The 139,022-nt window shown below is 50.3% G+C and overlaps 5 protein-coding genes across 8 annotated transcripts in view; 2 read left to right on the top strand and 3 right to left on the bottom strand.

Moving 5' to 3' along the window:
- The window catches only part of LOC119093558 (G-protein coupled receptor moody), a 20,447-nt gene extending 11,154 nt beyond the window's left edge, over window positions 1–9,293 (top strand). Inside the window, exons 4-10 of the mRNA XM_037216524.1 lie at window positions 1,659–1,818; window positions 2,468–2,481; window positions 3,007–3,134; window positions 3,549–3,699; window positions 4,164–4,351; window positions 6,764–6,913; window positions 8,911–9,293. Of these exons, the coding sequence (XP_037072419.1) occupies window positions 1,659–1,818; window positions 2,468–2,481; window positions 3,007–3,134; window positions 3,549–3,699; window positions 4,164–4,351; window positions 6,764–6,913; window positions 8,911–9,062 (943 nt within the window). The 3' untranslated portion in view covers window positions 9,063–9,293. The remainder of the gene's footprint in view (window positions 1–1,658; window positions 1,819–2,467; window positions 2,482–3,006; window positions 3,135–3,548; window positions 3,700–4,163; window positions 4,352–6,763; window positions 6,914–8,910) is intronic.
- Window positions 9,294–18,193: 8,900 nt separating this feature from the next.
- On the bottom strand, window positions 18,194–26,420 carry LOC119094138 (uncharacterized). Its single transcript, XM_037217212.1, has 9 exons — window positions 26,390–26,420; window positions 24,548–24,720; window positions 23,743–23,864; window positions 22,731–22,830; window positions 22,130–22,275; window positions 21,699–21,768; window positions 20,865–20,969; window positions 20,371–20,532; window positions 18,194–18,594 (listed from the first exon to the last, which is right to left on the bottom strand). The coding sequence occupies exons 1-9, from the start codon at window positions 26,418–26,420 to the stop codon at window positions 18,409–18,411; spliced, it is 1,095 nt and encodes a 364-aa protein (XP_037073107.1). The 3' UTR covers window positions 18,194–18,408.
- A 749-nt stretch (window positions 26,421–27,169) lies between these two features.
- On the bottom strand, window positions 27,170–54,929 carry LOC119093783 (uncharacterized). Its single transcript, XM_037216793.1, has 31 exons — window positions 54,865–54,929; window positions 53,729–53,848; window positions 52,964–53,064; window positions 51,571–51,691; window positions 51,087–51,243; window positions 50,429–50,673; window positions 48,627–48,753; window positions 47,984–48,149; window positions 47,018–47,133; window positions 46,665–46,872; window positions 46,224–46,423; window positions 45,796–45,946; window positions 45,258–45,380; window positions 44,875–44,973; window positions 44,315–44,520; window positions 43,713–43,890; window positions 42,879–43,109; window positions 40,678–40,925; window positions 40,169–40,309; window positions 39,781–39,903; window positions 38,418–38,523; window positions 38,073–38,249; window positions 37,066–37,253; window positions 36,231–36,429; window positions 35,743–35,903; window positions 35,340–35,526; window positions 34,957–35,072; window positions 31,441–31,646; window positions 30,852–30,943; window positions 30,007–30,133; window positions 27,170–27,360 (listed from the first exon to the last, which is right to left on the bottom strand). Exons 2-31 carry the CDS (start codon window positions 53,839–53,841, stop codon window positions 27,318–27,320), a joined length of 4,656 nt encoding a protein of 1,551 aa, XP_037072688.1. The 5' UTR covers window positions 53,842–53,848; window positions 54,865–54,929; the 3' UTR covers window positions 27,170–27,317.
- A 2,713-nt stretch (window positions 54,930–57,642) lies between these two features.
- Window positions 57,643–60,924, top strand: LOC119093907 (post-GPI attachment to proteins factor 2). 4 transcript variants are annotated; one of them, XM_037216921.1, is made up of 3 exons: window positions 57,661–57,699; window positions 58,907–58,988; window positions 59,339–60,924. In XM_037216921.1, exon 3 carries the CDS (start codon window positions 59,356–59,358, stop codon window positions 60,118–60,120), a length of 765 nt encoding a protein of 254 aa, XP_037072816.1. In that variant the 5' UTR covers window positions 57,661–57,699; window positions 58,907–58,988; window positions 59,339–59,355; the 3' UTR covers window positions 60,121–60,924. The 4 variants fall into 4 exon arrangements, with proteins under 4 accessions (XP_037072817.1, XP_037072816.1, XP_037072814.1 ...); XM_037216919.1 differs by having other exon boundaries at window positions 57,681–57,699; window positions 58,784–58,988; XM_037216922.1 differs by lacking the exon at window positions 58,907–58,988 and having other exon boundaries at window positions 57,643–57,699.
- Window positions 60,925–61,989: 1,065 nt separating this feature from the next.
- Window positions 61,990–77,745, bottom strand: LOC119094137 (serine/threonine-protein kinase MARK2). Its single transcript, XM_037217211.1, has 14 exons — window positions 77,601–77,745; window positions 74,292–74,414; window positions 73,834–73,887; window positions 73,357–73,405; window positions 72,481–72,674; window positions 71,345–71,480; window positions 70,441–70,661; window positions 69,775–69,987; window positions 69,030–69,279; window positions 67,970–68,349; window positions 65,268–65,485; window positions 64,499–64,561; window positions 63,685–63,838; window positions 61,990–62,900 (listed from the first exon to the last, which is right to left on the bottom strand). The coding sequence occupies exons 1-14, from the start codon at window positions 77,688–77,690 to the stop codon at window positions 62,682–62,684; spliced, it is 2,364 nt and encodes a 787-aa protein (XP_037073106.1). The 5' UTR covers window positions 77,691–77,745; the 3' UTR covers window positions 61,990–62,681.
- Window positions 77,746–139,022: the final 61,277 nt, after the last annotated feature.

Here is a 139,022-nt window from a genome sequence, read left to right as displayed (position 1 = left end):
GACCCCGTTCCCGCTTAGCGGCGCTGTGGCAAGGATCTGAGGGGGGGGGGGGGGAGGGTGAGGCAATTGTGTTTTTCCTCTTCCGCCGCCGAACGGGTGCCGTGTTTTCATCAATGTTGTCTGGCCGGCCGGTGGCGGAGGTCCCCTCTAAAGTGACCGTCAGAAACGGAAAATTACGTCGCTGCCATATGAGGTCCTGCAAGGATAGACCCTTACGGCGCCAAGTCAGCTTTCATCGCGTCGCCCTTATCCCGAAAATTGGTTCACGGGCTGCTGCTGCCCCACCCTGCTGGTGACAGACGACCAGGCTCACGGGCACACCCCACCCTGCTGCTGACAGGCGACCAGGCGCAGATTTCGCTGGATCTGCATTGACTTCTAAGGCTCCTTTCGTCCTAATGGCTTGTTTTGTTCGGAGGGGTGTCCCTGGCTGAGGCCTGCTTGCTTGCTGTTCCGCGCCCCGCCGATCTCAACTCCACCGATCCTGACGGGCGGTGTGGAAAATGCAAAGGACGGAAACATACGCCTGCGCGGATAACAGAAATAACCTGGCCGAACACCGCTTAATCCAAAAACGCTCCACACGCGCACTGGCTGAGTAAATCCAAAAGTCAGCCAACGCCCTCCCGAAGAAGCCGGCTGGGTATCAATCAGGTGCCCCATTAGTACGAACACCACGCCCCAAGATTACAGCACACCGTCATTTGTCCGGCATTCCTGCATGATGAAGGAAATGCCGTCACGCATTTCTAACAAGTTTGTTCGCCGACTTAGTGGCTGAGGATGTTTGATCGGTACTTGACGATGTCATTGATAGCCATACAGAGAGCAACGAAATGGACAGCAGACGGCAGCACACATTCTTCTTTGTGCATTCTTTATTTGAACGTCACAAGCGGTTCAAAGCTCCTCACACGAGGTAAATCTGAGCGTTCCCTATTGCGTAAACCCGGGGCAAGATGGAGAGTTGCCCAGTGTTTTGTCCGTAGCAGCTATTCACCTGCGTTGTCAAGCTGACCGGCCGACTGACACGTGCACGGCGGCTCTGATATGACTGGACTGGTCTCTCCCTCTATATTTTGGTGACTGATACAGTTTGTCTGACTGCCTCAGTACGTGCGCGTGCTGCTTCCCCGTACTAGCGATGCTAGCAATGTTCTTTTTTATGTATCGGTACGTGCGTGTGCCTCCCCTTGTTTGTTGATGCTGATGTCTATCCGCATGCCCCAGTAGGTGCGTGTGCCTCCCCCTTGTTTGTTGATGCTGATGTCTATCCGCATGCCCCAGTACGTGCGTGTGCCTCTCCCCTTGTTTGTTGATGCTGAGGTCGATCCGCATGCCCCAGAATGGGCGTAACTGGTCCCCCGTTTGCCTGATGGTGCCTGATACTGTTCGTCTCCATGCCTTCGCTTGGGTGTGCACAATCTCTCCCTTTACCTGCTGATGCTGACACTGTCAACTGTTTTAAGCCTATTCTGTTTTGTCTGCCAGTGCCTGACACATACCGTCTTCAGGTGCCAGTCTGTGTGTGTCCGGCTTACTCCTCTTTCCTCCTCCTCCTGCTGTCGAAGCCTGTCCGTCACTAGGCTTCCAACTAGGCGTAACTGATTTCTCACCAAGTGTTTTTTGTGCCAACGCTGTCCATCTTATTGTCTCAGTCTATGCGTGGCCGACTTCTCCTTCTGTCTGCTGGTCTTGCCCTTCGAGATATACCGTTTCTCCCACGGCGCCTGGCTTCTGGGCGACGGCTTCATCTGCGTGCTCTTCCCCTTGCTGAGATACTGGAACGTCGGCTGCTCCCTGCTCTCCATCGCCATGGTGGGTACGAGGACTTCTCCCGTCGTGATGTCGTGATGGAGGCTGACTCAGTGTCTGCATCAACTATGACCAGGTGTCGAGGCGAGGTTTCCTGATATTGGCCATATGCACTTGGGGTGAGCTGGATGACCCTTCTAATGGCTGGACGGTCCCGCCAGACACAAAGCCTGGGTCCGACTCAGTATTAACTTTGAGATCAAGTTTAATATCCCATTTTGAACAGGAAATTTAGTTATTTGTTTCATGGTGTTGAATATATATATATATATATATATATATATATATATATATATATATATATATGATACTAGTAGTGCGTTGTCCGAAGGGTTTATCGGCGTCTTTGGGTCTTGCATCACACTTTGTGTCGGCGCACGTCTCTGACATACTCATGGAGACTGCAGTATGTAACGCCAGTTTGGATGGCAGGCACGAGGTAATTACACAAATGAACGCATTTCAGCAGGGCTTTAAGCCTTGACAAGGCTAGATATTATAGAGCCGTCGGAATTATTCACATTGTCTAACAAACATCGAACAACAGAAGCATGTCACTTCTCCCCGCTCAGACGCAGCCTTCGACATCTGAAACTGACATAGCCTCAAGTATCTGACTATAACGGCTGACTGGAAGTGTCCTTTGTTTCAGATAACGGTTAACAGGTAACGATTCGGCAGTTAAGTGCTAACGCTGCAGCATGATGTTCACCGATGTCAGAGCAATCCAGCCCCGGAGGTCACGTGCGCGTCGACACCAACAGCAGTCGGTGTTCGGTCCCTCCCCAGCACGGACCGAGACCGCAACAATCGCACATGCAGTCATTTAAAGTGCCTGGCTCGACTTGGTAGCGCTTTGCACTATGCTGTGACAATTATTTTGTAGTGCTCAATATTAGCAGAGTGTGATTTAAAAGTATTTCCTGTCGGTTGTCGTGAGTAGCATTTTCTCCGCAGGTGACATACTCTTATGAAAACACGAGAATACCATATATATCTGCGCTGCTTGCTGTGGTGGCAATTTGGATGCGAGCGTATAGCGGGTTATGATGGTCCTCTGCTTTTAATGTGATATTTTTCACACGGCGACGCCTTGCAATGCGGTGATTACTTGCCTGAATGCAACACTGGCATCCGATGACATCCCTGCTAGTTTGGGTTGGACTGCAGCTACATCTATACATTCTGCAGGTTCGTGATGATCGCCTTTAACGAGGCGTACAGCCGAATCTACCAGAAACGGTGGGTGGCTGTACAAATCGCCTTCATCTGGCTCTACAGCTTCGGCATGCTGCTCCCGACGTTGGCTGGCCGCTGGGGTAAGCACATGCCCATGCCTTTATGTGGTAAACCTGATGTGATGTGGATGAAAGTGATCAGATTGTACAATAGTTGGTTTGATAACAGAAGTACGGTACCAGGAATCCATGAAAGTAGCTTCGAGTTCTCGGGCCATAAATGCATAAGATATCGCTGGTCGTTAAAGTTAACTTCCATGGTGTTGACTTAGGGGGTGACACTGTGGTTGGAGTCCAAGTCAGTATGCGTACGGCACATCCACTCGACACTGTGAGGACCCTTGAGGACGTTGCGTAGAGATGACATCTCGTAACAGGAAGAACAATCATCCCTCTGAGCTATCAACGTGGGCAGATCTGATTCCTGCGAGAGGTCTGATCAGGGTTTGATTCCTTGGAAGGTCTGATTGAAAGGCTCGCTGACGTCGCTGCCAGGTCGGTTCGGCTATCACGCGCGTCTGATGACCTGCACCATCGTGCGCGTCGACGGCCGATCGTCCAAGATCGCCCTCTTCGTCATCGGCTTCGTGATACCCTGCGTGGCCATCTGCATCTGCTATGCCGGCATCCTGGCCGTGGTCGTCTCGTGAGCGGCCAAATATAATTTTTAAGAATTTGCAGCCATACTGCTTGTTTAGCTTTAGGTTTAGATAGACGCTATTTGCAGCCACCTCTGCGCGGCTTGATCTCCGCTTCCATTGCTGTCCGTTTCGAAAGTCTGAAGAGTAGCTCTTGATGAAACGCATTGGTACCTTGGTCATGCACCTTTTTAGAACAATGCGTGTTGTTGTGCAATGCATGGTTATTCCTTCTTAACTGAATTTGACCCCATTTTACACCTGGAACCTGTAACCACATATAAACAGGCCATACCTGAAAGTGACAGTGCCGTTATAATGTTGTTCTTTACGCTTAACTGATATTAAAACACATACACTCAACCTGAGATTGATGTCGCTCGTCCAACTCGGAAACCGACGCATCCTAAGCAATGAAGGTGTTTCACTGCACACGAAACGCTGGCACACCAGACACAGCTCTTCCCCGCAGGTCCAACCGGCGCGTGCGGCGTCACAGCTCCAGGGAAACCTCGCAGCAGAAGAAATCGCGCCAGGAGCGACGCAAGAAAAGTGAAATGCGCATTACCAAGATGTCGCTGGCCGTCTTCCTCACCTTCGTCGTCTGCTACCTGCCAATCACACTCGCCAAAGTGAAGGACCCCACCGTCAGATATCCGGGCAAGCCTTATGATAATTAAGTAATAGATAACCAGTTCACTGATTAGAAAATAAAGCTAGAAAATGAGCCTTCCAGTGAATGTTCATGGACGTTCATGTCCGGGTGGCTAGAGTTATTCCTTTCCTCACTGCGTGATTGACTTCGGCTCAGTGTCCTCCAACCGTGATGTCACCAGAACCGCCACCTAGAGCTGGCTCCAGACTATGGAACCTCGAAAATGCTGATTTCCATGACATCACTTTCACTAGACTTTATGTGAGGATGGCAGTTTCATAGCTTAGGCGGCTTGCTATCTTAAGATTTGATAGGACGAGTTTTTCACTTTTAGGCTAGGGTGCGAGACCGTTTTGTCCTTTTGAGGCCGTGGGAGCGTGACGTCTTGTTTAGAGCCAGTTCTAACGTGTTATAGATAAAGTGCCCAAGACCGCAAACACGGAACGACGGTGTGTTTAATTATAGTCATGTTTAATTATAGTCACACATTTTGTGCAAAGCAAGTGGCACGTTATATAATAATGCGTTGAAGCACCTACATGTTGCTGTATGGTGCACACAATCATCACTTATGTCATTGGTGGATGTATAAATATCCAGTTGGAGGAGCATTTCGCACTACTTGTGGTATGTCTATCGGCTGCTCTCAATTTAACCAGATGTGGCAGAAAATACAGCATGCAGCCGAGCGATGAGCTGACTCAGAACAGATCGCTTTAAAAGAATGTGACGGCTCGGTACGCACAGATAGTGCGCAAAAACAGAAGGTATTAGTTTGCATTATCGCACTGATACCAAGGCGATGACTGGTATTCCTGTTAACAAGGCTGGAAAGATTGTAAGACACATTTGGTTCTTCTTTTTTGGCATCTGACGTGCAGGTAGGCTAAGAAACGTGGTTAAACTCTGACCGTTCGAGGTTTTCATGTCGTATCATGTTTCGGCAGCGCGCCTGGATTCGCTACCCTGCAGGGCATGACGCCCATTGTTTGGCTACGTGACTCCACCCACGCTTTGCTGTGTTAATTACGTAAAAAGTGACGCGCATATCATGGCACATAGACAGCAGGATAGCTGTAAGGATGGATGGCAATGGACCATCCATACGTTACGCCAAGTACGGCAAGGGAAGAGGTTTCGATGACAGGCAACCAAAACGTGACTGGGGGACAATGGACGGAGCTGGTGCGACAAGGTAACACTGCTCAAGTGCGGTGTGACAGGGTAACGCTGCGCTCAAGTGTCGTGTGATCGTATAACGCTACGCTCAAGTGTGGTGTGACAGGGTAACGCTGCGCTCAAGTGTGTTGTGACAAGGTAACGCTACGCTCAAGTGTGTTGTGACAAGGTAACGCTACGCTCAAGTGTACTATGACAAGGTAACGCTACGTCCAAGTGTGGTGTGACAGGGTAACGTTACGCTCAAGCGTGGTGCGGCAGGGTAACGCTGCGCCTAAGTGTGGTGTGACAGGGCAAAGCATGTTCGGGTGTGCTATTGCAAGGTAACGCTGCGCTCGTGTGTTGTGACAGGGTAACGCTACGTTCAAGTGTGATGTAACAGGATTATGCTACGCTCAAGTGTGGTGTGACAGGGTTATGCTACGCTCAAGTGGGGTGTGACAGGGTTATGCTACGCTCAAGTGGGGTGTGACAGGGTAATGCTGCACTCAAGTGTGGATGCAAATCATACTGCAAGCCTTTTAAAGCATGTTGTAACGATGTAACCAAGGGACATGTTTCTCCCCTAGCGTGACCAGTGTAAAACCAGGGGAAAGACGCTGAATACGTTTCCAAAAATGCGTAACGTGATCTTTGGACGGTCCTGAACGAGGTTTTGCCCATTTCCTCTTCGCGCTGTTTGACACCGCGCTTTCTTATGTCAATACGCATGCCTCTGAAATACTATTCTACGGGACGCCAATACTGTCAGCCTTCAGCAAACAAGAAAAAAGCCCTCACCATAAATATCCGCTGCAGCTCTAACCGGTCTAGCTGTCTGTTGTCGCATCTCCATCACGCATTATTCATTGTATGTTTATGCGTTACCCGCATGCATCTACTGGTCGGGAGCTTATATTACCTACTATAGTAAGGTCACTTCCTTTGCAAATTGTTGCATGCGATAGCCCATATGGGCAGCTATTCGCCTCAGCTCCTCGAAGCATTTTTCATGATTTCGCACCTGGCGGTTCATATGTTTGTCACCCGTCACGTTGCTGTGACATCATTGATGCACAAAGTCGAAGAATTACGGACGGCGTAGTCGCATGGAACAACGCCCAACTGTTCGTTCAAGATGTGCCACTCGCCTCAGGCACGAAGGCACGCATCTAATACACAGCGCTAGTTACAAACCGACTCTAAACCAATGGAGCTGGCGTCCAACCTTACGCGTGACGCTCTTGTGCGTATTGCAGGTGTACATATTCTAGGCTACATTCTCGTGTACCTGTCGGCCTGCATCAACCCCATCATCTACGTCACTATGAGCAAGCAGTATCGACAGGCGTACAAGACCGTACTGTTCTGCCGCCGGCCTCGACTCTTCTCGGAAAGCTCCTCTCAGTGTGAGTCAGCGTACGCTTTTGAGTCAGGTGCAAAGCTCAAACACCTCTGGATGTGATACCCATACACTAGAGCTGTGCACCCAGTTGCATGCAGCAATATCACAACGCACCTGTCACACATTCGTTTGCGTAGGCCAAGCGCAGTTAAGAAACACGCTTACAAGTACGTCTATGTTGATAACATCGCAGTTCTTTGGTTATAAGCAAAATCACGCCTGTACAGATAGCTGTAATGTCAGATATTTCCCTACCAAAATTTTCCAAGCTTTTTTAAAAGTTGCGGTGACGTATCTGGCGCAGACGCGAAAAACAAACTTATATATCCTGGGAGGGTTCCTACACGCATGTATGCAGTAGTTATAGAACCTACGTACGTACGCGTGGTGCAATATTAAAGATGCTTGAATGAAATAATCAGCAAAGCCAGCCTTTCTCCACAAGGTATCGACGTAAGCAATACCGACGCAGCCAACATCCCACGTCCTCGACCGATTCATACCGTTGCCAGGCCTCACATCATCATATGCTTGGAGTGAAAAACCTTGCACTGAAGTAAGAGATTACTATAAAGCGGCTATTTTGTTTTTAAAAAAACCTATTGAATGTCAATGAAACTGCATGAAGCAAATCCTTTCCTTCTCAAGGTGTTTGGTATATACTAAAACTTTTTAGACATATACAAGGTTTTTAAAAAGTTTTCATCACATCCATCCTTCGCAAAAACAGGTTTTTATATATTTTTTTGTATATCTTGTATATTTTTTGTATATATCCTTTCAAGTACAATCAAACATTTAAGGGATCGTTTTCGAGTGGTCCAGAAATCTGGAGTTCAGGCAGCTTGTTTAACTGTGGTCCTTGGTTGGCCAAAAGATAAAGCGATTGAAAGAATGCCGAAGAGATGTTTCCGTCATCATGTTAGCTACAATTGTGGTTGCGTTCCTTGATCTCGTAACACCATTTAAACAGTTCATTTTTGTATGTTTTATGCATGAATACATTGAAAAGTCCCGAGATGTAAAACAGACACCCAATCACCAAATTTCCGACGATGTTGATGGACAATCTGCGGAACACTGCTGCTGGCGCATTGGATGCTGATCTTCATGTTGGTTGAATCTGTCTTTGAGCTGTTTAATGCATGATATAAAACTAAACGAAAGGCGTCGATACTTGGAAAGCCTGGTGTCATCGAATAAAGGGAGTACTGCAAATTTGTACCTTGGTATGGGGATTCCACTCGAATTTTTGTATTCCAGGGCACTAATCCAAGGAATCTGGATCAATGCAATAAGTTTGGATTGAGTTGAAAATTCGTCATTACAAATAAATGAAGATCAAAAGGGAGAGTGGCACACTAAATTCAGGGGCCATATATGTGCCAAGGTTTTATATCATTAACATGCTATAATTAACCTGACTGAAATGTGGAGGACTTATTCAGGGTGCCCCAGAAAATACGTATGCGGCAAGGGATTGAACCAAATCGGACTTGGAATTCGTCAAAATGAGCGGATAGATGGGCGGATAATGCCTAAGATCGTTGGTTCGGATTGGATTATATGGCCGGATAATGCCGAAGATCATTGGTTCGGATTGGATTAGATCTTGTAAGTGCTATGCACATGTAATCTCGAAAGGGTTCCACGAGCCCCTTTCCTCATACAGTCATAAAACAATCTTGGTCACTCAAACGCTGGGATTTTATTTCGTGCAGCACATGAAGATACATCGGCATATGAAGCAGCAACATCATACACAAGCAGCAACATCAGCATATGAAGATACCGTTTCATTAGCCGATTTATTCTTTTATCATATTCTTTGGGACGAAATTTTGAGAATTTCAAATGCAGACATTTTTTCACAAGACATACTCGAAATATTGGAACACGTGAAGTCTAAAATCATCGAAATACCACCCCGCTTCTACTATGGGGCCGCGTGGCGGTCTCGAAACACTGCTGGTAACGTGTCATTCTCGGTCTACTTTCCAGCACGTGAGGGCCAACCGAAGGGGTCGGCCGTCGCCTCGAAGACTCTGATGTCGCAAGTCTCGATGACGGAGAGCGAATGGCGCGCCTCGCCCGGACCGCGGCTGAACGAGCTGCCCGAGGTCTTCCCGGAGAGTGCCGAGAGCCGGATGTAGCGCACGCGTGTGTCTCGCGCTTCTCAGAGTGTCGCTCCAGGAAGCGGGCTAAGCCCGACCGCCAGAGTGTCGCGACATCTGTGCTACGGCAAAAACTCGTACCGATACGAGCGCTGCAACATCAGCTGTACGCGGCGCTATTTTTACTGCAGTCTTATACAGACTTTACTTATAAGCGATATTAATTTTACTGCAAAGACTGATGCACGACGTGAGCGCTAGACAATAAAATGCATACTTAAAAACTTATGCGTGTTATTATACCTATTGCAAAGCTTACAGCTTTTACTTTCACGCGACATTACTTCTACTGCAAAGACGAATACGCAACATGGGTGCTACACAACAAAACTTATGTTCGTCATTTGTTCTGCGGCAGACTTTCCACCTTTCATTTTTTACCTGCTCTGAATTATTTGTGCCATCAGTGCTACACAACAAAGTTTATGCATGCCATCCTGTCCACTGTAAAAACCTATGTAGTCTTCACCGATTATCGATATTACTTCTTCTGCCAATGTTCATATGCGACATTTGTGCAATGAGATACAGGCCGGAGTCCACAAATTACAATCGCCGGTACTCCATCCCATAGGTTAGGCCCCTCCAAAATCCTGCAGGGGGAACGAGCAGATGGGAGCATTTGGCTGAGTAAAATCAGACCGCGGGTACCCACTCCATGGAGCGATGCATTATTGCTGCTGTCAATATTGCGATCAACAGACACATGGGGGTCGTTGTACACATCTTTCTGCAGAAAAAAACTATGTTGCACTGTCGCAGTGTTGCGAAGCAAGGTCAGAGGTTTAGCAGAAAAAAGCGGTCAAGCCTGCTCCCAAATACAAATTAAATGAAACAAGGCGTTCGCCACGAACGTGGCACACCTTCCTGTCTGACAGTCAGGTTAACTGGGATTTCCGATTAAGTACGAAACTACACCCTAGGCTTGGTGTTAACTGAAACACGACATTGCTTCAACCACAATAACTCATATAAGGCTCTAGTCCTACGCAACAAAACAGACACTTCAGTGAGTTATGCCTGTCACTGAGATTTTGCCACCCAAACTACAGCCTTTGCTCATTCGCCGAACACGACCAGTCCACAACATTGCGTAACATAAGGAGTAGATGATTTTCGTATCAGCACCACGAACTTAAATTGCAGTACTGCTCAGCTGGGCCTTCCTCCCAATCTGTGAATTGTTCCTACAACCCTGCTAGGTATCCATGCATTTTGCACCTCACGGGAAGCATTATCAGTAGAAGTATTGCGTATGAATTTTCGCAAAACGGGGACTGTATGAATTTTCTCAGTAAAAGTATCGACAATTACACATTGTTGAGAGATAAGTTCTGTCGTGTAGCAGTAGTGACACGTAAGGGCTTTTGCAGTGAAAGTTATACTGTATATAATTAATGGTTGTATAAGTTTTTCAGTACAGGCAATGGCAGGCACAAGTTTACGCGGTATGGTTTTGTCACGTAGCATTAATGCCGATGATAAGTCTTCGCAACAGACGTGGTGTCGTGCTTAACTATTGACTATATTTGCTTTCGCAGTATAAGTTATGACCGGGTAGAGCTTTTTGAAGCGAATCGTTGTCGTGTAGTACCCAAGGTCATGTATAACTAATGACAGGAGAAATAATGGCGCATTACTGCAGCCGGCAGGATGTTTTGTCGTGGCACTAATGTGGTGGGGCCGACCGCCAGTGACAGTACACGCCGTACGGGCGCCTCCCGGGAATGTGTGTGTGTGTGGGGGGGGGGGGGGGGGGCGGATAGAGATCGCGAGCATGCCGCTGAGCGATGCGCATGTGTCGCCGCTGAGTGATGTAGATGTGTCGCCGCTGAGTGATGTAGATGTGTCGCCGCTGAGTGATGTAGATGTGTCGCCGCTGAGTGATGTAGATGTGTCGCCGCTGAGTGATGTAGATGTGTCGCCGCTGAGCGATGTACATGTGTCGCCGCTGAGTGATGTAGATGTATCGCCGCTGAGTGATGTAGATGTGTCGCTGCTGAGTGATGTAGATGTGTCGCCGCTGAGTGATGTAGATGTGTCGCCGCTGAGCGATGTACATGTGTCGCCGCTGAGTGATGTAGATGTGTCGCCGCTGAGTGATGTAGATGTGTCGCCGCTGAGTGATGTAGATGTGTCGCCGCTGAGTGATGTAGATGTATCGCCGCTGAGTGATGTAGATGTGTCGCCGCTGAGTGATGTAGATGTGTCGCCGCTGAGTGATGTAGATGTGTCGCCGCTGAGTGATGTAGATGTGTCGCCGCTGAGTGATGTAGATGTGTCGCCGCTGAGTGATGTAGATGTGTCGGTGACGTGAATGCATCCACGCGTGTGTGACTACGCTGGCCCGAGACACGCAAGAACAGGCTTTGGGCCGGACTGGGCGCAGCCTGTTCTTGTATGCCTTGCGACGCTCAGCTGGTAGGGCGGCGGAGGTTGCGCGTCCAGACCGACTCACTCGGCAATGCGAGCCAGAGAGCGCAGAACGAAATCGGCTGTTGCGATTAAAATGTGGCTAATCATGTATACCAGCTCGCCTGTCAGACATCCGAGACGGGCCACACAAGCTGCGGGAGCAGTGCTCATGCTAATATTTGGGGCACAGATTATCATGTAAGGGTGTTCACCATCATAAGTCTCCGGAAGCCTCCTTTTTTCATCAGCAGGCGACTAAAGCTAGTATTTTTACAACGCCTATCAGTGATGTTTCAATCATATCTGGATATTTCAGATAAATATCAAAACAACCACACAATCATTACATGAAAGTTTACCGCGTGCACACCGGAGTAAAGACACGGACCGTTGAGAAGATTCATGTACGGGCTTTCAAACCACCTTTCCAGAAAGAAACATGTCGTTTCTAATTTTTCAACTCAAATTGAAAGATGCATACGGGGCATAATTTGCACCTTTTTAAATTCAAGTTGTGCCATGTGATGCCTAGTACGTAGTCACACACAATAGCCAAGTGCGCTATTGATTCTATCAGCAATTGGCTGGCGTGAAATATTGTACCAGGATTAAGAAAAAAATTAATAATTAAATGTTCAGCTTACAAAATAGATGCACAAATCTGCTAGCTTAAAGCACGCATATTCCACTTCCGAGGCCCTTGACGGGGGTAACACCCCTACACAACGCGGTGAACAAGGTCTGTTGTAAAAATAAACTTGAGGGATTGTTTTGCGTTGATGGGCGTTCAGAACAGAATATTAACTACTTGGGTCCTGAACCCCACCACCAAAGTACAGTAGTTTAATTCAGCGGTCATGCTTGCTCGTCGTATTGACGCGGCACGCGGAATCACGGCAAATCCGTCTCGCTCCGTCCTGGCGTTCTTCTTCAGTTCTCAATAAGCCGTCAATGATGCAGCACATTACCTAATTTTTGGGACAGGAATAAATGTGCCTACCAAACGGAGGTCTGATGATCGGTGCTTCCTGAAATGAGTGGGATGGGGTTGAGGGGATGTCATGTCAACCATCATGAGCGATATTTCCCAGAAATATTTGTTCGCGTGTACTCCAATGTTTCTGAACCTTCTCATGAGACCTAAGAGAACCTGGAAAAACCTGAATCCCAACACATGTAAAAAATATACATTATCCCGTCCAAACCAACTTCTTTATATTCAAGCTCAGCATTTCCAGAACGTTTTAGGGCCATTAATCAAGAAGACAGGTCGAATCAAGATCCCAGAAACAAGCATAACAATTAATTTAACATAAGCCATGCGTCTTGTTACTTCTTGTTGTACGGGATCATATAAACGAAGTGTAAAGAGAAGTGTTCTACACAGAATAGTCTCCCTCTCCCCCTCTCCCCCTCTCCCCCTCCCCCCTCCCCCCTCCCCCCTCCCCCTCTCCCCCCCCCCCCTCTCTCTCTCTCTCTCTCTCTCTCTCTCTCTCCTCTCTCTCTCTCTCTCTCTCTCTCTCTCTCTCTCTCTCTCTCTCTCTCTCTCTCTCTCTCTCTCTCACTGCCCAGCTGCAACTTTTGCGTCGTAACGACTGAAAACGGTTTCAGCCACAAGGCACGTTTCATTTAGAGTGACGATTTGAACTAGTAACGATCAGACAATTTAAACCCAGCTGCCTTGCGTGATAGAAGGCCGCATCGAATTGTATTCATATTTTTAATGTGACCGTTCATTATAAAGCACAACGCCACCGATTTGAACTAGTAGCGACCAGACAATTTAAATCCTGATCCGTACACCGTAACCCCTCATCCACCCCAACCATCCCACGCCGGTGGCGTTGTGCTTTATAATGAACGGTCACATGAAAAATATGAATACAATTCGATGCGGCCTTCTATCACGCAAGTCCTCTCAAGAACCCTCGGGACAAAGAACAAGAAAAGACCAACTCATTGTCAAATGGCGTCCCATATTTAATGGTTCCGGAAGCAGTTCACCGCGATCTTTGAAGATGGGTGAAAACCGTTTTGTAGATAGTGTGGTTTATGGCACCGCTTTCCAAGTTAAAGTCACGGGCATTTTCGACCAGGCGCGCAAGTATAGGGGTGGAAATATACTAAATGAAAATCGCATGAGGCCTTTCATTTAAACCGTTCCATCACTGCTGTGCCATTGTATAACGCAGCAACGGCATTGTTGCAGGCACTTGAGGGCTAAATCATTGATTTTACCAACAAAAGTGTTCGAATCGCTTTTATCTTTTAAAAGCACTGTGAAACGAAACATCAACAAAACACCGATGCTTAAACTGCCCCTTGTGGCGATCCTCGGCCTCTCTGATCGAAACGCACGTACGCACCACACCGGTCGGCTGTCGCATCAGCACCAACTGTTCTCGCGCGCGAGCAAACTGGCGCTCGCGACCGTAACTGTGGGTCGATTTCATATGCACTTCCGGGCGGATAATTATTCAGCCCGAAGCGTGGATTGATGGGTGGATATTTTTATTATCGGGCGAGGATCTCTTCACGCCAAAACAAAGCGATTCTAGTATCAAACACTGCTATTTCATTTTACGCCCGATGATGACATCAGTGAAAATTGGGAATAACAATGATTATCTTGTGTAGATTTGTTAAGCTCAACGGCCAACATAACGCTGCACCACTTACAGGAGCATTGCGATGATTGCTAACGATTGATGCCTTGGAGCGTAACTCTATTTGTGGGAGGATCCCGACAAAGAATATACCTTATAAGGAATACGCTAATGCTGCCGGTGGCTGCATATCATTTGCCCCAGCCATGATAGTGGCATGCTTATTTTCCTGAGATATTTGCATGGCACATATCATCAATATACGGGAGTCCATACATCAGTACAAGAGCATTCGCTGGTTGATCCGTCGGAATGGTCTTGATGCGTCAGTAATGCGCCATCGGTGTGGCAGACCGAGGTTTGACGGACGTCTGCTGTCGTTATTGTAATTATTACGGTTTAAAGGTAAAATGGTAATATGTCCCTGAAGTATTCATTTCATGATTACGTACGATGTCTGATGCCTTAAAAACGTTAATTGATGAGCAAGGTAATATTGCAGCGCAAGGTACCAATGCAAACAATGACTGAGAGCTCACCGAGAAGCACCGCCCCAACGCGAATGTGGTTCGGATACTAACGACGATCCGGCCTGTGGTTCTCTGGACTCTGATCAGGATCCAGACCCAACCAAAGTCTGAACACCAGCATGAATCGATCCGGTCGACGCTCCGGACACCAGCGAGGATGGTGAGTCGATGCGGCCCGCCCCGACTCGTGAATGAAGATAGCGGCTGCCCCTGTCGCCGAGGGGCAGACGTCAGGCGGCTCGTCGGATGGTGGGAGAGCCGGGAGCGGCGGGGCCAGACGGCGTAGGCGGCGCCCGACGCTGGCGCCGTCTCGCCGCCGGCTTTTTTGTCGCGGGACCGCGGCGAGGTGGGACCGAGTGGGTGGTATTAAGAAGATATTAAGCCGGGTGCCGTGCAGAGAAGAGCCGACGCCGCCTCGTCCCATCAAAGAATGCGAGGAATGCTCAGTCCCAGCAGTAGCTGCCAGATTGTCCATATGCGCTCGGCGGCGGCGTTTCTGGGTGGGCTGTCGCGCGTACGTTATTAAGGTGTGTGCGTGCGACCGTTGGATTCTGAGCGCAAGAGTCAGAGCTAGTGCTAGAGCCAGAGCTAATCCTAGAGCCAGAGCGGCTGGAGCCAGAGCTAGAGCTAGAGCCAGAGCTAGTGCTAGAGCCAGAGCGGCTAGAGCCAGAGCGGCTAGAGCCAGAGCTAGAGCCGGAGCTAGTACTAGAGCGGACACGCAGTGTCGTGATGTTTTTCAAGAACGTGCTCCAGCTCGATGCGCTTTTGACGCAGATGTGGCAAGTCGTATGCATTTTTAAAAGCTGCGGCATAGGAAGGAACTTTGCGCAGCGTGAATGAAGCTCCTTTTGCGAAGACGGCATCAGCTTTCCACTCACACCTTACGCTGACTAGGCTTTAAGGCCTGCAGCTCCCGAGGGCACATGAGCGCAATGTTGGTACGACGAGATCATTAACGTAAGTGACCTTCCATACGTTCAACCTGTGGTCGCTTAACCTAATTCACTTCAAGCACAATTTCTACATCTAAAAAATGCATCATGCTATCCCATTCGGAATCGCAAAGTAAATTGGTATATTGCAAATGTAATTACACAATGACACATGCAAAACAACTGCTCCAAAATGAAATGAACGATGTCAGAATGCCATTTAAATCATACCACTTCATGTCATAAGTGGCACGATTCTTTATGGTTGGTCTGTGCTGTATGCAGGTTCTGCTCACATGTGATGAAAAGCTCGTCCAAGTGAAAGGCTCAGCGCCGTCCGCCGCTGGAATCATTATTTGTTATGTCCGTACTGGCTATATTACCATGCAAGTGGTGACAAATCAAACGTCATTAACACCCCGTAGGTGACCAGAAAACTTCTGTGAGCTTGCCGCATGGAGCGTCGGCCACGGTGGCTCCCCTCGGGTGAGTGGTGAAGCAAGAGGGTCGACACTCACTGCAAGGACGACATCAGAGACACCGCTCGTCTTTAGAGGGTGATGAAGGTAATCCTCGAGGCGATGGCAAATGCAAGGGGCCTTACCACTCGGTGGATTGTCAGCCTCTTGGTCACCTCCTGGTAAATGGCAAATCAAACTGACCGACTGTTCTGCAAAAGGTAACAGAAGGTGATAACCGTCTACAGGTGATGACGTCAAGAGTTTTCCCTCAAAACGTTCGTAAATTCGAAGCATTTACCAGCCGGCGGGTGGTGACAAACGTCTACGTGCTTTTTATACGCTTACCTCAGTTTGACGCGCTGGCAAATGGTAATAGTTTTCAGTGTGGGCCATCCAGTGTACAGGTATTGATTCGCAACCACATTTCACATGCCATTCCATGTACAACGGCTACCATAATGTTAACAGTTTAAAGCTCGTAGCTCCGGCAACATACGCGCATCCTCGGTACTTGACTCAAATAAAGAAGTGATATTTAAGTAAAGAAGTGATATTTAAGTAACTATAAATGTCCAGCAAGAATATAAATGAAACAAGAAACATCTAAGAATGAATACCAAGAAGACATTCCTAAACTAAAATTAATCTAAGAACAGTAAAAGTAAATTTCTAACGATCCCGGACATTCTGACTGAATAAATCGCATGAAGCTGATAGAGGCCTGGTATGCTGCCCACAAACACTAATGCGCCTCTTTTCGGCGCATGGTTATCCACCGCCGAAGAACTGAAATGTCGCCCTCAGATGCTTGGTATAACGCCTATGGAGGCCGCTACTCCCAGGCCTTGGTACGACTCAGCGTGGGTGGATGCCGTCCTTTGGAGCGCATGCTCTTCTATACCGGGCGTCACATGTACCGGGAACAATTACAGTTTAGGCCCCACTACCATCTTTACCTCCTATAGATGCAACCAGATTCCCTCGTTTCGCTTTAGTCCGCGCCAGCCAGATTCCCTCGTTTCGCTTTAGTCCGCGCCAGCCAGATTCCCTCGTTTCGCTTAAATCCGCGCCAGCCAGATTCCCTCGTTTCGCTTTAGTCGCGCAGCCAGATCCCTCGTTTCGCTTTAGTCCGCGCCAGCCAGATTCCTCGTTCGCTTAATTCCGCGCCAGCCAGATTCCCTCGTTTCGCTTTAGTCCGCGCCAGCCAGATTCCCTCGTTTCGCTTTAGTCCGCGCCAGCCAGATTCCTCGTTTCGCTTTAGTCCGCGCAAGCCAGAGATTCCCTCGTTTTCTTAAATTCCGGCGCAGCCGATTCCCTCGTTTCGCTTTAGTCCGGCCCAGGCATGATTCCCTCGTTCGCTTTAGTCCGCGCCAGCCAGATTCCCTCGTTTCGCTTAAATCCGCGCCAGCCAGATTCCCTCGTTTCGCTTTAGTCCGCGCCAGCCAGATTCCCTCGTTTCGCTTTAGTCCGCGCCAGACAAGAGAAAGCCCAGGGCGAGTTGCGCAAAGCACAACTGGATGCATCGAGCGCACACGGTTCGGGACTAATTCAGACTAGCTACAATGAATTTAGTGCATTGCTTTCCACTTCTAGACATGTGCTATAAGTACGCAGTTAACTATGACAACGTTTTGTAAACGTATCCATATATTTTATATATACCAGAGCCCGAGCACCAAACAGCTAGATCAACTGATTTGCCCAGCGGATGTTTTGTTTGTCAGCATTTTACCTGTTAAATCTAACGTATTGATATTTAGCGTCCGCTTCTTTCGTTAGCCTGCGTGGAGATATTGCCGACATTCTGCGTAACGCTTTTGACGTGTCGATATTTCGCGTGTAGGTATTCTCCGCATTAACACTATTCGTGTAAATAAATGTTGTGCAAATACTTTATGTAAGTAGGTTTTCGATGTTGCTCTCGTTTTCCAGGTCCGGATCAGCTTTGACGACGTTCCGTCCCTTTCGCAGACATGACCGCAACGTTTCCGTGGCTGTCGTTTCCGTGGCTGTCGTTTCCGTGGCTGTCGTTTCCGTGGCTGTCGTTGGCTGTCGTTTCCGTGGCTGTCGTTTCCGTGGCTGTCGTGTATTACTCTTCTCAGACCGCCGGAACCTTCGGTCTTTGAACAAGCTATGCGACTCCACGCACCTGACTAATCCATTGGTCACAATTATATTTTAACTCGTCGCAGCTAGACGTTCATAACAGGGTTAACAACGCGTTGACAACAATCCGGCGGCGCCCCCACCCGTTTCCACCACCGAACAAGACATCGACGTTACGACCATGACGTCACCGGTTGAACTCGGGACGGGGCGGGCCGCCAGCGAGGTGGCCGTGTCAAGCAGCAACAGTGACGTCAGGCTGACGTCATTCGTGCTCAGGCGAGCAGCGGCAGGCGGGCTCCAGACGTGGCGACGAGGCTGACGCGGCCCCGCACCACCACGGCGTAGACGAGCACGCCATGCTCGTGCACGGCCACCACGAACAGCTGCAGCTGCCACGTGTATACGGCCAGCGAGCGGACGGAGGTAGCCGGGTACTGGCAGTGTCGCTCCAGCCCCTCCTGAACGGCACATGCCACGGCCGTCATCGGCGGGCGCGAGCGATCGACACTGAAGACATGGACGACTGAGCGCGACTGAGAGGGACGCTACTGAGCTGAACGGGACTAAGAGGGACGCTACTGAGGTGAGCGGGACCGAGAGGGACGCTACTTAGCTGAACAGGACTGAAAGGGACGTTACTGAGGTGAGCGGGACTGAAAGGGACGCTACTGAGGTGAGCGGGACTGAGAGGGACGCTGCTGAGGTGAGCGGGACTGAGAGGAACGCTACTGAGCTGAGCGGGACTAAGAGGAACGCTACTGAGCTGAGCGGGACTGAGAGGGATGCTACTGAGCTGAGCGGACTGAGAGGGATGCTACTGAGCTGAGCGGACTGAGGCTGGACGGAACCAGGGCTGAGCGGAACGGAGACTCGGCGAGACCGCAACTGAGCCGCAGGCTGAGCGAAACGCGGTCGCGTGAGACTGACTGGGCACGATTCTGCACAGACAGAGTACGAAAAGACGATTGGCTAATGTGATCAGCTAATGTAATGAACCAGGATATGATAATATGATAAATGAGCACAGGAAAGCAAGGCTCATGTGATAAGCAAACAAAAACTGCACTCACGCGATGGGCAAAGAAAAACTACACCAATGTAATCATGCTCTGACGCGAACGAGCCAAGTGCACCCCAAAAGTGTCGAGCGAGCTCGGTGTGCCGACCAAGTGAGTCCAAAAAGAACAAAAGTTGCGTAAAGTAATACAATTATAGTGAGAGGAACAATGAATTTACCAGTAATACAAAATATAAAATGCAATACATAAAATATAGCATATATGATACAACATAAATGATATACAATATATAGTAATCAACACATCAGTATCAGCAATTACTATATTAATTGAAAGCTAGCAGGCGGCCATACCAACCATAAGGCAGACAAGACCATAAGACCTTTGGAGACTTTACCACCATAGCGTTAGCCGCTACAAGGAATATCAAGCTGACGTTTAATTCACAAGCCAGTAAGGCATTGAACGAACCAGCAAATCTCTTGGTTCGTGACCCCTTAGCTCAGCTGAGACACGCATGCCGTGCCCGCCGCACATTTCGCCAACCCACGCTCAGACGTCACACACCATGCCGCGGCGGAGACGCCGTCCGCGACTGCCCGCAGCTCGCGTGTTGGTTGAACGCAGAGCAGTTCGCACACCTGGCTCCGATCTCACGTGTACTTGGCAATGGCCACTCCCACATCAACATCTCCATAGCTATTTTTGTATTTCCTACCAGCTTCGTGCACGGTAGACGATTACATTTAGCTTATAAAAAGCATTCATCGAGGAAAACCAGGCCCTTACTTCTGCCCTACCTCCCCTGCATATGAGTGTGTTATGGCCGGGCCTGTACCACCGATCTGTTCTGAAGGCCGCAATCACAACTGGACTAGCAGCATTTATCCATCTCTAGATCCAGAAGGTCTAGCAACTAAACCGAATTGCCTCATCTACGTCTAAACCACGTTCTCATGGCGTGAACGTATTGCGGATAAACTGGAGATGGCCAGATTCTGCCCCTTATTAAGACGGCGAGGTCACTGCCAGTCACGGCCACACGATCACGACAGCGTTCGACGGTAGCAGGCACGTACTGATGGCAGATCGCCAAAAGACATCACGATCACGACAGCGTTCGACGGCAGCAGGCACGTACTGATGGCAGATCGCCAAAAGACATCACGATCACGACCCTCGCGCGTCACCGCAGCTGCGTGATCGCTCTCTCACCTGATGCGTGACCAAGTAGACCACGATCTCGTTCAGTTTGGCCGAGAAGACCACCAGGTAGCTCTCGGCGCCGAGCACAAACGAAGTCACCGCCGACACGCCCTCCTCGCCCAGGTACTGGCACACCATGTACGTCCGCAGACGGGGCACGTACTCCAGCAGCTGACGCGGCGATGGCACACAGTCAGTGGCGGTACGGCCGACGCTGGGAGATGTGCAGCAGGACAAACTCCACAAACTGCCCGCTGGGAGATGCGCAGCAGGACAAACTCCACAAACTGCCCGCTGGGAGATGCGCACCAGGACAAACTCGACAAACTGCCCGCTGGGAGATGCGCAGCAGGGCACACGCTCCTCAACTTGAGTCATCATCCGTGAAATACAAGAACTGCCTTTAAGCCCACCATTGCGGCATACGGCACTCCTCGCGCGTAAAGCATGTGTTCTCACGGTGTAGCCATAGCCTGTTGAAAATAGTAATGACAACGTCTTACCGTGAGACCATCCAAATCAGCCACCACCACAAAGACCTTGCTGTGCGCGTGGAGGAACAACACCGCTTGAATGTCGGCGTGGTACAGCACCTTCCGCTCCACAAACTGCCGAACGTCATGTCGGTCACGTCTCGCAACAGGGCATATGGACGTAAAATGTTCGTATAAACGCGATGGTCACGTCTCAATTTCAGTTAATACTATTACCAGCGTCAAACCCCTTGTTATGGCTTTTTGAGGCGGACGGGGGGGGGGGGGGGGGCAATCTTACTTCTACTCACACAAGTCACGTTTTCGAATTGAAGTTCAAACAACTCCAAATACTTGTCTCATCAATATACCGTGACACGAGCTTTTGACTTGACCTGTAATGAAGGTGATGTAATGTAATGATGTGTTTCATTATATTATCGCATGCCTGGGAGGTAAGATGACTGACCCGCCTCGAGCGCCTTGAGTCGCGCAGGATCCGGCAGCGGGAAGAGTTATGGCCCGGCCGGGCCGTCTGTTTCTATATATATATATATATATATATATATATATATATATATATATATATATATATATATATATATGCACATATATGTTTAAGTACGTCTAACGTGGACGGTCAGAAGAGGACGCTGGAGGAGTTCGGCCGGGATTGAATAAAATTGCAGAACGACAGGACACGGGGACTGATGCAGACAGAAGCCACCAAAGATAATGACGACCCACAAACACAACAAAACGTTGCTACCAAAGGGTGAAGAACACATCAACAGTGGTCGCAATGTGTGGCACTTCCAATCGCAGAGAGGGAAATGCAAGTGCACATTGATTCAAATACCTCACCTTGTTGAGATCTGCATCCCAAACCCATAGCTGGATTTCTCCTTGAAGAGACAGCGGCTGGCGGCTGAACCTGAAATGACATCATGTCTCCCAGCTATTGCAAAATTTTTCCTATCTTTTGCCCTTTGTGCATCAGCATTCTCTCCCACGGAAAAATACAAACGGAATCATTAATGATGGTTTGTTTTGGAAATAGCACACATGTTTGTAATGGAAATAGCACACATTCAGCAACAATAGCAAAGCGACACAAAACCAAAAACATCACAGATGATCGCAATGTTGTCATGCCTCGTCAAGGCAGACGGCAAAAAATCTCTCCAGTCACCACTTCAAATCAGACGGCCCCGTCAGAGAGAGGCAAAACGCTTCACCGTAGCAGACGCCGTGACCCCACGTCACCCCCAGCGCTCCGGCGCCGCGAACAACACCTGTTGACGACGAGTAGGTGCGGCAGCTCGTCCACCAGGGTCAAGTCGAGGGAGGAGACGCACTGTGGCGGGCAGCGACTGCACCTCCAGCCAGCCGGCCGGCTGCAGCACAAACACCTGCGTGGCTGGGCAACGACCCGGTCCCCCTGCGGCAGGCGCGGCCAAGGTCAGGTCTGCCCGGCGTTAGGGTGTTCCAAACTGATCTGGGAGTGCCTGGGAGTGTCTGGGAGTGTCTGGCGGACACACAGGCCATGATCCGCGGGATGGGGTCAAACTGGGGTAGTTTGGCAACAGGTCAACGGCAGGAAGCGCCGACCAGACAAAAAGGCTTGCAACATCACACCGCGAGCTGGTAAAGAACGCGTGACAGAAAGATAGCACGAGGAAAGATTGCACAGATGAATTTAATCCTCTCATCAGGCCACACATGCACCTCAAAATTGTGATGCTACAATTCGCACATTGTCCGTTAACTGTCGCGCCGAGACAAGGTTGGGGGCTACCTATCAGAGCACGCGCCAATCCACGAGAAGAGACCCGGTCCCGCCAGATCCGAGGCGATCGCACGACGGCCGCCAGTGTGAAGCCGCCGCCGCCGCGCCCGATACTCACCGCCGCGGACGAAGCCGTAGCCGACCACCATGTAGACGCGGCCGCGGAAGCTGTACAGCCGCACGTCCGTCACATGGCCGGCCGCCCAGCTGCTGACGGGGTGCGGGGTGGGGTGGGCGTCCGGCTCGTCGGCCGGCCGGCTGCTGACGGTCAGACTGACTAGCTCCGCTGTCTGACACCTGCTGGACGCGTGCCGGTTAGCGCAGCACCGCTAAAGCTCCGGAATGCGTCGATCACTCGTTCGCACACACAGCACGGGACTGTCTGCTCACATAGACTCGCATCTTTGTTACGCGATTGTCCGTTGAAGATGCTGGTGTCTGTTCACTGGAAAACCGGGGCGACGAGATCTGGATCAGATCTCAACCAATATGCCTCATTGTTTTAGAATTTTAAATCTGCACATTTGCTAGGTTAATCCCATAGAGAGGAAAAATCTATTGTTTTTTCTCATCACGCAGGACAAACCAAAAAAAAATAAATAAAACTGTCTATTACAAAACTCACCTGCTTGTCTTACAATTCACACAGCACAACTTTAAATGTCATGTGCTTCTTGGACCCGAAAGCTGCACAAATAGATTGCATCATCGGTTGCAAATATAGTAACTTCTGGAAAGCGCTTTGAACGCCGGATCGTCCACCCGGCTAAATTGTCCATGGTTTGCGTGAGACCCTTCGGTACACGACCCCGCTCACAGTCAAAAGACCTCTTGAAAGCGCTTTTCAGGGGATGATACTGGCCCGAGGCATGGCGGAGCCATTGCCAGCGAGTCGGACTTCAAAGCAGGGTCCGCTAGTGTCGGCACCTCGCGTGCTGCGTTCATATTTTGTGCTGTGCTGTGCTGGTGTGCTGTGCTGGTGCTGTGCTGGCATCCCGACTAAGACGCCACCCGCCGCTCTCAGCGAAAAGCGTTAAACATACAACGTCGACCTCGCGAGCGTCAGCAGCCCGCCGGAGCTGCCGCAGACGCCTGCCGAACGGGGACGGAGGCCATCACCTGGTGCTGTAGCTGTCTGACACGGCCGTGACCGTGAACACCAGGCGCGCCTCGCGCACGTGGAAGGTCCAGGTCTGGCCCGGCGAGGCGGCGGTCTGCAGCAGCAGGCCTCCGGCGTTCACCTGCCGGGTAGGCACAGACGGGTTTGCGGCCGGCCGTGCGCTTGCTGGCCACACGGGGGCAGGCGAGACCGCGAGACTGCGTGTTGAAGGGTGACTCGTCCGGCCATCGGCAGCGGTAGCGTATAAGTGGTTTGTTGGCTACTGTTTCCACATAATCGAAATCACTCCTCAGAAATGCCACTTGCGCATCATGTGCGTACGGTATTATGGTGAAGTACAGGCTATTCCAGGACGACATTCCCGTGGAGACATCGCGAACGACGTGAAAATCAGGCCCGAGGGCTGGGTATAAGTCATGCAACTAAATCCGTATAGTTCGTACATGAAAATTTTGTCCCACTGTGGTCTGGGCGCCGCAAGAAAACAGTCATACTGGTACACATGAAACTTTTATATTCAGCGGCTCGCTGATCGATAGCCCAATACTGCGATTTATATACAGAATAGCCTGCAATGAAATATTTTTCCAAATCTGAGCTACCAAGAGCACGCAACACAGCTGAATGCACCCCAGCGAGTGCACTGAAGTAATCTGCATGCTAACATTTTGACTGTCAGCCACGACCGCCCCAGTGATCCCACATCACCAGCACCACCGCATGGCAGTACGAGATGCTGAGCCGGCTCCACCAGCGCTCCCCCCCCCCCCCCGCGCGGTTCACGCAGCCGCGACCGGCGCTAACCCGCATGGTGGCCGTGGAGCGGCAGAGACAGCCTGCGGGCAGGGTGCACCGCTGCGGAGATCTCAGCAGCACGTGCACCGAGGGCAGGCCGAGAGGCGTCGAGTGCACGGCGCTGGCGTGCGGCACCAGCAAGCGTTGAACCACCAGTATGTACGCCATGTCCACGCTGTAGTCTGCGGCATGGACCGGACGTCTGGTGCGAAGGCAACAATCCCGTCAAAATGGTTGGCGAGGGCGACCATTGTGGCAAGGCAAGGTGTTTGTGGTAAGCCCAGCGTGGATGGAGATGTTGACGGTTCATCGCGCGCTGAGGAATCCTAACACGCGCCCGGGTGACCGGCTGGATACCCTTCGCCCGGGTAGGGAAGGTCATTTTGACCCCCCTGAGATCTCGGGAACTAAGAGAGCTAGGGAGATTAAATTCACAGGGTGTATGTTCCTTCACGTGAACTCGCTCAAGGCAAAGCTTGAGGTTCTTGGGTCATGACCTTTGGGACAAGTTAATAAGTTCAAATTTCAGGTTGGTCTACAAAGCGCCCTTGGAACATAAATAACTGTTATAAGCACAAAATCACATGCTCAGCTAAGGTCAGTGACCCCTTTTGACCTTTGGAAGGTCATGGTGATTAAAATCATACAAGACTGCTTTGGGTTTTGCATTTGGGTAAGCGAAATAGATCGCGCTAGGCAGTATGTTCCTAAAAAAATTGACCTGGGTCATTCTAGGTCGGTGACCTATTCTGCCCTTCAAGAAGTCTATGAAAGGTGTCTAATGCGGCCCCCCTGTTATCAATAAAGTCGAAATGAACACCAGAAACTACCCCGTACAGCAAGCCCCAGAGAAATAAAGCAAGTTTAGTTTGACCTTAGTCCGGCCTTCATACCTGTCCTTAGGTCAATTTAATTTGTGCATTCAATTGTTGTGTTGCCTGATAAATTATATCAGATGCATGGCTTTGTCTAGCACTCCGTTGTTGGATCAGATTGAGCGATTCCCTAGAAATTGCTTTTGCTGAAATCATGACCCGACTTTGACCTGCCCTAGGTCAGTGAGCTTGCAAGACACATCTAGATATATTAAATTTTTATGCCGGACGATCTACTATTCAGTTGTAGGCTTCTATACGAATTTTGGCGCAGCTACAACCCTCGCAGCTACACTACACTACAGCTACACTGCAGCTACCCCGTTCAGAAACCATTGCTGAAACACCTTCGGGAGAGGTAAATTAGATCCCCACCCGAGCGCCTGTTAAGTGCAAGGAGAACGGAAACCAATGCATTGATTAACGCGTCAAGCAGTCGAGCCTTCGAGAAGTCGAGCGACGAGCAGTCGAAGCGTCGAGGCGTCGAGCAGTGGACACTTACGCATTGAGCCCAGAGGTGTTTCAATCGAGCAGATAATTCAAATATATCTTATCGAAACGAACATTGATGAGATCCGACGAGTTAGTGAGTCTTCATCAGTCCATAAATATAGAAGAAGGGGATAAACATGGAAAAATAGAAAGCAGACGTAAAATGATTGAGGTAATGACGGAGAGTGAGTATGCGCCTTCTGGTCTCACAGGATAAACATGCATAAATATATATGTGGTAGGAAGCGTAAAGTGAAGTTTGCTCTTATGGATAAAGACAAACTGTATCAGTCACCTACGCAACTGTAACTTTATGGGTCAGTGTCAATAGCCAAGCACATCGTAACGTTTTGCGGACCGCCAAGGAAAACCTACAAACACAAGAAGCAGCCCACCTTTCACGAACGAAAAAACAAGCGTGTTCAATTATGGTTGACGGCTTACATGAACGGGTCATTCTTGCAATGATTTGAGAACACCTTACCTGGGTTTGACAGTAGGGTTTCTGCATTCATCCTGATCTGCTGTATATTGCTCCGGATATCGTCCATCCATAGTGTCACATCGGTCTTCTTCGCGAGTAAAAGTGCGATGGCTTGGGTTACGTTGTCAATCAGACTGCCCATAGGCTTCTCGATGTTGATAGGAGGGAACTTGAAGTTCTGTAGGTTGATCATAGATGGAAGCAGGTTATAGGAAACCGACCAGTGGCAGATAACATTTGCAACACATAATGGGAAACACTCAGCGCGTGTTTCTGAGTGTACACTGGCTGGTCATCTCGGACATCTGGGTAATGCCACCAAAGTCGCTTTAAGGAAACATTTAGACGAGACATTAGTATTAGCTTAGTTGGTGAAGTAGTAGATTTGCTTTCAGACGACTCTGGTTCGAATCCCAACAATTCCACGGAGGGAATGAGGGCTATGACGCGTACATGGCTGAAAGCCAAACACCACCGATTTCTTCTCAAGACTTAAAAACACCTGAGTGCCGGAGAGTTAACTCGGCGAAACGCTGGGTAAATGTTAGCACACCGGGCGGGGACAACAAGCCGAACAAGATTATATGTGTCACCGTAGGCAGTACGAACATACTGCAGTACGTACGCCTAATACACATAAGGCAATTACTCATTGTGACAGCGGAATACACCATCTGAAATCGGCAACAAAGTCAAGGCACCACGATCCAAACGATGCAACAGACGCCACAAAACCCCAGAACTCACCAGCTGGCCTGTGAGGAGCTGAACGGTGCCGTCGTCAGCAGAGCTGAGGAGACTGCTGCAGAAGGTGGTGAGGTTGACGCCGTTCACCAAGCCGCAGTGGCCACCGGTGATGCGCAGCGTCTCGAAGTGCTTGTTGCCTGTGATAACCTGCAGCCTGTCCAGCTGCTTGTTCAGCACCAGATCAGAGAGGACGATGTCGTTGATCTGTGGTGCATTCAGGCTCACTGTCGGAGGAACGTTTTACAGCATGTCACGCTCGATCCGGAGGCATGGAAGCGTTTTCTTACCAGATGTCTTAGGTCCAGACTTAGTCGCGACTTCTTGACCTGACTTCGTGGCAGACTTCTGTGGAGTCGATTTAGTATCGCATCGTATTATACCGCATATGTGTAAAGTATATATATATATATATATATATATATATATATATATACATGTGTGCGTGTGTGTGTGTACATTCACATCGTATGGTCTGCAGCGTGCTTCTGAACATGGCAGAGGCCGGCAGAATATAAGTTAAGATTGACCCGATACCCTTAGCATTGATTAAAACAGCAAAAGGCGTTTATGAAAAGAACAATGTACGATATGCAGCTCGGATTTGGCCCTTTCTGGTCATCGATAGCTAGGTTGGTCTGAGTAGGGAACTTTCTTATCTAATTACTGTAGAGAACTGCCTTATCTAATTGAAGACTAGTTCCGACTTTGAGTCCAAGCTGGTTAACACCACAGTCAATTAGAAAGCTGCTTGAAGGCACAGCTCCAAAATAGATTGTGGCGAAGCCGGCCAGGTTGTAATTTAAAAAAATAACTTTTGGAACCCCTAATTTAGACTTGTCAAGGTGGTATCAGTCAAAGTGGTATCATTTTTAAGATTATAAGAGTCGGTCCATCGGATGTTCCCTCAGCGCCTGCCACTCAGCTCTGACTTACAGACACTATCAGAGCATTCTTGTCCTCCTCGGATCAAAAACAGTTCCACTCAGCTGATTCATACTTAACGACTAACAATTTTCCAGGGAGCCTATTCCGACTCGGTTCATTTCTGACTCCGGGGTCAGAAGTACGACCAGACAGGAAATCGGCTCCAGTGTCCTGGCGGCTCGCTGGAGCGCGTTACCATCACCAGCACGAGAGGCTCCGCAGTGAAAGCCCGCACAAGGCCAGGCACCTTCTTTGACGGCCAGAGTGGACGGTGCAGCTGTGCGCTACTGAACGTTGTGGAGCGCTTATTATTCATGTCAGCTACTTTTGCATTTGAGGAAAAGGTGGCTGATCTAAACTTAGGCTCAAAATGCGTATGCAGATGTTCGCCATGTTTTAGGTACATCAGTATCATTATAAAGTTTTTACTGTCAATGAATGAAGCATGATGTTTTGAGGCATTCACATCGCGATTTCACAAAATTTGAAACACCAAACGGGCAATGTAGATGTCTTTTCGGATGCAGTTAGCTCCCTGACAGCCACACTGGGAAGTGGCAAGCCGCATGTGGCCGTACACTGATATGACACAGATAATGCACCACCCGACGTAGTTGACGCCTGCTCAGAGAATTGCTGTGTTGGCTGTGTTGGTTGTTGGTACGGTTGTGCCAGTTGGTCTCCCTGTAAGCTGTGCCGTAAATTGCTTAGGCGGGGGGGGGGGGGGGCGACGTTATGAAAATTGGGTTGCGTTTGGGAGTACGGAGTGTGAGCTATGCCATGGGTGCCTCGGACGGCTCGATGATTTGGGATGGTTAAATTGAGTTTGGAAGTGGAACGTGCCACACCCCGACATAACCGTAATTGATTCAGGATCGCTTTCCAAAAAAGACGCTGATGCTTAACTCACATGTCACTGTTTCACATTTCTAAATATGACGCACGGATGATATCTTAGTCTAAGAAGAGGTAACTTATGACTTTTATCTGCATTTAACTCCAGTAGCGTCATAACTTAAGCTTCTATTAAAAAGTCATTGCCATTAGCGCTGTTTTGTTACTACTCGTAAAGATGAAATGGTACACCCACAATTTCAAACCTCATCTTCGTAATGGCACAATGGGTTGCAAGATACTGCTGCAAACAACAACGCCTTCACCTCTAGCCCATCGGGTGGCGAACGTGGTGGGTAAACGAAGTGAAATGTAACAAAACAATCTTTACCACGTCACGATGCGATCGCTTGATAGCCGACCACAACCCCCGAGAAGAGATACGTGTCGCCGTGTGGCATTTCGTAAATGGGCAGAGCGCGACGAGGCTTTTCAAACCAACCACAAGCCGAGGCCCTGAAGTAAAATCGAAATCTGACAATATGGGGCTCGACGCCTCGCGGCATGGCCGTTTGACATGACCGGAGGACCGCAGCCTTTGGGATTGGAGTCCAGCATCGATTTATGCACCATTGCATGCAAACACTAATGCAATCGCTGCAGATTCGCCAATATGGCCAGATATAGCAAAAATGCATTCTATTGAAAACCACATGAACATGCAACCGGAGGTTGCTAAGGTATTAACCTCTAAAGCGGGACTGCCGAGGGAGACCGCGCCGCACCGCGCCGTTGGAGCTGAAAATGGTATGTCATGTCAGCGATGTCATGTGACGCATTAGGCCTCGCTTCGGTCTGCGGCTTTGTTCGCAGTCCATTACCCGATTAAAATACCCCTTGCCCTGTTAGTTGTTCCATGATGTAGTCTCGTGCAATGCAATTTTAAAATTGTTGCGCCGGCCTGTTGCCCGGGACAGAACCCCGCCAGAGTGCAGTGACGGCCGCTTCCTGGACCGCGTGAATGGAACGCACACTCTCGCCTCTAGCCGGCAGCCAAGCCACAACGGGGAACGCTGCTCGCGTCTCGAGCCGCCGGTCGCGGGTAAACTCACAGACGGTGACAGCGCCGTCGAAGATGACGTCGGCGTGAACCGTGTCGTTTCGCAGCAGACTGACGGCCGAGGCGAGAACTGCCGGGATGTCGACTCCGTCCACCAGACCGCCCACTTCCAAACTGTTCTGATGGAAAAGCACAGGGGAACAGTACATCGGCAATCTGGCGACGGTCAGGACGAGCAGCCATAGAGCCCTGGAATCATGTTCGGTCTATATCGGGTCCGAACCCAGGGTCAGACGAAATTTGTATTCAAGACACGGCGGGAATACCTGTGGAGCCTTGGGGACGGCGTGGGTTCCTCGCATTACAGTCTAGAGCCGCAGCATAATGGCCACATTAGTATGGGCAAGGCAGAATCATACGGTCGGGCGATATAATGCCCATTACCGAGCCCAATCTGTATGCAGCTCAGACCAAATATGTCGCCAACCGATCCCATCCATAGCCATAAAAACGAACGCCTCAAACGAATACACTCGCACACACACACCAGACCTCAAACACTGCTCACGTCAAATCAACAATACTTCGGAACGAACGTTCGCTGAGCATGACTTTCAAAATGGTAGAAAAGGGTCTTAAATAATGAACTCATAGCTATACACAGAAAGTTGTATTGATACCAGCCTGAAATGAGCGCCGAATAAAAGCTTCCTTTTGGTTTTTAGTTACACGCTTATTTTCTGTGCCTTTTAATAGCAAAGTGTTCAACTGCACCGCAAAATGCATGCATGCATGTTCTGACCATGCCACGCTGACAGCATGCATGCATGTCGTGCAATGAACGTCACGATAAGCTGTGTCTCGTTCAAGACGGAAAAAAAACAGAAAAATACCTACGATGATTGTGAGTCCGCCATCGAAGTGTACATCGGCCGGTATGGTGTCGTTGATTTGCACCCATGTAGATGGCGGCATGCCGTTGATCAGGCCTGAAGCAAAGAAACAAGTTTCTATCTCCGAACAATCGAAGCCAACAGATAAATAAACACCGTGCAATCACATGGGTTATATGGGAAACATAGCCGATATGACCGAAGGCCATCGGGATTACAAATACCGAAACGTTAACATCTGACGTACCGTTGGCAAGTATTGGCTGTCTTGCCAATGTCGCCATCATGTGGCCAATGCGATGTAGCACATTGTAGAAGGAACAGGACCAAAAAATATTCAACTTCTGTGAGACTGGAAGAACTGACAAAAAAATTGTTGGCAGAAATTCAACAAAGGTAAAAATCGCGCCACCCGTCTACCCGGTCCTCGAATCACACCAAGGTAGTACGGTACCACTGGACGATTGCGGTCCGCAATAGGCACAGCTTCGACCCCAGACCAAAGACACGTATGATTTGGAGCAAAACAACAACTCCATAGTCTTATCAGTCTTACTCCCTGGCGTGAGTTCGTGACCTGACCCGACCCTGACCTGTTGCCAGCACGTGGCCAGCAGTCACGTCCTGCAGCTCCAGCCGCCCCTGCAGCTGCACGCCTGTTATCGGTGCGTAGCACCAGACTCTCGTACCACCGGCTCAGGTCCACCCCGTTCACCAGGTCCACCCGAGCGTCTGACGTCACCGTGACGTCACCCAGCGCCACGGCTCCGGTCAGGGTCAGTGGGTAGCGTAGCGTCACCTGGCGGCACGCCGTCCGGTCGGCACGTGCTGCACACCCAGACGCCACGGCTCCGGTCAGGGTCAGTGGGAACCTGGCGGCACGGCGTCCGGTCGGCACGTGCGGCGCACCTAGACGCCACGGCTCCGGTCAGGGTCAGTGGGAAGCGTAGCATCACCTGGCGGCACGCCGTCCGGTCGGCACGTGCGGCGCACCCAGACGCCACGGCTCCGGTCAGGGTCAGTGGGAAGCGTAGCATCACCTGGCGGCACGCCGTCCGGTCGGCACGTGCGGCGCACCCAGACGCCACGGCTCCGGTCAGGGTCAGTGGGAAGCGTGGCATCACCTGGTGGCACACCGTCCGGTCGGCACGTGTGGCACACTCAGACGCCAGGAGCGGCATGCGCGCTCAAAAGGGGCGAGCTGGCTCGTACGGTTGTTCCGCGTGTATCGCCAGCTATTTAGTTGGCACCACCGTGTGTCCGCGGCAGTTTGAAAACCCATGACAACGTCTGTTCGGAATATGAATGGGACAGCCGGCTTCCGCACGGAGCACGGCTATTGGGCTATGCAGCTGCAGGGGATCTCCAGCATCAGCATACCAGCATCAGCAAAGCCGAGTGGAAGAATCTTTTCATCTCAGCGGAGTCTGGTTCGTAGATAGACCACATACAGAGCACGTAGAGACATGCCTGCAGATTTCATATCGCATATTTAATGTATTGTTTATTTGATTTAGCTATGAGCAATGTCAGGTATGGGGTAATATCGCTGGTGCAACACCATGTCTGGAGTATCGGGCTGAGCCTCGCCCCGGCGGCCGCGGTGACGTCAACACCCACCGCTGCCCACTTGCGTCTAGCACAGCCGGGATCGCTTCAAGCAATCCGATGTTGCGCTTTGGTGACGAATGCATGCAGCCGACATGCCGAAGGGATGGACAATCCGGATCTGAGCTATGTGAGCACAATTGCTTTCTCGCTCACAGTGTCCCACAACAGCCGAGGTCTCCCCCGAACTTGAATTCGTGCTGGGCCTCTTCCCCACCATGCCACCGGGATCTCAAAACATAACGGAGCAGGCAAACTTCCGTGGCCTAGCAGAGCATTTAAAAACGCGCAAGGCGTACTGAACAGGCATAACAAACATGAACATGCCGAATGTGACACGCACGGGGGTGAGAACGGGGTAATTCAACTTCCGAAGTGCCAAACCAAGAGAGCTAGAGACATTAAATTCACAAAGTACGTAAGCCTGGAAGCGAAGTCGCTTGCGTTAAATGTTTCATTGGCCTTTTGTTAAACTAATTTGAGCTTTTCTTTCCGTATTCCATCTTCAGGTTGCGGTGATCAAAATCCTAAGAGATTGATGTCTGTTGACGTCCCTTTGATCAAGAAAATCGAAATGAGCATACAAACTACCCCATAAAGCAAGGTTCCCAGAGGACAAGCACGTAGGTTTTTCCTCGGTCTGATCTTCATAACTGACCTAAGGTAAATGTAATAACTACTAATGCTAAACTGTACATCAGATCGATCGACTCCACAGAAATCGACTTCTCCGACAGCCACAGACCGAATATGACCTTCCATAGATCAGCAACCTTACAAGGTATATTTACGTTTTACACCGAAATCTGCGTCCTTCCTTGGCCTATAGCTAGCCAAGCTTTGGCGCCGCAACGCCAGCTACTCAGAGGCTTGAATCTTAGCTCCACATGCACTCAAGCCTCGGTAAACTTGGTTACTGCAATGCAAAAGATTTCCAACGGTGGCATCATCACATAATATGCCTCCATTTTACTCAAACTGACCACTTATGACCATTGTGGGGGGGGGGGGGGGGGGGAGGGAGCAGTACGAGGCGGGGCGACAGCGACGATTTAACAATTGCAATGCTATTGATGAATGCGAGCGCCAGCCATGATCATTGGCTGGCCACTCCATGCCCAAAATGCAGCGACGTTCCTGCCTCCATCAATCCAACAGGCGCCCGGGAGGTCGGGTGAATACGACGCCGCTCGCGTGGGGTTCATTTTGATCCATCCGAGATCCCAAAAGCTAAGAAAGCTAGATGCACCAATATTAAGGTCAAGATCGGTTTCCGAAGTCCCTTAAACCTCCTCATGCAATCACCTTCAACCTGGATATCTCCACCAACCAAAAGGTCACTAGTGTCCCTTTCACACCATTGAATTTGTTTGACCTTTAGCAGGTCACTGACCAAAAATCCTTGCAGATTTTGTCAAGTCAAGGATGATGCTAGGAGGTATACTTAAAAAGGTTGATCGGGGTCATTCTAGGTCAGTGACCCGTTTTGATCTTAAGCTTGCGTGCGTATGTTGACCCCACTTAGCCAGAAGAAAACATCCCAAAAAGCAGGATCTCTATTGAAAAAAACAATTTGTCTTTAGCTCGACCCGACCCTCCTACCTGACTGGAGGTCAATAGGAATAAGTCATAATACCAACTTAAACTGTCTAGTTGTCAAAGAAACCGTCTCACAGACGCAAGCCCTCGTATAACCCACTTGTATCAGATGGAAACATTTACTGGGAGTTGCCATCGCTGACAGCCATGACCTGACTGACCTACCATATGTCAGCGAGCTTGCACAAACTAAATTGGCCAAAGGAAACAATGCGGAGACTCATAGCGTGAATGCCTGCGATTTTCGCCAGGCCGGACGGCGCGGTCGGCGTGCCCGTTTGCCGGGCATAACGTCGCGCGGCCGCCGCAAAGTCATCCATACAATCATAATGCTAGTAGGGGAGAGAGAACACAACTCAATATACATCATACAAATGCATTGCATAAGCTGTCAGATCGCCGTCTTTGTGCTTGTTCGCGACATTTGCTGGCTTGAAACCTCTTGCGCCGTTCTTTGTTGCCCCGTTTTTGTTTGTTACATAATCGTTCGGTTTTTTAACTACATGGCACAGAGGTCGCCGGAATTTTTGAAAATGCCGACCAGGGTCAGACAGCAAGTAGACAAGTTATGGATGGATCATAGACCATTGTTGACACTAGCATAAAAAATCTACGCCGATGTACGGCCCGAGGCCACGACGACGGTACGACGTTACCATGGAACGGTACTACGGTACGACGGCTAGGCGCTAGCGCTCCCAGCTTCAGCCGCTTTTCAATTCAAGTCAGAAGTCGTGCCACGGTCTACGGAAAATTTTTTCGTCAAATTTTGGCCGACCTTTCAGTCAAAAGTCGCGGTGGGTTCCATCGGGATTAATCTTAAATACAGCTCGATCCTGGATCGTGAAAACGTCCAAGAGCACCGCCAGACGTAACGAATAAGAGGCTGGGCGCAGACTTACGGGCTCCGAGGAAGAGTTTGTGAGCGCATTCTCAAATAGATCAGCCACACTCAGCCCGTTGTAGAGGGCGATTTCCGGTGACGTCACCACCAGCGGGCGTTGGAACGTCACGTTGCCTGACGAAAATGTTCAGCATGGTCATTCGACGCGAGTGAACACATAGATGACAATGATGACGATGAAGACAAAACAGTGCAAGGCAAGATTAATCAATCATACCTCTCAATCAAAACTGAATCAAAATCAATCTTGATGAAGTTACGTAAGCTGTTAAGTGCATTTGCGAGGATCATTACACATGTAAATACGACAGAAGTAACAGCCTTGTTTTCCTGGCCACCAAATACCGATGAAGGGCACTCGCTATACGTATGATATGCAACCTGTTATGACGTGGTCGCCGGTCGTTGTCACAATGCGGTCGATCCGCCGCAGCAGGTCGTCCTGACTCGGCAGCAGGTCGTCGTTCTGACTGAGTGTCAGGTCGCCGTTCACTGTCAGGGAGCCGATAGTGGTGCTCTGACTAAGCGTCTGGATGGGTGCCGTCTTCCTCAAACCGTGCTGCCAAATCTGAAGCCCGCATACAGGGCGCTACAGACAGCGGATACAGCGGAATGCAATATTCTAATTAACGTGAAGCGCTCCTTTCCTAACATGCTAGCCTGCATTCACATGCAAAAGTGAAAGTGCGCCCTGGCAAGTGAGTGACACATGATCGGTGAAGTCCGAAGGCCAGCGGAAATCTGTGGCCGACATCGGGGGCCGCTGAACCACGGAGGTAATCACCTTCGTGAGATTGCAGGCGCCGATGGCTCCTCCAGCCACGCCGAGCTGGGTCGTAGACACGTCCGAGAAGATGTGGACACTCTGGTAGAAGTGCAAGTCGCGGTCGGTGAACATGAGCTGCTCCAAGGGCACGCCGTTCACGACACTGACGTCCAGGTCATCTGGGGACGGCGGGGGGGGGATGAGGACGCAAAAACAGCCGTTTTTCGAAATTTCGTCACTGGACATATATGTAAACTGGCATGAGATTTTGTAGCAAAGAGTCGCACGGGGTCAAAACAAAGTTTTTACGTCGCTGTACAAAGCAGAAAAGTGTATATAATACGGAACAAAAAGCGAAATAAGTAACATGCACATCAACAGATCCTTGCTCGATTGCAACATATGTTGCAATTAAATAACAAGCATTTTCATTACAAAGCAGAGTCGAGCCGTGGCGAAGGTGTCGTGCGGGAGGAGCTGGAGGGCTCAGGCTCCGGAGCCCGCACCTGCATGAAGGAAGCCATCGACAGTGGTGCGGTGGCCGATGACCTGGTCCGTGTGGAGGGTCAGGTGGTGTTCGTATAGCTCGGCCAGAGTGTAGCCGTTCAATGAGGACACCAGAAGGCGAGCCGGCGCCGCCACCTCCAGCGAGGAGAGCAGGGTGGTGGTGCCAGAGACCGTGCCCCCGACGTCGGCCAGGACCAACTGCGGGATGGCACGTGTCACTGTGGCGCCGTCGCAGACAGTGCCTAGACATTCCGATACGATCACCTCCGCAGAACGGTGTGTTTCAGGACCATGGTGTCTGTGTGTGTGTCGTTGGGACTTAACGACGCGCTGAGCTGCTGAGGCTACACGGTGCCGCCAGTCTCTTACCCTGGCAGGAACGGTGGGCACCGCGGGAATCGAACCCCGTACCTCTGGTTTCCAAAACGCTTAGTTTAACCACCACATGGCCGGTACCCCATATATCATGGCGTCAGACATCTTACCATTGCGTCGAGCAAACTTTCTGTGAAACCGAGAGGTTACAGCACGAAGAAAGGTCTGAGATGTTATTGATAGAGCAGTTGAAGCACCAACTGGCTGGAAGAGCATGCAGTTGATTTTGATGTTTACGTGCACCCGCAAAACAAGTTCTGCGGAGGCAAACTAACATATCGATATTCAGCGACGCACAGCTTAACATCAACGTTTAATGTAGGCACGACACACTGCGTATCAATTTAAGGTTTTCACTCAATAACCTTAAGCCTGTTGCAGAACGATGCGTTTTAGGACCGTAGTGTCACAAGCATGATCTACCGGCGTGTATATTTTTTATTTCGATTACGGACTGACCGAGGAGAGGTAGTCGTCCCAGTTGACGCCGTTCACCGTGTTCAGACTGAGCTGCGAGCCAAAGAGAACGTTGCCGTTGACGGTGAAGACGCCAGGAATGTATGTGTCCTGGTCGAGGTTCAGCAGCCCGTGCAACAGCTCCAGCAGCCCGGCGGTGTTCAACGTCTCCTTAACGTGTAGATCGTGGACTGGAATCAATACAGAGCCATGATACACTATGTTGAATGACAAGGGCATGATGCCCAGCACAATACCGCGGAATTTTTGTCTAGGCGGCCGATCTTTTTAAGATGGCCGCGATAAAATGAATACTCTACATTTGATAAATTACATAAATTGAATGCACCACATTTAAAGATATTGAAGCAAGCATCAGATGTGATAGAATAAGCTCACTTATAACTATTGTCATCCCTGTAACGGCAAAACACTGTCATAGACACCACAATTTTCCTACTTAGCAAATACCCTCTTAAATGCGTCATTGATTGCGCTTTAGGCACTAGCGCAATATTGGTTGGGAGCCAATTGACGGACGTTATGTCTGGAAATCGTGCTCAAGAACGCCAGAAATGAGCGACTCATTTATATTCTTATTTACCTTGGTCGCCGCATGGCCAATGGAATGTCAGGATTTGACTGATGTTATTACGGCATCATAAATGTCAGGGTGACATCGACATAGCCTGCATGGCATTACCAGCACATCTTTGCGGGCATGTAGCTCAGAAACTAGAGGGATTTGGGTCTTAAGAGCAGGGTTTTGAACTGCACCGAAGGATATTCAAGGTGTCTATTTCAGTTCGAAACGTCACACAAATGTGGGACACTCTGTTAAAGCCTGGCAGTATTTCGTATTTGCAGCCATTGCAATCCACCTCATACTTGACGGCTCAGAATTGCTTTGACATGATTGATTGTGTCAAATCCAATCAATTGTCAATCGAATCAATGATCGATTTATCGACAGTTGAGATTGCTTGGATAGTGAGGACGAATATACTTACAGTGAGCATCTCCTTCAATGACTAAAACGTGCTCCGTAGTGTGGTTGACCCAGATGTTCAAGATGAGGTTCAGGATGTCGTCCACGTGGTAACCGTTGATGGTGTTGGTGACGACGACATCTCCGGAAGATATGACCTCGTTGAGCACGTCAACGTCTTGGAGGAAAGTTAACGAGCCTGCAAAGCAAAGTCAAATGACGATATTTATGGAAAACCAAATGGACAATACTGGGAAAACAAGGAATCAAGCATGAGGCCAAATACCGCATGACACATGGTCGTGGAAGGCTACATCCATGCAGACTACAGCACAGCAAGGCCACCTCACTTCCTCGCGGGACAGACCTGTTTGAATCTGGTCTTGGTTCACCAGCAGAATATCTTCTGGCACCCTCAGGTTGTTGATGGTGTCTACTATGATGTTTCCAGCCTGCACTCCTCCGGTAAATGTCTGAAAGTCGAAAATGTCGCGGGTAAAACTGTCTAGTAAGACTGATGGCGTTGCCAAGAAAACTGGCCAAGTATATTGCATAACCAGTATACAGTACCATATGGAAACGGATCTCTTTTTCACTGCAAGCAGTCAGCAGTCCTTAACATAGACAAGGCCTTAACAAAGACACCGTGAAGATGAGTAAGCTGTGGTATCACTTTCATGATAGCTGCATTCATGAATAGCGTGACGATCCAAGAGAAAGCGTAAATAGAGCCTAAGTGACTAATTTCATGCCTTTTGGGAGAATAAGCACATTTCGACGATTATGATGGTAATCCCAAAGGAGCTAACGAGCTCCCAACAAGGGAGCTAACGAGCTCCCAGCAAAGGAGCTATCGAGCTCCCAACAAAGGAGCTAACGAGCTCCCAACAAAGGAGCTAACGAGCTCCCAACAAAGGAGCTAACGAGCTCCCAACAAAGGAACCTACTGAAGCATATTTTAACACGCGCCTGGGTGACCAGTTAGATACCCTTTGCTAGGGTGGGGGTTAGTTTGGCCCACTTGGACCTCGGAAACTAAAAACAAAATAAACCGAGAGAAACTAGGATCAAAGTCATGCAAGACTGCGTTGAGTTTTGCATTCGAATAACCGTCAAAGATCACTCCAGGCAGTATGTTCCTCAGCACAAAATGTTGATCTGGGTCATTTAGTCAGTGACCTATTCTGGCTTTTAAGAAGTCCATGGAAGACGCATAGTGCGGTTCCTGTTTTCAATAAATATTAAATGAGCATGAGAAACTATCCCATACAGCAAGCCCTACAGTAAGAAAACCGGTTGGCTTTGACCTTGGTCTGACCTTCATACCCGACCCTAGGTCAATGGGAATTGTCAATTCAACTGTTGTGTTGCCTCAGAAACTATCTCAGAAATGTGTGGTCTCGTCTAACACTCGGCTGTTGCATCAGATTGGACGATTCCCTACAAATTGATCTCGCTTAATCCATAGGTCCGACTTTGACCTGCCATAGCTCATAATTTAAAGGTACATTTAGAAAAGTTCTTACAAGGTACATCTAATTGTGGATACCAAACGATCCGCTATCCGATATTCTAGAGCTATACAAAATTTGACACGGCTGTGTCAAGCCGCTTGGAAAGCATTCCAGAAAAACCTTAGGGGGAATCAAATTGACCCCACCCGAGCACGTGTCAAGCCAATGCTCTGCAGTACTATCTGGGTTAGCTGAACACAAATGATCTCTTCTCACCTTAACGCCTGATATGTGCTGGTCTCCGCCCCTCGTTACCACAGTTGGAGCGAACTCAGACAGGTCGTGATCGTTAACCCTGCCGCCCGGCGGCAGAGTGACGTCAGCCGCGGTGACATTGCCCTGCAGAAATGACGTCAGCAAACATATAGTTGCGTCTGCAATCATGACTACGGGGCTATTCGGGGGCACAAACAATAGGCATTTATCTAATGCACGACGCTGCGAGACAAGCCAGTTTGCTTTTTGCATGAAAATGACGACGGCCGTTCACAAGACGACATCGTTTGCACAGCCTGAGGCGATGAAGGGCGACTTAGAGATGGAATGCACGCTTCGTGCTATGCCTAGCACCAATCCGGAGTTATTCTGCAGAAATGTCACCCACCACAAATATGATTTCATTTTGGATGGTGCCACCCGTCTGGACGTTGATGAGCTTGTCCGTGCTGATGCCGTTGATCGTGTTTACGACGAGATTGCCGTTCACAACGAAACCGTCCCTGATGGTCACAGGAGACCGAATTTCCTGCAGGCGAGGCAAACGGATATCCATAATGGAAGGGAGGCCATCGGCTCTTCCTCACCCCCAACTCGCTGCGAACGCTGCGCTTGTCATGCGGCATTGTCGAGGCTGTACGGTCTGCTATGCTCGTTACGCGGCACTCTCGAGGCTGTCCGGTCTGCTGTGCACGTATGCGAAGACCCAGATCACGCATGTCTCCAGTCATAACACCACACGCTTCCATTCCTTTTAGTGAACGCGTTTCGGCCATAACTGCGGCGATATGCCATGCAGCAAGCTACCCCGTCAAGTTCGGCCCAGTTCTGGGCAGGCACCAGGTGTCCGGTCCCGTAAGGCGCGTCCTGCGACACCACCATCGCGTCGCCGGTTACCTGGTCCCCATCGACCGTCCAGAAGAGCTGGTCAAAGTCGGCCAGGCGGTAGCCGTCCACCGACACCAGTGTGACGCTGCCGTGTACAGTCCAGTGGCCGGTGAGCAGCACCCGTCGGGTGAAGAGCAGCGAGCCGGGGCTGGAGAGCAGCGTCGCCGCCGACGAGATGTCCACGCCGTTGATGGTGACGTTGTCCTCGACGATGACGTCACCAGTCACCGTCAGGTCGCCAGAGAAGGTTACCTTGCCTGGGGGACCGTGCGAGAATGTGATTTATTGACAGAAAATGCACCCCGCTCGTCAGAGCCCCTCGACCGGCCCTCCGGAACGGCTGAGGATCCCTCAGACCACAAAGTAGGAGAAGAGGGGTGGCAGTTCCTATAGGCCACTCTTGCAGCTAGCCCTGATTCGGGTTACTCTTGCAGCAGTTTTGCCTGGACGCTGATTTTCTTACTTTGAAATTAAGTCCTGTCTTTCACATAATGAAGAGGTAACACTATTGGGACATTGGCAGCACAGTTTGCAATGAGCGCCCGTTACAAGCCTCTCTTCACAGCACTAGAGTGCACTTGGGGCACCCACAAAGTGTCACATGTCCATGTAGGCCAAGACCTTTTAAGCTCAATAAGTAGTTTAACACTGTAAATAGCATTTTGCTGAAGTACGGCGGCGACCATAGGGCAGAGTCAGCATTGGTAAGGGGGAGCGGGAGGAGAGGGCTACAAAGCCTGATGAAGGGCTACGTGGGAAAAGTCCCACGCAAAAAAGGTTACCTTTTGACCGAGGTTCCAATGTTGTACGTTGTTTTATCAGGTCATGCCAACGGGCGCGCTCAAAGCGGAACACCGTGCATTGGGAGACATCCTTATCTCATTCCCATCTCTTCCAGACAGGGCCTGGAGGGTCCTTCCATCCCGGCCCGTGGAACTTCCAGACAGGGTCTGGATGGTCCTTCCATCCCGGCCCGTGGAACTTCCAGACAGGATCTGGAGGGTCGTTCCATTCCGGCCCGCGGAACTTCCCGGCTGCCATTTTAACAACTCGGGGGGCAGCCGGTCCCCCTGGTCGATCCGGAGGCCCTCAGAGGGGTATGTCGTGTATGGCCCCTTCCTGACGCGGAGGCGATCGAACCGGAGCCGAACCCCCTCCTCCTTCTGGGTGCACGACCCTCACGGATGCAAAAGAGTCCCGTGTCGTCAGCACAAGCGGTCCAATAGTTGGTACAGGAATCCCGGTGCAGCCGATCGGGCCCCCAGCCGAAACGGGGGCGGGGCTCCCGGCCGTACTGGAGTCCCCGTTGGCCACATGGCCCTCCAATTATCCCATTATGAGTCCGTTCATTGGCTGGCATACGTCCTTCCATTGCCAGGCCACCAACAACGTAAGAGGCCCGCCGACTCATGGGTGAGTGTTCAGCGTGGACCATAGCATAAACTCCACACTCATATGCTGTGGTGAAACCGAGATTAAAACTAAAGACCCCACGCCGGAGTCGAAGGTATCATCCACGGTTTCATGGAAACACTTAGTGATACGAACTATTGAGGTCGTCATTTATACAACTTATCTGCAATCTGAATTTCACGCATCTGATCCGCATATGTGCGTGCACTGTCAAGTTTTGCCGAAAGGTTTTTACTTTTCCCTGATATCCTTATATCCTTATATCCTTATATCCTTATATCATACCAGCTTGTTTCTCCTGCAAAAAATTGACAGGAGTAATTTTTAGAGGGCTTGGGCCAACTGGCAGTTGCATTTTAACATCATAAACGCCATATGCACAAGTGTGTATGATATAAGCAACTATATGACAGAAAATCCTTATCTGTTCCGCATATTTTGTATTACCGCGAACTCTAGGCCGCAGAGCCGTTTCGGTTTTCAGTCCTTTACTGCTTTACCTTAACTGCCCTAAACTGCTTTAAGCGGGCATCGCACAACGGTGCTTTCATTCCAGAGGTGTTTTAAGCCGTAGAATTATTGTCGAAGGCAAAGCGCATGCAGCGTGGTGGTGAGGAGCCGTGTCTGAGAGGTGGGACGTTGCTAGCTGGCCAAGTTTTGGGCTCCTTCCGGTTACTTTAAAATCAGATGACTGTTGGCAGGCCTAGTTCCTTTCAATACCCATTCCAGTTGCTTCGACGCGGAGTCAATGACGCAGAGCCTACACCAGTACCATTCAGCGCGCGCCTTTCACTGACCTGTGACGATACCCGGCCCGCCGGTGACGCGGATCACGTCTTCGCTGAGGTCAAGGCCGTTGACTCTGTCACTGAACAGATTCACAGCGACGTCCATCACGTCCAGCTGCAGGTGTGACGTCACATTCTGGTCTGTGTCCGTGGTCAGGACGTCGTTTTCCAAATCGATGCCATTGATGAGGTCGGCCACCAGGTGTTGTACAGAGAGCGGCTGATTGAAGACAGTTGCGCCTGTGAGAAGTTCAGAGGCTTGTAAAGGCGACAGCAGCTGTCCGAGGCCAGCTCAAGTCTCCTGCTGACTGGGTCACCGAAGCAACCGTCGCTCAACAGCACGGAACACTGGCAAGAAAACATGCTGGGTGCGATACGGCATTGCCAACGCACAAACCGCGCTTTCTGCTCGAGTCCGAGGACTGGCAGTTAAGTTACAAGAGATTACATGCACAATATAAACTATCCCAGAAATTTTCTCAGAGCTACAGAGGAACCCAAGAGCCACAGATCCCAACGCGGGCGAAACAGAGACCGATGCGCAAACAGCGTTAAAAAATGTTGAGGAAAGCAATCTAATGCGGGGGCGTGCGTTATGTAATGGCCAGCAATGCGGCAGGCAGCCATACTTTTTATTTTCACCAATAGGGGACGTGCGTTCTCTGAAACCCTGATACGTAGACTCTCCGAAATTGACTCGATTCTCTCCATGTGTCACCTCTGCAAAACTTCGCCAAGTGAGGCCTCTACCAAACCACTGCTGAAACAAGGACGCCTGGGCGTTAAATCACGCACGAAGATGGTATGCCTATTAAACAGATTTGTGACCGAAAGATCACACACCAGCTACAACGTCGTTGGCAGACTTCCACAGAGTCCGCAGGAAGCTGGAGAGGTGGTGGCCGTTGAGGTTAACGACATGCACGCCGGAGAAGATGGCGTCGCTGATCACCAAGCTGTCGGTGAATGTCTGAGGTCGGTCCAGCCGGATCAAGTCCCTCTGCCAGGCTGCCAGGTCCCTCTGTTCGGACAGAGAGAAGAGATAGTAAGGTATGCCAGGAGACTTCGACGAGAAGGCTAAGTGTCAGGTATATTGGAAATACCGATGTCCGTGAAGCAGGCGAAGATATGATGGATGTGTCACAGTTGGGTCTATTGCATGTCTTGCATGTTTGATAATTTATACGCATGTTGTCTTGGTCTGAAACAACCAGACCATCCGACCACGTAACACTACAGTGCATCATCACCGGACATGATACGAGCCAAGGTAGACCCACGAGTATTCTGGTTTTGTAGTCATGCCTTCGCGGCATTACACCAACTTTCCACATCACCTGTAAGTTACATGGCATATTCACCCCTCCACAACAGACATCCACGATTTCCAGGCTGTCCGCCGACTAGGCCGCGCCAGCGCAGTCGGTCCCACCGCGCGGGCTCACCCCGTTGATGTTGGTGACGAGCAGAGTATCGACGCTGGCCGCGGGGAGCTGGGCGGCCGGCAGGGTCAGCGTCTGTCCCAGCCGCAGCACGGACGTCAGGTCCACGCCGTTCAGCGGGCCCGTCAGCCAGAGGTCGCCACTGACGCCCAGCTGCTTGTAGTGGTGATGGCCGGTGACATTTTGTGAACCACTCACGTACATCAGATCTGCCAGGAGGTTTGGGAACCGCTGAGACGCGCACCTTATGTTGGGTCGGGAATCGCAGGCATGAGTACGCGCATACGCATTCATCGGAAGTCGTACGCGTTCGTGTGTATAGCGTCTTGTGCGCGCTGTGTCCCGTGCCTTACACAATCCTGCGTTGTGTTGGACTTTTAAAGGCTGTTGTAGCATTCTGACGCGCTCAAGCTGCGTCCAACGATCACCACCACAACACTGCTTTAACGATACCTGTAACACCAGGAATGTCATCCCGCATAGCCAGCGCAAGCAGACATGCTGTGGGTTTGGTGAGGGTCTGCTGTGACCACGCGGCGCAGACGCACCTAGTGTCAACTCACCGCCAGGACTTATGCCGTTGACCGTGGCAGTCGCTTTCAGGGTGAGGTTGGCCACAGAGCCGGAGGGAATGGTTAACGGGAACTGCAGCAGCTGATCGCCTGAAACAGAGCGCTCGCCGACTCGCACAGCTGGGTCGAGCACTCTCGGGAGCCTCACGCGAGGATCGCAGCCTACTACCAACAGGGCATATATTACACGGCAATAGGTAGTTCTTTTTTAAAGCAAATCAGCGGTTGAAATAGTTTTTCTAAACGCATCCGTTCTAGCAATAACTTTCATCAGCTTTCCATGTAATTATTCAGGCTCTTGTATATGCGATTATAACTTAAAAACTTGCAACAACTAACAACAAGAAATCAGTCATTGCAACACTAGGTCTTACCGCTGTATGTTAACGCGAAGTGCAGGAGATCCTGGAACGACGTTCCTTGAATAGTCCCAATGTGCGACAAATCGTTGATGAACAACGTTCCCTTGCTCCCAAGATGGTGGAATTCGTAGTTACCTGAGAGGCAGCATACTAGAATCAAGTGCATTGTCACACTTAGATAAGCAGTCATTTGTGCTGGTATTATCACGGTCCTACAATCTCAAACTTTATAGGATATTGCGTATTGCTGTATAAATGGGGGCCAATTTGCGTTAAAATGGAATCCACTCCCAGCTTCTATGCGTATCAAATGGGAATGTTCTCAGTTGGGTACGGTATTGCTAGGCATCAGGTTCCTTTAATAATGTTCATCCCTAACAATGCCATCAAGCCCGAACCAACACCGACCGACACGCCGCACAACGTAATGCAGAGTTCACACATTCGCACGGAGAATGCAGTTACTTCCAGAGAGCCTGCAGGAATTCGGGGATGTAATCTGGTTCATTTGCCCCGGCATCCGGACCCCACCGGGGAAGCCGTCCCGCACCGGTGATGGTCTGCGGGGTGGAGACGGTCAACGCGCTCTGCAGGCCACTGTTGAGCCGGTCAATCGACGAGTTGCACTGCAAGATCTCGTCGTGGATGTCCCCGAGGTCGACGTCGCTCAGCTCGCCAGAGAAGTTGGACATGATGTGAAGCTGCCGCCAGGCCACACGGTGGGGGATCACGCGAACAGACGTGCTGACCGCAAAGGCGGTTGTCTACGTGCTGCTTTTAGGCTGGCGTGCTTCGTAACTAGAGGTAAATACCAGCGGCGCCCGATCAATAGGAGACACCGATAGAATCCGTGAGAGAGCCGCTAGCGGTGAAAGAATAACGGCACCAAACAGAGTACCTTATCATAAGTCGATTCGGCGTCAGTCAGATGATTCGAAACGCTTCACACCACCCCCGCTGACACGGCGCCTCGCCCACCTCGTCGATGTCAACTGGTCCACTGATCACGATGTCAGAGGCGACGGTGATAGCTGCAGTGACGTTGCGGTCGCCGTTGCTAACGAACACGGTGTCGGCCAGCAGCAGCAGCTGATCCAGCTCGCGGTCCAGCGCCTCCAGTGCCTCTCCCAGCTCGTTGAGACAGTCGAACAGCGGATCTTGCTCTGGCGGCTGAGGATCTAACGGAAGAGGTCCCGGGCTATGACGCCGCCCACGCCAGCAATACGCAACTCGAGCGATCAAAGGCGGACAGAACAAAGAACACCCACACTTGACGTGCGCTCCATTCTGCGCGCTCTCCATTCGTCGACTTTTTGACCAACACAGCTTTAGCGTACTGTCTGTGGACGAGCTCGTCTTTTTTTGCTACTTTCTTTTTTAGAATTGAAGCGATATAGGTCGACATGGAGCGGCACCCACCGACGTGAGACTGCCGCACGACGACCGGAAACACGAGCCACTGAACGGCGGACTGTGCGCTAACAGACACGAGCAAGTAGTAGCTGTCCTGCGCCACGCGCGCCACATGAATGTGCTGCACGGAGGCACCCTGCTGCAGGCTGTAGCGGTAGGCCAGGGAGAAATGGCCGCTATACGAGTTGAACGAAGTGTAGAAGTAGATTGTGTTCTGCAAGGAAAGAGTCTATTAGTGGCTTCCGACCTACGCTTAAGAAACTTCATTTTTACCTACAAATAACACTGACCCAAGTATTGCAAGGAACTCTAGCCACGTCGTGAACTGCATGATTTAGACACGCCTGCGGCCATCTCACCCCTCTGACTATGTAGACGTAGCTCTCGCCGTCGTGAAAAATCCCCACGTGGCCGGAAGGCATCTGGTCCATGTCGGAGCCTGCATCCAGTGATTGCCACTCGAACAGCTGGTCAGCTGCAACAAGCCAGCCGGTAATCAGGGTCACACTCAAGGCCCCATCGAAAATTGATGACAGATCATGTGCTGTAGACAAACTACAGGGAGGGGGTGGGGCGTACGCGGACATACACGATGAAGTCTCATTTAATACAGACAGGCGGGCATAAACATACACGCACATGCAAGCAGGTAAGTAAACTGCACAATCGCATGCTAGCTGGTTATGTTCACAAATCAATCCTCGCCCCGATGAGCGGGGGTTGATGCAACCCCCTTAAGGGCAAAGGGCTTTTGAGGGTACTTCCGCGGAATGTTCTGTCACGCCCAAATTTTCAGCAGCCTATGGAGCATCCATTGCGCGTGTTTTGAGACAAAGTGCTCTCTAGATTCTCTGGTTTCGGAGCAGCGGCGTTTTTTTAAAAAAGAAGAAGAAATACTGCACAGCGATCTACGGCCTGAGCGGCCGGCAACAGACGATGCCGTGAAACGCGTGCGGTGGGCCGACATTGTTACATGAACGGAGCCCATTATAATGAGGTTGTGCTTAAAACACACCAAACATACACCAGTGCGCTCTTGATTAAACAAGGAATACGTCTGTTATGATTAAACAAGGAATACGTCTATACATATATACGTGCAAGTCAGCGATTACTAAATTCGAAACAGAGGGGGCGTGGAAAAGAAAAGGGACCAAGAGTGTTCAGTCACATGTGACCGAGGGACAAATCTGTTCGCGAACATATTTGAAAAAGCGATAAAATTGACAAAGACAGCTTTCAGATTTGTGCCATATGACAGACCAGGTTCAGGCCAGGTGACTGCATCCAGGCCTGAAATGCCAAGTGCTCAGCTCATTTCTCACAGGTCCACCAGAAGATGGTGGCAGCCCCATATGCGTTCAGAAGCAGCACGTAGGTCTGCGTATTGTGGAAGAAGGCCTTCACGGAGACGACGTTTCGTGACGGCAGGTACTGGAACAGCTCCAGATGCTTCGTGTCCCAGTCATGACGGTACACCAGACTCTGAACCTGCGGACCCGAGCCAGAAGCCGAAACTTCAGACTGGTAGAGGCAAGTCTCTCGGTTCCGCTGCGCGGAGATTAGTGACCGATATGGCTTTTCGGTTCAGTATCGGTTAAACAGGTTTGATATAGCGGACAAATGATCATGGAATGGGTTCGACGCCATCACGTTAACCAGTCATCACCTAACAGTCGGCTATGATCACAAATTGGATATGCACAGTCCAAGCAATGATAAGCAATGAGCAATGAACAATCTTGATGAACGACCGAGCGACATTCGTTGGATTTCGTTAAAAGTGTAAGTAAACGTAATTCAAAAAACGTGATTAAAAAACTGTCCACAAACCAGAAAGTTCAGTATATACCACACCACAAACCAGAATGTTCTGTATACATCACACTACAAACGTCTAACGCTTCGATCAGCCCGCTCCGTTGGCTCTCACTCCCACCGGCAGAGCGTCGGATCTGCCGCGCTCACCGATCTCTGGCCGATGACGATGTAAGTGCAACGCTGGTCGGCGAAGGTGGTGACGGAGCTGGCGCCGTGGGGCGTGGCAACGGTGTGCATCTGGAGCCACTTGATACCGCCGGATAGGCGGTACACACTGTCGGCGGGCGGCGCGGGCGTGGTAGCAATGGGCATGGGAAAACTACTGTCGCCAGTCAGGATGGGCTGGAAAACATTACAAAAGAGCACATCTCCACCGCTCTAGCTTTACAGCTTTAAAGCAAACACGAGCAAGGCTCTAAGCAGCTGTCATACGATTGTTCTCACCATACCAACCCTCGCCACGATTGGGGAAGGGTCACCGCGACTGCCGTGAGCACTCCCGAGAATATCCCTCAGGCGTGTTATGCAATCACGCCAAATTTTCGGTAGCCTCTGGAAGACTCATTGTGCGTTTCTGGTTTTGACGATGCTTTGAGAACACTGCACGGCGATCTACAGCCGGCGCGGATGGCGGGCGGCAGCCGACGAACTCACGGCAGGCCGACCCTGTTATAGAAAAGTAAATGTTCCACATTTTAAGATATAGAAGCAGCCATCAGATATGATGAAATAAGCTCCCTTACAGCTTTTGACAATTCCAAGCTGAAAATACTGTTCTGGACAACACAAACGATAGTTTTTTTTTTAAACATGCTACCGAATAAGCCATTGTACTATCGCGCTATCGTAGATTGCCAACTCAAGGCCGGCAATGATGGGGAAAGCGTGCTCACGAATGTCAGAGATATGAAAGACTCTCGACAACTTTTTCCTTGATCGCTGCATTGTCAACGGAATGACAGGATCTAAATGGTTATTATGGCACATGACATGAGAAGTCTACACGAAATAGTCTGCACATATTCGCGGGCGTTTAGGTTAGAAACTAGAGAGGTTAGGCCTTAAAAACTTCTGGGCTATGGGTTGCACCGAATGATCTTCAAGATAACTATTTAAATCCAAGACGCTTTGGAAATGTGGAACCTCCAACGTAAGCCCCGCAACATAAATAGATGCGAGACACAATACCACATATCAATAACGTTCGAATTCCATGGAGGTCGCGTCTGTTTAAGTTTCATAGTGATATTTACCATCATTTTGTAAATATCGACATTTCAAATACCTTGGAATTTCCAGGAGTATCGTCCATGACGTTGCCTAGTGGGCCCGTTACTGACATACGATCAAAAATTGTCACTAATCACGAGATCTAGTCGAGATTTATCCCGTTTCTTCTTTGCGAGGCCCGAGTGGTTTGGAAGCGGCAGGCGGCGTCGCACCGGCACCTCCCCTACTCCACCCCCAACAGTTCACATTACCACAGACGGCTATCGGGGCGAAGGTTAAAGGAAATTCATTATGTTTCCCACAGAAAATTTGGATCGTCAGTTTGCGGTGAAAGTGAGTTTAGAAATTTTTTACCATTCAATTGAATAAGGGATGAATTGTTCCCAAAAAACGTAAGAATAGGATAACTCAAACCAGGAGTCCACTTTGCAAGTATTTTTTCATGTGGACCATAAATAAAAAGACATGGTGCAAAATTTACAGAATCGCTGGGAACCACATCAACTTTTTATCTTACGGCCAACGCATTCCGCACTCCAGGTGAGTGGAACGCTAGCTAGCCACCTATGCCAGCCATGCAGACATATGAATGCGGCAGAATGTCAGCCAGCACCCTCAGCGGGCAGCTCGTACTCTCGGCGGGCGGCTAACGCACTCAGCTGGCGGCTAACACACTCAGCTGGCGGTTTACACACTCAGCTGGCGACTGCAGCACTCACTAGGATTGGTGGGCGGGCACAAGGTCATTCCGGTAGCCTAGTCGGCGGTGGCCGACTGCCACGAACACTCGCAGCTGACCATCCTCCTGGAAGAAGGCGAAGTCGGAGGCCACCTCGTCGTAGCTGAGCACAGAGTCCTGGTACTTGGGCGTCCAGGAAGTGGCCGGGTCGCTCACCATGAAGAGCAGCGTCAGGCTCTCCATCAGGCCGACCATGATGAACACCTTACCGCCATACACGTACGCCTGGCCAGTGGAGCACACACACACACCTCAGGCACCGGTGACAGGATTGCAGTCTTCCATTTTTGACAGCGGCAGACGCGTGTGCCCGTATAATGCAAAACCACTCTGAACTGGAGCGTCGTTTTAAATGGTACTAGGAAGGGGGGGGGGGGGGCTTTCAAAAGAACGCTTTGGTGCGTTCAGCTTTTTAATGTCGTACGTCTCTGCGTTGCACGACACTGCACCGCACACGACCATCCTCAAAACACATGCACGCGAGCCGAGCTAACTATTCATGCACCCATCCGGGCTTTTCCAGGGGCTTGAGCCTCCACTCAAAATGCTGCGCGCCATCTACACACTGCCGCTGCGGCATGGCCGACAACCGCTCCAGTATGACCAGCGGCAGGGGGAACACCATCAGCATCACCCACCTTGACCTCGACGACGCGGAGCTGCAGACTGGGCTGGTAGGTGGCGTTGTACTGGCTGTCGATGAAGCTCTGAACGGAGAAGGAGGCGCGGCGCTCGATGCGCAGCGTGCCGTTGTCGGCGTCGTGGCTGACGTGGACGATGTACGACTCGTTCAGACTGAGGGCAGAGGTTCGCGCAGCATGCGTCAGCTGATACTTGTCCAGTAGTTCTCGTCGAGTGCTTCACCTAGCATGCAAACGTGCACGCTGGAGGTCTCTCATATGCAGAAACTTATGCCATCGCAGATGCAAAAAGAAGGTGGTTTGAAGACAAGTATCAGTATAGTCGTTAGATAAAAGAAAAACACGTAGCAATGCAAGGCGAGGCTGCTACAGAGGTGCAGTGTCCCAGCTCTCTGATCAAAATCATGGGTGTTTGCATGACAGGGTCTCCGTTGCCAGAGGAGGTCGCACCGACCCGAACTGTCATGACCGGCCTACTCACGTGCGCTGCGAGAAGACGGCGTACATCTGCCCCTCGAAAAAGAATAAATCCACGGCGCTCACGTCCAGGCCGGGCTTCACGGTGGGCTCTCCCAGCCGCTCAACCTGGCTCTGCAGCACCCCTGGCGCCGACAGGACGCGGTTACAGCGTCGAGAAGCAGGCTAGAATCAATATATAAATATGGCTTAACAGGCGCTCGGGTGGGGGTCAACTTGAACCCCCGAAGGTTTTTCAGGATGATTTCCGAACGGCGAGGTATAGCCACTCAATTTTGCATAGCTGTAGACAACTGAATAGCGGATTGCCCGGTATCAACAACTTAGATTTACTTTGTAATGTCCCTTACCTATGGCAGGTCAAAGTCAGGCCATGGTTTCAGCGAAGGCAATTTCTAGGGAATCGCTCAATCTGATCCAACAACGGAGTGTTAGACGAAGCCGCACATTTCTGAAATACTGCCTTAGGTAACAACAATTGAATGAATAAATTTGATTGATCTAGGTTCAGGTATGAAGGCCAGACCACGGCCAAAACGAAGCTGTTTTATGACTCTAGAGCTTGCTGTGTGGGGTAGATGATGGTGCTCATTTCGAACTTATTAAACCGCATTATACACCTTCCATATGCTTTCTAAAGGCCAGGGTAGGTCATTGACCTAGGCTGGCCCAGGTCAACATTTTGTTTTTAGGAGCATACTGCCTAGCGTGACCTTTTTCGCTTTTTCAGATGCAAAACGCAAAGCAGCCTGATATCATTTTGGTCACCATGACCTTCAAAAGGTCAAAGAAAGTCATTGACTTTAAATGAGCATGCAAACTTTTGCCTAAAACAGTTATCTAGGTTCTAGCAGCTCTTTGGGGACCAGCGTGGAATTTGACCTTGTTTGACTTTATTTGAACCGAAGGTCATGAACTGGGAACTTCAAATTTTGACCTAAGTGAGTTCACGTACAGATCAACACATCCTGTGAATTTGGTGTTTCTAGCTTTTTTAGTTCCGAGATCTCAGGGGTCAAATTGACCCCCACCCAAGCGAAGGGTATCCAAACCCGGACGCGCATTAAGTCATGGGCTATGGCAACCAACAAACACCTAACACTTCTGATACCAATGTCTCGCGTGAAGAATATTGACTGCTGCGAGCAGTTGTGAAAATGCCAACCAACTGGTTTTCTTAGATCATAAGCGAACGACGGGACATGAAGGAACTTAAAGCGGTCCACGCAAGGAATGAAGGAATTTAATGCGATTTCATCACGGTGCACCGCTCCCTTCGTACCAAATCTTTCAAAAGGCGAGGCCTTTGACGCGGCAAGGCCAACTAAAATGTTTTGTCTGCGGAACACTTCTATAAAAATAGTAAGACGGAAAAGAGCAAACGTTTCACGACTTACCGGCATCACGCTTCCTCTTTGTATATTCTTCGATAAATGCTCTGTTCATTTCTGCCTTGAACTCTTGCTCCTTATCGTAAAAATAATTGTCCACATCAAATCTGAAAGCAGAACCCAGGAAATCCCAACCGATCCAAAGTAATGCAGAAATAATGAATTACAAAGGAGCGAATGCATTAATAATGCAGACTTATATGCATTATGCTCACGAACGCAGAGATACTTTTGAATTAATTGAAATATATGTAGACAAACCGCGTTTATTAACTTGCAGTATTTGAACCCGGTAAGCCATAACAACCAGTGAAGAATTGTCTGAAGCCTTCTTATGCTGATGTAATCGTTCTTACAGTTCATCTGCATGGTGCTTCCAAAAGCAACATAAATATGATTTTTGGACATATATAATACTATAATTCAATTACATACGTGCAATTTTATAAAAATATGATTTTCGTCGTGGGTACTTACGAAAGACATTATCAATTCTATCGGCATTCGCATCAATTCCATTTGCAATTTTAGTGAGCATCTACAGGACGGCATCAGTTTAATCAGCCGCTGCACAACATTTAATCAGCCGCTGCACACAATTTTTCAGAGGCAGGTGTTACGCAAAACCTCGATGTCTTCATCGTAACCATTACACGCATACACACACCTCCATCGTTTGTAGAAAAGCGGATATCAAGTTAACGAGGCTCCGTTCTTTGCGAGTGGCCACCCGCGCCAACCGGTCCGCATGTGCTCCGACCGTGCACCGACCTGGTCCAGCCTGGCCGAGCGTCCGTGATGAGCTCCGTCGGCGCGGAGACGTCGGTGGCCAGGGCCAGTACCAGGGCGGCCAGGGCCACCCCCTGCCAGCTGGGGCGTGCCATACCCCACCTGTACAGACACAGCAGGTGGCAGTCCCACGCGGGCGGGAGTGCAGCACGGGTGGCGTGCTGACCTCAGGCGGACGTGCAAACGTGCACAGGAGGGGCGGGGCGTTCAGTGTGGACGCCAGGGAGGCCCGCGTGGGTAGGAGTGCGCAGCCAGAGGCGTGTGGCGAGGGAGGACGTTCATGTGCGTGGATTGAACGCGCAAACAACTGGAAAGAACGCCGATACAACTGGGACGGATATGCCCGCGATAGGGACAGGGGCGCATGCAACATGAATAAACGTGCATAAAACGCAGACAATATTCTACACCACATGGAACCAGACGGATGCGAAAACCAACGAGGCGGACGTGCACACCAGAGGGATGGACGCGCACGGTAGAGGGATGGCCGTGCACACGAGAGATGGACGTGTACACCGAAGTGATGGATGTGCATACCAGAGGGATGGACGGGCGACTACGGACGTGCACACCACGTCGACAGCCTTGCAAGCCTCCATGCTCTGACTTGAAAACCGCAGGGGATAAGTCTGATTTAAACACAGCAGTGGGTAAATGCGCACCGCAGAGCCACTGAGCACGCGGGGGCGAGCGCGTACGCTCAATGACGAACGTTTACAAAGTAGGGGCGACCATGGGTAAAACAGGAACGGACGTCAACCCGACAGACACAGACTGGTGCAGCATTGCAGACACGATGAACACGGCGACAGTAAGCTGAACAGTGCACATATTGGTGGTGCGGAAGAGAAGAGAGATCGGCTGGATCATGCAGATTCGGGCTACGACGAAAACAAGACGAACATGATGAACTAGCATTAAATCAGCACTTCAAAACCGCGCGAGACTGCGATGCGCGAGTCAAAATTATCAAAAGCTACGGACATAAAACCGTATACCCTACCGAATGCTCTCGTCCTTCGTTCTCGTTCCATCTAAGCTGTAACCAGCAACAAACACACGTCACCACACAAATGCCAGCAGCCTCACGAGCACAACAGCAAGTGCATATTCACCGTAACCGTCCAGCAGACGCCACCGCCACGCACGAGACGACCTTGCCGGTCAACCGTCCACTCGATCAACCGATCCACTGGTCAGTCTGGCGGCCTGGACGCTCGGGTGTCCTTCGAGACTCTGACGTCACGTGACCCGCGGGCGCCTGCCGCTACGCTGTACCGCCCGACTGCATTCGACCGCGCGTGCTGGACGAGTGTGATGAAGTGCTCAAAAAATTCAGTTAGGTTTCCCCCAGCCCCAACCAAGCCACGGACAGGTCCTTAATTTGTAGGTTTAAACCATCCATTAATAGCTTCGTTCCAGCCGTTTTCTGGACCAGAGCACGGCCTTGAGCGAAACATAAATTGTCGGCATGCAACTTTTCTAGGTTAGTTGCAAAAAAACATTGTCTTCCAATGACAGCGTACAAGCGTGTGTATCAAATATATACTTGCGGGTACAATTGAATTTTAATACTATACAGGCAAAAACTACAATTAAATATATCATATACGCCTCGCTGCTTACCGTCCTAAGCGGTCGTTCGTCCATTCTGGTCTGTAGATAACTCCTTTTGGCTTTAAGGGGCCCCATTCTAGCCTGCAGATGGCCCCTTAAGACATTCAGACCCATTACAACCTGCAGAAGGTTAATTATTTACTATCGATGATATAACTCGGTTCAGACTTGTAGACAGCCCGTCCAAGCCTATATGGGCCTCCTTTCTAATTTTAGAGGGCCCATTTTAGCATGTTGGATTCCCTCAACTTGAATATAGCTACCGTGCCTCTGCACCCAAATCTCCCTGGCAAAATCGCCATGGGTTGCACGCGTAACATGATCAGAGCGGCGCTGGGTAGTGCTCTTCGGGGCTGGACTGGGGATGCGGCTGCCTCTACGACTGGGACTGGGCCTGGCACTGCGGCTGGGCCTGGGGCTGGGACTACAGCTGGGCCTGGGCCCGGTACCGCGGCTAGGCCTAGGGCTGGGACTACAGCTGGGCCTGAGCCCGGGACGGCGGCCGGGCCTGGGGCTGGTACTGTGGCTCGGCCTGTGGCTGGTACTACAGCCGGGCCTGGGCCGGCGACTGCGGCTGGGCCTAGGGGTGATACTGTGGCTGGGCCTGGGGCTGGGCCTGTGGCTGGTACTACAGCTGGGCCTGGGCCGGCGACTGCGGCCGGGCCTAGGGGTGATACTGTGGCTGGGCCTGGGGCTGGGCCTGTGGCTGGTACTACAGCCGGGCCTGGGCCGGCGACTGCGGCCGGGCCTAGGGGTGATACCGTGGCTAGGCCTGGGGCTGGGCCTGTGGCTGGGCCTGGGGCTGGTACTACAGCTGGGTCTGGGCCCGGAGCTGCAGCTGGGCCTGGGGCTGGTACTACCTAGGGCTGTGGCCTGGCTAGGACCTAGGACTGCGATCTCCAGTCTAGTATCCACAGATGGTCCGCTACTACCGACGCCGACGTAACTTGCCTATTTCGTGGTGTGTGCTGCCGCCTTGTTGAATGTTGCCTGGATTTGACAGGGGGTAACTGCACCCTGCCTTCCCCAAAGCCACCACCCCTGGCCATGTTACGTCAAGCCACAGTCCCAGCCCCAGCCCCAGCCCCAGCCCCAGGTGTCAGCCCTAGTTCCAGGCCCACTCCTATATCCAGACCCAGGCCCAGGCTCAGACCCAGTCGTAGTGCCAGTGCCAGTGCCAGTCCCAAGCCCAAGCCCAGTCGATGTACCAGCCCCAGGCCCAGGCTCAGACCCAGGCCAACGCTCAGCACAGTACATGGCTCTCGTCCAGCTGCGCTCCTTGGCCCACGCCCAGCCACAGTCCCACGCCCAGGCCCAACCGTGGTACCAGCCCCAGGCCTAGCCGCAATACTAGGCCCAGGTCCAACTGTAGTCCCTGGCCCACGCCCAGCCGCAGTTCCAGGCCCAGGCCTAGCCGCAGTACCAGGTTCAGGCCTAGTCCAGCGCCGTGGTGCACTACCTAGCGCCACACTGATCACGTTATGCCTACAACTAACGACGATGTAGCCGAGGGGCATTTGGTGCAGGGGCGCGGGAGCAATGTTCAAGTTGGAGTAACTCCAAAATCCAAAGTGGGCCCTCTAATACTAGATAGTGAGCCGCAACAGGCCAGGGTGGACTCCCTACAAGTCAGAATGGAGTTAAACGCTTGACGGTAGATGGTGAACCTTCTACGGGTCATAATTGGTCTACATGTCTTAATAGGCCCTCTACATGCCAGAACGGGCTCACCGCAACCGACAATGAGCCGTCTTCACATATGAATAGGCATTTACAGGCCGGAATCGAGCGTCTCCAGGCTCACAATTGCTCTCTTTTGGTAAAAAAGGATCCAAATAGCCCGCAATGAACCATCGACAGGCCAGAATGAAAATTGCATGCAACCCCAGGGTTCAAATGGAGGGGGGGGGGGGGAGTTGACCTCACTGCCCCACCCCCCCTCCAAGGTGTTCTTGTTTGGGTGCTACCCCACTTCCCTGGAGATGACGTATGCCCTGGGAGCCTACGGTGCTGTTCAAAATCAACTCACGATGTCTATATCATCATCCCTGAGTCGTTGCGGTTCACTTATGTGCTTAAACGACCCATGTATGCCATCCATGCCACTTCCGTACTCGACACACGTATTTATTTTATGTACCTATCCTGTATGTATGACGGTAGATTTTGCGAGGGTGGGTAAAAAACTTCTTTAATTTGGTAGCTTTACAACACATTTTTGCCTGCGGTGGAATTTTCATAGTGCTGGAATAAATACGCCGCCAGCGAATGGGCGACATACCTCAAGCGACGAAGCGGGTTCTGAGCCACATGCAGGAGGGAGAAGGTTGCGTGTAAGCTAGTGGAGTTTTTTGGTTGTCCTGGTGCTGTGTTTTATTTCGCTATTTCTTTTTTTGCGCCACCCATGGATACCGTTACACATTTTTAACTGTTTTAGACACCCCTGCACTCTGGTTGGCATAAAACACAGTGTAATGTGAAATGCCATTTCCTGGACGGGTCAAGACAGCATCCATTCCTAGATTGTGTTGACCACTTAATGACCATGTTTGGCCATGGATATTGGAAGCTCTGCCATGCTGCAGTTAGCTGATAGCCATTTTAGGTGGTTTCTTTCCACCACAGGTTCAAGGGCAGTGTTAAATTTATTGGGCATTTTCTTGCCATTATCTCCTTTGCCTTTCTCATTTACATGCTCCTGTATTTGATAAGCTCCTTTGTTCAAGGAGATCAGATTATGAACCAGCTTCAGCCTTTCCTACACATGCTCTAATCAGGGACATACCTAGATAATGATGCAGACAGACAGGACACTGAGATGATGCTTTAAATATGACTGCAGAAGTATTTGACTCATGTTGATTGCATACCTAGAATCTAGATTAGAACCACATCAATTTTTTAGGAAATATTTATGCTGGTTGGTAAGGTGATTTTCTTTGGTGGTCAGCATTCAATGGCCAAATAAGATATGATACTATTAATTCCCAAAGGAGTACTGTCTGCTGTTTTTTTTCTTAACTGAAGATCTATGCTGTTCTGAAATATCAGTGAATGGTTTGAATTAAATCTATTGGTTTGAGAATGTTCACCCTGACAAGCAAAATGTGTGCTCAAATATGTGTTCATGTGCATGATAGTTGCAGCACAAACATACCTTGATTCACTTTTCATACAAAATGGTTCTAAATGAGCTGTGCAGCAATTATGTAAATTTTTACCTTTCTGGACTATTTGCTATGGCTCTTCTGTGTGTTGCATGTCTCAATGTGTATGTGAAGCTATGGTATTTGCTTCTTAAGTTACCTGAAAGGCTCTTAAAATCCCATGTGCACTGATCCAATTCTTTTGCAGTTTTTCTACTTTGCAAACATGCTTGTCAAACATGGGAGTCTGCATCAGCTTTGACCATTTCAGAATTATCACACAGATGTGATCCTATCATGTTCTATCTGCAGTATCTTTTTAAGCAATGATCCACCACATGTCAAATGTATCAAATGTATGATGACATTTTGATGGCCTGATATGACTTGCTAGGCAGTTCCTAATACTTGCTGCTGGAAGTCCATTGGAAATACCATTCACTAGCAAAATGATTTGATATTCAATGCATACCTAGGTGAGTGAAAAATAGCCTGTGAAACATATAAGTTTGGTTTTATAGCACATATTAACCAGAATACCATCAGCTGTACCTATGTGCTCTAAAGCAGATAAATGTGCTCTTACCAAGGCCATGGAGCATGAGATTGCTAGTCACTTGTCACAATGCATGAGACCAGCATTTGAGCACTGTGGTCGCAGTGGAAGATACAGCCACAGTGGGGACCAGCATCCCAGTGAGTGCTGCAGTCTCAGTGAGTGCTGGTATCCCAATGAGTGCCAGTATCCTAGTGCGTGCTGTGGTCACAGTGAGTGCTGCAGCCACAGTCATGCTCAGAGTGCCATGACGCCCTTCTCCCGGCACAGGCGCGGCACCGACCAGCATGTCAGACCAAGCCAGCTACCAGCTTCTGGGCGAGCGGTCGCGCTGGCCGGCGCGACTGCACTTCCGCCACCTAGCCTTCACTGTGGTGGCCATGCCCCTCGGTGGTTTCCTGTTCTGCGTCGGCTGGTCCCTGTGCTACAACTTCGACGCGGCGACGTCGACGCACTGCGACGTGCCTAACTACCTGCCGTCCATCTCGGCGGCCATCGGCAGCTTCCCCGTGCAGAGACGGGTGTGGAAGACACTAATCGCGCTGCAGGCGCTGCCGCGCTTCCTGGTCGGCTTCTTCTACCACGAATACTGGCAGGACACACTGGTGCTGACGTCCGCCTCTCGCTGCTTGCTGCTGCTGGCCGAGATACTGTACGTCAGCGAGAACTTGGGCCTGATCGGCCTGTCATTCGTCGCGTCGGCGGACAACTTTCCTTTTCACAAGATGTCGTTCATCGTGTTCCTGGTCAGCTCCGAGTTCTACATGCTGTTGACTTGCCGGCTGTTCCGGCTGGCGCGCAGCAAGGGAATCACTCGGCTCGAGGTGATCTCGCGCCGCCAGAAGCTCATCATCTTCATAATCAATCTCACCAGCCTCGTGTTTGCCATGCACTTCTACGCGCGCCACAACAGGCTCTGCGAGCCCGGTGTGTACACCATGTTCGCTCTCTGTGAGTACTTCGTCGTGCTCTCCAATATGGCGTTCCACATGACCGCCTACTGGGACTTCCACGACAAGGTCCTGGACTTAAACAACTTCTCTTTGAGGTGACCGGCGCCGCACCGGCCCCTGCCCGACCTGGTGCGCGCGTGGCCACCCCACGTCTGGTGAAGCGAGCTTTGGCCAGGATGGTGGTTTGCATTGTGATGACAAATGTCTGGGTCGTGTGCGTGGTAGTATTTATCGGCTTGTTAAGTGTTATTTGTTGGATGTCGAGACCACACTGGATAGTCGGAGAAACAGCAGGAACACACTTAAAAATCGTTGAGTACATATGATTTGTATTGTAATAGCATGGTTATAGTAAACATGGTCACCATAAACATGGTTTCAACAGTAGCAGTTATGTATTGTTTATGTAACTGTGTTCAGGTTGTGCTTTTTTACTTTTGACACCCTGAGGGTGTCAACTGTTGGTCTGTACTGCGTACAGCCAACCTATGCATTGCATTGCTAGCGCATGTAATGAGCAATCGTAGCGAGGCCTAGGCTGGTACAGCGCAAGGATGTGAGGCAGTACGGATGTATTATAAATGCGGAACAGCGATGGTTTTCCGACCGTAACTTGAGACTCGGGCAGCGCGTGGCTATTTGGGTGGAAGTGTTCGCCGGCAGCTGTAGGTGTTTAATGACACCTCCCTTAGTCTGCAGCGGTACAGTAGATGTTCATGCACAACCGCTGCAGTGGCACAGATGTGACCTTGAACGGGGCCTGACGCGGCGTACTGGCGTCGTCGGAGACGATACGGTCAGGCCGTTTTGCAAACTCAGTTTACGGTTATGCAATAAGACATGCTGCTTGCGTTTATGGAGATGGATTCGCTAAATTGCTCAAAATACACACGAGTGTCATAAGTATCCTTTTGTCCCGCCTCTGTGGCGCATGTCTACCTGAACTGCGCCCAGATTGAGTAGCCGTGTTAGCTTCCGATGTCTCGAGGTTTGATCGTCCCAGGTCCGTCCGGACGAACCAGTGCAGCAGCGAAAAATCCTTAATGGACGGAATGCAATTAACTGCAAAGAAATAGTGCAAATAACGTTTAACTATTTTGCCAAATTAGCGCTTCGTAGATGGTGCGCAACCGGGGTACGAACCCGGACCCCCCCCCCCCCCCCCCCCCAGGTGGGAGCCCAAAACGCTAGCCATGCGTCCACATCGCCAGACTCCATCCGCATCGCAAATCGACTCGCATGGTCCCTACATGTTTCGAGGTCGCAGCGACCGTGGAACGCATGCGACCGCGTGGGCGTTTTTCCAAACGGATGCATTCGGACGTCTGACGCACGGGTTGGTATGCGACGTGGCGATGCGCGCGGGCTCGCGGCCGATCTGTAAATACACGCGTGCAAAGTTTCGACAACGTAGGTCGCCCGATGTGTGCACCCCGTGTCGCGAGACGCCGCACAGCCAACCTCCTCGCCCCACCGGCGGGTCATGGCGCGTAATAGAACAATGGCCCTACCGATGTGCTCGCTCGCAGGCATGCGCCATCACCACTGGATACAGCGCCGCGAGCTGCCGTGCCTCCAGCCCCACCACCCACGGTCAGCAGCCGCTGCTGGCACCGGACGGACGTAACCACCGGAGTGTCGCGGCGCACACAACTCAATTCAGTTTGTCCAGGAATACAAATTCAGTTCAATTCAGTTCAGTTAATTCGTTCAGGGATGCGCCGGATGCACCAGCCGTACTTCTTACTTTCAACTGGTGCACGCTTCTTCAGTATGCACCATCTGCACATTGAGAGTGGAAGAAGCGGGATCCTGTTTCCATGTCCTTGAACGCATCTTGTTACACCACCCCCGACGCACCGGGGAAACCGGAGACAGCAAATTTCCGACTTTCAGGAAACGTTCAGACCAGAAAACCTGACCAGACAGTAAGCACTCAGTGCCATAGTAAAGCGCTCACTGCATCCGTCCTCACTTTAGCACATGTATTTTAGGGCTATTAGCGTTCTGTACACAGGAATAACAGAAACCCAACACAGTAGAATCGTCATACTTCAATGATATCCGGCGGGGCCCGGTCACAATTGGAGCTTTGCCCGCCGGGCACGCAGCAATAACGTATCACACGGCTACACGCGGACGCGTCGCCAAGACACTCTTCCTCTCTAGGACACGCTCGGTCCGCGTGCACTCTCGCATATCTCGCACTCTCCGTCTCGGTAGCACTCTCTATCGACAGCGCATTGTGCAGACGAGACCAAGCACGGTCGGACAATAAAATCTGCGGGCCGCCCGCCCGCGGTGGAGGGGGCGGACGCGCGTCGCCCGGCCGCCGGCACCGAGAACCGATCAGAGCCGCGAAGCGTCGCGGCCTGGCGCGGGCTGCCGTGGTTGCACGTGGTTCTGATAAATAATCTACTAGTGTAAAAATCATCGAGACGGGAGCTAGGGCCGGCGGCGCGGCGCGGCCGGCCAAGCGGTGTGGGTGGCCGGGCGGACCCGGAAGCGGCGGCCGCGCCCGGCCGTCACAGTCTACCCGTGCGCCGACAAGGAGGAGTCGCCGCTCAGCGAGCGTGCCGGCGGCGCGGCGGCGGCGGCTCGGGCGGCGCGCCGGCGCCGCACGCGCACGCCTCCTCCTCCTCTATCGGCTCCTGCACGGGTCAGAGCTTCAGCTCGTTGGCCACCTTGCTGGCGATGTTCTTGAAGCCGATGGAGGTGCCCGAGATGCGCTTGAAGCGCACGCCATTGAGCGAGAGGCGCGGCAGCTTGCACACCTCGATCTCCCACTGGACGAGCGAGTCGGTGCGCGGATCGCCGTGCACGCACAGCAGCAGGAACTTCTCGCGCTGGTCGTAGTCGCAGCTGTTGGCGTCCAGCACCTGGCGGCACGACGTACCATCAGTGAGGCTTCCACCTGGACAAACACCGCTTCTTAAGCCGCCACTCCTATCGTCAATTGGTTTTCACTGCTAATGTTTTGGCAAAATAACATTTTTGGCACATCACTGCGGCCCATTTTCTTTTACGGAAGACCAGCCACCGCTGGACAGAAACGACTATCCGCCTACATCGTTCTGAAATCCTTCGGCATGGCCTGCATGAGGCTGCGCTGACGCATCGCCTGAGGTCACAAACATCCTTGCCCGCGGTGGTACACCGGCGGAGCCAGCTGACCGGCTCAGCCGGCCGCACCGGTCACGCAGTCACGATGTTCCACGTCATTTTTTCACTTTTCCAAAGCGCACAGACCGCTGTTATCGTTACCTTGCCATACTCATCAGGTCCAATGCGAGTTTGATAGAACTTTGACACTCATTGAAAAACAGCCAACAAGAGCTTTGACGACATCGATCGAGCGCCAGTCGGAGTTCTGCGGTCAGCGGTGTCTTGGCCGTGTACCGAGTACCGTGTACCGGCCGGAGGAGACGTCACCGCGGCACACACCAAAATCGGCCGCAGAGCACGAACCGCACCACGACGTCGCGAAAAACTGGCGTCGCTGACTCATAAGCTGGCACACGTACCCCTTTTTCCAAATCACGAAGGCCACGCCTCGTCGCTCCCCGTCCAGCCATCAAGCCAGGGTCCATATCACACGACCAGCTCAGCAAGCAGCGACCGATGCCGGCGCCGGCGGCCGGAGCGGTCTCCGCGCGCACCCACCTTCCTGATCTCGTTCATGATCTCCTGTGGGTCGCGCGACGAGGTGGTCTTCATGCTCCAGGTGAAGCGCAGACTGCGCGGTTTCACCGGCTCCGGCTCGCCCGAGCCGTTGGGGGCGGCCGCCAGCGGCGCCGGCGACGCCAGCGCGGCCGGCCTGCCGGCGCACGGCGAGCCGCCGTCACTGACTGACCACCGTCACTGGCGGCGTCCCTCGCGCGGCCGCTACGCTCAGCCCGACGCGGTTCGTGTCCCGGACGGGGCACCGCCGCAAGTCGGGCAAAAACGGCTCCGACGGCCAGGGCGTGGTCATGGCATCCGATTTGATAACTAATTTGACTATTTCGAAAAAGGTTGAGTAACTGTCAGCACTACACATGACGCAGCAGCTACACGGCATGCGGGCGTTGACTTCACTCCGAATGTGTAACAATCACAATCGCCCCCGCCAGGTAGACCCCATGAGGGGATAACATCGGCCGTTGGACGACAATCTATAAGACGCGAGAGCAAGACCGCCAATATATCTTATCACACATTCCGCACACAGGATCCGGAGCCATCCAATTTGAGATCACCGCACCCCAGCAGGCCCTTTCACACAATCTTTTTGGGTCCTCCCGCTGCGCACAAAAGTGCTAAAGCCGTCCCCGCCACACAGTTCACACCGAACGCAGCGGGGCCGCATGGAACACAGCTGCCTCCGGGCCTCGCGTCTAAACATCACACCCCTTTTGCTACTGCGCCGCGCGACCTCCAGCCGCCCCGCCGGCCGGGCGCCCACCCCTCCATCGCCGCCAGTCGGCAGCCCACGCACCTGTCTGCTGTGGCCGGCCGGGCGAGGGTCGGCGTCAAGCCGGGACCTCCCACATCTCCAGGCCTGCCGAGCACGGAGACAGGGTCAGTGGCACAGCTCACACCGAGTCACACGGTACAAGAGCACGCTGACCTGGACAAGATCAGTGGCACAGCTCACACGGCACTGGAGCGCACTGACCTGGACAGGGTCAGTGGCACAGCTCACACGGGGTCACAGAGCACAGAAGCGCGCTGATCTGAACAGGTCAGCGGCACAGTTTACACAGCGCCACACAGCACAGTGTGCGTGTGTGATTGGGGCTTTACGACGCACTCAGCTGCTGAGGCTATATGGCGTCGCCTGCCTCTCACCTTGGCGGGAAGGGCGGGCACCGCGGGGAATCGAACCCCGTATCTCTGGTTTCCCAGACGCGCAGTGGTTAACGCAGACGTGTTAACCGCTACACTACCGGCACCCCGCCACACAGCACAGAAACGCGCTGACCTGGACAGGGTCAGCAGCACGGCCTACACGGCGTCACACGGCACAGAAGCGCGCTGGCCTGGACAGGGTCAGCAGCACAGCCTACACGGCGTCACACGGCACAGAAGCGCGCTGGCCTGGACAGGGTCAGCAGCACAGCCTACACGGCGTCACACGGCACAGAAGCGCACTGGCCTGGACAGGGCCAGCGGCACAGCCCACACGGAGTCACGCGGCACGTACGCCGGCACTGCGGCGCACGGGCGCCGCGACACCAGCGACGCCTGGCGGCCCGCGGACGTACCGCTTGGCGAACTTTGACGAGAGCTTGGAGAAGAACGGGAAGCGGCTGCCTGGCGTAAGGCCGCCGCTGTCGTGATGGTGCGGGCTGTAGCCGGCCGGCCGGTAGCCGGCCGTGCGCGTCTGGCCCGAGTGGAAGGTCGACCGGCTGGGGATGTTGCGGCTGAAGGGGGCGGCGCGCGGTGCGGCACCCGGCGAGAGCGGCGGCGCTGTCCGGCCGGCGCTGCTGTAACACGGCCGCCGGCCGCCGTCAGACGGGCGGACGAGGGGGCGGAGACACACCCCACAGAGCGGCGGCCGCCGCCAGACGGGCGGACGCGCGGGAGGAGGCACACCCCACAGAGCGCCGGCCGTCGTCAGACGCGCGGACGAGCGGGAGGAGGCACACCCCACATAGCGCCGGCCGCCATAAGACGGGCGGACGAGCGGGAGAAGACACACCCCACAGAGGGGCAGCTTCCGGTGTCAACCCCGGCCGGCCGTGCCGGCGACGCCTCCACCACCTGGTATCGAGTTCTTCCTGTCACAGCTTGACTGGAATTTACGCATTCGTTTTGTTTGGAATGCAAGCAAATTCATGGTCACAATGATCGGGAAGCCAGCATGGGATACGGAGACTTCACCCGAAAGTCCTCGGACTACAGTAATATGACCATATCCGGCATACTAGCCCCTTTGTTGTTGTTAATTGGGTTTTTGGGCGCGCCGACTGCTCCAAAAAACCTAGCATACCGTGGGCCAGGCAGCGATCGTGAGGCATCTCAAACGTACGTCAAACATGCGAGCAACACTGCACATAAGCATGAATCATGCGCATGACACGGACGACACAGCATCCAGTTATCAGTGCCTATCTGTGAAAAACCCAATCATATGCGTTCTACCGACTAAGCCATGCCACCAAAACGACAAGCAGCCATGCCCTTGGCGAGGAGGGCAGCGGCGCCCGCTGTGGCTCCTTTCCCGACCGCTGGCGGGGTTGTGGCCCGATGGAGACTGTTGGCAAAGATGGCGTGGCAAAGCCCTGGATTGCTCGGAAAAGAGGGTTGCACACTATTCAACCGGTGAGTGTTAGCGTGCTTTCTTTCGAGATGATAATGTGGCCACTGCCAAACTTGCCCAATAGTGTCCTCGCCCCCTCCCCACCCCGCCATGGTCCTGGAACTGCCCGGATGTCCTCCGCCCGTGTCCGCCCGTCCGAAGCGGCGGATCCAGCGGAGCCGCTGGGGTGGGGCGGCATCCGATGCCCTCGCTCGGAGGCCCACACGACGCCGCTGTCACCGCACAGAAGCCGAACAGTCACCCGAGCCGCTACAGGCAGCCGCACAGTCACCCGAGCCGCTACAGGCAGCCGCATGCGAGCACATTCGCAGGCACACGCGCACGCCGGCAGACGGCCCGCAGGACGGCCAGCCACCGCGCCAGGACCTTAGCATGTGGGCGGCCGGCGCGGCGGACGAGAGCGGCCGACAGCTCCTACGACGGCCAGCGCCGAGGCCGCAGCTGATACGGCCAGACGACGGCGGAGGTGGAGGGGAGACAGGGGAGAGCCGAAGGCCACAAAGCAAGGCAGAGCCAATGGGGCATGACAGGCACGGAGGGCAAGCACGAGCAACAACGCCGGCGGGACCTAGAGGGCAAGCATGAGTCACACCGAGAGAGAGCTAGAGAGAGCGAATGAGTGCCCGAGAGCGAGAGAACAGGGGCCGGTGGCCAGTGATGGAAGGCGAGGGGGGAGCTCAAACACGAAGCAAAGACGAGCAGCCGACAACAGAGCCGGGTGCCAGCAGCGGGAGCCTGAGGCCGGCGGTACCTGGGCCGCAGGTCGGACGGCGAGCGCGTGGGCGGCGGCTCCGGCCCGGCGCCGGCCGACAGCGAGGCCGACTTGACATGGCCGCGCGCCGGGCGGCCGGCGTCTCCACCGCCGCCGCCGCTCGTGCTGCGACGGCCGCCCGGTTAGTGAAGTGAGGCGACCACGCGCCCGGCGGCAGAGCACAGCCGGACGCGAAGGCGCGCCAAGCAGGGCCAGACGGCGCGTGCGCGCGCGTGAGCGGTAAGGTTGTCAGCCCGTGCGGTTAGTGTAAGACTCGGTTAGTGGAGGGTCGCGAGGATGCGATTCGCTGGCCTCGCCGGCGCAGGTAAGGGGCCCTAGTGCCGTAAGATGCTCATCGCTAGCAGTTGGATCTCGCTTGGAAGGACAGCAGCGCCAAACGCCACAGCTGCGACAGCTGTCCGGACAGTGCGGTCCAGGCGGGTACTCCTATCCAGACAGCCCAGCCAAAGCGAATCTCCGCGACGTCCGACACGTCTGGGTTAAGCCACGCGGGAGGCATCACCTGCGTGCCAAGCCAGTCCCGGCACCACCCTGGAGCCCCCGCTCAAGCGTCTACGCATCCCCAAGCTTCCAACAGCGGCAGGCCGCCCAGCCACGCCAGCATCCAGCAGACGGACCAGTCACCCCACGTGTCGCACATCGGACTCCTAAACTTCAGAGGTTAGGCGGCAGCTGCACCTCCACCGAGTTGAAGTCACCACCGGCCCGGGCCCGCGACCACTCACCTGACCTTGCCAGACACTGCCTCGCCACGCTCAGGTCAGGAGTCGCCCTGCCCCGCTCTGCTACCCCGCCACCGACCCAGGCCACAGTTGCCGACCTAACCCCAGCCGGCAGCCCACCTGGGCGCCCCGTCAGCCGGGACTGGTTGCCTGCGCCCCTGACCCACGTTCTAGCCCCACTGACCTGAGGTCGCCGGCCACCTGGCTAGGCGTGCGCGTCTCGGCGCTGGCGCTGGCCGGCCGGCCATCGTAGGCGTGCGCCGAGCGGCGGCCGCCGGACGGGCCGATGGTGCGGCTGGCCGCCGGCGCGCCCGTCTTGGGCAGCGCTCGCGGCTTGGCCGGGCTGGGCAGGCCGCTGCCGCCGCCGCCGCCGCCGCCCGACGGCTCGCCGTCGCCGGCGGCGCGGCTGGCGGCCGCCGCGCTCAGCCGAGCCGTGTTCTCCTTGATGGTGGCCGAGTCGACCGTGTTCGTGCGCTTGAAGTGAGTGTGGTTGGCGGGCGCCGCGTGGCCGGCGGCAGAGGTGCTGACCCCTGGCGGTGGCGGTACACCCCGGCCGGTCAGGGGCGAGAACGTGGAGCGTGGCGCTGACACGTCAGTGACGTCACGCAAGCGACTAAGCACGACTGGTGGGCACCCGGAGCTCCTCAAAGATCACTGCAGTGGCGAATTACAGGCCGACATGAACTTTAACGTGCACAATATGAGCACTGTGGTGTATGGCAGTTTAGGGCGCCTACGCGTCAGGCAAGTGCGATTGCGCGAGAGAGTTGGCCTTGGGTGGTGGCGTGTGGCGGGGGCGAGACGCGTTCGGTCGCCTCGGACGTTATATTATTGCTATTGTTGTTATTACCGGGGTATTGGGCAAATACTCACTGGAAACAGCTGACTTAGTGTTTGGGCGGACAGCAAGAGCGGACCGGATACCACAAGCACCCATGTCATAAACACAAAGTTGGACATGGCGATAGCCGCGTTAAAGGACAATGACATTGGAGGGAGTACAATGTCTGTCAACAACAGCTCCTGGAACACACAAAGGGGCCACAGATTGTCATCACCATCAACATCGTGTGCGCTGGGTACCCAGCCGGGGTCCCGCTTCCCGCGATGTCCCGGATAAGCGGGTTGTCGGACAAGCGAGGATGCAGGATGAAGCAAGATAAAGGATAGGAGGGACGGAGCACCGGACCCGTCCACCGACGGCACCTACGTTTGGCGGGTGCCGCGGCCGCCGCCGCGGCCGCCGCCGCAGCCGCCGGGCCCACGCCGGGCGGCGCACCGGGCACCGTCTCGCCGCCGGAGGAGGCGCGCCGACTCGGCTTGCTGTTGGCCGTGGCAGAGATGGAGCGGTGCACCTTGTGGTGCGGCGGCGACTGTCGCGCGGCCGGCGGCGGTCCAGCCGGCGGCCCCATGTGGCGCAGCGACAGCGACGAGCCCGACTGCGAGCCGTCGCTCTCCAGCTGCCGGGCAGCGGCGGCCGTCAGACGGACGTGCACGCGCCGGCCGGGCACCACACCCCGGCGGCGGTGCACTCATGATAACCGGCAGGAGCGCGTGACAACAAACTAAAGAGCCCAGCGACAGGGCCGTACCGCCCCTCCTCCCCATGCACCGACGAGGCGGCGCAGTCATGCATGGGATGATAATGCCACCACTCCCCTTAGTTACCTAACACCATCACTACGTCCCCCGCAACAGCCAAACGCCGTCACCGTCACCGCCTCTCACGCCCATGTGATGATAACGCCACCACTCCCCTTAGTCACATAATACCATCACTACGTCCCCCGCAACAGCCAAACGCCGTCACCATGACCGCCTCCCATGGCCAAGCCTCACAGTGACGTCACAACGACGGCTGTGGCCCTCCCGCCATCTCCGCATAGCCAGCACCACGGCGCTGTCCCCTCCCCTCCCTTCCTCCGACCGGCCGGACGGTCGGCCGGGCCACTCACATCCGAAGCCCGACGGCCCATCAGCAGGTAGGTGGCGTAGATGTCGTCGAACTTGCAGAGCCGCAGGCTCTCCTCGATGTCGGCGCGCGCGTGGCCCAGCGCCACCAGCTGCTCTATCCGACGCGGGTCGTCCATGCACGGGTCCGGCTCCACGTACGGCTTCAGCTCGTCCTCGTTGCAGCCCGAATTCATCCACTTGTCGCGCATGATAGCCTGCCGACGGCTCAGGGTCACACCGCGGAAGCCCACGCTGGGGAATCAAGCAGCAGCGGAGTGACAGAGCAACGGGGCTGTCCTTTCGCCAAACCAGAGGGTGCTCCGCGGCCGCTTCGTCTCAATCTCACGTTGGGTTGCTACGATATTGATGGTAATCCTGGTGATGACCATGATCCTAATTTTCACTTATGCAGTCAGGATGCTTTTATCAGTGTCCGCGTGCGCAGCAGACGTCTTCATACTAAAAAAAAAAATGCACAATCACAAACTTCTTGACTTTTAATTCGGCACATTCAACGCGATTTGCAGCGATCTAACCTTGGGCGCCTGGCGCTATGACAACTGACAATAACCTCCTGCACATTTATCCATCCCCCACCGCCGCACCGTCGGCCTCAGCGCGAGCTTGACAGTGTCCACAGAACGCGTGCACAGCACCGGGCCACTCACAGAGAGGTTGGCGCGCTTGGTCGGGTTGAGCACGAGGAACTTTCGCAGCAGATTCTCGCAGTCGGTGGACATGTAGAAGGGGATGCGGTACTTGCCGCGCAGCACGCGCTCCCGCAGGTCCTTGAGGTTGGAGCCGTCGAACGGTAGTGAGCCGCTCACCAGCGTGTAGAGGATGACGCCCAGGGACCACACGTCCACCTCCGGTCCGTCGTACTTTTTACCTGCCGGCGTCGAGCACGCCGCTCATCTCTCTGCAAGTACACTGCTTTTTTTAAAGATTTGATCCGAACCCTTTGAATGGCTGGATTTCTGGGATCAGAGCTCACGCTAAGCAGTGCTTGTTGTGCGAGCCCTGACCCCTACTACACCATCGCGCAATACCATGTCAACGGCAGAATTTGGTGGCGAAAGTTTAACGGGCCGCAAAGCTCGGCACGGTCCGTCCTGCCCTCTGACGTCAACTGACCTCCAGGGCGACCGCTGCCTCCGGCCGCAGACCGTACCTGTCAAGGGCAAATAACGAGCCCCCTAAAGCGACTCGAACCCACCCCACCACGAGTGGGCGAATCGGAAGGCAGGCGCTCTAACCAACTGAGCCACCGGGACGGACAAAGTGATCGGTGTCTGCCGACCAGTTCCAGCATATGCTCGCTACACATCAATCACAGTTGCCGACAACAAACTTGCGCACGCCGACCGCGATACGATCTGAGCCTCCAACAGCGGCCCGGGCTCGCGGTGCTCACACTGCCCGCTCAACCTCAACACGAGGCGGCCGGCCGGTGCCCCGTGAGTCACGCACGGGGCTGTCCGGGCCCTGGCGCCCCCGCCCGCCGCTGGCCCAGCCGCACTGCGAGGGCACGCACAGTCGCCGAACAGCGGCGGAGCCGGTCCAGGCGCCCACCTTGGAAGAGCTCGGGCGCGGCGTACGGCGGGCTGCCGCAGAACGTGTCCAGCTTGCTGCCCACGGTGAACTCGTTGCTGAAGCCGAAGTCAGCGATCTTGATGTTCATCTGGCTGTCGAGGAGCAGGTTCTCCGCCTGGAACGGACCCAGCAGCATGAAGAGGAGACCAGGACGTACCGCAGTCGACCGCTCCAGGCCGGCCCGGCTGGCGGCGGACACTGTCAGCGGTCAGCGGTCCGCTGGCGGACGCCAGCTGCGGTGACGACCGCTCCAGGCCGGCCTGGCTGGCGGCAGACACTGCCAGCGGTCAGCGGTCCGCTGGCGGACGCCAGCTGTGGTGACCACCGCTCCAGGCCGGCCTGGCTGGCGGCAGACACTGTCAGCGGTCAGCGGTCCGCTGGCGGACGACAGCTGCGGTGACGACCGCTCCCACCGATGGGCCGCAGGCGCGAAGCCTGCAGTGTGGTGGTCACTGTGTGCTGCCGGCTACACCGCACACTCGGCACGCCATCTGTGTGTGCCTTTCGGTGGCAAGGTGGCCACCAGGGCTCCTAAATGACAACGGAAGGCCCGCAGCGCGCCCGGAAACGAGGACTGTGAGCTCATTCTTAAGAGCATGAGTACGTTCGCCGTTACAGTGCAACCAGTAGATAGCAACATACCAAAAAAAAACAAACAAAAAAAAAACACCCCGGCAACGCCTACCAGAGTAATCTTTCCGTCTGCTACGAGAGATGCAGCACCTCTCATGAGTCATAGGGCACCTAACTTCTCCTGACGATACGATCTTTAAGCAGCCACGTTCCCACCAATTTCTGCCTTTGAAATGAACTCCTCCGAACGCGAGTGCCGCATAGTGAACCGGGCACGGTGGCGGTGTAGCGTGAAGAGGACGTCGCTTTGACGTCGTTATGAACATAGCGTTGTAGTGAATTTCACTAAACAGTAATGGTGCCTGTGACACATCACTCACTATGCATCTGTCTGGAGCTTCTTGGAATTACACTTTTCAGCCTTCTATAGAAACAACGAAAATATTTCCTGCTGGCTCCATGTCTTTAGCCTCAGTAGGCGGTCTCAACAACAGAGCATGCCGGCGTCGGTGGCCGTCCACTCAGGCTGTCAGAGATCGTACCTTGAGGTCGCGGTGGATGATCTTCTTCTGATGACAGTACTGCACCGCGGACACAATCTGGCGGAACTTGAGGCGCGCCTCCTTCTCCTTCATGCGGCCGTGGAAGACGAGGTAGTCGAACACCTCGCCGCCCGAGGCGTACTCCATCACCAGGTACAGTGTCTTCTTCGTCTCGATCACCTGGTACAGCTTCACTGTGGAGGGCGACACCAGTCGCGGTCGGCACGTGACGCATCGCTGACGCAGCGTCACCATAAATGGATGATGACGTGATATGATGACATGGAGGACGACACCACGTGCGGTCAGGGCACGGCGCTTCACCGCGGACGACCGCGCGTGTGATCGAGATACGACGCCTCGCCCCGTGCAGCTTCACTGCGGGGATTGGGCACCGCCGGTGGCTCAGCCGATCAGTGCAGCGCACCGCGTCCCCAGATGAACAGTCTCATCAACACCGGACGGCCATTGGAGTGGTTACATACAGCATTCCGAGGTCCGCCGCACAGTTCAAGCCAAATATTTTAATAGTTTGGGAAGAATAGCGCTGATGTGTGGCTTCTAAGCCTTATTGACTGCTGTCCAAAAGGACTTAAGTTTGGGTAAGTGGAAAAATCGCGCGTGCCAAGCGGCGGATGGCTACATTGTCAGGCGTCGCGACTATGCTGGAGCCCCGGCGCAGCCACCTAACAGGTGTACTGGCGCGTCTGATACGGGAAACGGCGTCGGGGCCGACACAACCGCTGATAGCTGATTGTGGGACTGGGCGAACCAGCGGACCACACCGTTGTCACCTGATGGCTGCGGTTATCACACGGGAAATGACGAGGGGAATCACCGATGCTGAGCGGCGTCTCCGCCGGCCCTGGCACTCACCTATACTAGGGTGATCAAGCATCTTCATTATCCGCACTTCCCGGAACAGCTGCGAAGCGGCGACAACAAATCAGTACAGTGCATCATGTCGCGTGGTCCCACGTTGGCCACGCTCCGTGGCATGGGCACGACAAAAGGACGGACAAGACGCAGCAGTGAGTTATCGCCATACCACGTATGGCACATAGGCCGATAGCGCTGAGACACTTGTGTTGGCTCGGCACACTTCGTGCCAACAAGACGAGTGCCGATAAAGGTCATGAGACGACGCTACAGTTGCAGGTGCAGCAGCTCTGACGCGTCCATCGCTCACAAACGCCAGGGAATGGACAGCGAGCCGTCGGCCGCTGGAGTGGCACGGGGCGACGGAAGGCGTCGCGGCCCGGGTGGGCACGCGGTGGCCGCCTTCCCGGCCGTCAGTCGACACAGAGATACCGCTCAACAGGTCAGAGTGCCGGCTCATGCTGTAAGTCTTACCTTTTGAAGACTGCCGGGGTTCAACTGCGTTTTGTCGATTATTTTGATTGCAACCTGCAAAAAACGGCTTTCATCAGCATGGACTAGTTCACTGAGCACCGCCGCTATCAATGTCCGTCAATATGAACAAAGCACCGATGCACAGTCAGCATTGCAGCACATATTTCAAAACTCGCCAGCTCCCTAGACAGCACCGCACACCCGACACAAATGGCCAGATGGCGGTCCGCACCGCGCCTGCTGCAACACATTCCACCGCTTCCCTGCTCAACACTGCTTCACTCCATCGCCCCGGACGGTGATCACTGCACACACACGTACACACAATGGGATCATCCGGCCGATCGCGGCAAGGCTCTGCCGCTTCGCCACTGAGCCGCGGCCGTCCCCTCTCCACCCCCGCCACCGCTCCTCAGGAGACGTTCAGCCGACGGCCGGGGCCGCGCCGCCGGACGCACCTCCTCGCCGGTGGGCAGGTGCTTAGCCAGCTTGACCTTGGCGAAGTTGCCCTTGCCGATGGTCTTGAGCAGCTGGTACTTGCCAATGTGCGGCTCGGCGTCGGGCCGACTTCGAGACGACTCCTGGGCACAGGCAGGCAGACGGGTCAGAGGAGGAGTCGGCGCGAGTCAGTCGCTCGGCTGTAGTCACGTGGTCAGGCGCCGCCCACGTGTCAGTCGCTCGGCTGCCGTCACGTGGTCAGACGCCGCCCACGAGTCAGCCGCTCGGATGCAGTCACGTGGTCAGACGCCGCCCACGAGTCAGTCGCTCGGCTGCCGTCACGTGGTCAGACACCGCCCGCGAGTCAGTCGCTCGGATGCAGTCACGTGGTCAGACGCCGCCCACGAGTCAGTCGCTCGGCTGCCGTCACGTGGTCAGACGCCACCCACGAGTCAGCCGCTCGGCTGCAGTCATGTGGTCAGACGCCGCCCACGAGCTAGGCATAGCAAACACTCGCGGGCTATCTATCCCTGGCACCACAGGCTGTCACAACACGGAAAACAGCTGACGGAACGGGGGATGCACATCTACATGCCCGGCCAACCCCGATCGAACGCGCGCCCCCGAGCGAAGACAGCTCGCTGTATGACAGCAAGGTACGACTGAATGTGTATGGGACCGGATGATCCAATGTCTGCCAATGGAAGGAGAACAGCTCAGAAAAGTTGGTAAACGTAAGACTGAGGCAGCAACATCAGCTGATTCTCAGCCAACGCCATCATGCTTGAAAGCATAAGATGCGCGCTGTCAAGGAGGCAAATGGCGAGGCCGTGGTATCCACTCCGGCACATCGCCGTGCCTATGGGAAGGGCAATGTCAGGACGACGACGATGTCACGTCATGTTCCGAGTTTGGGGCAAGGTACCAGATAAACCCGTATCTGTTCACAGCTCAGATGGACCAATACCCGCTACCTCAACACATCAAACCGCTGCTGAATGTGCTGAATCTGAGACCTATCCACTAGCGCGGACACGTCTAAGCGTCCGACCTATCCCTTCACCCCGCGAGCCCTACCCCAACCCAGTCCACCAGCTGACCTACACCTCGAGTCGGGTGAGGCGGCCAGGGCGTGCCCCGCCCCTGGCCGGTCGCGTGCGGCCCGTCCAGGCCGTGGCCGCTCAGCCCAGCTGATCGCGGCGGCCGGCGGCGCGCGCCATCGACCGGCCCAGCTGGCAGGGCCGTGTGTGGCACGCGCCGGTGTGTAAGCGGCGCCAATCAATACGCCGCCGGCCGGCCGCCACCGGGCGCCGCCGCTTAAAACGGGCGCAATCGATGCCGGGGGCGCGGCGGCGGCAGCGGCAGCGGGGACGGCGGAAGAGAACAGCCGCGGCGGCTCGACCCTCCGCCGTCCCCGCCGCAGAAACGCACGATCGATACACGTGGAGACGGGCCGAGGGCCACGCCCCGCCGCCACCGAGGGGACAGCGGCAGCCTGACGGCTCTGCCAGGGCGCCTGCAGAACACGCGGTATGAGCCGGCCACACTCGGACCGGCAGCCTGACGGCCCTGCCAGGGCGCCTGCAGAACACGCGGTATGAGCCGGCCACACTCGGACCGGCGGCCTGACGGTGCTGCCAGGACGCCTGCAGAACACGCGGCATGAGCCGGCCACACTCGGACCGCACGGCATAAGCTAATGGGCGGCAGTCCGCCTCGAATAGCCGACATTTGAAGCACGCAAGGCGGCAAGTAACGCCATCCAATCGCAGGGCTTTCCGTCATGGATATGGCCATGTTGTTGAGGCAGCGTGCGAATCAGCCCTCTCATATCCCGCGATATTTGTCATCGCCTTACTACCGGATTTCATAACCAGGTAATCCCTCTAGACTTTCAACGCCAACGAAGGCCAATGGACATTGTAACGGGGGAAAGGACAAAAGGTATCCGCATTTTTTGGCCAAGCAAAACGACCACAGAAACTAACTCACAGCACCGAATACCACGAGACAACTCGACGATATCGAGAGGGGGAGAGCGCCTTTACACATTCCAACAACCGGAACGTACCAAGGCGATATGACCTGGGACTGAGTATTCCTGCCTGCAAGGAATCCTGCACAAGGCCTGCAAGGCTTCCTTCACGGTGTCACAAATGGAGAGATTCAGCAGCAGCCAATTTTCCTCGGTTATCTCAAATTGCCATACAACCGAGTTGCTTGTCAGACGACTCGCGCTTGTGATAACTGACTTAACGAATGTTGCAAAATCTATTAAACGGCACGGAATGCGTATCTCCTGAGGTTAATGTACACAGGATACGCTGGAGACATGTAAGATACGGGAATGCCAATACTGCGCTGCTCATAGCTAGCCAAAATGGTACACCACCAGTTCCATAGATGGCCACAAGCACATTACACATCACGCCATGTACGTGACGTCTTAAGCCCGTGCTGCCTGGAATATACTAGTACAGGCGGCCACCTGTGGCGGAGTCAATCTGCCCACATCGCACCCCTGGGATGAATCACAAGGAGCCGGATCAGAAAATTACTGGGCAAGTCGCTGGCTTCGATGTCTATCGTTGTGAAAGAAGTCATTTTGCGTCCCAAGACAGGGAGAAAACGTTCAGAGCAGGTGCGAGCACGCCCTCGTCGATTTTCTTTCTGCTTTCTCGCGGAACCTTGCGGAGTACATATCTCTTTTATACATCTCAGAAACGATCACACGCCTCGCTTAGTTTAAGCCGAGGGCGGGCCAAATCGGGCCATACTGGGTCCAGTCCTGACTCAGAATACGAGATGCTACCGATTTTTAAAAGATAACTTATTATATAATTATCGCCATCCTGCATCTTCCGGACAAACTGCCCATTAAAATATAATAATAAAACACGAATATGCAAAGCCACGAGCACTACTATGAGCCGACATAATTATTTCCAGTGACTTGGTCAGCCACCTGCTACATGGCTCACCATGCTCGTTGAGGACAACACGCTTGCTGCTGCTGTCAATACAAATGCCTCCAGAAGCACAGAATTTGGCCTTAGCCTAAAAGACGAGCAACGCGACCGTCCATTCCCCTACTTATGACTCCAATGATCGCGACATAGCCCAAGATCAGCTTTTTCGTCCTCCATAAGCGTAAAAACGATCCCTCGCAGGCACACTTTGTTTGGGTGCGCTCCAGGACACGGCTCAGCAGCTATCGGCAGATTAGGTTGAGGATCCGACACATCCCCGGCCGGCCCACCGTTCCACCTCTCTGTCTCCCCTCCACCGGCCCCAGCGGACCCGCCGCGGGTCGGCACGCGGCGTCTCACCTTGTTGGCCTTGACGGTCGACACATGGTCGGTGGGCAGCGACTCGGGCACCGTCTGTAGCGGGGTGCGCATGCTGGCGCTGCCGGACATGGCGCCCGGCTCGGGCGGCGCTCACAGGCGCCTGGCTCGGGCGGCGCTCACAGGCGCCCGGCTCGAGCGGCGCTCACAGGCGCCCGGCTCGGGCGGCGCTCACAGGCGCCCAGCTCGGGCGGCGCTCACAGGCGCCCGGCTCGGGCGGCGCTCACAGGCGCCCGGCTCGGGCGGTGCTCACAGGCGCCCGGCGCGGGCGGCGCTCACAGGCGCCCGGCGCGCATCGCTGGCGGGACCGGTGCCTCGGCACCACCTGGTCCGCTGCTTTCTGCGGGCCGCGCACGGTCCGCTGTTGGCGCCGCCGCTGGAATGAGGCGCCTAGGGTCACATGTGGGCTGACTTCAGCATAGCACAGGAGTGTGAAAGATCAAGCTCAGTGTCTGGTTTTCCAGGCCATCCGTGAGTCAGGCAGTCACAGTCCTGAATATGATGCACATGCATAGAACAATTTCTCTCAGGAGGGACCTTGTCATTTTTTCCTGAAGCATGTGATCCACATGCTTTATATGGGATTACACTTCACAGAGCTGCTTGCTTTTCCCCAATTCAGCTCAAACATGCATATATTTTTGGCAGTGGAAGTGCTCAGATGCTGTCGTGATCATTGGTATTCCACCACAGCCAACATGACTTTTTGTGACCAGCATGACAGAATGACTTCCAAGTTCTAACCAAAGCCCACCAAACTAACCTGTGGACCTCTCAGCTCAAGCATTAGCTTTGAATCAGATCTGTGACCTTGTCAGCCATTGACAGTGAGTCAGCGAGTCAGTCAGAACACAAAAGCTAATAAATTTGTGTAAAATGCATGGATATTGGCAAATGCAAAGCAAATTTGTGTTGGATAACACAAAGCTGGGTCTGCACTACACATGCAAGCCACGCCTCCCCACACGGCTGCGAACACCGGCAAACCATGCTGACACCCATGATGCACACTGCCACATAGATGAGAAGAGAAGTATCAAGAAATTATTTCAAATCAGCCCTGCAGACATATTAAAACTGTTGAAATGCCTTCTATATTTTGACTCAGTTTTTCTGGTGGCTTGAAGATATGAATACTATGAACAGCATCAAATATATAACAAGAAAACAACTAGCTATTGGAAAATCATGTCATATCCATTGGCAGTACCCATTTGTCCAGTATCCAGACATCCATTAGCCCATCCTAATACTGTGTATGGTCTGATGACACATCTTCAGATTTACACACTGATGGTAGGGTGGGTTCATGTCACAAGTGCTCACTGTTTGGCCATGACTGAGAAGCCTGAGACCAATGGCAGCAGCAATGCTAAAGGTGAGTCAACATCAGAAAGCAAGACAGCCCAAGCAAGCATTACCACATGCTTCACTTTAGCTTAAAGGTTATGTTATTGCAGTGGCCACAAATGATGACAAGAATATGAATGACCATCACCATAATAACCAGTGGTTTTTGTCAAAAACTCATTATCAAAAATTCAACCAAGCAACTAAAACACCTACACCTCAAGATGCCAATAAGTACCAAGAAAGCCTGGCAAACATTTACTCTTGCAGATGAATCACAATTGAAGATGTTTGCATATGCATTACATAAAACCTGCTCATTTAAAAAAACCAAGTCAGTATGCCAACATGCAGTGCACAGATTAGCAAGCTGACATTGGAGGATCAGACATCAGCCCAGTAATCAAGGCCTAGGGCAGAAAGGACTTATATAGGCTGCAGTACTATTTGTTTTACCAAAGACAAGGGCTGTAGCACACCTTGGCTTACATTTTGGTTATCATATCATAAACTTTACAATTCAGAAGTACTAAATCACTGACAGAACTGCTTGTTTACAAAAGGAGACAGCATGCATCATTCTAAATAAATGTGAAATGGATATTTCAGAACTGGCAGTGACCCATTTCAACCTGACCAACTTCCTGTTCAGCTAATACAATCACCTAAGCCTTGATTCAAACAGCCAGCTTCAATTTTGAATTAATTTAGCTTTTAGTTTCCATATCATGAAGCATAAACCTTGTGACTACAAAGTTTGAAATCCATTTTTAAAAGTATAACAGTAAAGAAATCTGGAAAATGGGCAAGACATGTAGAAATGCTGTTAGGTTCATACCTTTTTGTGTGCACTATCAAATATCTTGCATTTTTCCACCTGAAGGTGCAATGATTATGTTTCTATCATCCCTCAGGGCAATTACTATTTTTATCAGAAAATAGGAGAGATGGTACCTGCAATATGTGCCAACAGGTTTAAGCAAGTTTCCAGTTACTTATGTTGGCAGACTTCAGTGCTGAATTGTCACAAGTTTGAACTATTAAACCAGGAAGCCTTGAACAAAATGATAAATGTCCATACAACTCTATGTGACCATGAATAAACACAAAACTTGGATCACCAGTAATGAGTATGCAAAACATCTACTGATGCTATAGTACATGCCAAATAACCACACCAATTGGTCATATGTTGATCCCCAAAGATTACCACAATACAAAATGATGACAAGGTTCACACATCATATAGAACCAAGATATATCGTCATACATCTCTTGATCCACCCATAAATGAACTATCAGCTTGTGAAGAGTGCTACTGTACTCTTGTGCTTGACCCAATCCTTACACTTATGATTGGTTTCAACAAGAGATGTGGACCAAAGGAATTTAGTGGGTATGTACGTGCTACGATTAATAAAAGACAGAACCCCCAGAAATGACTTACACTGACAGCAACCAAACCGCTTTCCGACGATACCACAAGCTGAATCGGACTGCGCAGCTTTTGCCGCATCCCAATACAATGGGCGTTTCCACGGATCTAGAAAAAGTAACACGGTTTAATATAATAACTTTGGGTCTTACCTTTTTATAAGTCCCGTATATGGAGAGAAGATTTGGAGATGTTGGCCAAAAACGGAATTTATCCCGCAAGATGGCGTTCCCCAAATGCCGCAGAAAATCGGTACCAACTTTGCGCATGCGCTATCAAGTATGACGTCAACACTGGAGTGAAAGCTCATAGTACGGTGTATTAATATTTAGCTCTTCTGCATCCAAGAAAGAACCTTGCCGAGACGCCTGCTTCCAACGAACAGAGATAATTCAATACGAAAGGACAAGCCGATGTGATGAAATGGAGCATCATAGTGCCTTACGGCCGCGGTTGTCACACACATTAAGCGCTCGCCAGAATATTTTGATGGGCGTTGGCTCGCTTGAGTCCGGCACGCTCTCAGGCGCAGTCAGGCTGGAGGTCACCTCACACTGGGGCCGCCGGAATGATGCGGCGACAGCTGGAAACTTTCGGGCTGTTTTTCGAGTGGATTTAAGCGAAAGAAGATTATAATCCCGTGGATGCTTCTTAAAACGGCGAAAAGGAGAGCACACAGTTTTATCAAATGAAGGACAACGTATAGTTATCATGCTCTCATGGGCTCTACCACTGGATGGGGAGGGGGGACGGACACGATCCGTGTCCCCGATCTTTGCCAAATTTAACATCAGGGGAAAATATCTCATTAGTGACCTCCTGAGCGGATAGTGTTTTAGCTTTGATGTTATCCTCTTGCGGCATACCTGCACGATTGTCTTGGGACAAAAATCGTCGTTTATTGTAAAGTTACCTTTGCACAGCTCCATACCCTATGCATTTTATCGCGTTACGCAGTTTCGTGGAACTTCACTCTTGTCAAGAACGCAAATAGGGACATTGTTTTCAATTTGCGATAAGGAATGGTCGCAAATAGATATATGGGACTTTCGGGAGTAATTTCATTAAAAGAAACGCGTGACCAAATAGAATGCACAGGTGCTTACGGGTTTGCTTGGCTAAGTAACGGAGCGTCCATGGACGATTTGTGTTTGCATGATCTCGGGAAGCCTTCAACACTATTTCTGTGATTCTCTGTCTGACCCAAACCCTGGCTGCCGGGATGCCTGACGGGAATCGGGTATAATGTGCTGACTACCGGGCACGTCCAAATCTTTCGCTGCAGTTGGAGCGTTGGACTTGCTACTACTGCAAATGCCAGATCTCCCTGATTTCGCCACTTCCCCTTGTCAATGCTGCTGCAACGTTTTTATGCTGCCAGACTCTTAGGTGATTCCAGAGCACACACTGCGAAACCAGTGTTAGTGCTGTTTTACCATAGCAATAAGCTTCGCTGAAAATCTATTGCGTTTTCTATGTCATCTTATTGTGCCCGTTTTAACTTATTCTTCATCCGGTGTATGTGGCATGTCTGGCACTTCTCACAGCCAGGAATTCGGTCACGAGTGAATGAATGAATGAACAAATAAATGAATGAACGGATGACGACTGTTGGACGCTGGCGACATCCGGCGTTTGCGCGCTTCGTCGTTTTGGCGACTGGCGATCAACCGGCGGCATTTTGATGACGCAAAAATGTGTACTTGCGGCTATTTAGGTTAGTTGATGCATTGACGGAACAGTGCACATAATGACAAATACGTGGGTGGTAAATACTGACAATGAATTGGTGCGCACAGTGATGCAAATTGAGCCGCGACTCTGACTGCAGTTTTGACGACAGCGTGTCGCATCCGCCGCCGCTTTTCAAAATGCCGACATTCCCGGCTTGTCCAACGAATACTGGCGCAGCCGCGCGTCGCATGAACTCGTGTCGGCCACATGAATTGATGACAGTACGTCAGCCAACACTTTGAAATTGGATTCACGCATCCACGCACTCTGGCTCCCAAGACACAGTATTAACCGTAAAAAACCGGTCACATTCAGCTTGGCCGCTTCTGTGTACGTGACACGTGACACATGCGACTGCACGCTTGGCACCCTGCAATTTCCCGTTCAATTATCTACCTAAGCGAGTTAATTTGTTGCCACACCAATCCCGGGTTTGTCGAGATGTGACCACAGAATTCGAACGGCTGCTCGTCGGCTATGTTCAACAGGGACGCGTTTTATTTTTTTTCGGGCCATCCATGCAAAACCAATAGGCCTAAAACGATCCTTCCTCCACATGCCGTGCCCGAACCCCGGGCCGCAGCGGATCATGATCTACCTGTAGAAATCCGCCTCATGCCTCCGCGCGTCGCATTCTTGTTCAACGACCCGCCGTTCGGCCCGTGAACGGCACTTCTCAAAACAAGGCAGACAGACAGACGGTCGTTCTCTGGCCAGAGTGTGTACATTAAGCTCAACATAAGGACGAATGGTCTTGAGCTCCGGTATTTTCCAGTATCATGTAGTGTGAGATGTCCCTCCGATGATCGTCCTAGGCAGCCGAGCACCGGAGTTCAGGGCCTGGAGCCATAGTGTCTACGTCGTACTTTCCTGTCCTCACACAGGTTGTGATAGCACAGATAGCTGGCGAGCGACAAGAGGTGCCGCCCATGCTTGTCGTACACACACAGGACACTACACCAAAGAACATGGCACCAAAAAGCGAACACTGGCTACGACGTAAGAGCTACCAAATAGCGAGTTGGTGTGAGTCAGGCGCAGCCAGGACCTTGATGGGATGGGTGCACAGGGATGAAAAAGCCCTCTCACCCAAAAAAGACGCATGATGTAGCCGACTTCAGTTTGAGGGACATGTTTTTGTTCGCTATATGTTGCATTTTGGTTTTCCTTGACTTTCGTTGCAATAAGCTAGCGACTGCCAAAGAATGCAATTATGTATGGGTATGCCCAATTCAAGCCCTGTATGGATGCGATGGAGCTGGGCCATGATCTTCCGCTGCTGGTTGTGTGGGACAAGCAGACGCTTCTGTTTGACGATAATCCATCACGAATGGTCAGCTCTGCGCGGAACGGGAAGAACGCAAGCAGCACTTCCGGAGCGACGCGACGTTCATCAGGCCAGTTCCGCTGAATCTGACCCGTGGGCAATGACGGCGCGGTATCTGGGACAGTTTATGCACGAATCACAGTTAGTTGATGTGGAGAGACAGAAACACCCTTACTCAAATCAACCTACCCCAAAACTGCAACCCCTGTGCATTCACGAGCATTTGGGCTACTATGGCATAACGGCCAAAGCATTTTGGAATAAGCAAATATTGTGGGTGGCTATTTGATACCGCAGACTGGAGTTACGTCTGAGTCAATTTCAGCACCCGGCTTGCTTGGTTTAGGCCTTGTCGTGTGCTTTCGGCGCTGTTTTTGCGAGGCGCGACATTGGCCGTCCGCTGGCATTTAATCGGTCGCCGAGATGTCGCATTAATTCTAAAACACGTTCCCATTCCGAGGCACATGTACTTTGTGCCTAATCCCACATAGGGTGTGAATGCAATATTTTGCAATGCGTTGGAGTTTTCAGACCCGATTTTGCAACCAAACGATCTTAAGCGGGCCGTAAGCGATCGAAATTTTATGTGTGTCGTGCAACAGCGTTACGTGTTTTAAATGCACATATTTTTAGGTATCGACCCCAATGTTTCGCCTATCAACATTTATTCATATGTATTTCAAGGCATACAACAATTTGATAAGGTGCAAGCACATGTCCTTGCCGCCCCTTCCCCCTTGCAATACGCTCGACACCGCATGTGCGCGGGCGAACGCATTGATTCGCAGTTTTACAAATACAATTACCAGTTCTCTTCCGAGCCGCGATGTGCTGGCTGCGTTTCACTGTAGCTTGTCGAGCTATGCACTATGTTTCTATGAGCTGTGAACTATGTTTCGACACGTGTTTCGGCGATTTTTGCAAATCTGGCGTTTGTCGTTCCTGGCGAGGAGCCAACACCTCCTTTGGTTTCTGCTGAATAACTTGGTAACCATTAGCACACGCCCAGTCGGGCGCTAGAGGGAGGAGAAGAATTGGACACCCTGAGATCTAAAAAATAATAGAGCTAGAACACCGCATTGATAGGGTCGGTAGGACTGTAAGTAAACTACCTTGTATACAATTTTGAAGTCGCTGGATTATTTAGGTCAAGGCATGCCGGCTTAAAGGAATGTAGAAACAGATAACCACCGACAGGCATTTTTCGTGCCGTGGTTGTCACGGACGCTCACAAAATGTTGTTCCTCACGGTGTCCCAACTGAACGTTTATCATATCACAGCCTGAGGAAAAATTTGGCCGCATATGCAAGTTTAATCTTGACATGTGAAATATGAAATACATATCATTGCAACTGTACGCAATTGAAATGATTCAACAAGTTAAAATGCATTTATCCGCTGGTCGTAATACAGAGATCTCAATTGTGGAGCGAAACAAAACTTACGGGGTGTCAGCGTCCTAACTTGACCTTGGAGGTTACAGATTTACCCCAAAATAAGATGAATGCGATTATACAGCTTAGGCAATGACCACCGCATCGTTTTTCCCCGTCACCCACCTTGCTAAGTATGAAAGCTTACAGTAATGAGCCTAGACATCAAACATTCTAAAACACTTCATCTCTGGTGAGTTTTCCGAGGCCTGGGAGGTTACTCGGATGATCCTGACGCATAAACCCGAACATGTTCAGAACGAGAAGAAAGCAAGGAGCACGCTGGCGCTTACGAAATCACTTCGCGTTTTCAGTTTTGAAATTGTACCAATGAAAGCATTTTGTTTCAGTTCCAACACCCCAATGCATGACCTTTGATCGTGGCATGGAAATATATCTGTTGATTTGGAACGCAAAAACTGGACATTGATAAGTAGCTTAGACCACGAGAGGCACGCGGTTTTTACCCCAATGCTTTTTCTGTATCACTTCAAAAGTTAGTTTGGGGGAAGGGCAAGGCACCCCGGGTCTGTCACATCAAGTCACAGAACGCCGACAGCAGAGGTGGGCTGTCATCTTTCAAATCCCAGACCCAAATGACTCTTGTACAAACTTATGATGAGTCCGCAGGTAAAACTGGACCTATTTTGTAAGCCAATTACTAATGCCAGGTCCAGGTGCTAATGTAGCTCATATGGTGCCACAAGATAACCAAATGAACATGAAGTGACTGACATGGCTCTGGCCTGACGTGACATGATCAGACCTTGTTCTACCCTTATGAAATATGCCAGGTTTCTGACGCCAAAAAACGTGGATTTGGTTTTGCGTTGGTTGCAAAGATATGTGACTTCAGTTACAAATGCCGGAGAGACCCAAATTTGTCAATCATTGTCGGAACATTGCCATGCATTTTGATTATTATGTATTTTATGTATTACGTATTTGATATTGACATTGCCATGTGTTATGACCTATGATTTCCCCAGTTATGTGCAACATTTCGCCATAATGCTGCCTAGATAGAAACACCAGGGCTGATTTCCGTTAACAGTTTTCTGATCTGACCTATGTGAGTACGTCTAAATTCAGAAATTACAGTAATACTTTTGAAGCAAGTGTTTCACATTTGGATGTATTGAAACAAACATGAGACATGATGAAGCAAGTTCACTTACAGCCATTGATATACTTTTTAAGCGGAGGAGACTGACCTAGATCGTACAACTCTCTGCTGAAAGAAAATGTTAGTCAATGCGTCATGGTTTGATTATGTCATCGTACCTTGCACAACATTGATTGCGAGCCAATTGACAGCCGTTACATCTGGAAATTATGCTCACGAACGTCAGATATGAACGCCTCGACAATTACATTTTTGAGGGCTTTGATCGCTGCGTGGCCAACGAAATTTTAGGACTTGAATGACATTATTATGACGTCATTATTGTTAAGGTGACTGAAAAACTCTGCCCGAAATACTCACCACATTTTAGCGGGCATGTAGTTCAGAAACTAGAGCGTCTTAAGTCTTAAGAAGGACAAGATTGTTATCAGCATAGAAGGGTCATCAAGGTGACTATTTCAGTTCAGAACCCCATAAACATGTGGAACACTCCCCTAAGCCCTCAGACGATCGCGGTCGATGACACGCCCCAGGCGTCGACAGCTGATTTAGTCACCGTCCCGACATTTGGCCTGATGTTTTCTCGGACTCAATGCCTTCAGTGTCACTAGCCGTCGATCGGGGCCCGCCCACCGTAGCAGTTAGGTGTCAAGTGACTGGCGTGGTGCAGCCGGCCTCATTTCTCGCCAAGAGCGTGCCACACCGCACGTGTTCCCGCCAGTGACCACAGCAGTGATCTACCCCTGCCGAGATTACACCACACGTGTTCCCGCCAGTGACCACAGCAGTGATCTACCCCTGCCGAGATTACACCACACGTGTTCCCGCCAGTGACCACAGCAGTGATCTGCCCCTACCGAGATTACACCACACGTGTTCCCGCCAGTGACCACAGCAGTGATCTACCCCTGCCGAGATTACAGCACACACGGCAGCGATCCAGACAAGTCTCCCGTCAGTGACCACAGCAGTGATCTACCCCTGCCGAGATTACAGCACACACGGCAGCGATCCAGACAAGTCTACCAGACGAAGACGCTTTATTTTTATGGTGCATGCGTATTGATAGCTCTACATCTATCACAGAGCATCATTTGTGCAATGGCGACCAGAGAAGGAAAATAATATGTGCAGCAGCCTGCCGACTAAACACAACGATGGTGCAACTCTTCCCACGCCGCGGTTCACGGGCTGTACAGGGGCAACTATGCGAAATCAGCCAAGTCATAAGACTGCCCCACAGTTGCGTGAGCTTCCCGGCACGGGCATACGCCTTCACCCTGGAACGCACCTGCACGACGAAACTTAATGCACATTTGACCCAAAAATTGTGTCCTGGCGCATGTGCATTGCGTATGGTATCCAGTCTATCACGCTCGCTTCACACACTCAGTGTACCAAACACGCGTACCAACAGCTGAGCCTAAGACATTTATGTTGACCACTCCTCACCAAGCCTGCAGTCTAGTGTAATGTAATGAGCCCATCGATTTTGCTTAGCGTGCTGTGCCAGGGACACTAGCCTCAGCATCTGAAACAGCGCTTGCCACGTTTCCCTGAGTCTACTTGGCTGGCCTCACCAGGTGGGCCTACCTGGCTGACGTCATCAGGTGAGTCTGCCTCGCTGGCCTCACCAGGTGAGTCTGCCTCGCTGGCCTCACCAGGTGAGTCTGCCTCGCTGGCCTCACCGGGTGAGCCTGCCTCGCTGGCCCCACCGGGTGTGCCTGCCTCGCTGGCCTCACCAGATGGGTCTGCCTCGCTGGCCTCACCAGATGGGTCTGCCTCGCTGGCCTCACCAGGTGAGTCTGCCTCGCTGGCCTCACCAGATGGGTCTGCCTCGCTGGCCTCACCAGATGGGTCTGCCTCGCTGGCCTCACCAGATGGGTCTGCCTCGCTGGCCTCACCAGATGGGTCTGCCTCGCTGGCCTCACCAGATGGGTCTGCCTCGCTGGCCTCACCAGATGGGTCTGCCTCGCTGGCCTCACCAGATGGGTCTGCCTCGCTGGCCTCACCAGATGGGCCTGCCTCGCTGGCCTCACCAGATGGGTCTGCCTCGCTGGCCTCACCAGGTGAGTCTGCCTCGCTGACCTCACCAGATGGGTCTGCCTCGCTGGCCTCACCAGGTGAGTCTGCCTCGCTGACCTCACCAGATGAGTCTGCCACACTCGCCCACACTACTCAAATCATCGTGATCTTATCGCGCCTGCCCTAACCCATCCACTGACAAGAACAAACGGCCACCTTGCAAACCACAAGAAAATCAGAAAATGTAATTCGGCAAACAACTATTCACGTGCTGTAGTGCAAGTAACTAAACCACCATCGCCACTCAGTCCTACTGGATTTGGGGGGAAATGGCATACACAAGAGCGGTAGCCCAGTCGTGCCTCACGGCGTCCGCCCCCTGGCACGGAAGCTTGCCGGGAGGTGGGCACCAGGTCGAAGGACGGCCTTAACACGCACTCGGGTCGTGATCAGTTTGATCCCCCGAAGGTTTTTCCAAAATGGTTTCCTAACGGCGCGGCGTATCCGCCCCAAATTTTAACACCAGTAGACAATACAATAACAACTCGTTTGGTATAAAATATTAAATGTACCTTGTAAGGTTGCTGACCTATGGCAGGTCAACATCAGGCCTTAGACTTAGTGAATACAAATTTTAGGGAATCGTTTGATGTCACGCACCAGCGGAGTGTTAGACAAATCCATGCATACCTGGAATAATTATTTAGACAACATAACAATTGAGTGGACAAATTTCATTGAACTAAGGTCAGATATAAAGGCCAGACCAAGGTCAAAACCAACTTCTTGGTTTTGCTGTATGCGGTAGTTTCTGGTACTCAATTCGAATCTATTGATGACAGGAACTGCATTATACATCTTTGTTGGACTTGTTCAGGAAAGGTCAGGATAGATGACTGACCTAAGTGGTCGAAATTTTGCTTTTAGGAACATAACGCCCAGCGTAGCCTTCAAAGCTCATCCAAATGCAAAACCCAGAGCAGTATTGCATGATGTTGGTCATCATGACTTTCGAAGGGTCAAACAAGGGCACTGACCTTAAATGGGCATCAGTGACCTTTTGCTTAGAGCAAGTATCTAGGTTCTGGGGGCACTCGGGGCATCAATCTGGAGTTTGACCTTGTCTGGCATTATCTGACCCGGACGTCCTGACCTACGAACCCCAGATTTTGACACAAGTAACCTCACAAACAGACCAACGCACCAGGTGAATTTGGTGTCTCCAGTTTTCTTACTTTCTGATATCTTAGGGGGTCAAATTGATTCCCTTTACCCGGGCAAAGGGTGTCCAACCGGCCACCCAGGAGCGCGCTCGTGGTAAGCAATCGATGGACAACAGTGAGCTATCTTAGCAGAGATCTTAGCAGCAGCCTTCGTCAGAAAACAACATCGGCAGTGGGCGTCATCACATCGATGACGTCACCCAGCGCCGGACGACGACCTCGGCGATGAACACCATCAGGCTGATGACGCAGCCGAGGGGCACGATCAGCAATACGGCCAGCAGGTCGCCGGCCGTCAGCGACCGGGACTGGGAGGCGCTGCTGCAGCGGAGTCCCTCGGAGGGGAACCAGTGGCGTCGCAGCCGGGCCAGCGTGCCGCTCTGCTTCAGCCGCAGCAGCCTGCCGACGGGCGGTACAGCCACGCCTGTCATCTGTACACAGCGTCCTTGTTGACGTTCTTGCTTTGCTGTCATTTTTCAAGAATGGAATCGTTTAGCTAGGTACATTCGCGTGCGTGGCGTTCACACGGCGTCGCAGACTGCATGGGACGGGTCTGGCACTACACTCGCTCTGCAAATCATACACCACGCCAGCTTGCTATAAACCCCGCCATAAAATATTCAACTAACAGTTCACTTGTTGTTGGGATCAAAGCCCCTTCGACCAGAAATCTTCTATGCAGGGCTGTGAGATGTGCGAGAAAGGATAGTGGTGGTGTACTGCCATGTGCACCTGCGGGGCCCAACCGCTGAGAACCAGCTCACGCGAGACGCGTTAAGAGTGCGCGTTGGGTACCCGGTCGGGGTCCGCTCCGAGTCGGGGTTCCCTCCGGCGTACATCTGAGCCCAGTGGTGATTTAGGCAAGCAGTACACTGCGGATAAATGGATCTTCACGAAATTTTAGAATAGTGCAAAAAGAAGACGACAGTAACGTCGCCCCACATGCAGCCCACCTCGTCATCACTGTTAACACGCACTCGGGTGGGGGTCAAATCGATCCCCCGCGAAGGTTTTCCGGAATGGTTTCCGAACGGCCCGGCGTAGCCGCGCCAAATTTTACACAGCTGTAGACAATTGAATAGCGGATCGTTTGGCATCAAAAATGTATATGTACCTTGTAAGGTCGCTGACCTATAGCAGGTCAAAGTCAGGCCATAGCTTCAGCGAAGGCAATTTCTAGGGACTCCTTCAATCTGATCCAACAACGGAGTGTTAGATAAAGCCATACATATCTGAGATGCTTTCTTAGGTAACGCAACAGTTGAATGAGCAAATTACATTGACCTAAGGTAAGGTATAAAGGTCACACCAAGGTCAAAACCATCCTGTTTTCAGGGGCGGATCTAGCCTGGATTTTTTTGGGTGGGGGGGCAAACGTTCGTCGCAAGCTAGCTGGTGTGGGATCCGAGGTCCAGTGCATGATGCCTCTTGCGAGAACGTAGTAGGAACACTATTCAAGCACCGAGATGCTTTTGAATCTTCTATATACAGTATGCTTGTTTACAAAGCTCGTAACATAAGATGTTACTTTCAAGAATCAACTGGTCAGATGGGGCTTATTGCAAATGGTGGTAACAGACGGTAAGTAGACGAAACTTTTATGAAGCTCTGGGAATGGTTTGGTGGGGCCAAAACATACTCCTACAGTTTTTTGGGGGCCATGGCCCCGTGCCCCCCCCCCCCCCCACTAGGATCCACCTATGCCTAGTGTTAATGCTCCAGGGTTTGCTGTGTGGGATAGTAGCTGGTGCTCATTTTGAGTTTATTTATAGCAGTAACCGTATTATACATGCTCCATGGACTTCTTAGAGGTCAGAATAGGTTATTGACCTAAAATGACCTAGGTTAACTTTGGTTTTAGGGACATACTGCCTAGCGTAGTATTTGTCGCTTAGTCAAATGCAAGACTCAAGGCAATCTTGTGATTTTGGTCACCTTGACCCTCAAAAGGTCAAATGCCTTGAACGAGAATGTGACTTTTTGCTTGCATACGGTTATCAATGTTCCGAGGGCGGTTAAGAGAACAACCTGGAACTTGCCCTTGTTTGACCTTTTGTGGCCCGAGTCATGACCTAGGAACCCGGACCTCCGACCTAAGGGAGCTCACGTACCGGTCAACACACCCTGTACGGTTGGGGTCTCTGTCTCAATACCCGAGATCTCAAGGAGGGGGGTCATGTGACCCTCCCCATCCGAGCGAAGGGTATTAGAGGATCTGGTCTTTGGTTTTTGAATTAGAGCCCTTCCGACCAGAACTGATCATTTCAGGACTATGGGATGAAGGAAAATGGTTAATGGTGGAACAGCCTGGCACGCGCCTGGAGGGCCAAACGCCGAGCTTAAACCCGCGCATGCGCGCTAGGCACTCAGTCGAGGTCACTCTTCCCACGGGGTTCCCGGCCCTCTCCTGGCTGACGCAAGCAGCCCGCCCCGGACAAGCGAGGCGTCGCGAGAGTGCGGGATAAAGCGAGGTAGATGATACGATGGACAGATGTGTATGTACTGGGATGACCACTCGGGCGCGGTTAAATATGTCAACTCACACTTCGTCCGCTCGTTTTCGAAGATTCCCATAGTGCTTCCTGACAACAATGTAATGCTCTGATCGGGTAGGACGGCCGTTCAGCAAAGGCGACATCCTGCATCCCTCCTGGCCGAGGAAGAACAAGATCCGTTTCATGTCGTAGAAGCAGAGGACTCGTGGCTCCAGGCACTGACGAACCGACGATGCAGTGCCATCTATCGGCCGGAAGGCGGAGCTACACTGCGCCAGGTCGTACAGGTAGCGCTTGCTGGGGTCCCTGCTCACCTGCCAGGCATGCACTGTGAAGTCAGTTGCTGGGTGCTTCTCACACCGTGCCTAAAATGACAGGAGATTAGCAGAGCACATCTAGAAAGCGGAATGTTTTGGGACGCATGGACAACCAGGCATTGCTAAGTCCGGCACACATTTATGACAGCTTCATTCGACCACTCTTGAGCATTGTGATACAGTTTTCGTTAACACCTGACGATACGCGACATGTGCAGTTTGACACTCTACAGAACCGGGCGGCATGAACAATTATTGGATTAGGTTAGGTTGGGTTAAGTTAGTTTGGGCTGATTGAATGTTAATTCCAGAATACCTTTTGATAACACAGGGAGACCGAAGTGCCTTCGACCTGTTACTCCCCGCGCGTAACACCACAACGCAACAGGAACGCTTCCAAATTCCGCAGCAAAAACATCACGCCAATGTCCAGCTGGCTGTAGAAAATATTTTGTTCCTGACACTTTGCGAGCCTGCTAGTAGCTGCGCTGACTGTACCTATCCGTAAATCGGTCGCCCAGCTGTTCTTAAAAGGACAAAAGTCGAGCGAGCACTAGGAGGCAGCCGAATGCCGGTTTTTTGTGTTTATATTTGGGTAACAAACGAGATGATTTTTCACGCACAGCTACGAGCAGGCAGTTAACCCCCGAACGCTCTTCTCTGAACAGGTGGTTCAGCCTCGAGTGTGTTCATCTGAACAGGTGGTTCAGCCTCGAGTGTCTTCATCTGAACAAGCGGCTCAGCCCTGTCTGCTCTCCCCTTCTAAAACCGAAGACCAAATACGAAAGCACATGCCCGCGGACACCGCACGGAAAGCACAAAGTCCTGTCACCTGCACCCGTTGAGATGTTATCAGGGGCCAGTTGTCTACAACGCTTCATGCCATCATTTGCATAAAGTTCGCGCATCTCCCACCTTCCCATCCGCTCGAAATCCTCATCCAATGCCTGGGAGTCGGCGCCAGCGACTGTGGCTGGGTCGAGCATGCTATCCAAAGTCATATTCCAGGAAGACCCCTGGAGTACCATGTGACAGGCGGAGTAGTCGGGCAGACGTGGGACTCGTCGGTTGTTATATGTTGCATGAGACAAAACAAAAACAAAAAACAAAACAACAACAAAAAAGCAAAGCAAATAAAGTTAGACAGCTTGGGGTGTATTATTTCGATTTATGTGGACTTGGCTTCGGCAACCGATACAATCGGTTCTGATCAAAGCCGTGAACCACAGCATTAACAAGTCTTACTTTCACGGGTGTGTGACGGCCGGCAGCCACTCAGCGTGCTGTCTTATTCTTATTCACGGGACTCACTCATTCGAGCGCATATTCAGGGAGAGCATCATCCGGAGATGGTCGGCTATTAGTCTTGTCAGGCTTGCCAGCTTTAATCGACGCAATCTGGGAATGTGCTATGATTCTCATTTTTGGTGACATCAACGAAAGTGTTACGAAAAAGTTCACAGTTTCAGAGCGTAGGGGACACAACAGCCAGGTGAAGTTCATATTCAAAGTCATGGAGTTCAAGTAGCCAGCGCACCTGAAGCCCTCATGGCCCAAATTTATCTAAGTTTTGGCCACAACGTGTTGCACTGGAGATCGGTCCCGGAGAGGTGACATCGGCGCGCTTCTCGGCCCATTATTGGCGCACTTCCGCGGTTCGGACGGTTTTGAGATCCGTTAGCGGGTCGCAGGTGACACATTCGCGCTCGCCGTGCAGTCTTTTCACCCCTTCGTTTGCACATGTCGCTGACCTTTGGCGTCAGTCCTTGAAAACGCTTGAAAACGAGCGAAACCATGGTTTACACGAGGGACGTGCGACTGTCTGCACGCATCTACACACTAAAACAATATGTGTAGGATATATCCTCTGTTGGAACCTGTTAGTCTAACGCCATCGCAGTACCCGGTCGCCTGGATCTGGACTCAGTGTCTACCATTCTCTTCCAACTTTCCTGCGCCTCGAGAGTTTATCTGCTCGATGTTAATCGAATGGAATGGGCATGATCGTGGTGACATGGAATGCATGGTCAAGCGCACTTAATGAAAAGAGCTTTCGTGTAAATACTTCACGGCTTTCCAGAGCAAGGTTTCAAGGGCGTTACCCGTTATTGCTGAAAGGTTGATACATGCATGAACAATACAAATATTCCATCTGTTTTTGAAAAGGGTGATGGCCGGCTTGTTCAAGTTTCACATGTTCCCACAGTCAAGGTGGGACTCATTTGTCCCACCGCCTCGCCTGTTATCAAATTTTAATAGATTTTGATACGCTCACATATTTTTGCCTACCTCCCGGAATAAAACAGAAGCAGTGCGGGGGCGACGGGTGCCAGGTGTGCGCCTGGCACCCCCGAGTCAAGGCCAAGCGGTTTTAGTTGTCTGCGTCCATGTTTTCTGGATAAATTCATCGATAAAGCAGTATTCGTTTTACGTGGCAGTCTCCCGCCCATTGTAAACGTTTTGCGGAATAACCAGCGTTCAGATGAAGCAAATGTCCCACACAATTTATCCATGACAGCACGCCCCGAAGATTCCAACAAACAATGTGCTGTTTGCAACCTGTCCAGTTAGCAACGATTCTTTCCATTTACTTAGATCCCATGTAACATACGTGGGTCGTAAAATACGCTCGCTGTATTGGTCCGTATCTAAAAAACTAACGCACATGCGCCGTTGATATTGTGTGCCAACACTTCGTCGCCTCACCCCTATAAGGGCCTATCTTAAATGTTGTCTGAGCGGGGGGAGGGGATAATCCCTACCAGTGTCCGTTAAATCCCTCGACCCAGTAAGCCGCAAAAATCCTCCTCCCCAGTGGAAGCCTTGATTTGCTCGCAGCTCACGCATGGCAAGGTTTCTAAAACGGTTCAGGCAGAGGTTGCATTCGAGGTGGATGCATGCATTCTGCATGGGGAAAAGTGCTCTAGGGTGGGGCAGCTCTTCTTAAATAAAAAATGACGAAAACAAATGAAGGAGAAGCTGCTTTTGAAATGTCAAGCAGCCTGTATCAGACAGACAGGGCTGCAAACTTGATGCGCACCATAAAATAACTTCGTATGTTCTCCATCTCATTTTTACGTGTCCACGTCTGTCAGCTGGAATTTGAATGGCCTAGGTGTGGCCCGAAATTTGGGCAAAGGTTTAACCGACCGATGCTCTTCATGCTTGTGGCGGTTCTACTGGATTCCATTTTGATTGGTTCAATTTCATAAACAGCTACGACCGCGAACAAGATAAGACGAATCACGGAAAACTGCGATGAATTCAACTGGCGGAGCAATGCAGAATGCACGCTTTCGAACATGACGGACGTGGCATCAAGCAAGTGGCATGCAGCTGTAAACCGGATTTGTCCTTTTACCCTGGAAGCTGTCGCCCTGGAATCAAATCGGTTCCGGTGACGATGAACCCTTTGAGTGATTTTGGAGGCAAACGTAATTTGTCCTTCGATTTTGTCATGCAACATCACAGTGCTTATGTTCATTTTGTGGATCTGGGATGTAGCTGAGCTTTCTCGCGGCACTCACCCAACGCTTCTTACTGCTTTTTTGGGGGGTGGGGATGGGGGGGGGAGGAGGGGATGGAGCAATGTGGGCGGCTCTCTGTGTATTCTCTCCTTACGGCTGTCGTGTGATGCGCAGCCGAACAATCTTCCTTTTACAGCGCGGCGCACCACAGCCTATACAAAGCATCGCCCATGTCAGACTCTCTACTTATCAGTATGAAACATCGACAATTTGCTCATGTTCGGATCTTGTTGGACACGCATATGTACCTGAGCAATTACCGCAAAGTTTGCTTGCACACCCACGCGTCGGTGGCATAAGCCAACGCAGTCATGTCATTCCGATTTTTGCGACTGTTGCAGTTGTACGGCTTGCTTCTACACGTCCCAATTGTAATGTTTTGGAGGCTGGGGGGGGGGGGGGGGGGGGGGGGTGGTAGAACTCAAGCGTTCACCGAAAACCAAGTTCAGTGGCCCGCGGGCACGCAAGGCTGAAAACATGCCTCTGCCGCCGAGGCAGCCGCGATAAAACAACCGCGTAAGCCCATCACTTGTTGAGAGTGCGCGCTAGATGACAACAAAACAATTTCGGACCACTTTCAAAGCCATGCAGTGCGGGCTGGTAACACTGCAATGCACAGTTAACAAAACGAACTCGACCTATTATAATACGGCGTGCAAATAAGACCGCGTAGAGTTCAAACGACGGCGTGTGCTTGGTTCTCGGTTTTTATCACCGCGCCTTCGTCTCCCTGCCGGAGATTTCAAGCTAGTCATGTTGTCTTTACCTCCGTCGTTGGATTTTTGACGATCTGACTACTGCAGCAACGCTTCGATGCGGTGAAGTTTCATCCTTATCCACAATTGAGTTAGTCAAATGCTCACTATCGCGACATATTCGATATAGTCAAGTATCGTTAAATAAGATATCTACACATATATCATCTCCACGATCATCCTCGCTCTACAATCCTACAATTCGTGCACTGGTGCTATTCACGTAAATCAGTGTCCCCCTTCAAATGAGTATTTCAAGGCTCATCGCTGTTCGCAGAACAAAGTGAATGCTTCTTCGCTGGCTGAGCTATCGCTCAACTGTTTTTTACCACATCCACCATTAACAATAACACTATGGGTTTGGAGCTTTCCACCAGCGTAAAGCGCCCCGATTCCCGCACCGTGCTGTCAGCACCCGTGTGCACTCCGTATTCTCGTACATATATATACCGTAATGATTGAGGCCGTTACTGCTCTCCGTTTTTCTTGTACGATGCCAATTACCGACATAATGTAAACAGACACATCTTGCTGTAGGCAGTTGATATAACATGACAACTTTGTATGAAACCGGAGCCAGTACAGAAATTCTGTGCACCTCCATATTGCCCAACAAAGATCACTTGGTTCTGATACAAAAACACGACTGGAAAATTCGAGGTATGCGCAACTGTCGGGATGACAGCAAGGTCGGCGAAATATGAAGATTTTGCTTTCATGTTACCCGGAATTCGAACGGCCCAAATTTCCCCACTGCTTTGATCTTAACATAGGCATGTCCCTTCCGATAAAGTTGGGTCTCAAAGGATAGAGAGCCCGTTCGCCACCACAGAGGACATCAATGAAGCGCCCACAGCCGTTCTAAAGCGCGTGACGCGTGACCTACATTGGTGCCAGTGGCGTGATCGAAGGACTCGCAACCAAGTGGCAGAAAAGTATGGAGGGCGAGAGTGATGGTACGAGTGGGAATGTTCAGGATTTCGGATGCTATAAACCCTTTTATTCTCCCCAACCTAATTTTCAAGTTTAAAATGCTTGTAGACCAACACCGCGAGCTTATTGTACGATCTATGTGTTTTCTACCAACGTTATTGGCGGGATCTCCACGGCAAATGTGAATATCTATTACACATTTATCTATCCACATATTACAACAATTATATCATTCTGGGGGCACCGTTTTCGTGAACCACTAAACTTTGTATTCATACTGGATTCGGAATGCCTCTTTCAGGTAAATAGCTTGACAAGACAGCGTCTTTGAGCTATGAAGAGCCGGCACCAGACGTGGCTGCGTCTATGTCCGTCGTAAGTAGGCAGCCGAGTCTTACCTTCCATTCTGAAACGCTTGCGTCCCCTTTCTCAGCGGAAAACGTCCAGTCAGTTTGTTCCGAAAACTCTTTGAGGGAGTTTATTGGTTTTGACGTTGTGGTGACGGTCATGTAGGACATCAAGTTCGCCGTATAGATCATGTACATCACAGAACCTGTGGATATTGTTCAGCTCAGAATAGTCCCCTATCATTGGGAAAGCCGAATGTGAGATAACGGAACCGTTAAGCTTCAAAACGTATCACCTGTTCAAATATGCAAACCGAGCAACACCAACAACATGAAGCTCAGTTGTTGTCGCTTAATCATCAAAGGTGCATTAACATACGGACTGATCTTACTGAAATCATCAAAGATGGCTGGAAAGGGTGGCATATATTCAAAACGGGATACATGAGCACAAAAGACTGAAAATAAGAAACGCGTAATGACAATTCCATCTATGCCATCCCATTAATGATAGTGAAGGTTACAGCATTGGTGATCTTTTCTATTTGTAGCATCATGCCAGCAGCGACAGCCTCACCCAGCACCCAGCTGGTGATGGTGACGGTTCTCGCAGCCAGCGAGTCAGGGGTGGCAGCCCACCCCTGCCCGACCACGGTCATGAAGCTGGACAGGTGACACGTTCCCAGGGAGAACTGCTGCACCGTGTCAGCACGCTCGGCGGCCCCGTGACTACAGCGGACCGTCAGCCGCAGCACCAGCGACAGCGCGAACAGCGAGGCCACTGCCGGCGGCGGAGAACCGTCAGTCGCAGCACCAGCGACAGTGTGAACAGCGAGGCCACTGCCGGCGGCGGAGAACCGTCAGTCGCAGCACCAGCGACAGCGTGAACAGCGAGGACACTGCCGGTGGCGGAGAACCGTTAGCCGCAGCACCAGCGACAGCGTGAACAGCGAGACCACTGCCGACGGCGGAGAAGGCAGGTTAGACGTCAGATCACGAACAGACAGTTATCAGTCTCAGGTCGCCGACAGGGAGACCACTGCCGGCGGCGGAGAAGGCAGGTTAGAAATATCAGATCGCGAACGGGCAGTTATCAGTTTCGAGTCGCCGTCAGGGAGACCACTGCTCGCGGCGGAGAAGGCAGGTTAGAGATGTCAGATCGCAAACAGGCAGCTATCAGTTTCGAGTCGCCGTCAGGGAGACCACTGCCGGCGGCGGAGAAGGCAGGTTAGAGACGTTAGATCGCAAATAGACAGTTATCAGTTTCGAGTCTAGGACAGGGAGACCACTTCTCGCGGCGGAGAAGGCAGGTTAGAGACGTCAGATCGCAAACAGGCAGTTATCAGTCTCAGGTCGCCGTCAGGGAGACCACTGCCGGCGGCGGAAAACGCAGGTTAGACGTTAGATCACGAGCAGACAGTTATCAGTCTTAGCTCGCCGACAAGGAGACCACTGCTCGCAGAGAAGGCAGGTTAGAGATGTCAGATTGCGAACAGGCAGAGATGTCAGGTCGTGAGTATGGAGACCACTGCTGATTGGGGAGGGGGAGGGGAAGACTGATAAGAGGTTCAAATCGCGAACTGAGAGATGTTTCAGGCCGCGAGCAGAGAGGCGACAGCTGTTACAAGGGTGGTGGCTCTGAGACGGCAATTAACAAAAGACTGAACGAAAAAACGAGAAAAAAACTGTTGTAGTCAGAAAAGAAACGAGTAAGATATGTCAACATGTGTCTCAAAAACGGTGTCCGGATCATATGCAAGAAAAGTAGAAGACTGAGTCGAGAGACTAAGACAGTAAAAAGAACGCCATTCAGCTATGACGGCTCACTGTCTGCATATGGGGAAACATCGCGTATCATAGGGCGGATATGACGTGAACGGAGGACCGGGTGCGGTTCTTTGCGATGAGGACAGTGACGGCAGCTGGCTGTGGCCTGTCCATACAGGAACGTACTTTTCAGCGCGTTGGACACGCATATAAAGCCGCAGGCTATAAACTGTGTTATTATCCACGTCTTACTTTTGCTGAATGCGTTATGGTTTCCGACTGGTGTCGCCGCTGCACTAAGGATTTACTTTCTATTCCTATGCCAAGTCTGGTCACGATGTCCAGTCTTTTAAAGAGGAGAAGTTCAAGGGCAGCATGTTTTAATGCCTGACACGACTTACTTTCGTCATATTTGTAGACTATTTTCGGCGGCTTATCGATTATAGTTTTTGCACGCCTCAACATTCAAGACGATGTCATCGGCCATCTGTACCTTGGGTATGACCATGGGTATAACAACATCTCAAAGACCATGGGTGTACGGAAGAAGTCAGGACTGGAGGATCGAACTAAAATCTGAAGCAGACAACCTCAACTGAAAATGACATGTTGAATGTGTAAACATTTCACGGACAAAATGGGGGGGGGGGAGTCGCTGGGGGGGGAGTCGCATACCCATTTTGGGACAACGGGGAAGGGAGGTGGGGGAAGTTTCCTCCTCCTAGGTTACACCCATTAGCATGAGTCAGACTAAGACAAGCCAGCCTTCTCGGATCTCCTTTTGAGCAGCCGACTTGTGTTACGCGTCCGACTTTTCGAGGACGTCATCTGCTTCCTGCTTCCGACGCGCAGAACAAAACCTTGTGTGAACAGATCATTATGGCCCAGCACACCCCGTGCTATGGCAGCCAACGGGTGTGCACTCGGTGGTAAGGTCTTAGCCAGGGGCAGCGCCACGGGTTTTGGGTCGGATGGGCAGAATTTTCCAGGGCCTTCTGAATAAACGGGGCCTCGTTACAGGGGCCTAATCCGTAGTGCCTTATTCAAGGGCGCGGGCACCGAGGGCATGTGCCACTCATCCAACTGCCACCTCTGTCACATTCAACTGAACAATGTCGACTGCAAAACAATCCAGAATGGGACCTTCCCATTATCCAGCAAAGGGTCACGCTTACCTAAAACAAGGCCTCCTAATTTCGGGAAAGACCTCCCGATGCAAAGATGGGCCGCGTAATCCAGAGTAGAATGCTTACAATACATGAAGGGGGCCTCCAAATATAGCGAGGGAATCTCGCCATCACAGATCAGGTCATCCTGATCCGGAATCGCAGCTATCTGATGCATGCAAGAGGCCCCCTGTTCCAGAAGTGGGGTGTCCTGAATATAGAGAGTGCCAGCTAACCGACAACGGGGGCCCCCTAGTTTGAAACGGGGCCTGCGGAGCCAGCAGAGGGGCCTTCGTAAGGCAACATTTGGCCTTCTGGCCTAGAGCATTGGATACCTCATTCATAACGATGATCTCATGATCTAAGAAACGAGTCTTTTGACGAAGTCAAAGGCTTTCTGAGCCGCATTTATTACTCTGATCTGAATTGTGTCACTCGACGGGTGGCACCACGTGGTTTAAACATGGGCGAGCCCAAATGGTACCCATGTGCAGACCGTGGCCACACCCATGCAGGTGCCATGATTATCGTAAATATGGTCTCCATGTGGATATAAGTGTGCTGCCCACGTGGCCCGAAGTGGTAACCATGTGACAGTGCTGCCTGGGAAAGTACCTGGAATACCATTAATTTGGGAAAATTGGTCTCACCCACGTTTTTTTTGGGGGGGGAGGGGGCAAAACACTCTGACACTTTGACACACAAACCCTTTTGCCATCCCCTGCCTGCCAGCAGGGGACTTAGGACAACTACCCCCGCCCCTCCGCTGTGTCGCCTCTGGTCGTGGGGCCGTTAATTGCCGCGGTGGTGACAGCAGCAGTGACAGGCACGCTTTGCTGAATGCATTTGTGATATTGCTGCCTTTGGGAGCAACTTGGGTCCGAAAATGTGGAAAGGACTAAACGACCAACGCAGCCTGCTGCCATTCCGATGCCCCGAGCCTATGGCACCGATCGACACCAAACCTTCATCATTCGATACCACTTGGTCAATAACCCACCTTCTGCAGAAATGTGTGACCTTGGGTCAGGTCAAAGGTCACTAAGCACGCCCAAAACCTCCCAAACCACACATTTTCCTGTTTTTGGTATTTTTGGCAACCTTTGACCTGGCCCAAAGGCACTATGGTCTGGAAAGGATAGGATATATACTATGACATATTGATTGGCGAGGGCTTGATATCGGTTAGTGTCATAGGCTCGGAGTATGGGGTTGTCAACAGGTTAAGTCGGCCGTCTAATCCCCGAAAATGTTGTGCTGCGCCATTGGGAGCGATCAATACCTCCTGGCCGTTGATGTCCATGCACCCTTTCAGGCTTCCTCGGCAGCCGATAGCACAGTCGTTTTGCCTCTCGCTGGGTCGCGATTGTTGGTTTACGAGCCTACAATTGCAGAACGGTCGCATTGTGCCGGTCTTTTGTGTCATCGTGCGACAACGGCGTGACGCTAGCCGTAATGCGACAGCTGGCGAAGAGTGAAGAGGCCTCGTCTGCTGTACAGCTGCACGCTGCCACGTTCGCTGTGTTTGAGCCACAATACCTGAGTCAACGTTGTGAGCACTTAATATCCCTGCAGCTGTCCCACACGGAGGGACACTATAGATCGACAAATCAGAAGGGCTCAGCTCAGTTTCCTCTTAAAATGAACGATCCGTGGAGTCGAAGCATATCTAGAAGCCTCAGCCCAAGTCTCTCGGCGATACTTCTCAAACCAAGTGCACTGCTCACAAGGGACCTAGGATTGCATGCAGCACGGCTGCTGGATGGCCTCGAAACGTGTTTATTTCAGTCAAGGTTTATGCAACAATGGACTGTCGCCACAATACGACATTTTGCCTGATACGACTGTAGTGCCTTAAAACCACCTGAACCGCCCGCTGCTGTTCCAAAAAGTCACATGCACGAGTCCTGAAAGGGGTGCTGGTAGTGTAGTGGTTAACGCGTCTGCGTTAACCACTGCGCGTCTGGGAAACCAGAAGTACGGGGTTCGATTCTCCGCGGTGCCCGCCCTTCCTGCCAGGGTGAGAGACAGGCGACGCCATATAGCTTCAGCAGCTGAGTGTGTCGTAAAGCCCCAATCTCACACACACACACGCACGCACGCACGCACGCACGCACGCACGCACACGCACACACACACACACACACACACACACACGAGTCCTGTAGTAAATCCGAGCAAAATATGTCTTCGCGATTTTTTTCTCTGCTACACATCGCGCATGGCATCGCATGGGCATGCTTACCTTGCCCACATGGCCGTATAAGCCACTTACTAATTTATAAGCGATAGGCCCGATTCCGTCACTACCTCTCCCCGGGGCTCTCGGACTCCAATGTCCCTCCCCCGGGGCTCTCGGACTCCAATGTCCCTCTCCCCGGGGCCCTCGAACTCCAATGTCCCTCTCCTCGGGGCTCTAGGACTCCAATGCCCAGTCCAGGTATGGCCCAGCCTACTCACCCCTCCTTCTCACCCTCCCTCGGGATCTTTGGCCTTGCTACCCATCACTCAGCCAGGACTTTGGGCTTCTGGCATTCACTGCAAACAACCCTTGATCATCATACGCTAGGTACTGTTGTACACGAAGCATTCTTTGTGTGAGTCGCTTACAGTGGCCAGTACTACTTTATTCACCGACATAAAATATGCTATCTACCTAGCCATGCCAGCTGACCGATCTGAGCCTACGCTCCCATTGCGGCCTGTCTGTGTGCTTGGGCCACAGATAATATTTGAAATACTGGCTACAAATTTCGAAAGCAGGACGCGAGAAGCAAAACAGTGCATGTTGTGTATGATTCAGTAATGGGTGTGTGCCATTCGTCCAAAAAACCGTTAAGGTACCATGCCGTTCTGTAAATATGCATGAACATTTTCTTTCCTTTTGATACGTTTCCACCATTCACCTTTTTTGACAATTTAAATACTTCAAGGTTTGTTGGAGATTAATTCTTATTGAATATTGGTGACATCATAGTGGCGTCCCTGCGCGCATTGGAAATAAGATCCACATCTTCATTCGTTTAAGTATTCCGATGAAATACCTGGCTTTGTGACCTATAGAACGACAGCTACATCACCATCTGTGACCGCGAACATGATGTCGTAAGCAGACGATGAGGCATAATGAACATATTTTCTGAATAGAGAAATTGTGTTGTCTGGAGCAGTCTTCTTAAAAGTGTACCAGTATTTATAAGTGAGTCCATTTCATAATTTCTCATGTTTGCTTCAATATATTTGAATGCAGACATCCCCTTAACGCCCTCCGATGTGTCACCGTGATATCATAGCAAGAATGTTACTTAGGTCCTTGGTCAAAGTTTACCTCTTTATCGGTGTTAAATCTGCGCTGGGGTAGTGCCGTCCCTTCATCCTGAAGCTTGTGGATATGATGCGATGTGATGTGGACTTCGAGTTCATTTCGAAGTCCGAAGCTTGAGGTAAAAAATTATTCCGTAAGTCACCAGCGTATTGTTTGCTGTGTTCCAGTTGTGGAAATGCCAATTTTTTGTGTCTGGGTTAGAGTGACTTCCCAGGTCACGGATTGCTCACCACAGCTGAAATGTTCATTGCAGTGCGTGTTGCGTAGCGCCAATACCGCTAGCTAACGTTTTGGATAAAATGGCGTGGCGGGAGGATGACCAATGCAGCAATCATCGCGTAAGCTTTCTTGTCATTTTTTTCTTTTAACCAGAATGTAGCTTCTGGGGTCAAGGTAGGTCGTTGCGATCACACATTCTTTGCAGTGATATACATCGCAAGCATTTGTGGGACGTTCATCCGATGAGCCTCATTTGTAATTTTTGACATCACCCCAGTTGACAATAATTTTGATTGCGCGCATTTGACCTTTGACAGATCGAGGTCAAGCTTGCCTCTGACTCCAGAAATTTCCTCTACTTGTCCTATGATAGCCACTTACGTGACAACGAGACAAGCCGCATGCACCGCAATTGGACGATTTTTCAGATGACCTATATTTGAAATCATGTGAGATCATTGTGCCAGATCAAAAAAGCTCCCAGATTCTTGTAAGGCGTTGCTATCAACACAATAACGCAGATGTTACGAAATGAAGAGCCAGGCCGAAAAACTACCTCAAGATATGCCAGACACATCTTGCAAGGACAATCACAATTAACAAGCAATTGCAGGGCAGCCCAGATGCTGTATGCAGGCAGTACAAATTCAAGGTAATTACCTCACTGGACCTTTGGAAGATGAGTGTCACTCGCATGCAAATACGCATCAGGAAATCTAGTTTAAAAACCAACAGTTATCACGAAAGCGCATCTAAACCAACTACGGCGCAAGCCATGCCTGTGATATTTACCTCTCAGGCATTTTTCTGACGCAGCGTGATCTTGGCACAAGACATTCCCCAACAGTTGGTCGCACAGTGATTGTCAAAGGACGTTTGATGTGATGGGTCGCAATAAACCATTCTTGCAAATATAGGTGCCGTGAATGCCTATCACGCATTACTAGACATGCGTGACCTGATTTGACTTCTAAAACCTCGCTACTCGCACAAATAAACTACGAGGCTTGACACGTGTGTCACATAATATATTGGGGTATGTGTTGCGTGAAAAATACCATTCCAAAACTTTTGGATGCTTAGAGCTTCGGCCTTGGGCTGGTGCGCTCATGCTCATGCTTATGCTCTATCCCTCTTCATTTTCAAGATTTCACTGGGTCAAATTGACCTACCCGAGCGAAGGGTATTTCACCCGGGCGCGTGTTTAAGTATCAACAAAACACTGGAACTCACGGATCCTTTCAGCAAGGTGAATTCACAAAGAAATATGGGAAATGCTGTACAGTCCCAGATACGTTATTCTAAATACGGTTGATTGGTTTCAGACGTCATTTTAACCCGACATGACATGACCTGAGGTTTGCTCTCGTTTCTTGCATAGAATCGATGGGACGTGCTGCTGCTCATGGACGATCCAAGCTAGCAACAAACAACATCGATCACCTAACATGCGCCCTTTTTGTTAAAAAATATAACTCTGCATAAGCCTGCGCACTGGCAAGAGATCAAGTATATAACTAAGACTCAAGCTTAAACGCGATGCAACTTCTCATCGATTGCAATCAATAATGCCTGATTCCAGTGTATAATCTTCTCAAACTTATAGCTTGTTCACCAGGGATTGGCTTCTCGGGCCTCTCGTTTATCCCGAATAGAAAACGTAACAAAAACACTTGATTAAACAGGGAAACATAACGGACCTCACGGCTAAACAAGCACGAATGAGCAACTTACGCAGCAGGAGCCAGACGTCCACATGTAGAGGCTTCAGCAGGTAGGAGAACGTGTCAGCTGTCAGGGACAGGCCGTCCGTGTCACGCTGGGACAGATAGAACGCGTACTCGGCGCGCTCCACCGGTACAGCGCTCAGGTACTCGACGACCTCGCTCCGGGCCGATTGGTACCTGAACCACGTCAGCAATACTTCCGCCCGCTGAAAAGGAGGTACCGATCAGAGCTGACGTGGGCTCAATGCAAGCGAAACGCCTTTCGAAAAATCTGAGCTGCGGCCGGCAGCGTGCGAGGCTCACGCTGGCGGTATTCGGCCTCTTCAACCAAAGCCGCTGTTCCCCTCAGCGACAGAAAGCCCGGACATGACAACCAGTCATTGACAGTAAATGCTTCACATATGCCGCTCGAAAGTGCTTCTGGGACCTCTGAAGCTATTGGTGCAGTACCTACAAATACGAAGCTTCTTAAGTCGGTGGTGTTTTTAACGCTTCCACCAACGGCACCCTTCATGATAGATCCAAATCAATGTCCAGAAGAGAGAGAGAGAGAGAGAGAGAGAGAGAGAGAGAGAGAGAGAGAGAGAGAGAGAGAGAGAGAGAGAGAGAGAGAGAGAGAGAGAGAGAGAGAGAGAGAGAGAGAGAGAGAGCGATAGAAGGACGAGAGCTAGATCGTTCTCGACCGAGAGATAGAGCTGAGAGCTCCTCTCTCTGCTCCGCGCTCACACTCTGAGCTATCTAGGATATATCTCTCTCTCTCGCGCTCTATCTCTCTCGCTGCGCTTCTGTCTCTCTGCTCTTCTCTCTAGCCTCTCTCTCTCTCTCTTCTCTTCTCTCTCTCTCTCTCCTCCTTTCTCGCTCGCTCTCTCCTTCCGTCGTATCTGCTGCTCTTCGCGCGATTCGTCTCGCTCGCTCCTCGCTCGTTTCTCTACTCTCGCTCTCTGTGACTTCGTACCGTTTGTTCTCTCTCCGTAGAGATGTCTCAGAGAGAGAGAGAGAGAGAGAGAGAGAGAGATTTCTTCCCGCTGTCTTACCCAGTCAGTCGTCTTGGGCCTTTTGCCCAATGGCTGCAACATGACCAAGTTGAACTAGGTCAAATATCAGATGGGTATATCATAGGCAGAAGAATCGCGAACCATTAACACTAATTTGGAATAGTCATGGGGTGGATTTCGCGAGGACTCCATGGGAAGTATACGAAGCGGTAAAGCTTGCAACCTTCGAAGAACTGCAGCTAAATTTCTTTGGACAGCGTGGTTTGTCTAGCTTTCCAGGTTCGATCAGAGCGGAGATTTACATGTAATGATGTGGACATAATCCGTGCGGTAGGAAGCCGAATGACAACTGACATGTACAGGAGGAGCAGGTTAAAACGCTCGTAACGTCTGCTATGACTTTTCGCGATTTTTCGAATGTTTTTGAGCACCGAAACTAAAGCTATGAAGTGAACTTATTTTTGCAGCCTCATTGCCGTTTTGCCAGTCCGGGGTTTCGCAGGTACCCTGACCACTGAGTATATTGCCGCGAAAATGTGAAATAAAACCCTTCGTGCTATATCATTTCAATGTTTCACCTGTAACCAGAGTCCCAACATTTCCCAGGGCAAGGAAGAGGTTCTTATCCTTCATCCTGGTGCGCACCTTTTGATACTAATTAACACGCGCTCGGGTGGGGGTCAACTTGACCACCGGAGCTTTTTTCAGAATGATTTTGGAAAGCCGCGCCAAATTTTGCATAGCTGTAGACAATTAAATAGTAGATCGTTTGCTATCAAAAGCTTAAATGTACCCTGCAAGCTCGCTGACCTACAGCAGGTCAAAGTCAGGCCATGGATTCGGCGAAGTCAGTTTCCAAGGACTCGTTCACTCTGATGCCACAACGGAGTGTTAGACGAAGCCATACATTTCTGATAGACTTTATCAGGTAACACAACAGCTGAATAAAAAAAATCGTCGACCCAGGATCAAGTGTGAAGGTCGGCACAGGGCCAAAATCCACCTGTTTTATTACTGTAAGGCTTGCTGTATGGGGAGGATTGTGGTGCTCATTTCGAATTGTTGATAATAGAAACCGCTTTGCACACCTTTCAGGGACTTCTTTAAGGTCACAATAGGTCACTGACTCAAAATGACCCGGGTCAACATTTTGTTTTTAGGAACATACTGTCTCACGCAATCTTTGTGGTCTATTAAACTGCAAAACTCAAAGCAGTCTTGTATGATTTTGGTCACCATGACTTTTAACAGGTATCTAAGTTCTGGGGCACTTTGGAGACCAATCTAGAGCCAGACCCTGTTTAACCTTATTTGACCCGAAGGTTATGACCTAGGGACTCCAAACTTTGACTTAAGTGAGTTCACGTACAGGCCAATGCACTCTATGAATTTGGTGTCTCGAGCTCTCTCAGTGTCTGGGATCTCAGGGGGTAAAATTGACCCGCACACGGGCGAAGGGTATCCAGCAGGCCACCCGGGCGCGAGTTAAAGAATACATAAGTCGTTTCCACGACAGTTGGCGGTGCAAAACTTTGTATTTTTTTTTTGGCGACTTTCCAGCGTTTACTTCTAGCCACACACCTTATACTAGTGATTTACGGCTAGAAATGTTCCGCACATACCTTAAAAAGGATGTTTCCATGCACGTTACTGTCACTGTAACTTTGATAAAATTGCGGTTGGCTGGCTGCAAAGATCACGCTTTTATGAATAGGTGTGATGCCAGATACCTTCCTACCGAAGCTAATCAAAACCCATAAAAAGCATCTGGTGGTATTTCTGACGATGACGCGACAAAAATAAACTCTTATATCCTTACAACATCCCGATACCATGCTGTAACTTAGCTCCGTGAGCACGGCATACCAGGTATGCGGTACTCACAGTACTTACGGTATTTACTGAGCCTGCTTAAGTACTTACAGAGCTTACGGAGCTTCCATCCCTGACATGATCCAAACGGAATAATCCTTGGATGAAATGTTCCTCAAAGCCCACTTTGCTTCCCCCAGCACTGATGTTAACAATAATGGCGCACCCATCATCCAACCCCCTCGACCAAGTCACAATGCCAATCGCCAGGCCTAGTGATTTTTTTAGAATTTTGGTGAACTATGGGAGAGGCTGAAGAAAGGTCTATGAAGGGCCTCACTTAACACAACTAACTTTTCTTAGTTGGATACGTGCCTTTCCTATTACATGTTTCACCGGTTGCATGAAAACAATATTTTCCTTGTCAGAGTGTTGAGTACATACTGGAACGCCAAAGAAACGTTTTAAAAATTGAGCCTTTCAGTGCAGTTATCCATGGTGAAAACGGCTATTTACGAATGATTAAGGAGTTCCGGTGTCACAACATAAGTACTACTGCAAAGCTCCTGCTGACAGGGGTGACATATTAGTTATACACGGCATTACTTCCACTGCAAACCTTATACGCGACATGAGTGCTACAAGACACGATTTATGTTGCAACAACTACATATCACTGTATATGCTACAAACACTGATATAGTCTTTATCTGTACGCGACTGACTATCACTGTATATGGAACAAACACTGATCTGGTCTTTATCTGTACGCGCCATGACTGTTTATATATTGACTAAAAACGTCGCGCATTGTTGTGTAGCATTAATGTCGCGCAAAAATCCTTGCAGTATAGGTAATGCCGCGTAAAGCTGCGGATGCATGAATAATTGCAGTAGAGGCAATGACGAATTAAGCTTTTGAAGTATAAGTGTTGTCGTGTAGCACCACTGTCGCGTAGAAGTCTACAGAAGACGTTAAGTGCATAAGTAATGACTGTGCATAAGCTATGCATAAGTGTGTCGTGCATAAGTTGTACTGCGCGATGTTTCTGCAGCGGAAGTAATGGCGAGCATACGCCTCTGAAGCATAAATTTTGTCGTGTGGCACTAGGTTGCGCAAAAGTGTTATCATTACAAGCAAGCATAAATGTTTGCAGTATGAGTTTTGTCGCGTAGCACTAATTTCATGTACAAGTATTAGCAGTAGTAATGATGCACTCCTATCGGGCGGAGATTTTATTGCAACACTTATGTCCTGGAGCCAGGGATTTGGATTTGCCTCCTCCGAAGCAGCAAATTCAATGAGCACTCCATTTCACTTCCCACACGCAACACCTGCTGCCTATTTATCGCATATAACCATTGTCCTCTTCTTTAAAACGTGGCGCGAGACATCAACTAGCTGAAGTCGCGCATCGCTGGCGACATTGCTTTTCTGCTCACACCCTGCATCCAACGCACGCGTTACGCACCAGGTCCATGGTTCCGTGGCGGCGCTTCATCACTCTGTGGCCGAGAGCATTGTATGAACTTGAAGCTGCGTTTGGAACGAAAGGACAGAAGGCGTAGCAGATAGATGTATGACGAGCTATTGCGTCATCGTAAATAGTGTGACGCTGAATTGACACAACGCTTACATGCAGCTCCGAAGCGCACGTGGAGATTAAATACAGCTGATGCAGTCTTGCATTTAATCGGAGAGTGTCAGTTATGTATTACCCCATTTACCTATGTCTGGGCACCTAATCAAGCTCCACCGCTGCTCTATTTCTGACGTTTCGAAGCTACGGAATCAGAGGGATTTAGTCCGCAAAACATTTTTGATAGCTTTTTCAGACAGGTACAGATCCTTCCAACTCCCCAAAACTACTGCTCAACTCCCGACGATCACAGAGAGCTGGACCACCGTCACTCGTTATTTTCATTTCGGCCGTAGGGAGGTGAACTTTCTGCTGCCGTCGGACTGCCTTCACCATTGCCCGATAATCATTTCCCTGGGTGCTCTTGCACAGGTCAACACTGCATAATAGTCACAGCATCATCATAGAAAACATCTGACAAAAAGAATGATGCGCAATGAATGAGAAGAGCACGCCACTACTCACTGTCTACTTCATGTCAAACACCATTGTTTTCCGGACAGCTGTAATACAAACCGCCGCCCTGAAAATTGGTGGTTATTTCTAAGTGATGACGTGATAAAGGATGAAGATTTCATATTTAAATTACAGACCACGGTCAATAGTGATTGATATATTCTGTATTGTCATACGACTGCATAAGTGTTGAAGAGCGTAGCCTGGCGTGATATGTATGTATATATATATATATATATATATATGTATATATGTATATATATATATATATATATATATATATATATATATATATATATATATGCGCTTTTGATTAAAACGGCCGCTGACTCAACATTAACCAAGTTTTTCCACCGTTCCACTTCATTACCTAGTTTTCGAGTTTCCGGGCTTGCCTTTGCAGCATCGTTAAGATCAAAGACAGTTCGTGCAAACTATTTTTGCTCTTAGCTCTTTGCACGACCTATCTTTAACCTTAACGATACTGCTAGGCCGAAAGCCCGGATCTCGAACGATGCATAAGAAAGTTCGTCAATGCTGAATCAACGGTCGCTTTTAATCAAGCACGCATGAAAGAAAATACTTTGCCAAGATATGCCAACGCAAACACGCACGCACACATGTATATATATATATATATATATATATATATATATATATATATATATATACATATATATTTATATGCATTTAGAGGATCCAGAAGCGGAGAGAAAATATTTCAAGAGGAGGTAATTCACTTATCGTTGGAAACTCCACGACTGAGCGTTGATACGACAGGATGAAAATACTTTCTAAGCGTGGGAACATCAGAGGGCCCGTGCGACGAATGTTGCGTGGAGCCAGGGAACTTCCGAACGGCGGAATGCACAACCTTCAAAGGAGAACCATTGCTCGGAAAATATACTCGCAGACATTCTACCTTACATGAAAGAACTGAGAAGCGCGGCTGAGATAATATGCTCCAAAACAGCCGAAAAACTTGTCCCGAAAAGGCAATTTTTGCGTGCACTTAAGTGTGCGGGAAACCACATTTGTTATGTACAGAAACGTCAACAAATAGTAGTTTGGCGTATAGCTCTTCTTTCATCTTTAACCTCATGTTTAAATGCTTGCTGCTTAACAAACTAGGAAACAAGGCAGGTTGAGAACGATCCTTGGACAACAAATTACCAACTTGTCTACAGTACAGCACACGAAAGAAATTGGGAGAATACGAGCTCAGATACACCTCCTCGAAGTAGCACGTGCAGATGCTAGTAAAGTTGTACCCAAAACCAGATATATGCACACTCATTCTGCTTGCATATAAAACGCATCATTGAAAACAAAAAACTCATCTTAGCACTCGCAAAGGACTTCACATATTGCGCTGTTGTTGTGGTGCTCCAAAAGCTGTCGAAAACTAACCTTTGTCGCACGTATAGCAATAGTTTCGCTAGAAGAAATGGGCGTAGGCTAAGCTACATCGAAGCTGGTCATGCACGTTGTCACCGGAATTTATCTGAATTCTCGTCACTTCGTTAGCAACACACATATTTTTTTTTAGAGATTTAGCAAGGTTATGTGGCCCAGACACGACCGAATGCTGATGCCCTCCATTGGTTTTATTGTGTTATTTTATTTTATCTTAGACATTATTTTATTTCGTTTTCCATTTTATCATTACATCGGCTATTGCCGTCGGGTAATCGTCACGAAATCAATTATCGGCCTTCGCTTGCCACTTCGTTAGACAACTCATCTGAAAATTCTGCTTATTACAGTATACTGTGTTTTGTCAGCGGGGAAGCTGGGAAAACAATGTTGTGGTTATCAGCGGGAGCAGCGCGAACGGAGAATGTATAGCAGAGAGGGATAGGGACCCGGTGTATCTTGGACAGTTCATAAAACAGGTATAATCCCAGGCCCGAACAGATGTTTATGCATTTTGTCGGTTATGACACCCTTTGCTCATGCTTATGCGCTTCATCTGCGATGCGTCTCATAAATTTGCTAAAAAGTGGAAACATGCTATTCTATGTAAATAAATTTATGATTAGATTTAATGGTGTAAGTTTGCTTACGAATAAGATCTGCGTCAAACCTCGTTTCAATAGCTAATGAAGTGACGGTAACAACAGCCAGATATTTCAACTCTTTCCTAAACTTGCTGCGGTTCGTTTATCTTTAATTCTGCAACGGAGTGTCCTTAGATTTGCCGACATCGTCATCCGTCACTACGAAAAAGCTGGCTTAAATCATTAGATGTGCCCGGTCGACATCTCGTTTTCCCCGTCAATGTATTCACGAAAATATTCTCTTTTTTAAATGATCGGTCTTACGCTGACCCTTGCACCGACTTCCTTTAACAATGGAGATTCAAATATTAGGCTTTCGAAGGGTGAAGAAGCGCTTCATGTTCATGTGCAGGCATTTGTTGACATGTGCAGGCATTTGTTAATATCTTACATCGGTTCTCAAATGTCTTTGCATCCTAGCTCTTCGCTTAGACTCGCTAAATACAAAACATAATAACTTGGGATTCAGATAATTATTCAGCTTCTTAGTATGACATTCATAATAGGCTTCCTCAATAAACTACATTTCAAGAGGCTATCTATGCGCCGGCAGTCATTTTGAGCGTTGTGACGTCAAACCCATCACGGTAGATTCGGCATGACTGAAGACCGAAACTGACCACCACGCGAGATCTCCCTTATGATAATGGGTGCAAAGAAAATGACAAGAGCTGGGATACCCATGCAGTCTTGATAGCACAGACTATGACTCACATCGACGAAACTGGTCTCATTGGAGACGACACCTCATTGGTCGGCAGGACTGGGATTGTCCGGCCGGAGGCAGAGCTCGCCCAGCAGAGCTGCGGGGATTGTCTCGGCCAGCAGAGCTCGGCCAGCGGAGCTCGGCCAGCAGAGCTGCGGGGATTGTCTCGGCCAGCAGAGCTCGGCCAGCAGGGCTGCGGGGATTGTCTCGGCCAGCAGAGCTCGGCCAGCAGAGCTCGGCCAGCAGAGCTGCGGGGATTGTCTCGGCCAGCAGAGCTCGGCCAGCAGAGCTGCGGGGATTGTCTCGGCCAGCAGAGCTTGGCCAGCAGAGCTGCGGGGATTGTCTCGGCCAGCAGAGCTCGGCCAGCAGAGCTCGGCCAGCGGAGCTGCGGTCTGCCCTCGGTGACGCTGCGCAGAGGGACGGAAAATTCTGCACGCTGGGGATGAGGAACTGCTGACTGGGTTCTGTACTGCCGTAGCCAGCAGTATGCCCACAGCTGGGAGATCTTACTTCTGGGATGTGGAACTCACATTGGACCTGGGTATCTGAGTGCGTGTGCCAAAATCTTTTCAGCACACTTCAGGACACTTTTCAGGACACTTTTAGCTCATGGTACCTAATTCATTTATCGTCTTAACTTTTGCAAAATGCGAGCTATCGTCGGGTAAAAATCCATGCAAAACTTTTCTGCTTCCTTCCTGGGCGGAGACGCCATTTAAAAGCAAATTTCTCCTTTTTGGGTATTATTACCCTTATAAAATATCTCGAGTATTAGATATACCGTGCGACGCTTATTCACATCTTCTCAGACACTGCAAATACGCGGCGCTGCTGACGTTCAAGTACGTGGGCACTAACGTAGCAGGTAAAATGGATTGAAACCAGGAAATAGGGTTAAGCGTTTTCTGAATAGTGTTTCATTTAGTAACGTCTTATTTGCTGCGAGTTTTTAACAGAAGAAACATAGCTGAAAACAGCTGTCAGGTTTACTATCTTTTCTAGCACGTTTGAATTGTGTGTGCTTTATTATCCAGGTCGCTTATATATTATGTATCGTTACTTCGTTGGTAGATACCCGCTTTTATATCCCATTTGTTTGAGAACTATAGAAATCAGACAGGTGTAGGTTAGTGCTGTATTCCCCATCACTACCTTTGTAGCACATATTTTATAGCATGGGGTACTATAAGGTTTTGCAACTGACGTAAATATCACAGGCATGGAAACGGAAGTCACGAGTTGTAGCACACCTCTACTTTTCAAAGTGGAGGCCAACAGCGGTACCTACCCAACCCCCCACTTTTGAATTTATGGCGCAATTGCCTACGGATATCAAATTCATGGATATATAAATCCAAACGTCCTACGTATCCACCAAGCGTGCTCCCCGCGTGTCATTAGGTCTTTATCATCGAAAAATTGTGATCGAAATCTCAGGAAATGTGAATGGGCTAGCCCGGCCACACCGGTTGCCAGGTTGTATAATAATAGTGAGAGCGTTGTAAGAGATCGTTACGCTTGAAAGCCACGTCGTCTCCTCGTTTCACGTGGATAGTCACGATTAAAACATATGCGTGAATTCGTTACGAGTTGGCAGTGGTGCACGATTGGACGCTTACGGAATGCGTAGCCTCGCCGATCAGCCCCGTCCAGGTGCCGTTGTCCAGCTGTCTGCCGTAGTCGGAGCTGAGAAAGGGTGCGACGGTGTAGTTGAGGCCGAGCTGTGCCGCGATCAGCGTCCAGATGTCGCACAGGTAACCGGCCACGGTCCTGTTGACCCCTTCTCCCCCCACAATGAAGTAAGGTGGGTCCTGGAAAACACAGCCGGTAACGGGGTGCACAGCATTTGAGGCCAAGGAAATTAAATGGAGCTGGCACGCTGTATGTACCCGCCGCCGATTACACATTATTGTGGAACGCATGACAGTGGATCAAGTCCATCGTATCCACCACACCGCATGAAATAGTCGCGCCATAGATTCCCTTGCTTTGCAACAAGGACGTGTTACAAAAGACTAAGCAGTAAGCACAGGCAATCCCATGGAACCAGCTCATAAGGGCACGCTGCTCTGGTAACGCTTGTTCTCCCATCACGGTGATGGTGGTGCCTAGACACACTAGTTTTGATGACGTACGCCACTGGACAAATGATTATCACCTCTGGCTTTCTCCACCAGGGCTGCGCACAGCAGCATCTTCAACCTTAACCTTAGCTTGAACCGCAAGACGTGACAGTGTGACTCAGGCAACGTGCGAGTTAATGCTGTCCAGGGACCTTACAGGTCAGCCTGGAGCGCTTTAGCACCACCCAATCCATACGGCAGTTACTTGTGGCACAGAGTAATATTTGGATTGTGGTTTTGGCAGTTCATTTGGAGCTGGGCTGGAATGACATTTCATTTTTGTACCAATGTACCGATCCTTCGGTCCCTACCGATTCCCAATGATATAAGGCTGGTCCTAAAACACGTCAAGTGACAGTGTATGAGTGGACACGTCAAGAGACAGTGTATGAGTGGACACGTCAAGAGACAGTGTATGAGTGCACACGTCAAGAGACAGTGTATGAGTGGACACGTCAAGAGACAGTGTATGAGTGGACACGTCAAGAGACAGTGTATGAGTGGACACGTCAAGAGACAGTGTATGAGTGGACACGTCAAGAGACAGTGCATGAGTGGACACGTCAAGAGACAGTGTATGAGTGGACACGTCAAGAGACAGTGTATGAGTGGACACGTCAAGAGACAGTGTATGAGTGGACACGTCAAGAGACAGTGAATGAGTGGACGCGTCAAGAGACAGTGCATGAGTGGACACGTCAAGAGACAGTGTATGAGTGGACACGTCAAGAGACAGTGTATGAGTGGACACGTCAAGAGACAGTGTATGAGTGGACACGTCAAGAGACAGTGTAACGTTTGGAGTCAAGGTCGTAAGATTGAAAGACGGAAGTTGAAACGTAGAGAGTGCTGCATTATATACTCTTCTCTCTCTCTCTCTCTCCCTCTCTCTCTCTCTCTCTCTCTCTCTCTCTCTCTCTCTCTCTCTCTCTCTCTCTCTCGCCGCACACGTTTTTTGTTATTTTCTTTCTTGTAGATGCCCGGATTGGAACGCCTTAGATCCGATAGATAGATATTCTTAAACAACACGAAATTCTGATGCTAGAAGTGTAGGAAAGAGGGTGCAATCAAGCCCATACATTAAATAAAAAACACAGTCGTCAGACAACATTACGCTACAAGCCCACCGCAAACGTGCCACAAAGTTATACTCACATGAATTCCAATGGCCCTCACGAGGCCAGCGTTGCTAGAGCTGAATCTCCCCGGAGATGATTGGCGATTAGGAGACAAGAGATCCCGCTGAGACTGCATACTGAGCGTTAGTCATAAGCACGCCACAAGTCTGTACGATATTCCAGACCGCACTGCTTCACGGTAATATGTCCCAATTCTGGATGGCAGTCGTATGATGGTTACTAAGACCTCGGATCACGGGCAACAGACGGAAAATGTTTCAAATACGGGGAACCACCGCGGGAAATGCACAGCGTGACCGGATACCCTGAGAGATTTGAAACACCTTTAACCCCTGGGCCTCGTAACATACTTCACTACTTTCAACATCACTCTTCCTACCTTCAAAGTTATGCCCTCGCTGAGTGTGTACATCAACACCTATAACGTTGCATGGGCATCAGACCAAAATTAGCCCTGCAATAACTAGCATAGCACCTCTTCCCATGTCATGCATTCCAGGCGATGACTGATCTGTTAGTACTTGGAAAACACCTTTTGAATCTATTCCGTTCTTCACTGCCGAAATGACAGTTCTACTCTTCCTACAGCCTATTGTCTTCCTTCGGCGTCAGAATCACAGGCAGAGCTTCTGTGCTCGCCGGCACCGCTTTGTCCAGCGCCCACCTTCTTTGGAGTTTAGCATGTGCGGCCGTACCTCCAAGAACACGACTGTCCCGTGCTCCCCTCCCCGCACAACACCTGGAGGCGGCGCGTGCTGCTGACGCCTCGGCCGGCGCACACCCTGCGGGCAATGGTCCGCCTCTGTCACTGCTGGAGACGGGTGCCGCGCGCCGGCCTCTGGGAACGCAGGGCCACAGGACCAGCTGATCGACCGCCTTTCAGCTACTGGCTTCCCTCACGGGCGCCGCCAAATGGGCTGCAGCTTGTTTATAACCCGTCAATTAGCAGGTGTTTGACTAGTGGCGCTCCTCACGCACAAATCGTTATGTCATGTGCGGTGATGAAATGTCGCGTTTTCATGAGCACAGAATTCTGCACAGGCAGCGCCAGGTCCGCATCGCAGCAAAAGTGGTCCCGGAGGGTTGGTAAGCTCCGTTTGCACCGCATGAATAGGCGCAGAGAGCTAAGCTGCGGGTCATGACTGGAGTCTCATAGCCAGCACGTATCTCATAGCATTTCTCATAATATCTCAAGAAAATTTACTAGGAAAAGCGTCGGGGGTAAGACTACCAGGGTGGAGCAGGACGGTGGCTGCTGGAGGCCCCCGACGCCGGGCTTGGCAGCCATCAGCCCATACACGGCGTCTCGCATCACGCACGTCAGCCCGCAGGCTATGGTCCCCCATGCTAACCGGACCATGGACTGCTGTGCGCCCCGGAGCTGCTCCCTCGACCCCTCCTCGCGGCTGGGCGCAGGCCACGGCATACCTCCTTCCCTCCGCGTGGCTAATTGGAGGGTGGGGACATGTTTGGCTGCATCCGGCGCTTGTGCGTGTCCGTGCACGGGTCAGGATAGCGGAAAGGTGATAAAGTCACCGGGCTTGGTGTAAATGAACGCGTACCTACAGAGAGTGGGCTGCCAAAGCCAAGGACAGATGATTTAATATCTGCATTGAGTGACTTCGTTGAGTGTCACCTCCTAAATGCATACTTTCATTTCGTAATACATTTAATATTTTGTATTGTTTTATTTTGTAATACTTCAAATTAACAATGCACTAATTTTTTGTGACTACTTTGCGATTTAATGGTTCAGCGCTGAACTGATTATGAGGTCACGTTAAAAAGAAGTATTGCCGTGGTTGCCGTGGGAATGATCAAAGATCGTAGACCACAGATGGTCCCAACACTTTCCGAGGCCGGTGATGACAACAGCCAAACGCTAACTTGTTCCAGTCGTAATTCCCATAGTACTGCACCTTGACGCACTTTGATGTCGCCCCGCGCTCGTGACACGACCTGCAGCCGTAGGTGCTGACGGCTAGCACAACGGTTTATCATGCGCCGTAATGGCCTTCCAATCGGTCAGGTAGAACTTCCACCAGGTGGACAGACATTTAGTTGGTTTGCGCCATGATCCCCTGATAACAAGGGCCGAGTCACAGGAATGGTACTGGCAGCAAAGGGTGATTAGCGCACAACACGCCCGTGCTATACAGCTCGGCTACGGTTAGCTTTGATGAGGAGCCAGACGACCGCAGTCGTGCTCTTACGCAGACAGAGTTTGATGTTTTGACGCAGAATTGCCCTCCCATCCTATGGTGTGACATAAACTGTCCAATGCTGATAGGTTTTGAGTGAGGTACAACCAACGTAGAATAGTGTCGAAAAATTGCCATGTCGTGTAAAACGCGTAAACCGGGACAGAACATGCATCCGCTTCGTACACACGGGGGGTGTAGCTTCAAATCGAAGTTTTGCATAACTTGGGCTGATAGGTGAGAGGGGGTTGATGCGACCTTCTCCCCGCGTTTCCAAGCTTATAAAAATGGAGGTTGCCGAGAACACCAGTATCATGTTCTGAGCCCGATCTCACGATTGGTACTGGTTCTTATGTTGTTGACAGGTCAAAGGTCAAATTTTCCAGGAAGCCGCACTTTGTAAGTTTACATTATGTTTACGAGGCCATGCCTTGTGGCGACACAAAATTCAAACTCGCGTGTGTCTTTTTAATTCTGAGCATATTCTGTAGTACAATTATGTTACCGCCCGACGCCTAAACCAGCCGTAGGTCGCCGTGGAGCGTTCATCACATGCATTCAAAGCATGAGCCAAAATCAAAAACATACATTCAAACACTTGTGCTTTCGTAGCACATCTGTTCGGCTATAAACTGTTGTGTTCAAATCATGTTTGTAGTACATCAAACTCGATGCAACAAAGTACTTTCAACACAACAAAGCACAACGTGAAACATAATCAAGAACCCTACCAGAGGTCTGCATTCTTTGCGCAACTCCTGCACACCGCATCACCCAAGTGTGCTCCGTACCCATGCCGCACTATGGGGCGCTTCGAATTGCACCCAGATGCACACACATAAATCAGCCGAGACTCAAATGGGACTCGGCGGCTGTGTAGTGTGCCATGCAGAATTTGGAAACAAGGCCAAGATATCTAAATGCCGATTAGAGGGCATCCGGCATTCGTCGCGACGCCTGAAACAATGAACGGCCCACATTGTTGGTCACTGTCCGCAGTCCTTAGCAGGAGACCATGTGTCGGCAATGGGCCTCAGGTTGGCCAGGAGCACATTTGCTGAATAAGGACGATGATGGGCCACCGTATATCAAGCGGCCTATTGCGCTGGCCTGGACCCTCCTGGCAATGAAAGGACTCATGAGAAATTGCAGAACGGGGTTCTCATGTGCAATGAGACAGTGGAGAGGCTTGTGCCAGCCAGGCACACCAGAACCGGACGAGGGACCCTCTGTACCATTTTAACCAGGGACCGATAAGGCGAATTAGTGTCTCAATACCAATTATTGGACTTCCTGTGCCAGTAAAGAGTCTGTTTGTATCAGCGAGGACTCCTGCGCCGATCCGTTGCTGGATGTCTCAGGGGGCCAGCCGGATCGAGGAGTGGACCGGTTACGATGGGTCTTTCCAAGAGTCTCGGTACGGTCCTGGGGGCCAGCCGGATCAAGGAGTGGACCGGTTACGATGGGTCTTTCCAAGAGTCTCGGTACGGTCCTGGGGGCCAGCCGGATCAAGGAGTGGACCGGTTACGATGGGTCTTTCCAAGAGTCTCGGTACGGTCCTGGGGGCCAGCCGGATCAAGGAGTGGACAGGCTACGATGGGTCTTTTCGAGAGTCTCGGTACGGTCCTGGGGGCCAGCCGGATCGAGGAGTGGACCGGTTACGATGGGTCTTTCTGAGAGTCTCGGTACGGTCCTGGGGGCCAGCCGGATCAAGGAGTGGACAGGTACGATGGGTCTTTCGAGAGTCTCGGTACGGTCCTGGGGGCCAGCCGGATCGAGGAGTGGACCGGTTACGATGGGTCTTTCCAGAGTCTCGGTACGGTCCTGGGGGCCAGCCGGATCAAGGAGTGGACAGGCTACGATGGGTCTTTCCAGAGTCTCGGTACGGTCCTGGGGGCCAGCCGGATCGAGGAGTGGACCGGTTACGATGGGTCTTTCTGAAGTCTCGGTACGGTCTGGGGGCCAGCCGCATCGAGGAGTGGACCGATTACGATGGTCTTTCTGAGAGTCTCGGTACGGTCCTGGGGACCAGCCGGATCGAGGAGTGGACCGGTTACGATGGGTCTTTCTGAGAGTCTCGGTACGGTCCTGGGGGCCAGCCGGATCGAGGAGTGGACCGGCTACGATGGGTCTTTCTGAGAGTCTCGGTACGGTCCTGGGGGCCAGCACTAGACTAAAATCCGCAGCCGATCACAGATGAGATGTAATGCCACCCAGCTGCTGACCGGAACGCTTTACAAATACAATTTAGTTGGCTGACTAGTTGATTCTCTGAATGGGTTCAGCAATTGCAGCATTACGAGCAAGAGACATTACGCCATTGTGCCTTCCCATTGCGCCTTCCCGGAATCCGTCCCGGCTACCAATCTAAAAATTGCACTAGCGAAGCGCCCCGCAAGGGCACACATTTTGAACGCATAACCATTGAGTTCATATGGAGTCGGAAAGTACCGATTTCGGTAAGTGGTCATTTCCACCCGTTTTTTGACCGCTGCCAGGTGCTGCTGCAAGGTTCCGTATCCTACAATGGTATAACTACAGCATTTTTGTTCCGACATCCCCCAGAGCACCCAACGGAAAAAGCACAAAACAATCAGGTACAGCTCGGCCACAATACTCTCACAGCATCGCATGGGCAAGGCAATGCTGCGTCTAAACAGGTGAATTGGAGCCCCATGGCAAGACTTGAAAACGGCCCATTTTGTGATTTTCGCCGTGCACTTATGCGTCTAATAACGTATAATAGAATAATATCCCATCAGTTTTAAAACGGACCATATCTTGTTCGCTACAATTTCCAGGTTTTTGTTTGAGAAACCGGCTCATTACGAAAGCAGATTGCACTTGCGGACGACACACAATGATGTTACGAACATTCTTTGCCGTTGTTGCAAACACGGAAATGAATACAATTCTCACAACGGCCACTTTCTTGCGAAAGAAGGGAAAATCTTCAAGAAATCAAAATAGAAATCAAAAGTAAAAACCATAAAACAGATGTTTTTTCGTGTGCAATGAGAGTAAATAATAGCTTCAGTGTGTGTACGAAGCGGGAGCATGCTCTGTCCGGATTAAAGCTTTTTGGACGAAATGGCCTCATTTGTACACAACTGCTCGTTGGTTGTATCTTGCTCAAAACATGTCAGCATCGGACAGTTTAGGACACACCATCGCATGGACAAAGCAATTTTGCGTCGAAACAGGTAGTGACAAGATGTTAAAACGCAGGTTTTTGGAACACAAAATGGTCCCAGCTCATATTTGTCGAACCAGTGAAAAAAGAACGCTGCTTCTTCTTGCCAGCAATGTAAAACGATGACACCCGTTGTTGGCTACTTTCTTCATAACCCGGCGGTGAGAACAAAATTTGACTGTCACGATTTTTACAAAAAACATCAAAATTTTGAAAACTGCGATTTTGTTGATAAAATAAAACGTCATGGTCCATTTAGTGTGTGTATGAAGTGGGACGGGTTTTTGTAGATAATAAAAGTTTCTAGAGAAATGGCAAAGTTTAGCGGGGGTTTTTATTGGAAAAAAATATAATTTTTTTCTTCAAATAACTAAAAAACTATGGAAGTGAGACAATTTCAACCTTCGGCATCGCACTTGCTGTGCAATTGCGCGTCTAATGACGCACCACAATGTGAGATTATATTCCTTCGATGATGGGGCATTTTTAATGCGCAAAAATTGCCAGGTTTTTTTCCTGAAACCAGCTTCGTTGGAGAGGATATTGCACTTGGAAACGATACCCAATGATGTTACAAGCACTCACTGTCGTTGTTGTCAACATCGAGATCAGCACAAATCTCATCACGTCCACTTTGTCGCGGAAAAAGTCAAAACCTTGAAACCGATGTTCTTTGTGCCGAAGGACAGCCATTAGTAACTTAGTTGTGTACGAAGCGGAGCATGTGCTGTCTCTGTTGACGCTTTTTAGAAGAAATGACCATGTTTTGACATGAATTCACGTTGGTTGTATCTTACTTGAAAGCTATCAGCATTGAACAGTTTAGGACCCACCATCGCATGGGCAAAGCAATTTTGCGTCGAAACAGGTCTAGCACAAGCCATTGGCAAGATTTGAAAACGGCAGAATGTTGGGGTGTAAATGGTCCCAGCTCATATTTGTTGAGCCAATGAAAATAGAACGCTGATTCTACTTACAATCTAACACGATACCATTAGCTGTTGACTACATTCTTAATCACATGGTGGTGATACAAAAATACTGTGGCGGTTTTTACACAAAATATCAACGTTGGAAAACTGCGATTTTGTTGATGACGTCAAAGTCCACCTGTTTTTGTTGATTTCATTTTTTATGAATTAATTATATTAATACAAAAATTAATAAAAATTACACCACCGTATTCGCTGAGCATCTACACGTCTACGGACGCATCATAAAGTGAAATTCCATTCCATTAAGAATGGACCATTTTTGTGAGCGAAGATTTCCAAGTTTTTTTTCCGAAATCAGCTTCGTTCGGAAGCAGATTGCACTTTCAAGCGACACCCAATGATGTTACAAGCACTCACTGTCGTCGTTGTCAACATCGAAATGGGCACAAATCTTATCACGTCCACTTTGTTGCGGAAAAAGTCAAAATCATGAAACCGTTTTTTTTTTGTGTCAAAGAACAGCGAATGGTGTCTTCAGCGTGTGTACGAAGCGGAACATGCTATCAGCATTTATTTTCATTGACCGATTTTTGGGATTTCTTATCGTCCAACTACGCGTCTTATGACGCATAATACAATGCGACTCCACCACGTTCAAAAGGTGCCGTTTTTAGTGCGCGCGAAGTTTCAAGTATATTTCGGAAACAAGCTGTATTCGAAATCAGACTGCACTTGCAAGCGATACACAATGATGTTGCAAACAATGATTGCCGTTGTTTTAAACAGTCAAAATCCTGAAACAGATCTTTTTCCGTGTCAAATGAAAGCTAATAGTAACATAAGTTGTTTTTTGTTTTTTTACAAAACGGGAGCACGTTCTGTCCCGGCTTACGCCTTACAGACGAATTGGCCAGATTCGGACATGATTCCACGTTTGGGTTATCTAGTTAAGTTGGTTGTATCTTGCTCAAAACCTACAAGCATTCAACAATTAAGGTCACACGATCACATGGGCAGGGACATTCTGCGCCTGAACACGTGTAATGAATTAAATTGACATGATTTAAAAACGGCCGATTTTTGGGACATGAAATGGTCCCAGCTTATACCTCTAGAACCAATGAAATTGAAAGGCTTATTTTACTTGGAAACAAGGGAAAATAATGTTCCAAGTTTTTGATTACACTTTTGATCCCTAGGTGATGACAATGAATTTGACCTTGACTATTGTTCTTTTACGTTATAATTTTAACGTGAGAGTTGGTTATCAAATGAAAATTTGTGGCACAATTAGTGTGTGTATGACACGGATAGTGTTTCTGTGCATGTGAGGAGTTTCTATAGCATTTGCAAATTTTAACGCGACTTCTGACGTGTTTGGGGAACTCAAAGCCTCTGCAAGTGAGAAAATTTCAACTTATAACAGCGTGTTTGCCGTACAATTACGCGTCTAATGACGTAGAATAGAAAGAGATTTCACCACTTTGAAAATAAAACCAAGTGTCTTGGTTCTGAAATCACCTATGTTCGAAAGCAGATTGCACTTGCAAAAGATACACATTGATGTTACAAACATTCATTGGCGTAGTTGTCAACATGAAAATGAAGACAAATCTCAGTACGGCTACTTTGTTGCAGGAAAAGAAGATCTTGAAACGGATGTTTTTTGGTGTCAACTGAGAGCCAATAATAACTTCGATATGCATTCGAAGTGGGAGCATGCTCTATCCCGGTTTGCGCCTTTTAGACGAAATGGCCATCTTTTGACATGATTCCATGTTGGTTGTATCTTACTCAAAACCTTTCTGCATCGGAAAGCTTAGGCTACACCTCTGGAGAAGGAAATCATACCCCTAAATAGGTGTGAAGCAATACATTGGAAGGATTTGAAAACGGCCGAGTTTTGCGATTTTTGCCGTGCAATTACACGACTAATAACGTATTCTACAAATAGATTTATCCACTTTAAATCTGAAAACATTCTTGGTGGGGGCATATTTTGAAACGTTTTTTTTCTGAACCCAGCTCCGTTCAAAAGCAGGCTGCATTGGCGAACGGTACACAATGATGTTACAAAAATGCATTGTCGTTGTTATCAACATGGAAATGAACACAGTTCTGACCACGGCCACTTTATTGCGGAAAAATTCAAAATCTTGAAACGGGTGTTTTTTCGCAGTGTGTGTACGAAGCAGGAACATGTTCTGCTCCGGTTTACGCTTGATATACGACAGGCAATTTTTGTACATGAGTCGACGGTGGTTGTATCTTTTTCAAAGCGTCTCAGCATTGGACAATTTTGGTCACACCATCGCATGGCCCAGGCAAGTTTGAGTCTAAACATGCGTAATCGAACACATTGGCGGAAATTGACCCCCGGAAGGTGTTTCCAAAATGGTTTCCGAATAGCTTGGCACAACCACCCCAATTTTGCATAGCTTTAGCCAACTAAATAGCGGATCATTCGATGTAAAAAATTTAGATATACCTTGAGGTCACTATGGCAGATCAAATTCAGCCCATGGTTTCAGCGAAGGCAATTTTAGAGAATCGTTCAATCTGATGCAACAACGGGGTGTTTGACGAAGCCATACATCTCTGAAATGCTTTCTTAGGCAAAACAAGTCTTGATTGAAGTCATTACCTTGACCTAAGGCCAGGTATGAAGGTCAGACCGATTTAAAAACCAACTTGTTTTTTGTTCTAGGTTTTCCTGTATGATATAGTTTCTTGTGCTCATTTCGAATTTACTTATAGCAGGAACCACATTATGCATCTTTCACTGAATTCTAATAGGTCAAAATGCGTCATTGATCTTAGATGACCCAGGTCGACATTTTGTTTTTAGGAGCATACTGCCTAGCGTAATGTTTGCCGCTTACGCAAATAAAAAACTCAGAACATTCTTGAATTATTTTGTCACTATACTCTTCAAAATGTTAAACATTGCCACTCACCTAAAATGAGTTTCTGACCTTTTGGTCACAAAAGAGTTATCTAGGTCCTGGGAGCACTTTGAATACAACCTAAAATTTAACACTCTTCGACTTATTTGACCTGAAGATCATTGCCTAGGAGCCTCAAACTTTGCCTAAAACAGTTCACTTACAGGTTCCCGAGATCCAAGGGAAGTGAAATGAGCCCCCGCCCAGCTCATATATCTCAAGCAAACGAAAATGGAGAGGTGATTTTACCTGCAAACAATGTAAAACCATGTTACAAGTTGTTGAGTACATTCTTGATCAGCGGGTGATGAGAAAATAACTTGACTGTGATCATTTTTTTCGAAAACCTTCAAAATTTTGAAAATGCAATTTTCCTTGCAACTTGAAACGTCGTGAACCATTTAGCGTGTGTATGAACCGGGAAGTGCTTGTGTTCATGTAAACAGTTTTTAGAGCAAAGGTCAAAACTGACGACCAATTTGTTTCGGAAGAAGTCAAAATATTGGCACCGTTTTTAGAGCCAACAGTAACTTCAGTATGTCTACGAAGCGGAAGCGTCTTCTGTCCCGTTCGACGCTTTTTAGTCGAAATGGCCATTTTTAGACATAACTTCAGGTTGGTTGCATCTTCCTCAGAAACTATCAGCATAGGACAATCTAGGTCACAATATCGCATGAGCAAGGAAATTCTGCGTCTAAACATGCGTAATGCAACACATTAGCATGGTTTGAAGGAGGCCTATTTTTGGGACGTAAAATGGTCCCAGCTCATATCTATAGAACCAATCAAAATTGAAGGCTGATTTTGGTTCCACACGATGTAAAACGATCTTACGATCATAGGTTGTTGATTACATTCGTGATCACCGAGCGATGACAAAAAGTTTGACAATAGGCGTCTTTCCCATCCGATTAAAAATTTACAGCATGGGGTTTTTTGTTTTAAAATGGAAATTCGTGTCTTACTTAGTGTGTGATAAAGTAGCAAGCGTTTCTGTCAATGTAAACAGTTTCCAAAGCAAACGCAAGATTTAGCGCTGCCTCTGAATTTTTTTTTTTTAAATAACTCGAAAGCCAGGCAAGTGAGATAATGTAAACTTACACCATCGCATTCGCCGGGAAATTACGCGTAATTTGACGTGTAATATAAGGAGATTCCACATCTTTGGAACTGAAGCCGGAGGTTTTGTTTCAGAAACCATCTCCGTTCGAACGCAGATTGCATTTGCAACTGATACACAATGATGTTACAAGTATTCATTTCCGTTGTTGTCAACATATAAATGAACTTGTCCGTCCCGGTGGCTCAGTTGTTCGTCCCGGTGGTTCAGTTGGTTAGAGCGCCTGCCTCCCGATTCACCCACCCGTGGCGGGGTGGGTTCGAGTCGCTTTAGACGCTCGATATTTGTCCTTGACAGGTATGGCCTGCGGCCGGTGGCAGCGGTCGCATTAAAGGTCAGTTGACGTCAGAGGGCAGGACGGACCGTGCCGAGCATTGCGGCACGTTAAGCTTTCGCCACTAAATTCTGCCGTTGCCTGGAATTGCGCGATCGGATGGTAAGGGTCAGGGATCACACAACAAGCACTGCTTAGCGTGAGCGCTGATCCCAGAAATCCATTCATTCAAGGGGTTTGAATCAAATTTCTAAAAAAAAACGAAGAAAGAAAACGCAAATATCACCACTGACACCTTGTTACGGAAAATTTCAAAACCTTCAAACGGACGATTTCCTGCGACAAATGAGAGCCATTAGTAACTAGTGTGTGTAAGCAGGAGAAGCATGTTCTAGTGTGTGTAAGCCGGAAAAGCATGTTCTGTTCCGGTATACGCTTTTTTGACAAAGTGGACATTTTTGGACATGATTCCACGTTGGTTGTATCTAACTCAAAACCTATCAGCATTAGACAGCTTATATGACACCAGCGCATGGGCAACACAATTCTTCGTCTAACATATATAAAACAACACATTGTTGGGATTACAAAACGACTTATTTGTGGGAATATCACCGTGGAATTACGTGTCTAATGACGCAGAATAAAATCATATTACACGACTATGAAAACAGACCATTTTTGGTGCGCGCAAATTTCCAAGGTTTTGTTCCTAAAACCAGCTGCGTTCGAAAACAGATTGCACTTGCAAACAATAAGCAATGATATTACAAACATTCATTGCCGTCGCTGTCGACATGGAAGTGAACACAATTCTCACGGCGGCCACTTTGTTGCGGAAAAAGTCAATATCTTGAAGTGAAGGTTTTTCGTGTCAGACGAGAGCCTATCCTAACTTCAGTGTGTGTACGAAGCGGGGCATGTTCTGTCTCGTTAGACGCTTTTTGGACGAAATGGCTTCTTAAAACTGTTCCGTGTTGGACCTATCTTACTCAAACCAAATCTGTATTGGACGTTTCATGTCACACCATCGCATGGGCAAGACAATTCTGCGTCTAAACAGATGTAACGCAACACATTGGCAGGAATTGAAAACGGCCGATTTTGGGAATTTTCTCCGTGTAATTACGCGTGTAACATCGTATGATGCAAAAATATTGCACCACTTTGAAAACGGACCATTTTTGGTGCGCGCAAGTTCCCAAGGCTTGTTTCTGAACCCACATCATTTCTAAAGCAGATTGCACGGGGTGTCATTGTGTATCATTGTGTATCGTTTGCAAGTGCAATCTGCTTTCGAATGGAGCTTGTTTTACAAATAAGTTATTTGCGAATTTGCACGCACCACACATGGTCCATTTTTAAGGCGGAGGAATCTCGTTGCATCAGACGTCGTTAGACGCGTAATTGCACGGCGAATACGATGGTGCAATTTAAAATTTTCTTTCTTGCATAGCTTTCGAGTTACTTAAAGAGACCTTTAGTATTCGCATTGCCCTGCCATGCGACTGTCGTTAGTGAGCGGGGGCACGCAAGTAAGCTTATTTGCTATAACAAATTCGATAACGAATATTTTTATCTTGGTCAAATTAAGGACGTCTATGTTTTATTCCGTCGATTCTGGACCACTACCTGACGCAAAATGAGGATAAAACATTATGAAAAAGCCTATCAATTCTATCGGTTTAGAAAAGGTCCACTAAGCCATGGCAAATTAAGCACCCCAATGATTAATTCCGTCGATTATGGACCACAGTCACCACAGCTTATGATGCAAAGATGATATGGATTGTTATCTTTCATGGCCTGGTATTACTTGTAGTTCTCAACGTTCCATTCTTCATGGGACATGTTCTGGAATGACCATTTTGGACCAAGTCGATATCGTATTATGTTTATACACAAGGCCCCGCATGACTGCATTCTGGGTCGCGTTGCTGTGACATCATCACCGAACCAAGTCATATGGCACCAACGCTATGTCGTGAAAACGCTGTTCTCTGCGGCCTGGTTTAAACGTAGAATATTTCCACCAGCCGAATTTTTTTCGACCTAGCACATCCAATAAAAAATTAACCTGGGAAATGGCGTTGGTTTGCACCAGAGCCACAACATTATCGCTGAAATGCACTTCCAGCCTGTGCCCGACAGACCGATTCTGTTACCCAGTCACCAGTGATTTACCCCGAGGAACGCTAACCGGGAGCGCTTAGAAACAGTCTCTGTAAAAGAGTAAAACATGCAACAACACCAACAACATCGGATGGAAATGAGGTACGGCGGGCTAGGCGGGCTCGCAGCACTCAGGGACGAGCCTTGAGAGGTTGGAATGTACATCCGTCAGCCTTAGGGAGAGCGTCGTCAGCGTGGATGCAGGGTTGGCCTGCCTTTATGGCGGTAGTGAGTGGTGAAACCCGGGGGCTTAAAAACAGCGCATGCCATTTCAGTTCAACATAGCGGAATTTTCCTGTCAAATGTGTAGAATGATGACAAGTTTTGTCATCTCTGACAGTCCAGAAGTCGAAGCCCATATATCAGCTCCGAAATAGTCTGATGGAGATATTTTAGGGCGCTGGGGTATTATTCTTTCTGCACCATTTTTATCTAACCCATCCAGCATTATAGATCTGCATGTTAACGAACACTCAGGAAGATCAGAGCATAGCAACAGCAAAATTTTTGGCACCTGCACTCCTAACATAACCTCATTTTCACATTTCACCTCATGTAGGCAATGCAGTACGAAGATAAGCGGAATAATTGTCCATTACCTTAACGCAACATTACATGTGGTATTAACTTATTAACACATAAATATGGCTTTTACATAAACACATTACATGAAGATATTCACGCGCCTTCCCAGCGAGGAATATGGCACGGGTGCTGAAACTAGAAACGTCGTTTAGGAGGAATAAGGCTAATATTACTGTTGTCTGATCTATGTGACTAATGCTCCTCCCTAATGCACCGAACAACTTGCGTAATATATCTTCTGATTGTTCTTACACTGATGTTATACATACATACGTCAGTTTTTGTAACACCGGTTATGCGAAAATAATACCGGTTATGCGAAGCTTGACCGCAGGACCAGGATTCCGGATACGATCTCCACCGAGCCCTTCAGGCCCTTCGGAGCCACGAATCGGGCCTTAAATCGTCTGTCCCCAGACCCCTTGGGCGGGAGGAGGCGGGGCACGGGCCCTTGCACATCTTCTGTGTGCGCTACCGGAGGTACCTGAGCGGTGAATGCGACCCCTCAGCGACCAGGGTATTCTCTGAGCGGCCAGAGGGGGGTGCACGAGTTTACCAGAGGGGGCCTCCTGGACTACTAGACGCTGCTACGGTACTGTCAGAAGTTGTATTTAGCAATATTTTTTGCTCTTTTCATTCAGTATGGTGGTTTGGGGGCTTTACGGTTCCGAAAAAACTCCTCCCAGGGGTTTCTGAACACATCGCCCCTCTCTCACCTCCTCCCCTTCAATAACAAGACCGCAATATGGCATTCAGCAAAGATTTGGGACCCCAAGCATTCCCCGATCGGGGCTGATGGACCTTTCCTCCCCCTTTTAGATTTCCAATCGGTTCCTATTACTACACATGATGCATTGGTCCCCTCTAACGCCGAAGGCCCTCTGAGTGGGATGGTTGACCCTGGATCAACACGGGGCCACTCACCGATCCAAAAATGTTCCAAGCGTAGCGGGTTTAATAAATAGCACAGGAATCCCAGTTCGACGCATTTAAGCCCCAGAGACAACGGGCAGAGGGACCCTGTTACGTGCTGGTTTCTGACTGACACGAGACTCTTTCACTAAGGCACTCGTCAAAAGAGGGAAGGGGGATGACCGGCATGTCCGGATGTCCGGTCCGCCGGGATGTGTACCGAGGCGGACCGAGTGAAGCGAGTCCGGAGCCTCTGGCTCTGACGCGAAGATGGCGGCGTGCCCGACTGGGCTGGCAGTGTTTCGACCGCGGACGGGCTGCCTCCCGGACAGGCCTCGCGCGCGTATGGCGGGATTCTGTTCTCGGGCGGGGGGTGGCGCGCGCGTGAATGCGTTCTTTATTTGGCGGCCAGGCTACCTCGTCCGCCAACCCGCCGCGGACATATCTGCCGGCCGAACCGTTGCGCTGGGCAGCCTCCGAGCTCACCTGTGTGTCAGAGCTCCGCGTCCAAACGATTGCAAATTATTATTCCCGCATATATACAGTGATTGAGCTGAAGCGTTGCCTGCAACTTTGGCGGGCGGTGGTGTTTTTTTTTTTGGACGGGCTGTGATACCGATTGGGGCTTAACGTCTCAACGGCTTCTATGGCTATTTCGAGGCGGAACGACCCTATTACGCATCCATCAGGCTTTAGGTACGCGGATGAGAAAGTGGTGTGGCTAGGACTCCATCCTAGGATAGAAAAGTCCAGAGATGAGCACCCTAACCACTTACCCCCCCCCCCCCTGCGGCGCGATCTGCGCCCGTCTCGATAAACTCCAGACTGGCGTTGCTGGATCCCAAATTCTATACTTGGCAGGTTCTGAGGCGTAAAAAGAAAGAAAGCTGCTCAAGATTGATGAAGTGGATGGCGAAGACAAGCGCGCGATTCTCCCAATTAATTAAGCTTATTGATTACAAACCAGCTCGGTGACATACGCACGGCTCCGCTGTACATCTGTACAGAATGAATGCGTTCTTTATTTGGCGGCCAGGTGAATCAACAGCGCATTTAAGCGCGGCACGTGCGTAGTGTTTCGCGGAACGTTTGACAGGCAGTTAAATACATTCGCAGTCAACGTTTGTTGATTTCCTACTTACCTGCAACCAGGAGTACAGTTTCTTATTAAGTTGTAGGGAATTCATCTCCCGCCGTAACTTCGGTTACAGGGTGCAGTATTGTGAGGAAAAAAATGGGCGAAATTCGGCGAGAATTCAATATGTTAGCATACTGTCACGGTAATCTTCGTTGTATTTTCATCGATCAGCCAACCGACTTATTTCGGTGAACATAGTCCGTTTAAAACGTACCTAATTAACGAAATGAATTGTTTGTAGGCTGGGCCATTGAACGTTTCTCAACGTGGAGTAGTATCCGGATTCAGCTGATGAAACAGCCCCCACCCCGTCTCTTTGAGAGTAAAGGCAGGTAGAATTAAGAATAAGTCCCGTTTGCAGAAGCGTTTGAAATAATTTCCAATTGGGAGGAGGGACCGGAATCAGCCATATCAAATCACTAACCATATACGCTAGGGTGCCAGGAGCTTGAGATCTATATGCGTGCCTACCTGGAGCAGACATCAGATCAGTCCGCCTTACACATCAGTCATCAATTCCTTCAATAATTAAATGAGATATATCACCAACACATACAGTGAATATCGGAAACGAACACCGTGGCAAACTTTATCCATAGCCCACAATACCAAACAGTAGGTACCCCAGCAAGTGCTTTCCACGTTTACCGTGCAGATACTGCCGAGTAACCAGCTATTTTCGATACCACGAGCCAGGGACCAAAGTTTTGAATTTTATAATGCGCCTGCTACCAAGGGCTTACTGACGTGGAAAAGTCTGAGTGTTCAAACAAAACGTTCTCCATATCCATACACAGTGGCTTAACTGGGCAGCAGTGCACCGCACTGTATCACCTGTCGGCTGAGGGAAGCGAAATCGGCTCCGTTAGCCCTCTATCGGGCAATATCCGAACCACTAGATTACAGGTTGCTAGGAAGTGGACGGCACCACCAACCCGTGAATCTCACTCACAATGGACTTAATGAACACTGGACGCTGCGAGCCTGGATGTTATGACGTACTTTTTGTTGAGAGAAGAGTCACTTCTACTACAAGCTCAGCAGCTGTCGCACAACTCGATAGTTACCTGTTCTCCTTAGGGCATTATGGATTACTTGTGATTAAAAATCTGCTCGCACATTAACAGTTGCAGAAGCAAGAAAAAAAGAGAATCTACCTTTACTCTTCCAATTCCACCACCAGATTCCAGCACCACTTCGCGGTGCTTTAAGGCCAATCTGTTCTTGCCATAGGTCTAAAAATCGCACGTATTGAAATACGTGCCGAGACCGCCTTGTAGATGTAAGATTTTATGTCCTGAAACATCCAAACGTACTTCTTTCAGAACCGTCCTCAATTTCGTCCACCTGTTGGCCACAGCTCAGTATTAGCTGTTGAGCCGGCGCTGCGCGTCCTACGGGCACTGCAACGCCTGGCGTCGATTTTTTTCAAACTAAGATTTGCGAGTACGCATGCTCAAAATTATGTCTTATAACCTTTATCGCTAACCGAATCAGGTGTTAAAAGGCGATTATTTCAGAACCGTTATCATTTTCACCCACCGGTGGGTCACGACGAAAAGTTAACCACTGAGTAAGCGCTCCGCAGACTACGGAGACTGCAACGCCTAGTGTCGAGGTTTTTTGCTAAGATTTGCGATCGCGCATGTTAAAAATCACGTTGTATAAGTTGCACCACTATTTGATTCTGACTGGATGTGAAGCATTTCCAGAAAAACATGGCTCGGCGATGTTAATACACATTGCTGACCACTTGGTCTGCAATCAAAATTTTCATCTTCAACTTTCGATCAAACATATTGATCTACAATCTGTCTTCGCGACGTCCTCAATGTTTGTAGAACGCAGATAAAATATTATGAAAAAGCTTCTAACTTCAAGCGGTTCAGAAAGAGTCCACTAAGCCATAGCAAATTAAGGACGGCAATCGTCTGATGACGTATAACACAATGAGATTTCACCACTTTGAAACCAGACCATTTTTGGTGCGCACAAAATTCCAAGGTTTTGTTTCTGATACCAGCTCCGTTAGAAAGCAGATTGCAGTTGCAAACCATACACAATTGTTACAAACATTCATTGACGTTGTTGTCAACACGGAGATGAACACACATCTGAGCGCGGCCACTTCATTCGGAGAAGTCAAAATCTTGAAACAAATGTTTTTTTTTTTTGTACGCCAATGCTAACTTCAGTGTGTGTACGAAGGCAGAGCATGTCATGTCCCGGTTTCCGCTTTTTGGATGAAGTGGCTATTTTCGGACATGATTCCACGTCCGTTGAGTCTAACTCAAAATCCAGCAGCATTGGACACTTTACGGTAATCCTTCGTATGGGTGAGGCAATTTTGCGTCTAAACAGGTGTGGTGCAACACATTGGCAGGATTTAAAAACGGGCAATTTTTAGAACGTAAAATGCTGCAGGCTCATATCTCTCGGGTGATTAAGAAGCAAATGCTGATTTTAAGGGAAATATGCGTCTAACAGGGGCACCACAACACATTGGCAGGATTTGAAAACGGACGATTTTTGGGCGTAAGTGGTACAAGCCCATATCTCTCGAAGCAATGAAAAGGCTGATTTTACTTACAAACAGTGGAAAACGACTTTACGAGTTGTTGACTACGTTCTTGATCACGGTGTGGTGCAAAAAAACTTGACTGTGACTATTTAGAAAACAGACTTGGCAAAATAGGTTTTTTGTTATCAAATGGAAGGTCGTGGACTATTCAGCGTGTATGAAACGGGAAGCATATTTGTGGATGTTAACAGTTTCTAGAGGAATTGCAAATTTTAGCGAGGTTTGCGAACGTTTTTCGAAATATCTCGAAAACTATGCCGGTGCAAAATTTTAAATTGCAATACAAATTACAAATTACGCCATTAGACACGTACTTGCACCGCGAAAATTTCAAGAAAAATCTATTAAAAAATCAGGGACACTGCCCCTTTTCCAGGGCCCAAATGCGTCGAACTGAGATCCCTGTCCTATTTATTAAACCCGCTACGCCTGGAACCTTTTGCGTCGGTGAGAGGCCCCGCGTTGATCCAGGGTTAACCACCCCGGGCGGAGGACGTTCGGCATCAGAGAGGGGACCGATGTATTAGCAGTAACCGATTGGAAATCTGAAAGAGGACGGAAAGTCCTCCAGCCCCAATCGGGAAATGCATGGGGTCTCAAGCCTGGGCTGAAAACTCTATTGGAGTCTTGCTGTTGAAGCGGGGGGGGGGGGGGGGGAAGAAAGGCGACGGGTCCAGGAACCCCTGGAAGGAGCTCTTTTCGGATCCGTGAAGTCCAAAAATGACTATACTGAATGACAAATTAAAAATTATGGCCAAATACAGGTTGTGAGAATACCGTAGCAGCGTCTAGCAGTCTAGGAAGTCCCCTCTGATAAACTCGTGGACCCCCTCTGGCCTCTTAATCGAAACTCTCTGGTCTCCATGGGGACACTGGTATGTGAGGGCCCTTACAACTACCTACAACTCTGTTGTCCTTCAAACTATAAACACTAAGGGAATTGGAAAACTTGTAGAATACCCTGGTCCCTTAGGGGTCGCATTCACCGCTCAGAGGCCTCCGGTAGCGCACACAGGAAATGTACGCAGGCCCGTGCCCCGCCCCCTGTCGCCCGAAGGCTCTGAGGACAGACGATCAAGGACCCAATTCGTGGATCCGAATGGCCGGAACGACTCGATGGAGATTGTTTTAGGAATCCCGGGGTGCAGAGCCGGGTCTACATAACTGGTATTAAAAAAACTGATGAAGGTAGGTACGAGATCCATGTAAGAACAAGCACGAGATAAATTACGTAAGTTCTTCAGTGCATTAGCAAGGAACATTAGGCACATGGAAAAGACACTTATAGTATTAGCCTTCTTCCATGGAGAAAGCCAGGAGAACGGAGATTTAGTTGGGTTGATAGTTCGACAACATGCCTTTATCTAAATAGTAGCAGAAGTGAGCTAAATTCCCTCCTTGCGATTCTAACGATTTTTCAGTGTCTTATTTTTGAAACAACGTCACAATTTTTACAGGACACCAACATTCAGTGGATTACCGATCGGCCATTGTTAGCCCTAACCACGATGCAATGCCCATCTGAGAACTAGGATTCCAAAAGATACGTGTACATGCAAACGTATTCAAGCAAATGGGCATCACGCATCACGCTTCATTCAAACATGCGAGCAAGTTGAAGCAAACAGGCATCACGCATCACCCATCACTTATACATGCAAGCGATTTCAATTGAGCAGGTATCGCATATCACGCGTCAGGCATCACTTACACATGTAAACGATTTTAAGCTAGCGCACATCACACACAAATGCACATATCGCGTTCGCATTATCAGCGATGATGAGCTACGCATCAGCACCTAGAGAGCACAGGAACACCTGGACAGGAAAATATTATGAAAAAATATCCATTCTTATAAAAAACCGGCGACCAGAACTTAACATAGATGACTCATCATGGTCGATTATGCGAACGTGATATGTACCTTTATGTGTAGGCGGTGCATCATTTGCACGTCTAGGTTGATTTACTGCTCATTTCTTGTTTGTGGATTCACTTAGTTTGCTATGATCTTGAGGTCTAATCTAGTGTTAGTCATGTCCATGCTATTTTCGCATTCATTTTGTTTTGCTAATTTTAGTCTCTTTTCTGTCGGTTTCCGCTCTGTTTCGTTCTAGGTCTAGTCTGTCCATTTCCGAGGTTTCGTTGTTTTCCCGTGAGCGTCCACGAGTGGAGGCGCGGAGTTGGCGATGGGCGGTCACCGAATATAGTGCACCTGAAACCTTGGCGTCTTCGACGTGGCGGCCGTCTACAACTGGTGGCAGCGGAAGGTGGAGGCCCCACGCTGCGACTACTGCACGTCGGCGACATTTTCGCGCTCATTCGCCTGCCCGGTGACTCCTGCCTTATCGTGCGATTATGAGCGCGCCTCTGCGACCGCCCGCCGGCCGGCCGAGTGACCTCCGGCCGGGTCAGTCTTATATATATACATATTTATATATATATATATACATATACATATATATATATATATATATATATATATTACATACATATATGCATATATATACATATATATATATATATATATATATATATATATATATATATATACATATATATATTGCGTCGAAACTATTTCATTGCCTAGGGTTGGTGTGCCTGCACTTTTTGCATCAGCAGCTATACTGGCATTAGTTGAATGTCATTGTATAACTGGACATTTCGGTTGTGCGCATGATATTGCAAGTTGCGTTGATGAAAGAGGCTCTCAGTGATGCGTCGACTCCTGATGACACTACCGGGCACGAACGCCTTTGCCAATTTAATGTCACGTGGAATCGCGTCACGCTGGCTGGCGACAATGTTGTCCGCAGAGGTTCGGTTGGCAACAAAAATTACATTTGCACCACCCCTGCCCGCCACAGCAAACTACCGGATCACTACTTAACCACAAGCCTGGTTTGCTACTGGCACACGGTGTCGGAGCCTGTAGAAGCCACGATTAAACGAAATTAGGTATATATGCTCAAATTGCACACAGTGCAGTCGTGCCGTTCACTGGTGAAACAGGCACAGATCAGACGACCAAATGTAATCGCACTGTCGGCACACGAGCGAAGTCACAATGTTTGCGATGTTTGTGCGACGGGAATGTCCAAGATTATTTTTAGGCAGAGAGACGTCGGATATATATGTCCCGAGGGCAATAGACGATTCCGTTCCATGAACGTTTCTCCAAATCACAGCAATGCAACACGTAAGCAAGCGGGAACCTCCCATTCTGTATCGCAGTAGTGTCGTCAGCCGTCGTCGCATCCCAAACATCAGAAGATTACTGTAACGTTCTTTTTTGCATCACTCATCAGCCATTCCTATTTGCCTCTATACAAATCTATACCCCCGCAATCGCAAAAGTGGGAGGAGGGCAAGGAACGATTGTCGTTATATCACATTTCAGACCTTCAGGATCCTTCGGCATGTTGTTCAGCGCAGGGACTGGCAAATGAATGTCGCCGGCGCTGCTAGCGCTCGGGCATGGCCCAGAGTTGAATGCTGACTCCAGGGGGAGGCCGCGAGCTCGCTCCGCCTACGGATGAGGTACGAGCGTCAGGCTCATGGCTTTTGTACACGCACGTGCGAGCCTTGTCACATGACAGGTCATCGTCAGCATTTCAGCGGCTGTTGTTCCCAGTAACAAACGGACAAGGCTGAAAGGCGATTGGCATTGTAGCAAAGCAGTAGCCCGTGAACAGACAAAAAATGCTTTATGGACGATCCCAAGTAAACACAAAAAGGCTTAGGTGATCAATGTATTAAACTGAGCGACATCTTAATCTCAAACGCCTCGATAGCTAGGTATGCTTTTGGACATATCAGATCCAGCGAGAGATGAATACTGCGGAGAAAACAAAGTACTGCGGGATGCCTCCATAACTGCACTAGTGTTATGATACATTTGTGAGCCTATTTGCAGCTACTTAGCAGTTTGCTTACCTGCAAAAGCAGACAGCACACAACACAGGCCACGGAACTAATCATACTTATCGGATACATTGTTCTGGATGTGTCGTCCACGGCTCTTAGCTCTCAGTCGTCTGACGTGTGGGAGTCTGAGGATAAGTTAAAAGCTGTCATTTTGGCATTCATCGACCTTCGATATTTCGGGAAGGGTTAGCAAAAGCTGTCATCGGAAACATATAAAGTATATTGAGAATGTTCGACGCCACGACGGTTACGACA

Source organism: Pollicipes pollicipes, unplaced genomic scaffold (genome assembly GCF_011947565.3).
Source record: "Pollicipes pollicipes isolate AB1234 unplaced genomic scaffold, Ppol_2.1 Scaffold_4002;HRSCAF=4701_pilon_pilon_pilon, whole genome shotgun sequence".
Taxonomy (NCBI): Eukaryota; Metazoa; Arthropoda; class Thecostraca; order Pollicipedomorpha; family Pollicipedidae; genus Pollicipes; species Pollicipes pollicipes.
The sequence above is the reverse complement of the archived record's forward strand: the minus strand, read 5'-3'. Positions and strand labels throughout refer to the sequence as shown.

Bases quoted from the DNA above. Each gene is read 5' to 3' on its own strand.
- LOC119094138 (XM_037217212.1), bottom strand. From the start codon at position 26,420: ATGAATGCAGAAACCCTACTGTCAAACCCAG. The intron at 24,721-26,389 runs GTAAGGTGTTCT...TCCATGCCGCAG, and splicing joins AACCCTACTGTCAAACCCAG to ACTACAGCGTGGACATGGCG. The intron at 23,865-24,547 runs GTTAGCGCCGGT...CCTACCCGGCAG, and splicing joins GCTCCACGGCCACCATGCGG to GTGAACGCCGGAGGCCTGCT.
- LOC119093783 (XM_037216793.1), bottom strand. From the start codon at position 53,841: ATGGCACGCCCCAGCTGGCAGGGGGTGGCCCTGGCCGCCCTGGTACTG. The intron at 45,947-46,223 runs GTGGGCGAGGCG...GCCTGGCGGCAG, and splicing joins GACCAGTTGACATCGACGAG to CTTCACATCATGTCCAACTT. The intron at 39,904-40,168 runs GTGGGTGACATT...TCATTTCTGCAG, and splicing joins AAAATGAAATCATATTTGTG to GGCAATGTCACCGCGGCTGA.
- LOC119093907 (XM_037216922.1), top strand. From the start codon at position 59,356: ATGTCAGACCAAGCCAGCTACCAGCTTCTGGGCGAGCGGTCGCGCTGG.
- LOC119094137 (XM_037217211.1), bottom strand. From the start codon at position 77,690: ATGTCCGGCAGCGCCAGCATGCGCACCCCGCTACAGACGGTGCCCGAG. The intron at 74,415-77,600 runs GTGAGACGCCGC...GCCTGTGCCCAG, and splicing joins CGACCGTCAAGGCCAACAAG to GAGTCGTCTCGAAGTCGGCC. The intron at 69,988-70,440 runs GTGAGTGGCCCG...AGCCGTCGGCAG, and splicing joins CCAAGCGCGCCAACCTCTCT to GCTATCATGCGCGACAAGTG.